Source organism: Puma concolor, chromosome A1, assembly GCF_028749965.1.
Source record: "Puma concolor isolate L17-30 chromosome A1, mPumCon1.1.hap2, whole genome shotgun sequence".
Classification (NCBI taxonomy): domain Eukaryota; kingdom Metazoa; phylum Chordata; class Mammalia; order Carnivora; family Felidae; genus Puma; species Puma concolor.
The window spans coordinates 123,822,634-123,940,454 of NC_141667.1; the positions used below are offsets into that span (position 1 = coordinate 123,822,634).

The 117,821-nt window shown below is 40.2% G+C and overlaps 1 protein-coding gene across 3 annotated transcripts; it reads right to left on the reverse strand.

Annotated features, from left to right (window-relative positions):
* Nucleotides 1–1,946: 1,946 nt before the first annotated feature.
* On the reverse strand, nt 1,947–95,726 carry LOC112861025 (protocadherin alpha-C2). 3 transcript variants are annotated; one of them, XM_086702326.1, is made up of 4 exons: nt 92,555–95,726; nt 37,941–37,999; nt 35,164–35,252; nt 1,947–3,897 (listed from the first exon to the last, which is right to left on the reverse strand). In XM_086702326.1, the coding sequence occupies exons 1-4, from the start codon at nt 94,985–94,987 to the stop codon at nt 3,587–3,589; spliced, it is 2,892 nt and encodes a 963-aa protein (XP_086558452.1). In that variant the 5' UTR covers nt 94,988–95,726; the 3' UTR covers nt 1,947–3,586. The 3 variants fall into 3 exon arrangements, with proteins under 3 accessions (XP_086558452.1, XP_025780057.1, XP_086558458.1); XM_025924272.2 differs by lacking the exon at nt 92,555–95,726 and adding an exon at nt 48,129–51,152; XM_086702332.1 differs by lacking the exons at nt 1,947–3,897; nt 35,164–35,252; nt 37,941–37,999; nt 92,555–95,726 and adding exons at nt 43,220–43,602; nt 48,129–51,163.
* Between the last annotated feature and the right edge of the window lie 22,095 nt (nt 95,727–117,821).

The following is a 117,821-nucleotide window of genomic DNA, read 5'->3' on the forward strand; positions in this document are numbered from 1 at the left end:
GGATTATTAATAATAACAACTATCTAGTAGTGCACCAGAAACTGTGCTAAAACCTTTTTGAGGTTATCTTGCTGTATCTTCCCCACAAATCTATAAGGTCTGTACTAGAATTATTCCCATTTGACAGATGATGAAACAGAGGCTGAAAAACTGAGAGACATAGTGGTTTGCCCAAGGTTCTCCAGCTAACAAGTTATAGAGCTGTACTGGCTTGCTTGCTCTTTCTTTTTCTTTCTTCTTTCTTTCTTTCTTTCCTCTACTTCTTTCTTTCTCTTTTCTTTCTGTTTTCCCAACTTTTTATTTATATTCCAGTTAGTTAAGATCTAGTGTAATGTCAGTTTCTCTTTCTTTCTGTAAGTAGAGTCACCATACAAGGCAAACTGGGATTTAAGCCCAGCTTAAATCTTGTATCCCAATTATTACTGGTGTTCCCTTTCCATCTCAAAAATAGATTCAACAACAAATTATATGCTCATTCTGTTTCAATATTTTTCAATCTTGGTACTATTGACATTTGGGGCTGGAAAACTCTTCGCTGTGGGGGGGCTGTCTTGTGCCTTATAGGGTGCTTAGCAGCATCTGTGGCCTCTGCCCATTAGATGCCAGAAGAACTTCCACCCAAGTAGCAAAACCAAAAATGTCTCCAGATGTTGCCAAACGTCCCCTGAGAAGCAAAATTGCTCCCAGTTGAGAATAACTGCTCATAAAATTTAACTACAAAAGGAAGATCTATTTGTTATGGAATATAGACTGTGAACTGAACCTACTTCATACAGTGGCTACCATGTGCCCTGCATGCATAAAATTTTATTTCCTGGGGGCATTATTTGCCCAACTGGAGAGAAGAGCAAAGGCTAAACACGGAATGAATAAGATGACTGGAAGGCTCCAGGGACAAAAAAAATTGGTTTGTTGCAATTCTTACTAGAGAAGACAGAAACAGTGTATCGGGAAGTGACCCCGAAGCCTCCTGACTGCCCTTTTTAGTAATACTGTAGAGTCTGAGTCTTGATTCCATCCAGCGTTTTGCCTTAGTGATAAACACAAAAGCCAGGGAGATAGCCAGAGAGCGATACTCTAAGAGTCATACTGCAAACTTCTTCAAAAATAACAGCTAATGATAATCAGCGTTCTATTTTCTCCTACTCTTATACTGAGAAATGACCACCATTTCTTTCATACCACCATTTTCCATTTATTAGCAATAACAGAAAAAATACCAATAGCACCAATTAAAAATGAATCCACATGGCGTGTTTTATCCTTACAGCTGTAATAACTAGTAACTAACATGGACTGGAAAGCACTTCGCAAATGTAAAAAGTGCTGTACAGATACATCATAATTATCATCATTAATAAATTAGCCCGATTCTCCTAGTATTCAAAAGGCACGTAAGGTCAGATACATGGGTTTCAGTGGGGCAAAATGATCACAACCTACAATGTAGCAATGGTTCACATGTGTTGGCAACAAGTTTTACCCCATGCAATCCTGCAGAGCTGAAGTTACACACCCTTCAAAACATGGGAGAATGAAGCTAAAAGCAGACAGAACAGGCTTTTTTTTTTTTTTTTGAGATTTAATGTTTTTGTTTTAATAACAGACTCCTACCTTTTATGATAACGTTTAAAAGATAATGTAATTAAACTTCTAAATCGTACATTTTAACAAAATTAAAATTTCTTATTTAAGGTGACAGTAAATTTTATTCTTCGCTATGAGCTGATATTCCAGATGTCATTATAATTTCAAAGCATTCTGTGACTTCAGAGAGGTCAGATTGGTAAATTTTGTGCTTGCATACCCTCAGGGAATAACCACGGTATTCATTCCAGAATTGTTACTAGAAAAAAACAGCTCTATCTATTCCCTTGCCAGAGGGAGTCTTGGCAAGAGACAGCTCTTGGCTGACCATAAATAAAATTCCTTGAATCACCAGTGTCTTGATTTAAGAAAGAAATTTTACTGTGTCTTTCATACACAAAAGCTGATTAACAATGGTTAAAAAAAACACTACTCCACTTTTTCACAGGTGTACAAAAGGAAATATAATGGAATTACATTCAACAATAAAGCTTAAAGTTCACTCTAGGTATAGTTGCATTAACATTCACATACACAAGCACGGAGTAAGTATATTTCAGGAGTCTTATAATAGCATACAGCATACATATGGGAGATTGATTTCAGGTAACATCATAGGTGTCAGCAAGATTAGCAATTCAGAGTGTTCTAAAAAAGGAAAACTAAACCAAAGAGAAGGTGTGGGCTGGCACACCAAGACAAATCACAGAATTCGAGGATTGAAAAGTCGGCTCACTGTGTGTATGAGAAACAATTATTTTTCTTCAATTTCGGGGTCTTGATATAGTTGGCTAGAGAAGGTACTGTGTATTCAAAGTGCACGTAATTGTTTCTTAGAAAAGAGACAGAGAAAGATCCTTTTATTTAGTAATTAATACATGCAAGAGGCAGCCCCAGAGTGACCTGAAAGAGTAAAGCTGTGATTGGCAGGTGGCCGGTATAATACAGATGTTTCAGGCAATTCTCTTAAAGCACTTCTGTAGCAGCAATGATCATTTAAATGGCTGTAGACTGGATTCTCTTTTGAGGAGTTGAGGGGGGACTCATCATATTTCTCTTTAAAGATTTATAGTCATAGATTTTCTCTTTTTTAAATAAATCTATCAAACAACAAACAGCATAAAGTGAGGTGTTGGGGTTTTCTTTCGCTTCTGCTTTTGCATATGTGTTGGAAAAGGATCTAGCCTTTTCATAAACATTGTGTGCAAAAGAATTTTTGATAAAGTGAGCACAAGGACGCACAGCAAACACATCAGATCTGCTTCTGGTGCCCTGGTTGGCCCCGTTCAACACTGAACTGTTGGCTTGTAGGTGTAATGCAGGTTTTAGGGATAATGACACCACAACCAACAGACTTGAGGATGCCCAAAGCCTTGTCGGCAGGGGTGGTTTTGTCTGCGAGAGGGTGGCCACTGCCTCTTGAGTTGTAAGATTTAGAAAGTCTGGTCCCTTTTAGTTCACGTTCCCCCTGGATTGGCAACTCCCACTGTTTCTTTGCCTTTGTTTCCCAGCCCTCCTTGCACCAACTAGTCTCATCTGGCCCATCCCAGCCAATGTCTGGCACTCACACGCCCACGGTAACCACACAAACCCAGTGGCCACAGACACCCAAGCTGCTCAATCTCAAAACCTTTGAGCCTGCCCTGCAAGTGTCATCAAGACAGGATCCCCGGAGCACAGGGCAGAGAGTCCAACCTCTCACTGGCGGGGCTGGGAAGCTTCTCCTTTGCGGCGGAGGAGAAAGGAAACTTGGGTCTGCTTTTTAGGTTCTGAAAACAAGCCAGAGTGGAGAGAAAGAGTTAACACCAGACTTAGTAAAGCTTTTAAGACAAAACCTCTTAAATGTGATCTACACAGACACAGGGAACTTTCTGCAGATTTCTGAGGTCTATAAGAGAGGGCTCATGGAGATAGGAGAAGGGAGTGGGGAGTTGCTACATGGGAGAGATTTGCCATTATTACAAAAACTGGCTAAGTGGCTTGTTTCCATGAGATGACCTCACTGGTCACTGTTGTCAGTCGTGCTGTTCCCTTTCTCTTTTTTTTCCTGGGTCTTGTTACCCTTCTTCTTTTTCTTCTTTTTCTTGGTCTCCTCCTTTTTGCCGAAGGTTATGAAGTCACTTTTGTCAATTTGGCTGTTAGTAGGCTCCTGCCGGATGGAGATGATTGCAGGAGATCCTGGGATAATGAATTTGTCTGGCAACTCACCGGGACCAGATTGTTTGGGGTTGCCTGGTCCGTATTTAAAGGTCCAGCTGTTGCTGTTGACACCAGCACCCACTGGAGGGGACACTTCTCCTGCCTCTGGTTCTGAAAGACAAAACATCCCAAGTCAGTGAGAGTCAACACACGCCTTCCAGGTCACGCTAGTGGGTAGAATACAGGGGAAGCTGCACAGACAACCCTGGCTCCCCCGCCCCCCAAGAAATCAGGGGTTATTTCCTTGAGCCTGAGGGCAAGGTCAGTGTTCGGAAACAATCAGGAAGGCAGATTTTCTCACCAGGGGTCTGGAAGTCTAATTTTCTAGGGACATATTTTTGGTTCTTTGTGCAGAATTTCCTAAAGAATGTGGTCGTGATTATTTTGCCTGGGAATGGGATGGAAAATGTACTGGGTTAAAGCAGAACAGGCAATAAAAGAACTAGGAATAAATTTAATCAAGGAGGTGAAAGACCTGTACTCTAAACTCTAACATGTTTATGGAAAAAACTGAAGAAATGACACAAATAAATGGGAAGATATTCTGTGCTCAGGGGTTGGAAGAATTAATATTACTATAGAGTCAATGCAATCCTTACCAAATTTCCAATGGTATTTTTCACAGAAAGAGAAAATCTTAAAATTTGTACAGAACCACAAAAGACCCTAAATAGCCAAAGCAATCTTTAAAAAAATTTCTTGTAATGTTTATTCATTTTTAAATTTTTTTATTTTTTCAACGTTTTTTATTTATTTTTGGGACAGAGAGAGACAGAGCATGAACGGGGAAGGGGCAGAGAGAGAGGGAGACACAGAATGGGAAGCAGGATCCAGGCTCTGAGCCATCAGCCCAGAGCCCGACGCGGGGCTCGAACTCACGGACCGCGAGATCGTGACCTGGCTGAAGTCGGACGCTTAACCGACTGCGCCACCCAGGCGCCCCGTAATGTTTATTCATTTTTGAGGGAGAGAGAGAGAGAGCGAGCGAGGGCATGAGTGGGGGAGGGGCAGAGAGAGAGAGAGAGAGGGAGACCCAGAATCTGAAGCAGGCTCCAGGCTCTGAGCTGTCAGCACAGAGCCTGACGTGGGGCATGAACCCACTAATGGTGAGATCATGACCTGAGCCGAAGTCGGACACTCAAATGACTGAGCCACCCAGGCGCCCCAACAGCCAAAGCAATCTTGAGAAGGAAGAACAAAGCTGGAGACATCATGCTTTCTGATTTCAAGCTATATTACAAAGCTATAGTCATCAAACAGTATAGTATTGGCATAAAAACAGACACTTAGATCATTGAAACAGAATAGAGGACCCTGACGTAAACCCATGCATATATGTCAATTAATTTACCACAGAGGAGGCAAGAATATACAGTGGGGAGGGGACGTTCTCTTTAGGAAATGGTTTTGGGAAAACTGGACGTCTATGTGCAAAAGAATGAAACCGGACCCCTGTCTTACACCACGCACAGAAAAAAACTCAAAATGGATTAAAGACTTGAACATAAGACCTGAAAGCATAAAACTCCTCAAAGAAATCATAGGCAGTAAGCTCCTTGATGTGAGTCTTTGTGAATCTGACACCAAAAGCAAAAGCGATAAAAGCAAAATAAACAAACTACACTACATCAAACTAAAAAGCTGCTGCCCAACAAACTAAACCATCAACAAGATGAAAAGGTAACCTACTGCATGGGAGAAAATACTTGTAAATCATATATCTGATAAGTGGTTAATATCCAAAATGTATAAAGAATTCATTCAACTCAACAGCAAAAGAATATACCCTCTGATTTTCAAAACAGGCAGAAGATTTGAATAGGCTTTTTTAAAAAGAAGACATACAAATGGCCAAAAGGTACATGAAAAGTTGCCCAGTTATCACTAATCATCAGGGAGAGGCAAATCAAGACCACAGTGAGATATCATTTCCCACTTGTCAGAATGGCTATCGTCAAAAAGACAAGAAATAACAAGTGCTGGCGAGGACGTGGAGAACAGGCAACCTGTGAGCACCGTCGGTGGGAATGTAAACTGGTGCAGCCACTATGGAAAACAGTATGGAGATTCCTCAAAAAATTAAAAATAGAAATACCATACAATCTAGTAATTCTGGGTATTGTACTTCTGGGTATTGATCCAAAGAAAATGAAAACACTAACTTGAAAAGATATGTGCACTCCTGTGTTCACTGTGGCGTTATTTACAATAGCCAAGATATGGAAACAACCTAGGTGTCCGTAGATGGAAGAATGGATAAAGAAAATGTGGCATGTATTGTAAAAATGAGTAAAGAAAACCTCATTTAATGGAGTCAGGATGGGCACCTGGCTGGCTTAATCCATGAGCATGTGCCTCTCTCGATCTCTAGGTGGTGAGTTCAAGCTCTATGTTGCAAGTAGAGCTTACTTTAAAAAAAAAAATAATGGAGTCAGGAAGCCTGGAAGGGGGATCTCTCGCACACATACCACTCCTGGAAGCCCGCACTACCAACAAGAAGAAGGAAGGTAGCTCTTATCTTGACAAAGATACTTTTCACACAGGACTTTTATCACCTGCTTGTAAGACAAAGAAAGGACAATCTCTCCCTGCCCCAGCAACAACACAATAACCACCACCTGAAGCCAAAGAGAAACCACCACGGATCTCAGACTCTTGTTCTTTTCCAAAGAATTTTGATCAAAACAACCCTCCCCAATTTCCTCCTAAAACCTAGTAAGAGGTGACCTTTCCTTAGTCTCTTAGGACTTGCCTGTGGTTTACCACAATTTGTCCAAATTGCATTCCTCTGCTATTCCCTAATAAACTCATTTTGTTGGTAAAATAACTGGCGATTTTATTCATGTTTGACAATATATATAATGGAGTATTATTCAGCCATAAGAAGAATGAAATCTTGCCGTTTGCAACAACATGGATGAAATTTCAGGGCATTATTCTAAGCAACATAAGTCAGAAAGAGAAAGACAAATAAGGTATGATCTCACTTATGTGTGGAATCTAAAAAACAACAGTAACAAAACCAAAAACAAAAAGCCAAGCTCATAGAGACAGAGAACCAATTAGTGGTAGCCAGTGGCAAGAAGGGGACAGGTATGTGTGAAATGGGTAAAGGTGGTCAGAAGGTACAAACTTCCAGTTATAAATAAGTAAGTCACTGGGATGTTAACATACAGCATGGTGATGATTGTTTCTGGGTTTGTTTGTTTGTTTGTTTTTAAAAAAGCATCTCTTTTCTTCCTTTCTCCCTTTCTTCCTTCCTTCCTTTCTTTTTTAAAAATTCTGTGCCGACAGTGTAGAGCCTGATGCGGGGCTCAAACTCATAAACCATGAGATGATGACCTAAGCCAAAGCTGGACGCTTAACTGACTGAGGCACCCAGGCACCCCAATTATTTTCTTTTTTTAAACTTATTTATTTATTTATTTTGAGAGAGAGCATGCGCAAACAGGGGAGGCACAGAGAGAGTGAGAGAGAAAATCCCAAGCAGGCTCCCCACTGAGAGTGCAGAGCCCAATGCAGGGCTTGAACTCACAACCCTGAAACTATGACCTGAGCTGAGATCAAAAGTCAGACTCTTAATCACCTGGGTGATGATACTGCTTACTTGAAAGCTGCCAAGAGAGATCTGTAAGTTCTCATCACACATACATACACACAAACAAAATTCTTTTGTAATTATAGTGACAGATGTCAATTAGACTTAATGTGGTGATCATTTTATAATGTATACAACTATCAAATCATTATATTGTATACCTGAAACTAATATAATGTTATATGTCTATACCTCAGTAAAAAGAAAAAAAAATATTATTAAAGAGAATCTTTTTCATAAAAAGAAACAAAGAACCAAAAGTCCTGAGGTTGTAAGAGCTATTGTAAACAGGGCATTCCCTGGAACAATTAGTGCTGTTAATTAACTTTTTGTAGTCTTTCTACAATGAAAGAAGCCCTGGGCATTTGTTATTGTAATCACAAACTGAAATACTTGAATCTCATTTTGGGTAGACACTACTGTTTTCTCAAACCGGTTCTAAGGACCTCTGGGGTCTCCTGAGTTCTCTGTTAGAATTTTTTAAATGGAGGTCTCCATAATGATGGTAACATAAAAGGCAGCTGTAGACATAAGTAGATTCTGTGGTACCTGGACAATACCCCCGTCCCCTGACTCCCCCAAACTAAGAACCGCCAAAGGATTTCAGAACCTTTGTCTGCAATTATACTCAAAATACTTTAATTGTCTTCAGGTAATGGGCGAAAAACCTAAACCAGAGGTACATGATGGAAGAAGGTGGCGGGGGGAGGCAGGGAGACAGGGGGAGGAAGAAGGAGGAGGTTGGGTGGGGGGGGAAGGAAGCAGCAGCAGCTGCAGCATAAGCAGCAGCAAATTAGTGTGTGATTACAGAAAACTTTGGCTACAAATGTATTTTGACACCTACTTTGTCCAAAACAAAAGATGAATTAGTGGAACCAACTATTGGATCCTAATTGTATCACAATAACCTTGAGGAGTGATGGGATGAAGCAGAGAAGAGATGGAAAAATGTGTGGGTATAGAGGGGTGCTACCTAGTATAGAAGAATGGAATCCTGTTGTAAATATAGTCCTGTTTGGGTAAAGCACTGGGAGCCAACCTTACTTTCCAAACCCAGCCCCCTCCCTCAGTGTGCTCAGAGTCTAGTTGAGACAGACACTCAAGCAATTGTAAGGCAACTGGATAAATGCAATGACCAAGGTACACAAGAAGTGTTATGGGATTCCAGAGGAAAAAATTACTAATTATACTTGAGAAAGTCAAAGGAGATTCCAGAGGAGAGATGAAATTTGCCCTGGGTAGGGGGAAATTATGATGTATCCACAGGGGTTTTCAATGCAAGACCTCCCCAAGAATCTAGCTGGAAGACACATGATAAAGGATATGGATGACTTCTAGAAGAGTAGAGGTCAGATCTAGAGAGGAAGAGTAATGGTCTTTCTGTGTAAAGTAATCCCAGCGGCCACGACACTGAAACCATCTGACATCACAGTAGCATGCACGTATCTGACACTGCTCCTGGGGTGGAATCCTGAAAAATTCTGCAAGATAAACCATTTACATTTGATTGCAGTTTCAGATTCTCTACATCTGCCATTTCCATCTCCCGACCTGCCACTTACCTATCTCCTCTCATTTGGCATTCTTAGACACTACTTCTCTAACACTGCTCATGTCAAGCTCACTAATCACGTTATTGCCAAAGCCAGTGGTCACATTTTAGTCTGCACCGTAGCGAACCTCTCAGGGGCATCTGTCCGCCGCTTTGGGAGACACTTGTTTTTATGAGTTCCTTATCAAACCATTCTCCTCTTTTGGCACTGTACCTTCTTCTTTCTCTTCACTCCTTTCGAGGTCTCAGCCATGTCCATCAGTATATGTACCGTCCAAATACGCTGATGAGATATAGATTTATATTTAGAGACTGTATCCCTCTGTGCTCCAATCTCATGTCTCCAAATGCCCATCCTATATCTATTCTTGAAAGTCTCATGGGACATCTCAAGCAGAAAGAACTCTTGATTCCTCTCATCTATTCCTTTCTAAATCTCTCCAGTCTCAATAAATGGCATTCCATTCACCTTAATGCTCAAGCCAGAAACTTCCATTTTTTTCCCCTATTCTCCATTCTCCACTTAAAGTATATCAAGATCTGTCATTCCTGCCTCCTAAATATACCTTGACTTTGTCCTTTTCTCTCCATATGGACTGTCACTACCTTTTTTTCAGGGCACCATTACCTTGAATGTGAATTATAGCAACAGGCTCTTCCTTGTCCAGCCTGCTTTGACTTTTGCTTCTCTCTAGCCCTCCACCCAGGAGCCAGAGTCATCTTTACTCCTTAAGTTTTTCTCCCTTTTTTAAAAACTGAAATATAGCATACATACAGTAAAATTCTTTAAAAATAGAAAGCAGATTACATCACTCCTCTGCTTAAAATTATTCAGAGGCTTTCTACTGCCTTAACAAAATAATAAAAATCAAACTCCCTAACATGGTATATAAGGCCCTTCAATAATCTGATATTTTTTATTCTCCAATCTCATCTCCAAGACTCCCTCTCACCACTATCCTCTGGCCACACAGGCCTTCTTTTGGGTCCTCAGACTCCTCTTGGGATTGTTTTTGCCTCAAGGCCTGTAAGCACACAGTTTCCTTTTGCCTAGAATGATCTCCCCTCCATTCTTAGCAGGACTCCTCATTCTTCAAGTCTGTGCTCAAATGTAACCCCCTCACTGAGGTGTTCTATGACCCTCCTGGCCAAGCAGCAATGTCCTTCACCTCCATCTGTCACTGTAACATCCAGAGAGGCAGAAAAGGTATCTGCTTCATTCACCACTACCTAAGCAGAGTCTAGCACAATTCCTGGCCCATAACAGGGGTTTAAATAAATACTTGCTGGGTGGGTGAATTCAAGGACTGGTAGGAGAAGCAGCAGGGCCTCCAACAGATCCAACAGCCCTCCACTGACTGCACTCACTGCTGCTTGTCCCTAAAGACAGTGAAGTGATGTGTGTAAAGTGCTAAGCCTGATCGCCAGCACAACGTAAGAGCCCAATAAATTGAACCACATATGGGCAACTATATATGGCACAGCTCTTGGGGCTAGGAAGGCAGGTTAAGAATATATTGCAAATTTAGCTCAAGTACCAGCAGGCAGTAGGGAAAAGAAGCAAGGAACTTTCATCTCTCCCCCAAATCTCTTTCCCTACAACATGCTTCCCCTGGCAGAGTGAACTTTACTGCTCTGTGGACACGGGGGCCATGGATGCTTTTTCTCTGAGACTAAGACTAATTTCTTTAGCCATCAGAGATAAATCTGCAACTGAGCTCAGCCAGAAGCTGCCTGTTTACCTTTAACATACAGACCCCGTCCTTGAGAGATGGAGACAAAAGCAAGGCAGGTGTTTAAAAGCCGGGATTTGTCATCTAGGAAAACTGGGTTTCAATACCACTCTGGGGTCTCTCACAAAGCCCAGGATGGAAATTTTTCCCAACCACAGCCAGGACTCTGCATGAGGCCTCAGGACTGTCATCTGGAGATGCAGAGCTCAGAGATGTCTTTATCTTGCAGAATTAAAGGACATTAAAGGCTAGATCTGTTGGACAAGGGAGCCACTCACAGCAGGACTGCTAAGAGTTAATGAGTTTCTTTTACATGTCACTGAGCTTCTCGGCCTTTGCGGGGAGTCTTGGTTGGTCTGACTCAGCCTTAACTCCAAGAAGCGATCAGAGATCCATTCCAGTGCATCTCTCTCATATCCAGCTTCTGCAGAGCAGAAGGAAATCTGGTTTCTAGAGTCCCTTACAGACGATTGTGACTAACCTGTTCTGGTTCATGTGTAAGCAAACATCTCTGAGGGCTCATTCAGGTGAAATAAGAGCTTCAGAATCTGAGGAACAACACTTACTGACCTCCTAATCTTGAGTCCCTCTTGACCAAGAGCACTAAAGCCCCTTGGCCATATTCACCTATAAAATGCTGTGACTTTGGGGGCAGGATCAAGGAAATACTCCCCTTTAAAGAAGGTGAGAAAGGAAGAGACACCAGGGCCAGTACCAGCAAATAGTCAATCCAGGGAATGTTTCCTCTTTTCCTTTTCCCCCTCCTGTGACTTCCCACAAGTCCCTCCCCTCTGGTCCTAGGGAACCTAGCTCACTGGCAAGGCCAAGACTGACATGAAGTCAAGACTCCATGGCGGGGAGGGGCACCTGGGTGGCTCAGTCAAGTTTCCAACTCCCGATTTTGGCTCAGGTCATGATCTCACAGTTGGTGAGTTCAAGCACAGCATCAGACTCTGCACTGACAGTGTGAAGCCTGCTTGGGATTCTCTCTGCCCATCCCCCAACCCCCAGCATCTCTCGCTCTCAAAATAAATAAAAAATAAATAAACTTTAAGACTCTATCAGAGCCTAGAAAGGGGATTTCAGGTATATACCAAGCAGGTGGGGGTCTGGATCCTTAGGCAGAGTCCTTCCCTGACATTCAGATTACAAGCCAATGGGATTTAAATGCTTTAACAGAGAGGCACCTGGGTGGTTCAGTCGGTTAAACGATTGACTTCAGCTCAGGTCATAATCTCAGTTTGTGAGTTCAAGCCCCACATTGGGCTCTGTGCTGACAGCTCGGGGCCTGGAGCCTGCTTTGGATTCTGTGTCTCCCTCTCTCTCTGCCCCTCCACCACTAACGCTCTGTCTGTCTCTCTCTCAAAAATAAATAAACATTCAAAAAATAAATAAATAAAAGCTTTAATAGAATATAATCATAATTACAGTAAATGGTTTTGCCTCCTCCCCTTTTTTTGGTATTGGCTGATTTCTCCACCACAGGTAGGAATACATTTAAAAGTCAGAACAGGGGCGCCTGGGTGGCTCAGTCGGTTAAGCGGCCGACTTCGGCTCAGGTCATGATCTCACGGTCCGTGAGTTCGAGCCCCATGTCGGGCTCTGTGCTGACAGCTCAGAGCCTGGAGCCTGTTTCAGATTCTGTGACCCTACCCCGTTCATGCTCTGTCTCTCTCTGTCTCAAAAAAAATAAATAAACGTTAAAAAAAAAAATTAAAAAAAAAAAGTCAGAACAACATACATATTTTTTAAAATGCATAAAGATCTCCAACTTAAAAAGCTGCCCTCTGGGGTAACTGGGTGGCTCAGTTGGTTAAGCATTTGACTTCAGATCAAGTCACGATGATCACCTTCCTGTCTACACCACAGGATCTAATGGTTTGTGAGTTCAAGCCCCGAATTGGGCTTTGGGTTCTGTACTGATAGCGCAGAACCTGCCTGGGATTCTCTCTCTTTGCCCCTCCCCCACTCACACTTTCTCTCTCTCTCTCAAAATAAATAAATAAACTTAAAAAAAAACCCAAAAACTGCTGGCAGCTTTTTCTGCCCACAGGTCCTGTCCCCATACTTTAATAAAATCACCTTTTTGCACCAAAAACAAAAACAAAAAACAACAACAGCAACAACAAAACCCCTGCCCTCTGAAGGTAGCTAGCCACTTCATTTAATCCTATAAAGTCACCTTAGACACTTCTCTTAGGCACTGCCCAGGGTCTTTTTTGGCAACATCCAACTTTACTGTTTTATAAAGGAACTGTGGCCAGAGTTTGGCTTCGGGGACTGGGGATGAGTGGGTTTGCCAAAGCACATAGTGGGGAAGGTCCTGAACAGAGTGCAGCAAATGCCAGCCTTGTGAACTCACCCCCAACCCTATTCTGAAACGCTCTGGGCAGTCAGGTGAGGCCAGAAGAGATTTTTCTGATTTACATTAATTTTCCCCAACAGAATAACACCAAGTCATTTTGACCAAGGACAGTACTTTGAGGAAAGCTCTTGGAGGGTCACAGGCTGGAGTATGCTGGGGGGAGGGGGGTTGGGGGGGTCGAATTCTCTTTTCCTCTGTTCACCTTGCTTTTTTCTCTTCTGAACTTGAGAGTTTGCCCTGACCTCTATCATTCATAATACAAAGTTCTGGGCAATTTGCATAAGTACTTCTGAAACAGTTTTCTCATCCATAAAATGGAGATGATCACCTTGCTGTCTACACCACAGGATTCTGGATGTATTTAACATTTTCTGTACTCTTCCTATGTGCGTGGCACAGGCTAAGCAGACCTGTGTGCAATATAATTTCTGCTCCTCACAAGAACCAGACGAAGTAAATATTGCCAATATCCATGTCTCTTTTATAGGTATGTCTGTTTTATAAAAGAAGAGACTAAGGATCAATGATCTCCCAGTTACTTAGTGGAAGAGCCTAGGACCGGATGGAACCTAGGCAGTCTTAAACTCCACCACATGCTGAGCTGTACCTGAAGGCCCTTTGAAAACCCTGAAGCATTATACAAATGTAGCGATTACTTTGGTAGATTTGTTTTGCCACCATTTGAGAGACAGAGGTGCAGGCAGGAACCCCTAAGCTAGAATCAGCTGAAAGAACAGAGGCTGGGGGCGGGGCATGGATGCAGCAGCGACAAGCTCAGGAAAATCACAGCCCATTCTGCAGGTTTCAGCCCTCCCCTTACCACCCCATTCATCCCTTTGTTGCCATCTTTGGGATTTAGTCCTAAGGTTAATAAAGAGCCTCCAGAAAACCCATCATTTTGATTAAAGTCTGGGCTATCTTTCCAGACAGCACTCTGGAGCCTGCCTACCGCCCACTCCGCTAGGTCAGTGCAGCCAGCAAAAGCTATTAAATGATTACAGCCATTTCCGGCCCAGCCAGACAGCTCCCCTGGATTGCTCATTCTCTGGCTGGGGCTGCCGCTGCCCAGGGAAAAGTCACAGCACAGAAGGTTCTGCAGATTCTGGGTTTGCAGGTGAACATGCAGGCTTTCTGCGCAGGGACACCCCACTTCTCCCCCTTCCTTGACTCCTCTCCCCACCGGAGCCTGCCACTACAGCCTCAAGCAGCTCCGATTTTGTTTGCACCGTCTTAAGCAACCATTTCATCTGTCTCTCCTGTGTGTGTGTGTGTGTGTGTGTGTGTGTGTGTGTGTGTTAGCAGAACCTAGCAGATTGTAGAATCATACACGCTCAGTCTGACCAAAAGGCAAAAACCATCCGCCATCAAACCTGCTGAAAGACCTGGCTGTAAAGCATCCCTAGCTCTACCCCACCCCCATCCTACCATCTGTGGGGCTGTGGGCTGCCCGAACAAGCTCCGCCTCCTTTCGCTCACTCAGCCTTTATGAATTGGGCAATGTTAATCGGAGTAATTACAGCCCACAAAACACAGGAGAACCGCAGTCTGCAACCCAAATCCTGTTCAGGATCAGAGAGAGGGGGAGAAAGCTCCAACCACCTGGGCTAGCATTTCCACCATTTCTCCACTACTTCCTAGGCCTTCAAAAGTCAGTGGAAAGAATTTTCCGAGGAAACAAGACAATGTAAAAATACACTGCGTGTTCTCTGTTAGGACCTTAGGCTCTATAATCAGAATAGTAGGTTTAAATATGGCTACAGCGTATATATTATGTGATGTCTAGCAAATCATTTAATATCTCAGTTTTCATGTGTAAAGGAGATAATAGCACTTCATAGGGTTTTTGCAGGATTAAATGTAATTATCCTTATGGAATATAAAACAGTGCATGATACAAAGTAAAAACTCATTACATTTTACTTGTTAGTAAGATCAGAGGAGCAGAAGATTCAGTCACTTAGGGAATACTGATAAATTGCTTATTAAAGGTCAAGCATTTTATGAAGCATTTTGCATTTGCATTTATATGTATATATATACAGACACACACATATATTCCCTATAATAAGTAATAATTATAAAAAATAATTGTTATAAAAAAGGATTTCCAGGGTGCCTAGGTGGCTCAGTGGAGCGTCTAACTCTTGATCTCAGCTCAGGTCTTGATCTCAGGGTTGTGGGTTCAAGCCCCACATTGGGCCCCGTGCTGGACAGGGAGCCTACTTTGAAAAAAAAAAAAAAAGTTTTCCATTCTATAGGTAAGGAACTGAAGGCTTAATTACAGCAAGGTCTTTTGCCCTGAATCACACAGGGATTTGGTAATAAAACTGAAAAATTCTTTTGGCTCAGACTCCCCAGCTCAATAATTGATTTGTTGTTATTATTTTATTTCTGTGAAGCCTTGGGGATGAGGGAGGAGACAGAGTTGAGCTCACTCACAGGCCTAGCAGTCTGACCCCTAGAGTGGCAGGGAGGGGATGATGGGAGTATGAAGCCAGGCAGGCTGGTCTGAATCCACTCCCCAGAGAGTGCCACTCCTGGGTGAACCGCCTGCTTGCGGGGTTGAGGGGGGCAGTGGCTGCGTGATCTGGAAGGAGATTTTGTGGCTATTTGTTGCCTCAGGCCACAGCTGGGCTAATTTTCAGTAATTTTGGAGCGGAAGAGATAAATACAGTGGCATATTTTTAAAGCCACAGCTCTTGCTTTGTGCCCAAAATAACTCTACCATTTCTAGGTTAAGAGTATAAAGACATCATGTGCTGTGAACACAGATTCAGAAACTGGAATGGCTGGTTTCAAATCTTCCAAGCTCTCCGCAGTAAGCCAAAAAAAAAAAAAAGAAATCAATAATATTTCTTTCCATGACCCCCTAACCTAGCAGGGCTCAAGCTGCATGGTTTTCTGTACCTTATTCCTGGTTGCTGGAGTCCAGGGAGGGCAATTTCCCCTTAGAGCCTTCTTACAATGCCCCCAGCCTCAGCCAAGCTGTTATAACCTAGGGCTAGCAGAATGCTGAAAATGAAGGTTTGGGGGACACAAACATTTGAGCTGCAATCTCAGCTTTATCACCTATTTGTTGTGTAACCTAGAGCAAGTCGCTTGGCCTCTCAGCCTGCATTCTTTCATATGTAAAACAGATAACAATATCCATCTAATGGAACTGTGAGCATTAAAAGGACATAGTGCTCATAAATCACATAGAACAATGCCTGGCACGCAGAAACCGAAATAGAGGATTGGTATTATTACAATGTAGTGTTCCTCTGAGGAACCTGACTCTCTGCCCACCCTACCCCCCAACAATTTATTCCTGGATGCAGTACTTCCAGGAACTCTCCTTTCCAGGGGCCCTCCTCCCATCTGGCTCTGCCACTCCCAGGGATCATTAAAGAAGTCTAGCTGTGAAGTTTTCCATCCTAGGACTGGTTGCTAGGTAGGGAGCCATTCTCTAGAGCCCTCTGAAGCAGGCAGGAAGGATGCACCTTAGTCACGGTGGGACCCCACTATGGATGAAGTTGGAAAAGACTTGAGGGAGTGCCTGGGCAGCTTAGTCGGTTAAGTGTCCGACTGCAGCTCAGGTCATGATCTCATGGCAGAGGAGTTTGGGCCCCATGTCGGGCTCGGTGCTGACAGCTCAGAATCTGGAGCCTGATTCGGATTCTGTCTCCTCTCTCTCTGCCACTCCCCCACTCATGCTCTGTCTCTCTCTCTCTCTCCCTCAAAAATAAATAAACATTAACATTTTTTTTATTATTATGTTTATTTTAAGAGAGAGAGAGAGACAGAGTGGGAGAGGGGCGGAGAGAGAGGGAGACAGAATCTGAAGCAGGCTCCAGGCTCTGAGCTATCAGCGCAGAGCCCAACATGGAGCTCGAACCCATGAGCATCAGATCATGACCTGAGCCAAAGTCAGATGCTCAACCGACTGAGCCACCCAGGTGCCCCTAAAAAACTTTTTTTTAAAAAGACAGGTTCAAATCACAGCTCTGGCATTCTGTGTTCTACTATTTTCTACTACACTACTTGGGTGAAGCAGACTTGTGGTTTTTTCACAGGTAACATGGATATAGTAGCCACCTCCAAGAGGCAACTAAATTTATTTATTATGTACAATAAACTAGACATTGTGCTAGGAATTAGGGACAGAGATATGAATAATATTAGGGCAGGTACCCTGCCCTCCAAGAGTTAAAGTGAAGAAAAAGACAAATAAATGAATAAATACAATATTGTTTTAAGTGAAAGGGGATTTCAACTACCTCCACTGTGACCTCAGTCTGTACTTTCTAACTGATTGAGTTCTTCTTTCCAGCATATCTTTCCCAGCAGGCAAAGCCTTCCAGGACAGGAAGAGAAACTGCCCCTCAAGCATTAACTACTACTTCCCTGACTCCAGCAAGATTCTGCATGATTGACCCCAAGACAGTGATCGACCCAACCTTTACTACCCAGCACTTGTACCCACCCACCTTTGCCCCACATTTTCCCTATATAAACCTGGAAGTCTTGTCAGCACTCTGGAGGCAGTCTTTGAGACACTGGCCCACTGTCTTCCTGGTGTCAGCCTCACTGAACTAAATTCCTGTCTTGTTTCACCACCACTCCTCTCCCTGCTTTTGGATTCTGTCAGTGGCGACCGGCTGAACCTGGTCTGTCTGGGATGCCCCAGAGCCACATGCTCTTGCACCTCTGTGACCCAGTTACATAAGGAATAAACAAGATAGAGAAACTATGGCATAAAGATGGCATTAAACTCTCTAGAGTCAGTGTGTGCAGAGGTTAAGAGCACTAGCTCAGAAGTCAATGAGCCCTGTTTCAGATCTTGTTCCCCCCAATTAACTAGATAGATATGTGACCTTTCCTAACCCTAGGTGCCTCAGTTTCCTAAGCATTAAAATGGGGATAATAACAGGGGCGTCTGGGTAGCTCAGTCAATTAAGCGTCCCACTTTGGCTCAGGTCATGATCTCACAGTTCGTGGGTTCAGTCCAGTTCTGTGCTGACAGCTCAGAGCCTGGAGCCTGCTTCAGATTCTGTGTCTCCCTCTCTATCTGCCCCTACCCCGCTCACACTCTGTCTCTTGCTCAAAAATAAAAATAAACATTTAAAAAAGACTCTTCTCTGGGGTGGTTATACACAGTAAGAGATAGATAATACATGTAAAATGCTTAGAACAGTACCTGGCTTAAGTAAACAAAACATGGTTTAAGTGCTCAATACAGGTAAGCTATTACTATTATCATTCACAAATAAATTCTCTCATTATCTCTGCTCCAGGAATTCTCAAGCCTGAGGGCTAAGTCCCTTGGTGGGATGGCTAACTTAAGTGATACATAGTACTGGCTAGGGGTGGGGTCAGAGGGAAGTGTGTAACAAATGCAGTCCAACCCTAGATAAGAGCATGCCGATTTGGTATGTTCATACCCTATAACCCAGTAATCCCACTTCTGGAAACATAAGATACATAAGATTTATGTATAAGAATATCCATTGCATGGTTTAAAAAACATAGATACCAACAGGAAGCTGGATAAATAAATAATAATATGGACATACGGCACAATATGTCCTTATTAAAGAAAAATGAGGTGAGTCTATATGTACTGATTTGGAAAGATGTTTATTTAAAAAAAAAAGCTGTATACTAATACATATAACATCTCATTTTGCTTTTTGAAAACCTACTTCTTTTTTATTAAGCCAAAAACATTCAGGGGTGCCTGGCTGGCTCAAATGGTAGAGCATGTGACTCTTGATCTCAGAGTTGTGAGTTTAAACCCCACGTTGGGTGTAGAGATTACTTAAAAATAAAATCTTAAAAAAATTCATGTATCAATTATGTGATTAAAAGTTATTTTGGGGGTACCTGGGTGGCTCAGTCAGTTGAGCATCCGACTTTTGATTTTGGCTCAGGTGGTGATCCTGGGGTGATGGGAATGAGCCCTGATTCAGGCTTGGCACTGAGCATGGAGCCTGCTTAAGATTCTCTCTCTCTGCCCCTTCCCCACTCATGTGTGTATGCTCTCTCCCTCTCTCTCTCAAATAAAAAAAAAATTATTTTGAAAAATATTTGGAAGCCTAGAGTAAACTATGGACTTTGGGCAATAGTGCATGTCAATGTAGATTTGTCGATTGTAACAAATGGACCACTCTGGTGCTGGATCTCAATAGTGGGTAAGGCTGTGCGGGTGTGGGGACAGGGCTACATAGGAACTCCTCTGTACCTTCTGCTCAGTTTTACCGTGAACATAAAGCTGCTATAAAAAATAAAGTCTATTAACCTCAAAAAATATTTGGAAGATATACACAAAACTGTTAACAGTGGTTGCCTCACTGAAGGGGAGTGGGATTCAGGGACACTTGAATATTTTCATGCAAATGATGTTGTATTGTTTCATATCCATATCAACAATATAATTACATGTTATTTTATAATACAGTACTTTGAACTTTATATTTATAAAAAATCTGGGGGATACACACTAAACTATTGGTAGTGGTTACTTCGTGGGAGCGTGACCGGAGATAGAGGTAAGGTACTAATCATTTTATTTTGCTTTTGTACAGATTTAATTTGTCATAATCTTTGTTCTTTTACAGTTAAATCAGAGAGAGAGAGAGAGAGAGAGATTAAAAAGATGACTAGCCCAGCCACTACTTAATCAGCTGTAAATTCAAAAACTAGCTGAGACAAAACATCATTGTCCCAGATAGTCTGGACCCAGGACCAGCTACATGATTTGCAGGGCCCATAAAAAATTATTAAGTACTTTGAGATGGCAACAGCACAATATTAAACCAAGAGGCCCTTCTAAGTGCAAGGCCCCATGAAGCAGCCTTGTCTGGACCCAAGAGCCCAGTGCTGGGTCCCCGCTTCAGCACCACAGCTTAACAGGGACTCTTTCTAGAGTTTCCACACTGCCTGTCCACCTGTGAGAGATAATCATTTCACCCAACAGTAAAACTGCTTCCGGGTTGGTTGGGTTTTCAAACTTTTTGTCGCTACCCTTCCCCCTCACTTTGTCGCAATCTGTGCTTCTTAAAATTTGGCAGCAATCCCAGGCTCTGTGTTGCTGTGTCACTTCTCAGCCTTGAGCAACCATTTCTAGACAAGCAGTGATCTCCCTGCACCGAGGGTATAAAATGGAGGTGCCGTCAGAACACTGCAGTAGAAGGAGGGCAAGACAATGAGTGTCATCGGGGGAAAACCCACTCCACCACCACTATCCCCCCACTTTGCACTTCTATTCTATACCATTTCATTTAATTTAGCAAAACCATTTCTTTTTAATGTTTACTTATTTATTTTGAAAGAGAGAGTGAGAAAGCATGCACAGGGGAGGGGCAGAGAGAGAGAGAGAGAGAGAGAGAGAGAGAGAGAATCCCAACAAGGCTCCACGTTCAGCATGGAGTCCAACACGGGGCTCAATCCCATGACCATGAGGTCATAACCTGAGCCCTGAGCTGAAATCAAGAGTCGGATGCTCAACCAACTGAGCCCCCCAGGTGTCCCTTAACAAAACCAATTTGAATCCTATTTACTGTGTGCCGGGCATTGTGCTAAGTGCCAGGAATATTAAATTGAGTAAATGATTATATTTTTGAATGCTTACCATGAGTTAAGCACTACACTAAGCATTCTGCATGTACTCTCATTTCATCCTTATAGCAGCCAACAGTCTTTCCTCTTTTGCACACTAATAAATCTGAGGCACAATGACTGAGTGGTACAATAGGGACCCAAGGCACTGTGCAATGCTATGCTGCCTCCCTTAAGAAGCAAACCAACGCAAAATTTAAACAAACATGGCCTTCACTCTCCACATTTTCTCAGATAAGATTAGATCAAGTCCACCAGAATTAGCTAAGAACATTTCCAAGGCCAGTAGTAAGATATTACATGCTCATGGACTAGAAGAACAAATATTGTTAAAATGTCCATAATACCCAAAGCAATCTACAGATTTAATGCAATCCCTATCAAAATACCAGCAATATTCTTCACAGAACTAGAACAAGTAATCCTAAATTTGTATGGAACCACAAAAGACCCCAAATAGTCAAAGCAATCTTGAAAAAAAAAAAAAAAAAGAACAAAACTGGAGGTACCACCATCCCAGATTTTAAGATATACTACACGAAGATGCAGTAATCAAAACAGTATGGTACTGACACAAAAAGAGACATACAGATCAATGGAACAAAACAGAGAGCCCAGAAATAAACCCACGATTATACGTTGCCTCTTGACAAAAGAGGCAAGAATATGCAATGGGGAAAAAGACCAGCTCCTTTCCAACGATGCTGGAAAAACCTGAAAGGAACATGCAAAAGAATGAAACTGGACCACTTTCTTACACCGCATATAAAAATAAACTCAAAATGGGGCGCCTGGGTGGCTCAGTCGGTTAAGCGTCCGACTTCAGCTCAGGTCACGATCTCGCGGTCCGTAGTTCGAGCCCCGTGTCGGGCTCTGGGCTGATGGCTCAGAGCCTGGAGCCTGCTTCTGATTCTGTGTCTCCCTCTCTCTCTGCCCGTCCCCATTCATGCTCTGTCTCTCTCTGTCTCAAAAATAAATAAACGCTAAAAAAAAAACAAAACTCAAAATGGATTAATAACCTAAATGGAGACCTGAAGCCATAAAAATTCTAGAAGAGAGCACAGGTAGTAATTTTTCAGACATCAGCCATAGCAACATTTTTCTAGATCTGTCTCCTGAGACAAGGGGAACAAAAGCAAAAATAAACTATTGGGACTACATCAAAATAAAAAACTTCTGCACAGCAAAGTAAACAACTAACAAAACTAAAAGGCAACCTACTGTATGGAAGAAGATATTTGCAAATGACATCTGATAGAGGGTTAGTATCCAAAATATATAAAGAATTTATACAACTCAACACCCCCCCAAAACAAATAATCCAATTAAAAAAAGGGCAGAAGACATGAACAGACATTTCAGATGGCCAAGAGACACATGAAAAGATGCTCACCATCACTCATCATCAGGGAAATGCAAATCAAACCATAATGAGATATCATTTCATATCTGTCAGAATGGCTAAAATCAAAAACAACAAGAAATAACAAGTGTGGACAAGGATATGAGAAAAAGGAACCCTTGTGCACTGTTGGTAGGAATGCAAACTGTTGCAGCCACCATGGAAAACAGTATGGAGGTTCCTCAAAAAATTAAAAATAGAATTACAATTTGATCCAATAATTCTACCACTGGGTATTTACCCAAATAATACAAAACACTAATTCAAAAAGACATATGTGTCCTATGTTTACTGCAGTGTGATTTATAGTAGCCAAATTATGGAAGCAGCCCAAGTATCCAGTGATAGATGAACGGATAAAGAAGATGTAAAAAAATAAGATAAAAGAATATGTGGTATATATCTACAATGGAATATTACCCAGTCATAAAAAAAGAATGACATCTTGCCACGTGCAACAACATGGATGGATCTAGAAGGCATAATGCTACATGAAATAAGACAGTCATGGGGTGCCTGGGTGGCTTAGTCGGTTAAGTGTGTGACTTCAGCTCAGGTCATGATCTCGCAGCCCGTGAGTTCGAGCCCTGCATCAGGCTCTGTGCTGACAGCTCAGAGCCTGGAGCCTGCTTCAGATTCTGGGTCTCCCTCTCTCTCTGATCCTTCCCCGTTCATGCTCTGTCTCTGTCTCAAAAATAAATACACATTAAAAAAAAGAAGACAGTCAGAGAAAGAGTAATAACATGCTTCCACTCATATGTGGAATTTAAGAAACAAAACAAACGAAGAAAGAAAAAGAAACAAAGCAAAAAACAGACTCTTAAAAATAGAGAACAAACTGATGGTTACCAGAGGGGAGGTAGGTAGGGGGATGGGATAAATACATGATGGGGATTAAGAGTACACTTATCATGATGCTGAATAATATATAGATTGCTGAATTATATATACACCTGAAACTAATATAACACTGTATGTTAACTATATGCAATTTTCAAAGTTTCCAATTCTTGGTTTAAGTAGAAAAAACCAGTAAAGTTAATAGATCATGAGCTTTTCTTGATATAGGATTATTTTTGAAGATTAAGCAGAGGTAAGGGGGTTCAACAGAGCCTCCTTTCTTTCTTTAAATTTTTTTTTTTTATTTTTTCGTTTTTGAAAGACAGAGAAAGAGACAGTCAGAGTGGGGGAGGGGCAGAGAGAGGGAATTCCAAGCAAGCTCTGCACCATCATTGCAGAGCCCAACACGGGGCTCAAACTCAGGAACAATGAGATCATGACCTGAGCCAAAATCAAGAGTCAGACACTTAGCCAACTGAGCCACCCAGGCACCCCTAGAGCCTCCTTTCTTTTTTTTTTTTTCAACGTTTATTTATTTTTGGGACAGAGAGAGACAGAGCATGAACGGGGGAGGGGCAGAGAGAGAGGGAGACACAGAATCGGAAACAGGTTCCAGGCTCCGAGCCATCAGCCCAGAGCCTGACGCGGGGCTCGAACTCCCGGACCGCGAGATCGTGACCTGGCTGAAGTCGGACGCTTAACCGACTGCGCCACCCAGGCGCCCCGAGCCTCCTTTCTTAAAAACCAACCAACCAACAAACCAACCTGGTGGCTCACCACTGCCAACAAAGGAAACTTCAAGTTCTTTAGCAGGATTTTGAAGGCTCTACAAAATCTAACTCCTGTCTTTCGGATCTCATTTCCCAACAGTTTTCTATCCCTTCCATCCATCAAGTGTACTTATTCTATTCACCAAGATTATGGACTTCTGATTTTTGGTGTTTTTTACGTTGTCCAGAATTCTCTCCCAACATCCTACATACCAGCCTTCAATACCCAGTATTAAATGTCACAATCTCTGAGATGGTCCCCAATTCGATGTTCTGGGCTCCCACAACATTCAGTATTCATGGTTACTGAGTGAGGGTCTGCGCCCTCTCAGGAAGGGGGGGGCCAGCTTACCACATTTACATGGAGTTTGTACTGATTACAATATAGATAGACGACTCTGGATACCACTCTGGACTGACATGCTCTGGTGGTTTGTTCCAGCTTCCTTCCCCCTCATTGGCCCTACCTGTGCATGGTGCTATTATGGTCCTTATCACAGGACACTGTAATATTTCCATCTTATTTCCTTACATTTCTATCTTCCCCCACTAAATTCCAAGGACAGGACTGTGTTAATATTATTCTGGCATCACCTGGACTAGAGACTGACTTTAAGTGGGTGCTTAATGTTTGTTTAATGACTATATAAAAGGTTCCAAACAAATTCTATATTAAAGCCTACCCTTGGATAAAATACTCCAATACTTCACTTGTGTGTGTGTGTGTGTGTGTGTGTGTGTGTGTGTGTGTGAGAGAGAGAGAGAGAGAGAGAGAGAGAGAGAGAGAGAGATTTAATGAATAAGGATTTTAGTCTTTTTCTTTTTTTTTACAAGATTTTTTTAACAGTTTACTTTTTTAATTTATTTATTTTTGATAGAGACAGAGAGAGAGAGTAAGCAGGGGAGGGGAAAAGAGAGAGGGAAAAAAAATCCCAAGCAAGCCCCATGCTGTCAGCACAGAGTCCAATGTGGGGCTCAAACTCATGAACTGTGAGATCATGACCTGAACGGAAACCAAGGGTCAGACGCTTAACCTACCGAGTCACCCAGATGCCCCGAATGAATAAGGATTTTAAATGAGAATGCTGGTGGTGGTGGTTGATGGTGGAATTCTAGGAACCTGCCTGTGAGGTGGGTTTTGTGAGCATCTTCCTAGTGCTCTTCAAATTACCCCCATTTAAAGGGTTACAACGCAGGGTTGCAACCCTGAGTGAAAAGACAAAAGAAGCTAATGTATATCTCTAAATCCCTAGATTTAGAGACATCTCATTCTTCCCAAAGAAATTTCCCCAAAGCAAATATTTAGAATCAATTTATACTTGGTTTAATAGGGGGAAACTTATGTGGCACTTCTGGTTGACTAAACACAACCCCGCTGACTGCAGACTGCAGGGACAACAGTTGGATTAACATCTTGGTGACACAAGGAGCCTATAGGGGATGTTGGCCTCCAAGAAGGTTCTGCCATGGGTCAAATGCCTATTCACTGTCAGAGTCATGGGAGGTGATCTGGTCTCTAGTGAGAGCTGCTGAGGGTGCTGAGAGGCTCTAGACTTTGGAGGTGCCTAGCCTGTTAGGATTTCAAGGAGGTAGCTAGTATGAGAATAGGTCTGTTACGCAAAATGCTCCTAAAAAAAAAACAAATCCTGCATTCTATGTATCCATAGACTTGGCCTGCAACCACTGTGACCCCTGCCCCTGCCGCAGGTAGGACGTCACATTCAGGAAAAGCAAGTGAATGCTGTCTGAAGTATCTCCTCCCCCACACTGCCCACAACCCCCAACACACACATACACACCAATCAGGCTCTACTTTCTTCTTCAAGGCAGTCCCGGATATATGTTTTAATCTGCTTTCACCTAGACACAGATTCTAGATGCATACACAGAGCAGGCAATATGCATTGTCCCTATCTCCTGACATCACCCTGGGGACAGTGACTTTTCCACTGGCTATCATGTCATTTAATTGACTCTTTCCAGATTGTGGTGATCCAAGGAGTTCTGTCTTCTCCTGACTGCTTTCTAATTCTTGGGAAAATACTCTTAAGCCTGGGACAGAACAATATATCTTAGTCTTTAATATAACAATGTACCATCTACCTTCTGTCTCCACATTTCCACCTCTGCCCACAGAAAAGAGACACCCAGCAACCAATACTTCCATCCTCGGGGAATGGGTTAGGAAGAGGGCTCTCACCTTTGGCTCCATTTCCATACTTACTCTTCCCAGGAAAGAAAAGTTGCTTGTCTAATTGGGGAGATTATCATAAGTCATTTTTCAAAGGGATCATTGTTTTTGATTAGGTTAAATTAGCACTAACAGACACTGTTTTTTCATGATATACCTCTCCTCTAACTCTTTTTCACTCTGCTCTAGCTCTGTTTGGTAATCAAACCAGGACAGTTCCCCCTCCTCACAAAGGCAGAGGTCTGCCATTTTTTATTTTCTTCCCTTGTATGTAGGAGGTGGAGGTCCTGTCATATTCTCCAGACCATCTTTACCAATTACAAGTCTGATTCTGAACTTTGGTCCCTCAGTTGGCTCCCTGCATCTATTCTTAATTATTTAAGACTTGGAGGGAAAGGAAGGTGATTAATTAGTCTCCACCAAAGTTCTGACAGTTAATAATAGCTTTCAAAGGCGTTTAAAGTCTAGTCAACACTGACTACAACCTCTTCACGGTCCTAAGATGCACCTTATTTTACCTTTGCCTTTCCTGAAGTTTACAACACACAGATGCACACAGCCAGCTCTGCAGATAATGGTCCCCCAAAGATGCTTATATCCTAATTCCTGAAACCAGTGAATATGTTATATGTTACATGACAAGAGGGACTTTGCAAATGTGATTAAACTGAGGATGCTAAGATAGCAAGATTATCCTGGATTATCCAGGTAGGCCCAATGTAATCACAAGAGTCCTTATAAGGCAAAGAGAGGGGGAGGAAAGTCAAGACTCAGACAGAGATTTGCAGATGCTATTTTGTTGGCTTTGAAGATGAAGGCGCCAGGAGCCCAGAAATGCAGGCAGCCTCTAAAAGCTGGTAAAGGCAAGGGAAGAGATCCTCTCATAGAGCCTCCAGAAGTAGTGAAGCCCTGCTGACATCTTGATTGTAGTGCAGTGAAACCCATTGTGGACTTCTGACTTCCAGAACCATGAGATAATAAAACTGTATTGGCTTAAACCACCTAGTATGTGGTAATTTGGTACAGCAGCCTTGGGAAATGAATACAGATTTTGGTACCTGAAAGTGGGGTTCTGCTGTTACAAATAACTAAGAATCTTGAAGTGGCTTTGGAATTGGGCAATGGTCAGAGATTGGAAGAATTCTGAGAAGCCTAGCTTCCCTTGAACAGACTGCTAGCAGAAAAGTAGATACTAAGACTCTGTTAGGACTCTGAAAGAAGTGAGTAGCATGTTACAGAAAACATATCATCATCTTAGAGAATACCTAAATTGTCATGAACAGAATGTTAGTACAAATAGGGACATTAAAAGTGTTGTTAGTGACAGCTCTAATGCGAATGAGGCACATACTATTGGAAACTGAAGGAAAGTGGATACTTGTTATATAGTAACAGGAATCCGCCTTGATTTTAGCCTAGTAAAACTTGTGACCTCCATAACTGTATGATAATAAATTTGCATTGCTTGAAGCCATGAAGTTTGTGGTAACTTGTTATAATAGTAATCAGAAACTAATACAGACCCTACAGTCAGCCTAGAACTCAGACAATGAATATTCCTCTCCAAGTTACCAAACTATTCCCTTCACCTGGCATATGGGACAAAGAATCAGTAGTGTGTTAATTAAGTGCACAGCATTCAGCAGCAGACAGACACAGGTTCAAATACTGCCTTTGCCATTGTATTCATTAATGAGTCAACAAATATTAAGCCCCACTATGTGCTAGACACCTTGCTTGACTGGGATAATAGGGAGCAAAAAAACACTAGATGTATGAATGTATGGAACTCACTTAATTCCTATGAGTCTCAAGTTCATTATCTAAAACATGGGAATAACAGTTTCTCTCTTGCTTAAGTATGCAATGCATATAAAGTACTTACCACAGTTTCACTAAATAATAACTACTATTAATTCTTCCTTTCTCTTGTTCTAAAAGGCTATTTGTACAACAACAGGGAGCAACAGAACAGGATTTAAAGACTTTGAAGCTTCAACAACAAAGACCCTCTCATCAACACACATACTTCCTTGCTAATAGGTTTCTGTATTCCATGGCTCATCATCAAACAGAACCAATCTCACAGGCTCAAAAGTGTCCACCTCAGGGCTGTTTATATACATGGTAATACTCTTTTCCGCCCAAAACTCTCTGACATGAAGCTTAGTGTGCGTCTAATGTAAATCATACATACAGACTGAGGCTTCTAGCCTTGCTACAGACCTTTGAGTCACCCTAGATGATTATGAGAACAGAGATGTGACACATGCATTTTTGGGTAAGATAGGTAAGATAGTATCTGTAGTTCAGAGTCAAAAAACATAAAAGAGAAGACTTGGGAAATGTCACCTTGCTACTCAGCTTGGCCCATGATACTGCCCAGAGCAACAACTCTGGACACTGGATTGGTGCAATGTTGGAAGGAAGCACAAACTGCCAGACTTTCTGGGACCATTAACAACAAACTTGTTTGTTCAGACTTTCTTCATTTTTAAAGTTTGTTTGTTGTTTATTACATTCACTGGCAGCTGTAATCTAGAGGCCCAGTACACTGTTTGGGACTCAGCAGTCAAGAGCCACACTCTAGTAACAATAAGCTTTTTAGCATCCTTGTTTTCTTATAGATAAAAATTTGGTTCCTAAAAGTTACTTTTTGTACCCCAACTTTCTAAAGTTACACCTGTGAGAATTACTTCTACAAAGCTCTCAATATCTTATTTCCATACTGGTACAAACATCCTTTTGTTTTTTAATTTTTTTTAATGTTTATTTATTTTTCAATGAGAGAGAGACAGAGAATGAGTGGGGGAAGAGCAGAGAGAGAGAGGGAGACACAGAAGCAGGTTCCAGGCTCTAAGCTGTCAGTACGGAGCCCAACGCAGGGCTCGAACTCACAAACTGTGAGATTGTGACCAGAGTCAAAGTCAGACGCTCAACCAACTGAGCCACCCAGGTGCCCCACAAACATCCTTTTTTAAAAAGATTTATTAAGTTTTTATTTTAATTCCAGTATAGCTCATATACAGTGTTATATGAGTTTCAAGGGTACTCCTTTTTTCCTTTGTTTCTTTTGTTACTGCCATGTTCAAGACTGCCTTTTCCCATTCTTCACCTACCCACCTCTCTGGCAGTAGACCATTCCAGGCAGGACTACTGCTGAGGAAACTCTTGGTCTCTTTGAGATGAGAGTAGAATGACATTGATCTCTGCTTCCTCTCTTTTTTTCGACTCTGGATAATAAACTCTAAGTGCAGAGGCAGAAGAGGCTCTTCTCCAGTCCACATGCTCAAGTCCAGGTCTCTTGGCAATGAACTCTCTAGTGACCCTTTCCTAGAGGCCCCAAGGCTGTAGCCAGTGCTTGACCTGAATATGTTTCTCCAGATTAGGCAATGACCTTCTCAATTCAAAGTTGACTGCCTCTGTGAAAATGAACTTTTCAAGTCCTTTCGGAATCTGGGCTGAGTTTCTCTGAAAACACTTGTCATTAAAGACCCTTGCTATTGCTGGGGACAGGCTCTCGTTTCTAGTTTACTAGAATCAGTGAGGCTTAAGGCAACGCTTGCTGGAACCGCAAAGCTTAAAGTAATTACAAGCCATTACCTCTCCTCTGCCCTCACTTCTGATTATAAGTAGGTCCTTCTTGTCCAAACACCTCTGAGGGAGGAGCTCCAAGCAATCCCAAACAATCCAAGACATCTTTCCCCCAGAATGAAGCGTAGACTCTCACCCTCCACTTCTACTTTGCCACAGAGCTCTCAGGCTACACGTAGCTTGTGACTTCCTCCTCCCCCTCCTTCCTTGGTCCTTTGAGACACTAGGGTCTTCCCAGTATAAACCTGAATTTCCCTTCTGATAAGGCACTTAAAAATTTAGCTACAAAGTATGGTGTGTAGACAAAAGTAGAAGAGAAGGTAATTTGGAAACTCTCTTGTCCCATGCAAAACTCTTAAACAAAGAAGGATAAAAGTGTATTATTTTCCTAAGACATTATTCAAAAGTTGTTGCTCATGATGAAGTTTTCAGGGGCCAGACTGTATGCTCTAGTGACAGGTTAAGTGGATCAATGATAACCTAAGGAACTGTAATGAGTATCCATTTCCTGACCCTGCATTAGCTGCTTCTCTGCATCTGTGGGATTTGAAGAAAACTATAGCCTAAGGGAACAGTTCTTGCTGCTCTTCTCTCCTCGCTCTACCCTATAAAATGTATGCCCTGGAGCATACAGTGGAGTGCACACAGGATTATATTTTCAGGAAGCAAATGAACTCTGTTTCAAGGAAGAAATGTATTTATTATGTATCATGGTCCCAATTCTGACTGTATTCTGCCCGGGGCTAACCAATCCTGGGGGAAAGGGTGTAGAAAAAGGGGGAGTGGTGGAGGAGACACAGAATGGAAGGAAAGAACTCTCAGAATCTATTTACTAAACAGAAATGTTTAATTTCAGAAAAACCAGGAAGTCTTCCATCTAGTTTTTCATTTATATGACCATTAAAAATAGAAGGGACAGAGTGTTCTTCTAAGAAAGAGATGAAGGGCGGGGCGCCTGGGTGGCGCAGTCGGTTAAGCGTCTGACTTCAGCCAGATCACGATCTCGCGGTCCGTGAGTTCGAGCCCCGCGTCAGGCTCTGGGCTGATGGCTCGGAGCCTGGAGCCTGTTTCCGATTCTGTGTCTCCCTCTCTCTCTGCCCCTCCCCCGTTCATGCTCTGTCTCTCTCTGTCCCAAAAATAAATAAATAAATAAATAAATAAATAAATAAATAAATAAAAAGAAAGAGATGAAGGGGAATGAATGAAGCCAGTACAGACAAGTTTCATGGCTTCTCCTAGGTAGAGGATTCTAATTCGTCTTCCCACACTATCTTGCTCCCTCCCTCCAGGCCGGGCAGAACACACCACACAAGCTACACAGAGAACTCCAGCAGATGTGGTGACTCCAAACCCCCAGAAAGTAACAGTGCATCTCACAAGGACTCACTCATGTTCCTCAGCTAGAGACCTCTAAGCCAGGCTGGCCCTCTGGCCCTGAGACACAGGTGAGAATGGACAATGCTGAGGAAGGAGCTGCCCCATACACAGAGACCGCTGACCTCATTTTTTTCCCTAATAAGGATCTGTACACACCTCCCAGGACTGTCATCACCATGACAACAGCAGAAGTTGAGGGTGAGCAGGTTAGTGGAACAGCATGCTTTCTAAATTCTCAAACGAGGCCTGAGGCTGTCCTCACTCATGAAGTGGAAAAATTCATGTTGGCAGTGCTCCTAAATGGATTCCAAAAAAACTTAAAGATCATGCCTTCTTTCTGGGGAAGAATCAGAGATGGAGTCTGCATAAAGCCCCTTCACGCAAAGTTGATTTTGTCAGAGAGGTAGGAATCCTAAAACAAAAGCATGAATTCCCCCTCACTCCCCCTAAAACTAGGGCACATAAACTATGTCCATCTACCACAGAGTGAAGAGATACGGCAAACCAGGGCAAAAACAATCCCCCAAAGACACAAAAAAAAACAGGCACTTTGAGAAAAATCTCTATAATAGAGCCTTCCCACAGAGACTTCCCACAGAGACTACTCAGAACAACTCAGACCTAAATTCTGAATGTGAAAGATAGACTCCTACCTTGAAAAATCACTAAAATAGCTCCCATTTACTATAAACATTGTTCTCTAGGTTGTGTAATATGCATGTATTATCTCATTTAATTCTTGTAACAACCTTATTAGGTGGACACTACTATCATCTCCATTTTACAGAGAAAGAAACTAGGAACCAGAAAAGTTAAATAGGGGACTCAGAACTGCTGAGTAACAGAGCTAGGATTTAAAGGAGGGTTACTCTGACAGAGAGCTTGAGCTCTTAGTGATGATCTCTCTGATATAGGGAAAGGCTTCCTGCTTCCTGCTTCCTGCAAGAATCATAAGTAGATGCCTTCCTCGCATGATTTCTGAGCCTCCAAAGATATAAGACAACCTCAGGAACATGTACTCTTGATTCTAGACCAGTTCTTAAACTTTGGGGTATATCGGGAGCACATGGAGGGCTTGTTAAACACAGATTTCTGGGCTCCACTCAGAATTTCTGATTCGGTAGCAATTGTTAGTGTGTCTGCTCCAAGTATCGTACTTGGAGAACCACTGTCTGGTCCCTCAACACTGAGGTCCTCTGGGCCTTACTGCCTTAGTCACCTCATCTGCCTAAGTAATCTTTCACTGCTTAGTCCCAGATCCCCTGGGGTCTTCCTTGACAAACTATAGTGTTATGTCTGGCAGTGCTGTGTATTTTGGAATTCCCTGAGCTCTTCTGAAAATAGTATGTCCCTCTCCAGGAACAATTTACTGCTGCCTTAGGTAATGAAATGTAGAAAGAGGGGCCCTGGAAGGACCAGTAGGAGAGAGCAAAGCAGTCTGGTGCCCTGAAGCCAGACCAGCTGTCTCAAAGGTGCAGTCTTTTTACAACCTCTTGGGATTCCCTCTAGGAACTGATCACATAAGGGCACTCATTAAAACCTCTTGAGAACATTCACACTGAGAAAGTGAGAGTTGTAATTGTGAATGACTGGCCCTTTAATGCCCCTCCCCCCAAATACATTCCTCCTTCTGAAGAAGCTGTAACTGGATGCCAGGCTCTCCCTCCTTAGCCCATTTCTTTCTCTGCTCAGTCTCATGGGAAGCTGCTAAAGAAGAAGCCCTTAGGCCAGGTCTGCTCACACAGAGGTGAGGCTGGAGAGAGGGGCCAGTCATCAGGATTAACCAATTTAATGCCTGACTTGTTTATCCTGCAGGAAACATCACCTGGTGATGTCCCCATTGATCCTTTCAGATCCTTATGCTAGGTTTTTGTGGACTGTGAAGATAAATGAACAGTTTAGTGACAAAGCAAAAGAATTCATCAATGGAGGAAAAACAACTTTCAGGAAGACGTGTGAATGAGGATTAGTGCACAGCAGGTCTCTCTCTCTCTCTCTCTCTCTCTGCCCAGCTGCAGCTATTCTCTACTAACAGTGCAGGCGTATTTTGAGTCCTAAAACTGTCAAGTGTCAAAAGGTCAGAATGGCAGGCAGACGGGCCTCCCTTTAACTTAGTATCACTGTGAGGAGGTATGTTGACATGCAAGGCTAGGTCACCCATGGAGCACTGGGAAGATGGAAGGTCTGTACAGCTCAGTCCATGAGGACCGGGACTCGAATCAGGAGCCAGGCACAGTCCTGGACAGAAGGGATGAGACAGGAGGGGTTGGGAAACTCGGGAAGGAGAGTAATGGGACTCCTTCCCTATCTTCTGTGTGAAGAAGATGGGTTCCTAACATTCTTTTAAATCTGAAGGAGAGACCTGAAATAATCAGCAGACAGCTCCTAATGCATATTTGCCTAGGAATACACACCCACCAGCATCATCAACAAAAGGAGAATGTATTCAACCTTAGTTCCTGGCTCACTAGACCGACCTGCAAACCCTCTGTGGGAACAAGAAAAGCCCTGAAGACAGGTGAGCAGGGCAAGGTTGTGGCTGCTTTCATAGCATCATTCTTACCATTCCAGATGCTTCCTATCCTGCTATACTTGGCAGCCCAAAGCCACTTCTTCACTTCACCACTGGCATTGGGGCTGCAGATTTGTCAATGAACTATTTTATGTTCTTCTCCTTGCCATCTGGCAATATTAACTCTAATGAATTGCTTTAGCTTGTGCATTTGTTTTTTTGTTTTTTTTTTTTTTTGACAAATGTGACTTTTAGTTGAATCATGCAACATTCACAAATAGCAAATGCTGGCTGATTAGAATCAATGAAAGCTCTTAGAATTGCCAGCAAAAATGGGCCCTTTGCTGCACATGTTATTCAGATAGCCTAATCATTTGAAAAGCACCTGATTATTTCTGGAAAGAATGTTTCACACACACACTTATGTCATCTGTAATGTATCTATGTATGTATTTGAATTTGAATGGATTCTTGCAAACCAGCCATGGTATGAATATAAGTGCTAGATACACTTGGATTTGGAGCTAGACACAGGGTTTGAATCCTACCTCTGCCACTTACAAAACTTCTTGAACCTGGGTATGTTTCTTACCCTCTTGGTGTCTCAAGTTTCTCACATGTAATATAGATCTAATAAATCCCTTGCAAGACTGTCATGGGGAATAAATGAGATCACATAAATAATGAGCTCGGCCCAGTGTCTGAGTTGATAATGGCTCAATAATTAGTAACTATTATCATCATTATGATGTTCTATTAATAGAGGATTATGATGGACACCATTTGCAGTCTCTGTAATCCTTCCTTTCTGAAAACTGCCACAGGGATGGACCTCCAAAGCCATATTTTTATTATATGACATTGCTTTAGTGATTGGGCAAGAATAAGGAAACTAAGGAAATACGAGTTTAAGCAATTTGTCTATGCTCATCAGCCACTTGGCTCTTGATCCAACCTGGAAGATTCTCTTTCCTGAAAGTTTAGGTTAGGAATTAGTCCCCATTGGTCCTCTGAACTAAGACACCGTGAGATGTTCATGTCTGGAAATGTCCATGTCAAGGCAGTAAAAGTCAGTCTGCAGAGTGATACAGATCATCATATAGATGTGCAGAAAGAAGCAGATCTGACTTTAACCTGAAGTCAAAGAGAGTAGTGTCTTGGTTTTCATAACTTTCCACTTCCATGAGAAACTCCTTTCCATCTATCTATGTATCTGTTTATGTGTCGATGTATCTCTCTTTTGCTTACCACTTTGAATGGGGTTCCATTGTCTCCAACTGAAAGATCTTTGCTAACAGTGTCATTTCTGTGCATAAGACCACCAGATCTTCTCTGTGTAGCTCAGACAGCCTAAGTATTTGAAAGATGCTGGTTTGGGGCGCCTGGGTGGCTCAGTCAGTTAAGCATCCGACTCTTGGTTTTGGCTCAGGTCTTATCTCATGGTTTCACGAGTTCAAGCCCCATGTCAGGCTCTATGCTGACAACACAGAGCCTGCTTGGGATTCTCACTCTCCCTCTCTGTCTGGCCCTCCCACACTTGCACTGTCTTGCTCTCTCTCTCAAAATAAATAAATGAACTTAAAAAAATAAAGAAAGATGCCTGGCTATTTTACAAAACAGCTACACACACACACACACACAGACACCCTTATCTGTTTTCAGTTCTTGAAGGACATTAAGTAGAAAACTAAAATAATCATGCATGTATGTAAGGATGTCATACATATAAGGAAAAGAAGAAAGACTAAAAAGAGAACCATTAATATTCCTGGTCTTAAAAACAAACAGATCATCTGATTGCTTGCTAGAACCCACACAAGAAGAGAGAGACTTTGGGTCTTTACCTGGTGTTGCACTGGATACCGTAGGCCACTGCTGATCAGGCCCTCCTGGCCCAGCCCGTAGAATGCCAGCCTCCTCTAGGTGCACAGAGCTGAGTAAACACACAGACCCAAATCATGGTTAGACCATAAATGCCTCTCCAGATCTCCTGCCACCCTCAGAAAGTGCATACATCTCTGGAGGCAGGGCTATGTGCTGCTTGCTATACTATTCAGGCAATAAACATGTTTTATCTTTAAGACAATTTTGGTCATCATCAATGCCACATGGCATTCACTAAATCTAACAGGAAGCCCATCAGAGGGCTAATGCCATTTTAACATCTAAATGCTGAAGCAGAGGAGGAGAGCTTACTACCAGAAGCCCCAGGCCTCTCTTGCTGATTGTCTTGTTTCTGGGTTCTCTAGCAAAGACGAAAACACAAAAAATTATTTGGTGGTAACTGTAGCATCATTCCCATTTAGCTACCCAATTCCTTCTTGACCTTATTTTCTGTTTTACTCTTTCTGTATCTTTTACTTGCAAACAACCCATCCTAGTACATTTCCTGGGACTTGAGGAAGCCTATCATCACCACTCACAGATCCCAATTCAGAAGAAATCAATTCAGCATGAACTACTGCAGGTAGTGAGACATAAAGTGGGATATGCTTAGAGGCAAGTAGAGATAGAATATAAGCTATTCAAGGATGCAGCACTCATAAATATTAATCGATGTATGTCTAATGCCAGCACATAGAAGACCCTCATGTACTTGTTAGATGGATGAAGGAAGGAACAAAGACTCTAAAAGCAAACATCATCCAAGAACATCCTCACCAGAATTAGAGGATTATTTTAAAACAGACATTGGTTCATCCTGCAAATTAAGTTACTGAGACAAAATTTATACTACTGTCCGAGGGGTTATGTGAGGCAGCAGAGCAGACAATCTTGAACTATCGTGGGAAAAGCCCATCTATAAACTGAGTATCTTCTCACTCTGTGACTTTGAATAACGTATCTAATCGAAATTCACTCATTACGCTCTGCCCTACTGTTATTCTTCCCTCCATCTATATCCTAGAATACTCTCTTTTTTCCAAATAGTAATATACTTCGTGTGTTCTTGGATTCTACCAGCAACTTATATGGGTTTAATCAGACTCATTCTGAAGATGTAACTACCTGGGAACCAGCTCAGCTCAAAGCAGAATTTCCAGATACCGTTACATGATGTCTGAGGCTGGAACTGCCAGGAAGCCAAGCATATGTGTAAAAAAGAAGTATTCTTTAAGTTTACAACTCTAATACCTGCTCAGTACACGGTGGGGAATAAATTACATTTAGCTTCCATTCTGATTACATTTCTTATCCTACTTATATCTCATAATATCTTAATCGAAACCTGAATAGGAGGATACTTGGCTTTCTTTTCCCCACTTGAAAATAGAATAAGGAAGTGATAATGTTTTAGTATTTTATTTTAAGTGAATTTTTAAAGGTACATCTCATGGCTTTGGTACTTTTCAAGTAAAGTACGGATTCAACTGGGAGCGAATAAGCTGGTATTATAAACCATGCTTTCTCCTCTTATATGGTTTTGCAATGATAGCTCAGGTGCAGGCCAAAGCATAAACTGGTCACTAACAAACAGAAAGAATCCCTCTGACACCTCGTATCCTGGCATCTGCATAAGTGTTTCTGGGCTAAAATTGTGACCCTGGTTCCAAAATGACATCTCACTATGCCAGCTATGATCTGCAGCCCTTCACTGATTGCTTCTTGTTCAGACACAGCACCCATTATAATGATTTCTGCTCAACTTGTAATGCTTGAGAATGTGTTAATTTATTTTACTTTAATGCATTTCTAAAGGGGCTTAAAACTAATTTTTCATTAACTTAACACATATTTTGTGAGCTCTCTCTTTAGAAAATCGATCCAGGTTTGGTAAAGATCTACTTAAGTGTTGCTCACATTTTGAGGAGCTTAAGTTTAGAGTTTATTCCTTCTTTAAAACTAAATCCTTTTGGTGGGTGTTGATTGTTATGGTTTCTTGGTTTCCAAAGACACTCAAACATAAAGAATCTTTTATTTGGCCCCATGGCATTAAATCAGCTCTGGGAATAATGGTAGTTAATCAATTACTGTCACAGAGACAAAGTAGAGAAAGCAAAATTATATTAATCTGAGTCTTAGAGTAATGCTATTACTCTAGATTAATTTAAAATAAGCTAGATTGGGTCTCCAGATATTCAATAAAGGCCTTTCACATGGCTCATCCTCTGAAGAGCCCATGCCATTGAGGGAAACAAAAGAGTAACAAGATGGAAAAGATAAGGAGATTCTAATATGCGTAAACATGAACAAGAATAAGAGCTGATTACTGTGGTTGATAGGATATAAGAGGTGATGTGTGATAGCAAACCAAGGCAGACAACATGTACATATATTCCAGTACAAAAGCATCAGTGTTCATTATAATTTCTAAGGGAGGGACAGAAAGCATAGGTGGAGAAGGGATGAAAGAAGTTGTCATTAATTCCTTATAGAAATTTTGATGAGAGAAAGTATACAGCAGTCTGTCTCTGTAATTTTGCAAGAGACTCTTATTGCCAGCATTTGAGAAGCATTTGGCAGTATGTTCAATGTTTCAAGGAATAGACATGGAGACAAAGTTCCCCTGTAAAAGTATCTAAAGCTTCTAAACAGCAGTTTCCAGCCCCTACACACACAATTTGTCTGAGACATAAAAGTTAAAGTACTTCTCATTGAAAAAAAGGAAGGAAACACATACCTGTGCATTCCTGCTCTTAGGGAAGCAGAGTAACGCCAGTCTGGGTTGGGCTGTCGTGGCTGCAAAATCACAAAGGGAGGTTGTGTTAATAAGGCAAAACAGACATCTCCCAGTGATTGATTAGTTGTTTCTTAAATATTTCCATGTATGTGAAAAAAAAACATTGAAGGAGCCATTTTATGTGCAACTCTATGAGGATATCTGGATATACAGCGCTTCGTGAGAAAATTAGCTCATCAGGGTCCTTGCAAAGACTAAATATCATGAAAAACTAGACTTAATGATGCTGTGAGGACCAGCTGTGGCTTCGCCTTGCTCAAAACAGGTCTACGTTCCTAAAGCAGCAACAGGGGGAGGGCAGTCTATTTTGAGACAGGGAAAGCTTTCATTGTTTTTGCCCTCAAATGCCTCATTAAGGGAACATCTCCAATTTGGTGTTCAAGCTAAAACAGGGTGCACAACTACACAAGTTCTGCTGGTCTGGCCGGACTGCAGAGGACTGCAATCTGCTGCTGGCTTTGCAGACTGCAGCATGTTTGACCCAGGATGGATATGCCCAGTCATAACGCCAGTGACTGATAACTGCCTCTTCTGCTGACTGAAGAGGAATACTACAGAGAGGAAAATAAACCACTACGGGAGCTGGATCTTGTTTTGCTACATAATCCTTTTCATAAAACTGCACTAGCTCTCTGCTTTTCTGAGTGCTTTGCCTCCTCACTCAATTACTGTTCACCAAGCTCTGATTGTTTAACAGGGAGTAGCTGAAACCCAGGAAGAACCTGACTCACGCTGCACCACCTATGTATTAGAAAGATCTGTTGCCTTCTGTCTACAAACTGTCAATTCAAAGGGGAGTGGACAAAGAAGGAACATATAGGCCCCAGAAGACTGTTTGAGGAGTTATGGGCTGAAGAGAAGCCACTCAGGAATCACAGGAGACAAAATGGGGATGACTGTCACTATCTTGTATTTATTAGCAAAAAGTTTATTATAAAAAAAACCTGTGTTAGGTCTTCCTTTAAATGTATTTTCATGGCCCTGTCACTGAATACTGAGGTCTATGTGAGCAGAAAGATGAAGAGGTGGAGGCTGTATTCTGTATTTTCCTCTGGATTATAATTATCGTATTTCATAGACACAAAGCCACAGTAATACCAGTAAACTACTTCAAAATGTCAATAATTCTTGTCCATATCATTTTTATAGTTTATTCAAAGGATGCAGAGTATTTCATAAAGACACGTTTTCACAACACCTAGGAAAGAAGTGATCAGCATCTCAACTTTCAGACAGACTATGGGGTGGTTAGATGGTATTCAGAGAGTTAGCCAAAGTCAAGGCCCAGGAAAAGCTACAAGTCTAGAATACTTTTCCTCAAATGTCCCCACACACTAACTGCCCTCGCTCCTTTCAACTTTGCTGGCAAGATGTGAATATGCAAGCTGCTTTATCCTTGAAGCAGTTCTCAGAATACTACAGATACTCCATGTAAAGTAGCATGAAACTCTCTACAGAAGAAATGAAAAGGTTTCCCATTTTCTACTAGTTGTGTTGGAGGGAACCAAAAGAAACCATTTGCAAATCATTTTGTAAACCTGGAAATATGACTGAACTATTTGTATTAATCAAATCACCATCATCTCTTCCCTTACCATCAGCAGAACTAGTATCAACTGTGAGAACCTTTCTTCAGTAAAGACTTGGACACCTGTTAAGTAAATGTTGCCAATTTTTTTTTTCTACGATTGGATAACATTCATGATGAAAACTGCTGCCACTTGATCTTTGGATTGAGAGCACCAACCTCATTTTGCTGAGAGGCACAATTCTAGTGGGACTGACCATGGAACTCAGTTCACTGAGTCACTTCCTCAACGACAATTTGTCATGCTGCTATTTTCTATGATAGTCCATCAACAACAAGGTGCCTCTCAGATTCATTTGCCAGAATCATAGCTGTGAGATCACTTAGGGTAGTAAGATCAGGCAGGGAAAAGGTAAGGAAGAATACAGAATGTTTTAAGGATCCACACAATATTAGGCAATGAGATAAGCACTTTAAACATATTATTGCATTTATCTTAACACTTTTTTTGACCATAAATTCTATAAAAGGGATATATCTGTTTTGTCCATAAAACATATGAATATGCTCAGATATTCACAATACATAGCTATGTCCTCCGAGGTGAGCAGTGTTCAGGTATTTGGTAGGTTTTTAAAATGTTTCTGAACAAGTTTATGATCATGCAAGGATAATATTAATGTATTTAAATGTATAGAAATAAGAAATCTGAGCTTTAGAGAGATTAAATTACTTGCCTGATTCAGTGGATTTGTTGATCGTTACATTTAGGTCTCCCTAAACCAAAGTTCCGGTTTTAAATTAATTTACACAGAATGACATGTATATAGTTGACCCTTGAACCACATAGGTTTGAACTGCACAGGTCCACTTATATGTGGATTTTTTTCAATAAATACCATACAGTACTGTAAATGTATGTTCTCTTCCTTATGATTTTCTTTTTTTAAATGTTTATTTATTTATTTTGAGAGAGAAACAGAGAGTCTGAGTGGGGAGGGGGGCAGAGAGAAAGGGAGACACAGAATCTGAAGCAGGCTCCAGGCTGTGAGCTGTCAGCACAGAGCCTGACATGGGGCTTGAACTCATGAATCAGGAGATTATGACCTGAACTGAAGTCAGACACTTAACTGACTGAGACATCCAGGCGTTCTATTTATGATTTTCTTAATAACATTTTCTTTCCTCTAAGGCTATTCTTGTTTTATTTTAAGAATAAAGTATATAGGGTGGTTCAGTCAGTTAAGTATGGGAGTCTTGGTTTTGGCTCAGGTCATGATCTCCCAGTTTGTGAGTTTGAGCCCCACGTCAGGGCCCTGCTTGGGATTTCTCTCTCCCTCTCTCTTGCTCCTCCCCAGCTTGCTCTTTCTCTCTCTCTCTTGCAAAAAATAAAATAAAATATAATAAAAGATTTTTTTTAAAGAATACAGTATATAATACATATAACATACAAAATATGTGATAACCAACTGTTTACATTCTCAGTAAGTCTTCTGGGCAACAGCTGGCTATTAGTAGTTAAGTTTTAAGGGAGCCAAAATTATAATCAGATTTTCTTTTTTTTTTTTTAATTTTTTTTTCAACGTTTATTTATTTTTGGGACAGAGAGAGACAGAGCATGAACGGGGGAGGGGCAGAGAGAGAGGGAGACACAGAATCGGAAACAGGCTCCAGGCTCTGAGCTGTCAGCCCAGAACCGGACGCGGGGCTCGAACTCACGGACCGCGAGATCGTGACCTGGCTGAAGTCGGACGCTCAACCGACTGCGCCACCCAGGCGCCCCTATAATCAGATTTTCAAGTCTGCATGGGTCTGGCACCCCTAATCCTCGTGTTGTTCAAGGGCCAACTGTACTTTAATTTTTTCTTTTACTTCTGAGTTTCACAGATATTGATTTACTTTTAAATGATACATAATTTAAAGTGATAAATGCACATGGGTTTCAACCAAACTTGATTAAGGTTGGAAAAACTCAAGTTTAAAGGCTGACTTCTGATATCTCTGACATACTGGAGACATATAGTGAGGATCTGAACTAACTGTGATTGTTTAGTTCCCTAACACTTGGATGATACATTCCAGAACTATGCTTATTTTCTATTGGTGAAAAGCCCCAGTATGTCTGTCGTTTCAAAGCTTAGTCCTTCAGGACACTAAGGGCCACAAAATTCCAGATGTGGGAAAAATGAATTAGGCCGTCCATATGGGTGATATAGCATCAATGAAGAACAGGAACCCACTTAAGATTCTATCAAAATTGTAGCAAAGATTTAATTTATCCCGTAATGGTATTATTACCATGTTATTGTAATATTTATACCATAGAATATTTGAGCTACAGAAGGATGAATCACTTCTTCAAGAAAAATTTAAAACAAACTAGGTTTAAAATACCCTGTCTCCTTAAAAAAAAAAAAAAAATCATTAGACCACTCAGGAAATGACACTCTGTCATGGAAATCCATGTTGAAGCTATCAGTAAATGGCCCTCTGAGACATGAAACTATAAGTACCATCTCCTTTTCCTTTCTATTAGGACTCTATTAAGGATGTATCCATTGCATATTTTTTTCAGTGATACTGTGTCAACACTGATATAAACTATGATAGGCAGAATTCTAAAATGCCCTCCTAAGATCCTCACACTGTGGTGTATATGCCCTGCATAATTTCCAAGAATAAATATGATGGCTCTCACTCTGATTAGGTTATGCCGTATGACACACTTGGCTTTAAGACAAGGAAACCATGGGGCACTTGGGTGGCTCAGTCAGTTAGCGTCTGACTTTGGCTCAGGTTATGATCTTGAGGTTTGTGAGTTCGAGCCCCATGTAGGGATCTGTGCTGACAGCTCAGAGCCTGGAGCCTGCTTTGGATTCTGTGTCTCCCTCTCTCTCTGTCCCTTCCCCACTCACACTGTCTCTCTCTAACAAAAATAAATAAACATTAAAAAAAAAACAAAAAAAGACAAGAAAACGATCTGGGCGGGACTGACCTAATCATGTGAGCTCCTTAAATTTGGGTCTAGAGATCAGAAACATAAATTGGAGAGATTTGAAGACATAAATTGGAGACAGATTCCATGTGAGAGAAGATTCTCCCCTGTTAGCTCTAAAGATGGAGGGGATGATGGGGCAAGGGCCTGAGCACAACCCCTAGCAGCTGAAAGTGACCTCCAGCTAACAGTATGTAAGTAGTCCAGAAAGAGCTAACTTCTGGGGGCGCCTGGGTGGTTCAGTCGGTTAAGCATCCAACTTTTGGTTTTGGTTTCAGCTCAGGTCACGATCTCTCGGTTGGAGAGTCTGAGCCCCATGTGGGGCTCTGCACCGATGGTGCAGAGCCTGTTAGGAATTTCTCTCTCCTTTCTCTGCCCCCTCCCCAGCTTGCTCTCTCTCTCTCTTTCAAAAAATAAATAAACATTAAATTTTTTTTTTTAAAAGAACTAATTCTGCCAACAGCCTGTATGAACTTAAAAGCATATTCTTTTCCAAAGCCCACAGAAGAGAACTCAGCCCAGCTGCCATATGGATTTCAGCCTTGTGAAAACCAGAGCAGAGAACCCACTCACATCCTGCAGGACTCTGAGACAATAACTGAGAGTTATTTTTAACCAGTAATTTGTGGTAATTTCTTACAAAGCAATAGCGAATGAATATATAAACTATTGGTCATTAAGGCAAAAAGAAGTGTAACATTTAAAATAATCACTGTTATATATTTAGTCTTCTAGTAAATCAAGTTGAAAAGATGGTAAGTATGTGAATTCTAAGGGAAATACTTTCTTCTGAAGTCATTTGCAACCCCTAATCCATGAAGCAGGAAAGTAAAATAAACACAATATTAAAATATACCGAATGGGTTTCAGTACAACAGAAAATGCTAGGTTTGCTTAATTCTGGACACACAGCCTGCCAGCACAGCAGTTACCCTCTCTCTCACAGTTTCACTTCCCTGGAGCCCAGAGTTCTGACCCTGCAAGGCCAGAAAGGAACTGATGTTGTTTATGTGCCAAGGAACTAAAGTTTCTTCACTTTTGCAATGTCAGATATTTCTTTGCAGGTCAAGTTCAAATTCCTGAAAGAAAAAAATTTTAATTTTTAGGTGAGCAGATTTAAAATGCTGCTAAGGAATCCTCTTGCCCTTTGATTTTTTGAAATCATGATTATAGATTATAATGCTAAAAAATTATCATATGGATAAACTAAATTTACATTCATACTTAATATGCACAGAAAAATTGAGCTAGGTAAATTCCTAACAAAAGTCACATTCAAAGACACCTGTAAATCTCCATTAAATCCATCTAAACCACTGGGCTTGGTGATGGCAAGTTTTCCTCAAATATTTGAAAACTGACATCATCCTAACCTCTCATTGAGAGCAAAAATTGGTGGAAAACCAAGGCAAGTATCCAGAACCGACTCTGCTATTCTGTCAAGCAGACAGCATGCCAATAGACGATTTATAATATGCCAGGCTGTGTCCCTGCAGAGTGTTTGGAGGTAGACCAGATGCCCATGTGACAGCTCACTCCTGGGTCAGAGGAAAGGGTAGGCCAATGACATTCAAGCTACAATAAATAGATTTCTTCATCAGTCAGAGTATGTGCAAGATAAAGAGACCGGGAAGAGCTCAGCCATAATTCCATCTGGCTCAGCAGATCTGCAGAAAAAGGGAGGAAGGAGGTAATTTGAAGCAATTATTATATTATCAGATGAAAGAAAATAAACTTTTTCTCAGAAGAACATTCCTATAACCGGTATGGAAATGGCAAGACAAAACAGCCCACCCACTCAAAAGTGACCACAAGAGGATGCAACACTGGAATGGAAGTTCACAAATAGAATTTCTCTACCTATTCTGACCACCATACTCTTTTTATAAATATAACACCATGTCACTTTGCACTAAGTGTAAATTCTGAAACAGGACACAGTCACCAGATAGAAAAGTCAGTCCTAGGGGAGATAAATTAGGAGCCACTAAAAGAAGAGTTAACTTTTTCAGATCACTGCGTCTGGAATGAGGGTGAATGTGCATACACAGTGGCAGAAATACTCAAGATTTGATGACTCCAAATTGTTTGAAAATAAATGAAAGCAAAATTATCTTATTTCTGCTAGTCTTTTGTGATTTCCACACCTTGAGCAACCTGGTCCCATGGAAGCACAGCTGGACAAGTCTGTCCAGAGCACTCAGAGTGATTCATTAGCAGTCACAGGACCACAGACGCACAAAATCTACCTTAAGATTTGGTTTCCTTTTCTTGGAGATTCTGAAAGGGGTGCCAACCACATTCAATATCGGGTTTTCAGAAATCTCCAAAGAGAAATTCTGCCCCATTGCCAAACAGTTACTTCAAAAACTTCACTGCACAAGTGACTCATCCTATAAACTCACTGGGGGGTGAAATCTGTCAAAAGATTAGAGTCTGGTATTAAATGTTGTTTAATAAGCAACAAAAGAGAAATCAGAAAAAGAACAGAGATAAAAGATCTTAACAGGCTATGCCAAAGTAAAACAGATAAACATATAAAAATAAATCAGCTTGGTAGTAACATTTTTATTCATTGATCCTCCCATTTGTGACCTACTTTTACTCAAGGAATTACTCTTTCTCTAAAAGCAGTTAATCTCTAAAAGTAAGTTAACTTACACCACTAGGTGAACCAATGCTGGCTGAAATGCCCAAGTTATCACATATGAAAAGAAGTATACACATTGGGATTTCTGTCTACTTGTACTATTTCTTTTTTTTTTTTTTTAATTTTTTTTCAACGTTTTTATTTATTTTTGGGACAGAGAGAGAGCATGAACGGGGGAGGGACAGAGAGAGAGGGAGACACAGAATCGGAAACAGGCTCCAGGTTCTGAGCCATCAGCCCAGAGCCTGACGCGGGGCTCGAACTCACGGACCGCGAGATCATGACCTGGCTGAAGTCGGACGCTTAACCGACTGCGCCACCCAGGCGCCCCTACTTGTACTATTTCAAACAACACAGTCTTTGGAATCAGACTGACCGGACTTAAAATAGACAAGCAGAATGATTGTGTCTTACTTAACCTCTCTGAGCTTATTGCCTCATATGTTAGATGCTGGTAAATGTTTCTTTCATATATGACTTACAGGGAATGAAACCACCCATATGCTGCAAAGCAGAACATTTTCATATAGCATAGTGGTTAATGAGTGCAAATTCCCTTACTCATCCTTTATAATCTTCATCTAATTTAACATAGGCACACGGCATGAAGTGCACCTCAGGACTCTTATGCCATCTGCAGTAACTGGGTAGGGAAAAGAGAAAGCCTAACATGGGAATTTAACAGGTTGATCTAGTGGTCATGACTTTCAGAGTTGACTGATTTTGTTCCCATTTTGCCATGCTGACCTGACTCTCTCTCTCCTCTTAACTGTAATAATGTCAGGAGCTATAGATCTTAGGGCTCTCTACTGGATTCCTGAAAGTGGCTGGCAGAAATTTGCTTTTATTCAAATCATGCATTCTCCTGGAAAAATCCCACAAGAGCAAGCACTTTTCTGACATAATTTTTTCCTCAATTAAAGATTTGTGTACCAAAACATGCATTAACACACAGGTCAGTGTAAGACAGAAATAGTTCATGTGTCAAACTGCCCCAAGCTCTGAGCCAGGAGAACGATGGTAGAGTGTCCTTTGGGAGCTTCCAGCTCCCAGTTGGTGGCAAGCTTGTCTGGCCTGCTCTCCCAGCCTCTTCACCATCTGCAGCCCACCCAGGCCCAAAAGGTCTTCACAAGAATTTGTTAAGCAAAGGTCTACAGCATCCTTACTTAAAGCTAGGCCTTTTTACATGCTTCCAAAAGCTATGATCTAAAGAATTCTAGAAACGCCTTGATTGTGTCCCCTTGTATTTCTTAATCTGCCTTCTGCCTCCTGTGGCTGCTATGTATCAACTAAAATTTATCAGGCTTTTCTGATACATCTCAAGGTACATGGGAAATTCTCTCAATCCATCTTTTTTTTTTTCTGTATTTAAGCATTACTTTCCTCAAGATTAGCATGAATTAGGATGTGAAACTAGGGACATTAATAAAAAGACAGCAAAATGTCAATGAAAATACATCACAAAAATATAGGAGGGACAATTATTAATGCCTTTTATAGTACCTCTAAAAGTCCTCGCTACAAAGTAGTTGTTTGGGAAGATAACAGGTCATCACTATTGATGAAACAAAAATTTGGCTTCTGAAATACAATTTTTTTTTTTTAAGTAGGTTCCACGGCCTGCGTGGAGTCCAATGCAGGGCTAAGAGTTGGACATTTAACTGACCGTGCTACCCAGGGGCCCCTGAAATACAACTTTAAAGTATCACAAAGCAAACCACTGTTTTCAAGTTTGCATACAGCGACACACTACACAAACACATCCGCACATTCATGCACTGTCCAATAATTTATACGCAGTCTTCATAATAATGAGCAAGCTGGCCTTATGCTTACTTAAAACCAGTGTATTTACTAACACCTGTCCTTCATGCACAGCAAGCCATCCACTTTACAAGGCTTTTCTAGCTATCACAAACTAAAATTTAGATTTAGAAAATGAACATGTGCTTTGGAACACGTTGGAGTATTGTTGGAAGTATTGTCATTTAACTTAAAGACATAAAGGGCTTGAGAGGCTACTTCACATATCATTAAAACTTTACAAATTGCCAACAGGAAATCAGAAGATTACAGACTACATTTAATTTAATGCAGGGAAATCACCTTATGATGAACACCCGCTATGCCAGAAAGGTAACTAACGAAAAGTCCTTTTCTCCTTCTCTTTCTCTCCAGTTCCAGCTTGTCCTGGTATTCACCACATCCCCACATCCCTAATCCACTTGTTCTAATATCTCCTTGGCCCAACCAGACAAATTGGTCCTTGGTCTCTTTGCCCTACCATCCTTCATCTCCTCTGACAGCACCTACAGAAGAATTACAGCATCAAACAGCCAAAGAAGCAAACTTTGGCTTCAGGGTGAGATCCACAGTCTAGGGCTTTGTCACCTCTGACATGAATTTCCAGAAGGTCCTACCACATTAGTTCAGTGTAATTACTGGAAATATTAACTGCATAATTTTCAAGATACAAACAAGGACAGCATGCAGAGGTGACCACCACAACCCCTAGGGTCTCAGAGCTTTTTAAAAACCAACACTCCTGTAGCATTTCAAAAGAGAACTTTCCCTATAGATGATACAGCAGAGGCCATTTGTCCCTGAATCTCAAAATATTACCCACTATGGCATCATCTTATTCTCAAGCCTGTTCCATACCTCTGCAGAGCTGTGTTTTAGCATCAAACATTTAAGACTAATTCTTATTTCTCTAACAATGTTATGGGTAAGGCCTCCTATATCCAAAAAGAAAATAAAGTAAAGCAATTCTGATACTATTTTTCTAGAGGAGAAACAGAGCAGATTAATATCAAGTCACAGGTACTATGAATCCTCAGTTTACCAGATAACTCCTGTCAATGTTAATAACTCAGTAGAGCGCACGATATTGGTGGAGGGAGGGTGTGTGTGAAAATGCACGACTGTGGAAGAACCCCTTGACTGCTATCTCACCTCGTTTTGAGGAATGGCATCATTTTTGAGAATGATCAGGTTCCCGGCACTCTGCCCACTTTGGCCTGTGAGGTGCCTGCTGTCACTCGCTGCCGCCTGGGCTCCCCCAGGCCCCAGTCCTGTCTGTGCCCCTGTGTTATAAAACATGAAAGTGTCACTCCCTGAGCCTGCTGTCAGACAGGCCTTGTAGCAGTAGGTCTTGGTGAGGGAGCCGTTCCCTCGCACTTCAATGAAGTGAGGCTGCACTTTGAGGCCGTGCGGTAACCTGGCATCAATATTGTTATTGGCCTGTTTGTTTAGTTCAGCAGGGCACCGCTCCCTCACTCCACAGAAGCCCCCACAGCACGCGGTTCCATATGCAGTATAGTGGTAGCACTTGATGATGCTCAAAACAATGATTGTCAAAAGAAATATAAAAGACACTGTGCTTAATGCTATTATTAGATAAAGTGTAATTTCAGAGTATGTCCGAGGACCCTTCACGTGTCTCTGAGTATCAGGGAGGATTTTGGAAACCCTATCCACCACAGCTACTGTAATGGCCACAGAGGCTGACAGTGATGGCTCTCCATTGTCTCGGACCACCACGGTCAGGTTGAAAGTGGTTCCACTCTCATCTCCCATCTTCCTGGTAGTCCTAATTTCTCCTGTGTGTAGCTCTACTTTAAAGAGGTCCAGGTCAGAAGTCTGAGCCAGGTGGTAAAAGAGCCAAGCATTCTGCCCAGAGTCTGAGTCCATGGCTATGACTTTGGTGACCAGATAGCCAGCAGGGGCAGTTCGAGGCACCATCTCAATGGCTGCTGACGAATTAGTTGAGGTAGGGTATAGGATGTGAGGGGCATGGTCATTCATGTCCACCACATACACATTGGCGGTCACAGTGCTGCTCAGCGGTGGACTCCCCTTGTCCTGGGCCTCCACAGTCACAAAGAACTCCCGAAACTTCTCATAGTCAAAGGAGTTGACAGCATAAAGGCTGCCACTGGCACTGTTAACGGAGACATAGGAGGTGACTGGCAGCCCTTGAACCTCCTTCTCCAGGAGGGAGTAGGTCACCTCTGCATTCTCCTTTTCATCTGGGTCTGTGGCTTGCACAGTGCAGAGCAACACCCCCGGCAAATTGTTCTCCTGGATGTAGATGTTGTAGGAGTCTTTTAGGAAGCTTGGTGGGTTGTCATTGATGTCAGAGATCTCAACCTGCAGTGTCCGCTGGGATGTGAGCTGTGGCACTCCCCCATCAGTGGCTGTCACTGTGATGTTGTAGGCAGCTACCCGCTCCCTGTCCAGCGGACCATTCACCACCAGTGTGTAGGAGTTTCCAAAGCCATTCAGCCGGAAAGGGAGTGAGGCCTCCAGGCCCAGGCTCACTTTCCGGTTGGGGCCTGAGTCTTGGTCATTGACACTGAGAAGGGCCACAACAGTATTCGATGCAGCATCCTCAGGCACTGGGCTGTACAGGTCCGTGAGTACCACCTCTGGTGCATTATCATTCACATCCACGATGTCCACCAGTACCTTGCAGTGACCCACCATGGGCACTGGACCCTGATCAGTAGCCTGCACATAGATCTGGTAGGAAGAGGCCTCCTCATAATCCAGTGCTCCACTTACCCGCACTTCCCCAGTGCTGGCATCGATGCTGAAGAGCTGCCTCTCCCGGTCCGACGTGTAGCTGCTCAATGAGTATCTGAGCTCGCCATTGGAGCCCTCATCCGGGTCCGAGGCATTCAGCTTCACCACCAATGTGCCCGGAGGAGCGTCCTCCCGAAGCTGGACACGGTAAGTGTTCTGGTCGAAGGTGGGAGAATTGTCGTTAGTGTCCAGGACACGCACCGAGATCTGTGCCGTGCCCGAGCGGGCTGGGCTGCCTCCGTCCACAGCTGTGAGAACCAGGTGGTGCAAGACTGCCTGCTCGCGGTCCAGGCCCTTCCGCAGCACCAGCTCCAGCACCTTACTGTTCTCCTGCAGGGGTTTAAGGTCCAGCTCGAAGTGCTCGCTGGGGCTGAGCTCGTAAGTCTGCACCGAGTTGGCGCCCACGTCGGGGTCCTGCGCGCTCTCAATGTGAAAGCGCGCTCCAGGAGCCACCGATTCGCTTACCTGAAGCTGATAATCCGGCCGCGGGAAGCGCGGCGAATTGTCGTTGATGTCCAGTACCTCCACCTCTACGGCACTCACCGCCACGGGGCTGTGCGCCAGCACTTCCAAGCTGAGCAGGCAGCGAGGCCGCTGCTCACACAGCGCCTCCCGGTCAATGCGCTCGTTGACGAAGAGCGCTCCACTTGTCAGGTCCAGCTCCAGGTAGCGCGGACTGGGCGCACCCAGATGGTTGATGCGCAGGCAGCCCGGCCCCAAACGCCGCAGCTCCAGCCCCAGCGCGTTAGCCACGTTGCCCACAAGCGCGCCGGGTGCCTGTTCCTCCGGCACCGAGTATCGTAGCTGGGAGGCCGCTGGGCCCGGCAGCAGCAGTAGCAGCAGGAGAGGCAGCAGCAGCAGCCAGGACATGGGCGGCCGGAGTCGTAGATGCTCTGTCGCCCCAGGTCTGGTGCCCGCCAGCTCCATAGCCACCGGCCGCGGCGGAGGTAGCCGGGCAGGGCCGGAGGCAGCAGCTTTCCCAGCCGCGCTCCACGCCCGGGCCCCGCCTCCGCCTCTGCTCGTGCTGCCCTGCGCCCGCTCCCCCACCGCTCACGCGCTAGCAAACGCCGGGGGCCGCTCCTCTCGTAGGCCCTCCGGAGGGCTCCTGGCCCCGCCGCCCCCGCTGACTCCCCATATCCCAGCTCCTCCGCTCGCCTGGGAGTCGCTCCGCCTGGCTTCGCTGCAAGCCTGCCTGCTTGCCTGCCGCTGCCGCCGCCGCCGCCGCCGCTCCAGGGGGGAGGGAAAAGGAAGCAGAACGGGAGGGGGAGGAGTGCTCAGCAAGTCCGGCTCCGATTCCGCACCGAGGTGGCAGACGGCAACCGAGAGTGATCGGTCGCCCCAGCCACTCTAGCCCCGGCTCCTTCACCCTGGACACGCGGGATCCCGGCAGACCGCGGGAACACGGCCACTCCCTTTCTCCCTGCCCCCATCCCCCGGTTCAGCCAGTCTCCACGGTACCTCGGCTGTTTAACGGGTCTTGTAAGGATATTATTCTAGGACAGACAGTTGTGTCTCTAGGACCTGGGCTATCCGACCTTCCCAGGAAAAGATTTCCAACCGCAATTCAGGAAAATAAACTCAGGACCTTAGCTAAGTATGGGCACCTGGGCGGCGGCCCCACAGTCAAAAGAAACGAACGCAAGGGAGGCGCTCTGGGGTTGCTGATGATGGAGATTATTTACCTGCCCCCCAAATTTTCCCTAGAATACTCCTAAATAGAACAGAAAGTGTTCAACTCCTGGGGCAAAGGGAGGGGGAGGACAAATGCTGTCCTCTTCTGCGGAGCAAGCCAAAAACATCCTGGGATCTCAATACTCAGTTCTGCTAGGAGCCAAGTAGCGCTTGCTTTTCAAGTGTGTATCTTGGCAAATAACCAATATTTGAAGTTTTAAAATTCTCTTTTAAAAATTGGCTCCACGAAGCTACAGGCTAAGCTCTTATTTGACCTCTTTTGATCATAGTGGGGAAATATGGTAAAATTTTAAAGAAATTCTTCTCTCAAGCTTTTCCTCATTTTACTCCAAATCTTTTTTCATTTATCATCCAAGAAATTTTCTTTGTTCCTTCATGAGTGGTTTAAAATATTTCTCTAATAGATGACAATGTCTTCAAGAGCCTGCAAAACCATTACGTCAAGAGCGTTACTCTTCATCTCCCAAGCCCGGCTGGAATTCGGATGCCATTAATGCTTTGCAGTGAAAAATCTGCTGTTATTAGGCAAAATGTGGGAGGCTGGCATTTGTCTTAACAACAGCCAGCAGTTTCGATGGCTGCAGCTCACCTTCCATAAATATGAGGCTCCTTTACACCTCTGGGGCTCCTTTCCCCTAAGACTCAATCTTGTATTGCTACAGAGATAACAAAAAGACGACCGATTTTCTCTCCAGTGAACTAAAAGGCAAATGGATCAGAGGAAGCATCTCCATGCTGTGTCACTGCCTCTGCTTCTCTGTTCCAGATATCCACTCTTCCCAGGCCCTCTCATCTCTTCCACAGAAATTTAAAATCCATTGTTGGGGTGCCTCGTTGGCTCAGTCGGGTAAGCATCCGAGCATTGGGCTCAGTGCTGAGCAAGGAGCCTACTTAGGATTCTCTCTCCCAGCCCTCTCTGCCCCTCCTCCATGGGTGCGCATGTGCGCGCACTCTCTCTCTCAAAATAAACATTTTAAAAAAGAATCTCAAAAAAAAAAAAATCCATTGTCCCACATGCAAAAAACACTCACTAAAAAGTCCTTTCCCTTTCTCATCTCCTAGCACCTTCTCACTCCTAGATTTTCCTCTGTGGGTCATTTTCTAGCCCTGAGCTGGAACAACGCCAAAATGAGACCTGACAGTTGGTATTCTTCCTGCCTTGAGGGCTTAGGTGAAGGGCCCAAGGCAATGATCCTGCCAGATTTCAAAGGCCTGGACTAGCACATCCCTCCCTTCCACCCACTAAGTGAACTTGCTGACAACACTCCATAACCTAACCAATTTTATTCCAGAGATGCTCCCAGACTCCTCCTATCACTGCTGCTTCTTATTTGTCCTCTTTGTTCCCTCAAGGGTGCAGAGTGGGAAGTAATTTCCATCACATTCTATTCCTGTCTCCTTTCTTAGGTCTCTCACTTCTCCCTCTCTGTCTGCTTCCTCCCCAAATGTCCCTACAATAATTCTATCTCTGTTTGCTGTGGTAATTTGATCTCAGAAAGCCTTAAACTCTCAAGTGCATGAGTTGTAGGCCTGGCCTATGTCTTCACCCATTACTTATTTCTGAAAATAAATGGCTTCTAAGTGGAGTCAAGTTATAAGTTGTCAGGAGGAGTGACCTTTTCTTCTCTCATCTCCTCCCAGGCCCTGACAGTCACTGCCACCTTTGCCCACAGCTCAGAAACCTGGCCACTGGGTATTGACCATGCATGGATCTGTGCCCCTAAAAAGATCAAAGGCACTTAAGGAAGAGATTAAAATGACAACGCTTGGTGAAGTTTTTAATGGAAGCCCCCAAGTGTCACATCTCTAGAGAAAAAAAAACACAAAAAAACGGGGCTTGCCCTTTAGCAATTTTGTCATCTTTCAGCAAGGACACCTGCCAGGTTGTCCATTTTGATCTGTCAGGATCATAAGCTTCAACTAGTATTTACTCCCTCAGTGATTGGGAAGGCAAACAGATAACCAACACAAATCAGACACCTTTTCAAAGACATTGTACTAAAGAGATTGTACTATATATTTTTTAAAGTTTATTTATTTATTTTGAGAGACAGTGTGCATGTGAATGGGGGAGGGGCAGAGAGAAGAGAAGAGAGAGAGAATCCCAAGCAGGTTCCACGCTGTCAGCATGGAGCCAGACACGGGGCTCTATCTCATGAACTGTGAGATCATAACCTGAGCCTAAATCAAGAGCCTGCTGTTCAACCAACTAAGCCACCCAGGCACCCCATTGACTGTACTGTGATATTACAATAATTTTGTTCCACACACTATTGTACTTAGCCTCTTGCCAACCTTTTAAAACTTGGCTTGCCAGCCTTTTAAAAATTGCCAACCTTCCTACTTGGTGGAATGAGATTGCTTACATTGCTGGCAAGTGTCCTGTCTAGAAATATGAATATTAATGCCTTGACCACTCCTTCTCTCACTATACACTCCTTTCCTTGGAACTTTAAGAACCCCTATTAAAAAGCAGAATAACACAATGTTTAGGAGCACAGAGTTTGGAGTCATTCACACCCTTGCCAATGACTGTGTGGCCATGGACATGCACTGAAACCCAAGCTTCAGTTCACTCATTTTAATCAGGGAAGACACAATATTAAGTAAAACTCATAGATAGTTATGATTATATGGGATGATATATATAAAGCAATTTGCATAGTGACTGACAAGTATAACTATTATTATTATTACTAAAATGCAACAATTTATTATCAAATAATACCTTAGTTGACAGTCTATATATGGCCCTTTAGGTATCAAACACAGGTGAGCATCTGAAACTATGCCAGATAGGAAGTCAGTGATGAAGCTGAGTTAAGCTTTCCATTTTAAGTTAAGCTTTCCAATTACTTCTAGAGATTATCCTGTATTTTGAAAATAAAAACCACTCCCATTTTATATCACCAAGGAAAAGGGACTTCTGTCATGAGAATTCCTCCACGGGATTTACTTCCTCACAAGAGAGAGATTCACCTTTTTAGGATACGTGAAAATACTTTAGCAACAGGGTACGAAAGAGTTCCTAAGCATGCTGTAATCTTCAGCACCCAGTATAGTGCTTGGCACAGAGGCACTTAATTAATGTTTTTTGAACAGAACTAAATTTACAACTTGTGCAATTCTCTCAGATAGAAATAGCTTCTTCTTTTTTCTCCCCCTAAGTCTTATATACGTTCCAAAAATCCATCTTAAAACTCACCTAATCCATAAAACATTGTCTATTCTAATCACAATGGCCTTTCCCCCCTTTCACAGTCTACCACATATTTCTGAATGCTGACATGTGTCATTCTTTAATTCATCCAAAAGCTTTAGTAGCATTTCTTTACCTGAATTATAAGCAACCTGCAAGTAGAAGCCATGCCTTCTATTTCTGTGTATTCTTCACAGTGTGGGAGACCTTATAAACTCACAATAAATGATGATTGTGTAATTTTCTTCAGATCCTTTTTTAGCAAATTCAAGAGTTGCTACAATTCAGGCTTGTCCTCTTTGTTGTATATGAACAGACCATTTCTAATGGAGAGAGGGCTCAAGAGTCTGAAATGACCTTACTATAGATTTCTTCCTTTAATATTTGAAATACAAGTATTTCAAACCTGGAGAACTGAATCCCACTAATAAAGTTGCTGGACTTTAGGGGCGCCTGGGTGGCTCAGTCGGTTAAGCGTCCGACTTCAGCCAGGTCACGATCTCGCGGTCCGTGAGTTCGAGCCCCGCATCGGGCTCTGGGCTGATGGCTCAGAGCCTGGAGCCTGCTTCCAATTCTGTGTCTCCCTCTCTCTCTGCCCCTCCCCCGTTCATGCTCTGTCTCTCTCTGTCCCAAAAATAAATAAACGTTGAAAAAATAAAAATAAAGTTGCTGGACTTTAAAAAAGGCTCTGCCCAAAAGTATTATGTTATTGCTTTTTCTACTTTGTATTGTAATTATAACTTATAAAGTACAGGCATTTGCTGCTTATATAACCAACAAGAAAAGTGACATGATGAGAGAAGTGCCATAGTAGACATGGTTTTGTGTATCCCCTTGGTAGATAATAACTTTTAAATAGTATTCCTCAATTGTGTCCCTTAATTGCATTTGTAAAATACATCCATCGTGAGGTCATTGGGCACAAGAGCAAAACCAATCACAACACAACTGAATTAGGCCTATTAAGAAAAATATTGGCACTCAGTGAACTCTCCTAATTCACATAAATTTTCCCTTTATTATTGCATCATTACAAATAGTTTTACTTTGAAATGATTAGAACCAAACCATCTGGAGTCTTCTGGCCATAGGTCAAGGGGACATAATCCATTAGTTTGATCAGGCTTTGGGCTGGCCATGATAAAAGTATCTGCCAGGTTGTCTGGGTGGCTCAGTGTCTTCAGCGTCTGACTTCGGCTCAGGTCATGATCTCACAGTTCATGGGTTCGAGCCCTGCGTCGGGCTCTGCTGACAGCTCAGAGCCTGGAGCCTGCTTTGGATCCTGTGTCTCCCTCTCTCTCTGCTCTTCCACCACTCACGCTCTGTCTCTCTCTCAAAAACAAATAAACATTAAAAAAAATTAAAAAAAGAATATCTGCCAAATCAGGAAGGATCTAATTTTTTAAAATAATTTCTTAAGTTTATTTATTTATTTATTTTGAGAGAGAGAGAGGGAGGAGTTGGTTAGGAGCAAAGAGAGAGGAGAGAGAATCCCAAGTAGGCTCCACACTATCAGTGTAGAGCCAAATGCAGGGCTCAATCTCACAAACCATGAGATCATGATCTGAGCCAAAATCGAGAGTTGGACGCTTAGCCCACTGAGCCACACAGGTGCCCCAGGAAGGATCTAATTTTCATTTTTAAAATGTATATTTGTGTTGTTTCACAAACTGAGCATATATATATATAATTTAAAAAAAGAGACCATGAACATCCCAATGTTTAGTGCAGTCCAAAGAAGTTAAACAGTTTCACATTGTTATAAAGGAACAGGACTTCTGATATTTATGCATCTCCAGAAGTAAAATACTTTTCAATGTGTTTACAGCCTTCTTTACAGGTATAGCATCCAGTAGATGGGGAGATAAAAAGATTTTCATATAACATTACAGGTTTTTTTTTTTTTCCACATTCCCTTCCCTCCAGAGAGAATGCATTAACTTTTAGGGAAAGATCTCTATATTTTTAGTTTTGAGAAACAAATATAATACACTGTTGATTTTTAACTGAGGCATCTGAAAATTGCTTACAATAAGCAAAGATACTCAAACTATCTTTGGATGAGTAACATTAAGGAGAGAGTAGGCCAAAGGATTTGGGCAGACAGTGTAATACTGACAGATAAAATCAAACTGTTCCAATTATTTTGTGGTTCCACTTCTCGATCAGTATTCTCAATGGAGAAAGCCTAACAAAAATCATAGAATGTTAAAGGTTGAAAGATATTTACAAACTATCTCACCCAAATTCTTTATTTTTCATTGAAGGAAATGTTTAAGCAGAACTTAAACTTCAAGATCAGTGCCAGCAGTAAGTCAAATGTCTTTAACTAGATAAATGATCTTCCAGGGTAATGGAAGCACTTGCAGATGTAACCAGGGAACCAAATTTCCTATTTTTAAAAAAGTGCCATTGAGCTTAATATAAATTCCTTCAAACTCTAATATCAATAAAGCGATTGTTTATGAGCATTTAGAAATGAAGGCATTCATACCAGAGACTACACTGGCTTAACTAAAAACTGGTAACATCAAACCAACCACATGGACTTAAAAAAAATATTTCTCATTGGCATTTTAGATATTCAGTTGCTAGAATCTTTGATAATGGAAATGCTATAGGCACATTCTATCTGAAGTTCAAGGAGACAACTAAACAAAATCTCCCACTATATCCTTGCAGACGAAATTAAGAAAGGCTGCATAATAGAATTAAGTGATTTCATAACTGTTTGAATAACAGTACCAAAGAGTGTTAATTAATGTTAGTGTTATTAATGCTTCCGAAGGTTAATTCTGAGTCATACAGCAATCCCCCACTGGTCTTATCCCATTCCATATTTTATCAATGACTCAAGACAAGGAAGCATCAAGTGTCCAGGCCAATCCAGCAAGAAATTGAGCTCTCTGGAATGAGAACAACTGCTTAGGTTAAGCCATGTTTCTAATTCACTAAAATTAATACCAATATCCTATTTGAGATTCAATACACGCCAGAAATTCCTAAGTTTGTATTTAAGGTAATTTCTGCTAGCATTAAAATCTGTTCCAAGTTTCCATTCATCACTCGGGGCCTCTTATTTTAATAGAAAACCTAATCTGGCCCTGTTTCTTCTCTGTAATTCTTGGGATTTTAGCCATAGAATAAAATAAGATGGGAATCTGGCACTAAAGAACATCTTTGTTCCCAAGTGGGTTTTAGCCAAAGCATTCATTGATTTGGATTTTTTTTTTCTTTCTCAAAAATAAAAAAAATTTACATATTGTTGAGGTTCCTTGAATTTAACTGTTTTCTAAGATATGACTTAAGCTCAGTCTAAATAAAGGCCATAGTTTGCTTGCTCTTTGGACAAAACAAAACTATACCTCTCAGATACTTCTCAAAAGTATCTGTTCATATATTCAGAGTATGAAGTGATTGTTGACTTTTTGGGTCCCTCTTTCCTCCTGATGCCTTAGCACTTGAGAGTTACTATTTCTATGCATATTATAGAATTTCTATACATATTATAGAATTTCTATACATATTATTCCTATACATATTATCTCATTTAATCCTCACAAGAGCACAATGAGTATTGATGAAGATAATGGCTCAGAATCTCCAGGAAATTTTTTTCCATGCCTCTGTTTCTTGAGATTCTACTATGACCTCTGACCACTACACATGCATTCCTGATTAAGAATTGTATTATCTGGTCTCAAGAGCTATTAATTTCAAAGTATTTCATATGGGATCCTATTCAATTATTTCCATAACTACAAATTTCTTTCTCTTTTAAAGACTTCTATTGGATCGTCTGAATTTTTTTTAATGGCTGGCCTTATTAGCAAAATTGTGATAAAAATAAATTTGTATTTCATATCCCAATCTCTTCTTTCAGTATCATCATCCCACCTACAATTTTCTTACAAATGGGGTTTTACAAATGACTTGGACTTTTCTGAATTAAATGCCACTCATGTATTCCTTGTGGTAGATTTTGTTACATAATTCCTTCAGCAGTTATGTGTACAAAACACGTTATAAGGCGGGTAAAATATAAATCCTCTAAATTAGCTAAGTTAGGATGTACTGTATTTCTGTGAATATTAAAAGATCCTTTAAAGCATTTTGATGAGAATTAAGGTTATCTAAAAAAAACTTTATCAAAGCTCCTTTTATTAAAGTTATTTACAAAAGACTTATAGATTCTTGAATTTTGTGGTAACCTCAGAATTTTTTTACTTTTAGGTAGTAGGATCTAGGATTAAATTCCACTAGCAATTACAGACCCACCACCCACTTCAAGGTTTTTAATCACATTATATGCTGAGATCATGCATCTAGTCAGGGCTGCCTTCTAGCACTCCTGCTTGAAGTAAAACCAGACTCTGTGATTCAAGATCTAGCTCTACTGTTTACTAATTATGTGTCCTTGGAAAAGTTGTTTAATTTCCCTAAAACTCAGCTTAGTAATATATGGAAAACATAGTACTTACTACAAATGTTGATTGAGATGAAGCATGTAAAAAATCAGTATATAAATTCCTAGTGATTATTAGCCAAAAAAAAAAAAAAAAGGGGGGGGGCAGCATAGGAATAGAAGTCTCATGAAATTATCCAAATAACCTGAGGAGAAAGGAAGGACGAGTCAAAAAAAAAAAAAAAATTGGAAAATCCAAGCTTCTGCATTCTCTCTTTTTTAATATCACAAGCAAAAAGTATATACTCTACCTAACTGACAGAATTAGGTAGAGAGAAGGAAAATGTAGTACTGCTTCTATTCATACAGCACCTCCGAACTAATAGTCTCAAAAATCTTAAAATCATTTAACTTGATGCATCTACAACCTGAAGTTGGTTGATGCCAACTTCAGCTTTTCAGCACTGAATAGGAAAAAATATACACAAAAGTTCCCAATCAATCAACATTTTACCTGTGACTTTTCTTTATTTAACTCTATTGGACAATTCTCTAATAAATCTATTGAACCAAAGGCAGTGGAGTGGTAACTTCAACAAAGATATAGAACTGAGGCACAGAATGGTTCAATAATTTAGTAGAAATACAGAGTTGATTTCAAGCAGATCTCGGTAAAAATCTCACTTTCTCTCTGTCCAATTCAGTGTTATATCTATTATAACAGAGTTGTCACCCTAGGATTTTCAATATCCTTTACAATTAAAATTTCATCATAGCTTCCCATGATTAGTTATCTATGGTATTCTTAAGCTGGACTAGTATTCTTTTGATCCAATTATCATAAGCTCATTTAAAAACTCAGCTGTATATGACACATTCATTGGTTCATAAATCAATATATACATAAGATACATTGCACATTAATTCCTCCTAGGATATGTGGATTTAGTGCTCCTTAAGCTAGCAGAAGTTGAGAAATAAAGGAGATTTTCAAATTACAAAAAGTCATTCTTTCCAAGGGTCAATAATGATATGTTAAGAAAGTAGCAACCATCCTAATAAAGTCAGGCTGTGATTTCCTGGGTACAAGGATGAATACTGCATCTCTGGGTGAAAAAGCCAGTTATAATTCTGAGAACTTGGCAATTGTAGGTTTCAGACAAGCCCAGAAAATTATCATTAATCATTTCCTAATCTTACTTCCCCATGGGCCAATATATTTTGAAAAAAAAATTATGAAGGGATTCAATGGTAGTAAACAGGAAATGCCAACTTGGAAATGCAGGAAATAGTAAATCACATTTTTCTCCATATAAGTTTTCCAAAACTCTTGTATGTTGCTCTAATTAAGCAAGATTTAAATTCAAATTCATCAAGCATTCATAATCTAGTATGTGCCAATCTCATTAAAGAAATATTTCAATATACATCAAGATTATTGAGTCAACGTTAAAAGTGTTTGGAGTAAACCCTGTAGGCAAGCAGAAACTTTGTAATTCTCCAACAAACCCTCATTCATCATTTATCTTAAAGGCAGAAAAATTTGAATGTCTAGATATAGACATTTCTTTTCTTCCCTGATTTACATAAGTTTAGCGGCTCTCAAATTTCAGCATCAATGAGAATTTCTTTGTAAGGTGGTACCAATACAACCAGGAAAATTGTACTTGTTAAAATGTATGTGATTTTCAAGTTTACTATTACTTAAAGATAATATTCACCATACATATTTATTTTGGAACCTAACCCTTGAGAAATATGTGCATTGTATTTCCATTTATTTTTAGCTTATGTCTATTCTTTTTAAAATTTTTAAATCTCAGAATTTGTAAAGAAAAAAATGCTTTCAGTTAGGGTGTAAGAATTGTTTGTTTTGTTTTGTTTTTTAGACAGAGTTGGGAGAGAGCATGTGCAAGCAAGCTGGGGAGAGGAGCAGAGGCGGGCAGAGAGAGACAGAGAGACAGAGAGAGAGAGAGAGAGAGAGAGAACCCCAAGCAGGCTCCATGCTCAGTGCAGAGCTTGACATGAAGCTTTATCTCATGACCCTGGGATCATGACCTGACCCAAAATCAAGCGTCAGATGCCCAACCCACTGGGCCACTCAGGTGCCCCAAATTAGGGTGTAAGAATTTTAATTGCAGAAGTCAGAACAAAACAAACTCACTGTATTCTTTTTTAAGTTTATTTATTTATTTTGAGAGAGACAGACTGAGACTGAGAGACGGGCAGAGAGAGAGAGAAGGAGAATCCATGCTGTTAGTGTAGAGCTAAACACAGGGCTCAAACTTATGAACTGTGAGATCATGACCTAAGCCTAAATCAAGAGTCGGATGCTTAACCAACTGAGCCACTCAGGTGTCCCTTCATTTTTTTATAACTTTAAAAAATTATTATTTTAGAGAGAGTGTGTGCACAAGAGGGGGAGAGGGGCACAGGGAGAGAGAGAGAATCTTAAGCAGGCTCCACGCTCAGTGTGGAGCCCAACACAGGGCTCGATCCCAGAACCCTGGGATTATGACCTAAGCTAAAATCAAAAATCAGATGCTCAATGGACTGAGTCACCCAGGCACCCCATTTATTCTTATTAAAAGAAAACATGTCCACTTTCAGATGCTGGGGAACTTTTTGTTCATTCAACATTTATTGAACATTAACTTTGTGACAAGGACTGAAGTAGATATTTAACCTGTGTAGCACTCTCCTGGTACCTGTCATGTATAGTTTTAATTTATATATTAAATTAGAGCTAGGTGTGTACATATCTTCCCAGTTCAACATGCTTAAGGGACAGAGTTTACTCATTCACGCTGCAAATATTGATTGAATGACTATTATGTGTCAGACATTCTTCTGGATGCTGGAGGAACCATTGCAAAAGAAATAGACATGATACTGATCATGGAGTAGTGCAATAAGGGAAGAGGATGATAAACAAATAGGCAAAAAGTGAAAAAGACATAAAAGAAACAATCAAGAAATTATGATAAAGGATACCTGAAGGAAATATACTAAGATATGGATATCAGGAAAGGCCTTTCTGAGGAGGTAACATTTAAAAATTGTGACCACAGGGTCGCCTGGGTGGCTCAGTCGGTTAAGCGTCCAACTTTGGCTCAGGTCACGATCTCACAGTTTGTGAGTTCGAGCCCCGCGTCTGGCTCTGTGCTGACAGCTCGGAGCCTGGAGCCTGCTTCAGATTCTGTGTCTCCCTCTCTCTCTGCCCCTCCCCCATGCACACTCTGTCTCTGTCTCTCGCTCTCAAAAATAAATAAACATTAAAAAAATTTTTTTAAAAAATTGTGACCAGAAGGATGAGAAGAGGCCAGCCATGCAAAGACTAGAAGGGACAGCATTTCCTGCTGGGGGAACAGCAAGTGTGAAAACACTAGAGTAGAAAAAGTGAGTCACACCTGAAGATTATGGTTGAAGCATAGGAAGCAATGGAAGAGTGGTATAAGATGGATGGGAAACCACCAGGGTGGGATCTTATAGTGTTGTATGTTACCATAAAGAGTTTGGACTTTATTTCATTCATTCCAAGGTAGTACACTATTTTAGGTTTCAATCAGGTGCATAAGATGACCCACTGCATATATTTAAAAATATTACCATAATTGCTATATGGAGAACGATCTATAGTGAGCAGGGGTCGGGGTAAGGGTGCAGGAAAACCAGTTAGAAGGCTATTACATGCATCCAGGGGAGGTAAGATGGTGATGTAGACCAAGATAATGGCTGTCAGTTGAAGACGGACACCTGTAAACTGAGTTTCAGAGGTAGAATTTATAGGACTGATTGATTAAAGAGAAACGACAAGCTACCCTCTAGAGAGGGAGCTGTCAAGAACTGACTCCCCAGCTTCTGGCATGAAGAACTGAGTGGACAGTGGAATCAGATTCTAAAAAGGCTGTGGGAAGAGATGGTCTGAGCAGGTCTACAGATCAAGGGTTCAATTTTAGACATGGGTGAATTGCCTGTGAGAAAGCCAAGCAGAGATGTTAGGCAATCAGATACAAGAGTTCAGAACTCAGCAGAAGGGTCTGGGCTGAAAAATTTTAAATTACTAATGAATAAATATTTTCTGAATGAATGTAGACGCTGGGTAAAGTGGCAGAGTTATCCTTTACCCTTTAATTGTTGCTTTCTGGGGTGCCTGGGTGGCTCAGTCAGTTAACCCTCCAACTTTTGCTCAGGTCATGATCTCCCAGCTCATGAGTTTGAGCCCCGCATGGGACTCTGAGCTGACAGCTCAGTGCCTGGAGCCTGCTTCAGATTCTGTCTCTCCCTCTCTCTCTGTCCTTCCTCTGTTTGCGCTCTCTCTCTCTCTCTCTCTCTCTCTCTCAAAAATAAACATTTAAAAAATTTAATAGTTGCTTCCTGTACTGGCCTTACTCTTCTACTACAGCGATACTCCTCATTTCTATATATATGACCCTTCCTGAAGTACTTACAAAATTGCACAGAACACCTACCCAAGGCAAAGGGTACTTGGTGTTCTACATATTCTTAGAAGTAACTAATGAAGGAAAAATCATATAGGTACCATTAACCAATAAAATTACAGCTTATGCTGCTGTAAAAAAAAAAAAGTTGCTATTACACACATATGTGTGTTTTGAATAAGTGAATACAATATATCCATATATTTTAGGTTTTTTACAAGACATAAATTTTGGTGATACTTCCTAGATGACTTATTTTTATTATTTTATTGGTCTTCTATTTGTTTAACTTAGGTTCAATAATATGTGTCCTTGTACAAAATTTAATTCATCCAGAATTTTAAAGAGCAAAAAAAAAAAAAAAAAAGAAAGAAAGAAAAAAAGGGAAAGTCCTTTCAAATCCCTTTCTCCAATAGATTACACTTCTAACAGATAATTGTATGTCATTCCAGGATTTTACTTATACGCATATAAATATGCACATATATATTTTACCAAAATGTAACTGTATTCTATGCACTATCATGAAACTTCACTTTTTTATTTTTACTTAACACATATGATGGATATCCTTCCATGTCAATGCCTATAATTCTGTTTCATTCTTAGTAACAGCTACATAATATGAATGGTATAGATATTTCATAATTTATTTTTACTCCATGATTGAATATTTAGGTGCACTTCTGAAAGTATGTGCATGTAAATGCCTCTGTGTTTATTCTGAGATGTGCTTAGTTAAAAGGATGCACATTTAATTTTTAGTTAGACAGGCCACACTGCCTCCCCAAATTTTTGTGCCAATTTATACTCTCAGTCAATGTAAACAAGCCAATTCATTTACTTCTGATTTGTCTCCAAAAATCTTAGTTCATAATGTAGTAAAGAAACACAGAATCATGTTCACAGCAATATTTCATTTTCCTTAATAGAAAGGTCTCATATTATAATGTATTTCATATGACTCGAGTACCTAAATGCTCACTGAAAAAATCAACTTACTTCTTTAAATTTATTTTACTTAAATGGACTGGTTTCATCACAGTATTTTATATCATCTTTACCCTATATCCAACAGGGTTAAATCTTGTTCCTTTAAGAACAGATATTTCTTGATATCTCACTCTTTGGCCACAGATTAAGAAATTAATATATTTAATTCTTAGATAAATGTGAGATTTAGCTGAATCTAGTATAGCTATGTAAGCTCACAACAGGTCTTTCAGAGACAAATTCATAAAGCAATTCTTTGAGAGCTCTTGAGAATAAGCAAAAGTAGGCAGATTTGAGGGGAAGTAGAATGGAGTCAAAATTTGGAGAAAGGGATTAGCATGGATGGAGTGAGTTTCCTGTTTTTGTTGCTTTGGCATGAAGACAGGTCATGGTTATGGCATAGCGCAAGGAAGCTAAAGCTCTAATAGATAGCCCTCAGCTTCTCACGCAGGAGGAACAAGAGGAAGAAGCCAGTAGCGACTAGCAAGCAGGGTGGTGGAGGGGAAGGATATTTGAGTAAAGAAGTCCAAAAAAAGGAATCTTTAAATTCTGTACTTGGATTCTTCCCACATCTCTACAGATCCCTGAACCACATATATAGAAAGCTAAGGCTAAAGCTAAACAAATTAAACTAAAATTTGAATGATTGCCTATCACAAGCAAGAGAGAAATTATATTTTTAGTCCAACAAAGTTTATCCTCTACTAAAACTAAAACATTAACACCCTTCAGAGGAATATAACAGAATGCAGTCTCTACAAGAAAACATTTATAGTATCCAGGACACAATTCAAAATTTCTTAGCATATAAGGAAGAAGGAGGGGCGCCTGGGTGGCTCAGTCAGTTAGTTGAGCATCTGACTTTGGCTCAAGTCATGATCTCAGGGTTCGTGAGTTTAAACTCCATGTTGGGCTTCTGCTCTCAACACAGAGCCTGTTTTAGATGGATCCTCTGTACTCCTCTCTCTGCCCCTCCCCTACTTGCTCTTTCTCTCTCTCTAAATAAATAAACATGAAAAAAAAATAAGGAATTCTCAAAATTATGCATTCTCAAGGGTAAAGATCATTTAGAGGCCAAACCTGAGATGATGCACATAATGGAGCTAGTAGACCAGGACTTTAAAGTACCTACTGTATGTAATAAGGTAAAGGAAAACATGCTGGCAATGAATGGGAAGAAAGTACATCTTAGCAGAGAAATAGAAAATATAAAAAAGAGCCAAGCGGAAAATTTACTACTAAGAATTCACTGGGTGAGCCTAATAGAAGAATGGAAATAACAAAGGTAAAACTCAGTGAACCTGAAAATAGAGCAATAGAAATGATCAAATATGAATTAAGAGAGAGAAAAAGAATTGAAATGAAATAAACAAAGTCTCAGACACCTTTGGGACAATATAGGAATAGAAAGAATGAATATTATTAAAAGAACAAACTTTAACCCAGATGATGAAACCAGACAATATAAAAAAGTCTCATATGTAGGTAGTTGGAGTCCAGAGAGGAGAGAGAGAGAAGAGAACCAAAAAATATTTGAGGAGATAAGAACCAAATTTTTTCCAAATTTGATGAAAAACATAAATTTACAGATTCAGTAAGCTCAGCCAATCTCAAACAGGATAAATATGAAAAGTACGTAAAAAGTTCAGAGTCAAACTTCTAAACCAAAGATAAGTAAAAAACCTTGAAAAATCAGTGCCCCTCACTCCCCAAAAGGAGAAACAACAACCGTATTACAAAAAGGGAACAATGACTTGAATAGCTATAGACTTCTCATCAGAAATCATGGAGGCTAGGCGCTCCAGGCTGGTTCCATCAGTTAAGCCTCCAATTCTAGTTCTCTACCTGGGTCATGATCTCAAGGTTTGTGGGACAGAGCCCTACCTTGGGCTCTGCGCTATAAGCACAGAGCCTCTCTCCCCTTTCTCTCTGCCCCTCCTCTGCTCATGTGCACTTCCTCTCTTTCTCTCAAAATAAAGAAATTAAGTGTAAAAAAAAAAAAAAAAGAGGGGCTCCTGGGTGGCTCAGTCAGTCAGGTGTTTGACTTCAGCTCAGGGCATGATCTCACAGCTGGTGGGTTTGAGCCCTGCATCAGGGCTCTGTGCTGACAGCTCAGAGCCTGGAGCCTGCTTCGCATTCTGTGTCTCCCTCTCCCTTTGCCCCTCCCCACTCACCCTCTGTCTCTCTGTCTTTCTCTCTCAAAAATAAACATTAAAAAAAAATCATGGAGGCTGGAATAAAATGGAATAAAATCTTTGAAATGCTATAAGAACAAAACCAGCTCAGAATTCTATATCATTCAAAAATACATGATAAATAAGTACATTTTCAGATACAGGGAAAGGAAGAGAAATCGCTGCAAGAGATATGCATTACAAGAAGTGCTAACTGAAGTTTTTTGGGTCGAAGTAAAAAGATCCTACGGGGCCACTCAGTTCTTTAGGAAAAAATTAATAGCACTGAATATGGTAAATGTCCATGTAAACAGAAATTACTTTTTCCCCCTTAGTTTCTTTAAAATATATAATGAATGTTCAATGAAAAATTATAACTTTGTCTTATGGAGTTAATATTGTATGATATTTAATACAAACAAAACCTATAACATAAGCAATGGCATAGGAAGATCTGAATGGTCTAACACGGTTGCAAAGTTTCTATATCTTATGAAATGATATACTAGTAACTGTGACTACACTGGGGAAAGTTAAGAGGTATGCTATAATTCTCACAGCAACCACTAAAAAATGAAAGTAGATACAGATCTAAAAATGAAAGGATATTCTAAAGAATATTCAAGGATTCAAAAGGCAACAGATAAGGGGGAACAGAGCAATAAATAAGAGGGGACAAATAAAAGACAAATGATATGATAGAGAACACAAATTCAAACATATCAATAATTACACTAATGTTATTGGACTAACCCCTTCAATTAAAAGACAGAGATGAGCAAAATGGATAAAGGAACAAGATCCAAAAATAGTCTTTCTACAAGGGCATACTTTAGCTATTTAATTTTTTTTTAAATGTCTTAAGTTTTTATTTAAATTCTAGTTAGTTAACATCCAGTATAATATTAGTTTCAGGAGTAGAATTTAGTGATTCATCACCTATATAGAACACCCAGTGCTCATCACAAGTGCTTCCTTAATACCCATCACCCATTTAGCCCATCTCCCCACCCTCAAGCAACCCTCAGTTTGTTCTTTATAGTTAAGAGTCTGGGGCGCCTGGGTGGCGCAGTCGGTTAAGCGTCCGACTTCAGCCAGGTCACGATCTCGCGGTCCGGGAGTTCGAGCCCCGCGTCAGGCTCTGGGCTGATGGCTCAGAGCCTGGAGCCTGTTTCCGATTCTGTGTCTCCCTCTCTCTCTGCCCCTCCGCCGTTCATGCTCTGTCTCTCTCTATCCCAAAAATAAATAAACGTTGAAAAAAAAAATCAAAACTATAGTTAAGAGTCTGTTTGCCTCTCTCTCCCTTTTTTCCCCTGTGTTCATCTATGTTTTGTTTCTTAAATTCCACATATGAGTGAAATCATATGGTATTTGTCTTTCTCTGACTTATTTTGCTTAGCATAATACACGCTAACTTCATCCACATTGTTGCAAATGGCAAGATTTCATTCTTTTCTATGGTTGAGTAATATTCCATTGTGTATATATACCACATCTTTTTCATCCATTCATCAGTTAATGGACATTTGGGCTCTTTCCATAATTTGGCTCTTGTTTATGATGCTGTTATAAACATTGGGGTGCATGTGCCCCTTTGATTCAGTAGTTTTGTATTCTTTGGGTGAATACCTAGTAGTGCAATTGCTGGGTCATAGGGTAGTTCTATTATTAGTTATTTATTTGTTTTTAATGTTTATTTATTTTTGAGAGAGCAAGTGTGCACGCAAGCGGAAGAGGGGCAGAGAGAGAGAGGGAGACCGAGGATCCAAAGCAGGCTCTGCACTGACAGCAGAGAGCCCAAAGTGGAGCTCGAACCCACGAACTGTGAGATCATGACCTGAGCTGAAGTCAGATGCTTAACCAACTGAGCAACTCAGGCACACCCTCCCTTTTTTATGTTTATTGGTTATTTTTAACTTTTTGAGGAACCTTCATACTGTTTTCCAGAGTGGCTGTACAGTTTCCATGCCCACCAACAGTGTAAGAGGGTTCCCCTTTCTCTGCATTGTCACCAACATCTGTTGTTTCCTGTGTCGTTTAGTTTAGCCATTCTAACAGGTGTGAGGTGGTATCTCATTATAGTTTTGATTTGTATTTCCCTGTTGATGAGTGATGTTGAGCATATTTTCATGTATCTGTTAGCTAGTTAAGATTTTATTATTTTTAAGTAATCTCTACACCCAACATGAGGCTAGAATTTACAACATGGAGATCAGGAGTCACACACCCCACCGACTGAGCCAGCCAGGCACTCTGACAAGGCCACACTTTAAATTTAAAGAAACAGAAAGTAAATGGGCAAAAAGGGATATTCCATGCAAACACTAAATATGAGACTGGAATGGCCACTTTAGTATCAGATAAAATATACTTCAAAGAAGAAAAAAAGAATATTACCAGCAAGAGAGAGATATTTCAAAATGGTAAAGGGATCAATAAATCAAGAAGTTTTTAATGATTATCAATGTGTATATATATATATGCCTTATAAAGAGCCTCAAAAATGCATGAAGCAAAAATGGGTCACAATTAAAGGGAGAAAAATAATAATAAATATTTTAACACTGTTCCCTGAGCCACTGATAGAACTGGGGGGAAAAAACATTAAAGACAATCTGAATAATGATTTTTTATGTTTATAAATCATTACACTTGAAAACGGTAGAATATACATATTTTTTTTCTTTTTTTAATGTTTATTCATTTTTGAGAGAGAGAGTGTGAGTGGAGGAGGGGCAGAGAGAGAGGAAGACAGAGGCTCCATGCTGTCAGTGCACAGCCCAATTTGGGGCTTGAACCCAAGAACTGTGAGATCATGACCTGGGCTGAAGTCGGACACTCAACTGACTGAGCCAGCCAAATGCCCATACGTACATTTTTTTCAAGTGCACTTGGTACATCCACCAACACAGACTGAATGCTGGGCCATAAAATAAGCCTCAATCAATTTTAAAAGACTGAAATCATGCAGAGTATCTTCTCTGACCACAACAGAATTAAATAGAAATCAAAACCACTAGGACATCTAGAAAAATGAAAATATTTATAAGTTTGAACACATTCCTGAGTAATCAAGGGTGAAAAAATAAATCATAAAATAAATTAGGACACATTTTCATATGAATAAAATAAAAATACAACATATCAAAATTATTTGTTTAATGCAGATAAACAGTTCTTACAGGGAAATTTATACCTTTAATTTTTTATATTAGGGAAAAAAATCTAAAATCAGTTATAAACACAGAGAAAAGTAAATACAAAGTCCTAGAAGAAAGCAAATAACAAAGATAAAAGCATAAATCAAGAAAAAAAGAAAAACAATAGAGAATATATCAACAAAGCCAGAAACTAGCTCTTTGAAAAGATGAACAAAATTAATAAGTTCTTAGCTAGACTAATCAAGAAAAAAAGAAACAAAACACAAATCACCAATATCAAGAATGAAAGAATTGCTATCACTACAGATTAAACACACATTGAAAGATGAGAGAATATTAACTTTGTACCAACAAATGTGACAAATTAAATGAAATGGGTATTTCATTTCAAATGATTTCTATTCTCTGAAAAATACAACTTAACAAGATTAACAAAAGATGAAACACAAAAAGGTAGTGTTTCCTTTTTAAAAACATTTTTAAGTTTATTTATTTATTTTGAGAGAGAGAATTTCATGCACATGAATGACAGAGGGGCAGAGAGAGACAGGGAGAGAGGGAATCACAAGCAGGCTCTTCACTGTCAGCACAGAGTCCGACACAGGCCTGGAACTCACGAACTGAGCAGTGAGATTGTGATCTGAGCAGAAATAGAGTCCCACGCTTAACCAACTGAGCCACACAGGAGTCCCAAGTGTTTCCATTTTTAACTGAAAAATCTATTAAAGAAACTGAATTCATTCTCAAACTTCCCAAAAAGAAAACTCCAACTATAAGAGGCTTAATTCAAAGAATAAATTATTCCAGTGTTACACACCTTTCAGAAAACAGAAGGAATGAACACCTCCTAAGTCATCTTACTGGGTCAGATAATACCAAAACTTGACAAACACAAGAAAGAGAGAAAGAGAGAAAGAGAGAAAGAGAGAAAGAAAGAAAGAAAGAAAGAAAGAAAGAAAGAAAGAAAGAGAGAAAGAGAAAAAGGAAGGAAGGAAGGAAGGAAGGAAGGAAGGAAGGAAGGAAGGAAGAGAAAGAAAGAAAGGGAGGGAAGGAAGGAAAAGAAAAAAAGATGAGAAAATTACATACAAATATCTTGCATGAACACAGATGTAAAAATATTACATTAGATGTAAAACATTAACAAGTTGAATCCAGCAACATATAAAAAGATAATAATCATATCTAAGTGGTATTTACTCAAGAAATGGAATGTTGTTCCAACATTCAAAAATCAATCAATGTAGGGGTGTCTGTGTGGCTCAGTTGGTTAATCGTCCAACTTTGGCTCATGGTCTCACAGCTGGTGGGTTCAAACCCGCATCAGGCTCTGTGCTGACAGCTCAGAGCCTGGAGCCTGCTTTGGATTCTGTGTCTCCCTCTCTCTTGGCCCCTTCCCCGTTTGTGATCTCTCTTTCTCTCTGTCTCAAAAATAAATAAACATTAAAAAAAAAAACCAGGGGCACCTGGGTGGCTCAATCTGTTAAGTGTCCAACTTTGGCTCAGGTCATGATCTCACAGCTTGTGGGTTCGAGCCCTGCATAGGGTTCTGTGCTGACAGCTCAGAGCCTGGAGCCTCCAGTTTCTGTGTCTCCCTCTCTCTCTGCCCCTCTCCTGCTTGTGCTCTGTCTCTCCAAAATAAATAAACTTTAAAAAAAATTTTAAATAAATAAATAATCAATCAAGGTAATTCACCAACTAGTAGGATAAAGAGAAAATCTTATATTCAACAGATTAAAAAAAAGAATTTGACAAAATTCAACAACTACTCATGATAAAATTCTGAGCAAACTAGGAATAGAAAGGAACTTCCTCAATTAGATAAAGCATTTATGAAAAATCTTTGGCTACCATAATACTTAATGGTGAAATATTGAACACTTGCCCCCTACAATTGGAAATAAAGCAAGGATGCCTGCTCTCAACATTTCTATTCCATATTGTGCTGTAAGTCTTTGCCATTGTGATAAAGCAAGAAAAAATATTAAATGTAAGTTTGGAAGAAAGAGATTGACTCTTTTTTCAGATCATATGACTGTTTACATGGAAAATCCCAAGAAATCTTCCAAACTTTAAAACTACAATATATGGCACAAAAACAGACACATAGACCAATGGAATAGAATAGAAACCCCAGAACTAGACCCACAAACGTATGGCCAACTCATCTTTGACAAAGCAGGAAAGAACATCCAATGGAAAAAAGACAGTCTCTTTAACAAATGGTGCTGGGAGAACTGGACAGCAACATGCAGAAGGTTGAAACTAGACCACTTTCTCACACCATTCACAAAAATAAACTCAAAATGGATAAAGGACCTGAATGTGAGACAGGAAACCATCAAAACCTTAGAGGAGAAAGCAGGAAAAGACCTCTCTGACCTCAGCCGTAGCAATCTCTTACTCGACACGTCCCCAAAGGCAAGGGAATTAAAAGCAAAAGTGAATTACTGGGACCTTATGGAGATAAAAAGCTTCTGCACAGCAAAGGAAACAACCAACAAAACTAAAAGGCAACCAACGGAATGGGAAAAGATATTTGCAAATGACATATTGGACAAAGGGCTAGTATCCAAAATCTATAAAGAGCTCACCAAACTCCACACCCGAAAAGCAAATAACCCAGTGAAGAAATGGGCAGAAAACATGAATAGACACTTCTCTAAAGAAGACATCCGGATGGCCAACAGGCACATGAAAAGATGTTCAGCGTCGCTCCTTATCAGGGAAATACAAATCAAAACCACACTCAGGTATCACCTCACGCCAGTCAGAGTGGCCAAAATGAACAAATCAGGAGACTATAGATGCTGGAGAGGATGTGGAGAAACGGGAACCCTCTTGCACTGTTGGTGGGAATGCAAATTGGTGCAGCCGCTCTGGAAAGCAGTGTGGAGGTTCCTCAGAAAATTAAAAATAGACCTACCCTATGACCCAGCAATAGCACTGCTAGGAATTTATCCAAGGGACACAGGAGTACTGATGCATAGGGGCACTTGTACCCCAATGTTCATAGCAGCACTCTCAACAATAGCCAAATTATGGAAAGAGCCTAAATGTCCATCAACTGATGAATGGATAAAGAAATTGTGGTTTATAGACACAATGGAATACTACGTGGCAATGAGAAAAAATGAAATATGGCCTTTTGTAGCAACGTGGATGGAACTGGAGAGTATGATGCTAAGTGAAATAAGCCATACAGAGAAAGACAGATACCATATGGTTTCACTCTTATGTGGATCCTGAGAAACTTAACAGGAACCCATGGGGGAGGGGAAGGAAAAAAAAAAAAAAAGAGGTTAGAGTGGGAGAGAGCCAAAGCATAAGAGACTGTTGAGAACTGAGAACAAACTAAGGGTTGATGGGGGGTGGGAGGGAGGAGAGGGTGGGTGATGGGTACTGAGGAGGGCACCTTTTGGGATGAGCACTGGGTGTTGTATGGAAACCAATTTGACAATAAATTTCATATATAAATAAAAAAAAAAGATAGTCTACACATTCCAATTAAAAAAAAATAAATAAAACTACAATATAAAGATAATCTATTATTGGTGAAAAGATAGATATACAGATCAAAGGAATGAAATGGAGTTCCAGATGAGGTGCATTGATTTTATCTTACTTTTTTACAAAGATGCCAAGATAATTCAATGAAAAAAGTAGGTCTTTTCAACAAATGGTATATTGGATATTCGAATAGAGAAAAATAAACCTAGATACTTACCTTATACCATTCACAAAAAACTAACTTGAGTGGATCACAGAACTAAATTTAAAAGCTAAAACTATAAAACTTCAAGAAGAAAACGTGAGAGAAAATTCTATAACCTGGGGTAAGCAAAGCTTCTCAAACATAATACAAAAGACATAAAACAAAAAAATAATTTACCCTCATCAAAATTTAAAACTTTGTTCTTCAAAAGACACTGTTAAAAGGAATGGGCGAGCCACAGAACAGAAGAAAATGTCTGCTATAGATACATCTGATATAGGACTTGTACATAGATTTTTACAACATGATGATAATGAGACATCCAAACCAATTAAAAAGTGCAAACAATTTGAACACACTCCACAAGTGATAACATACAAATAGAAGCACATTAAAAAAACACTCAACATGATTAGTCTTCAGGGAAATGCAAGTTGAAGCCACAATGAGATAATGGTTCACCCCCATTAGAATGGATAATATTAAAGACTGACAATATTAAATGTTTGTGAGCCTATGGAACAACTGAAACTCCCATACATTGCTAGTGAACATGTAAAATGGTGCAAATACTTTGCTAAACAGTTTGTCAGTTCCTTAAAACATACATCCACTACAGAACCCAATCAATGTACTCACAAGTAGTACAGAAATAAAAGAGAAACAACGTATATTCATACAAGGACTTGCACACAAACATACACAGAACTCTTATTCACAGTAGCCAAAAATTGGAAACAGCTCAAAGATCCATCAACAGGTAAGTGGATAATAATGTGATATACCCATACAATGGAAAATACTACTCAACAATGGAAAGGAATGAACTACTGAATATACACAACAACATAAATCAATCTCAAACTCATTATGCTGAGTGAAAGAAGGCTGATACAAAAAGCCCACATTGAACAATTCCATACAATTCCAAATAGAATTAATCTATAGTGAGAGAAAGGAGATCAGTTGTTCTTTGGGGCCTGGGACACAGGGAGGGGAATGAATGCAAAGGAACAAAAGGAATCTTTTGAGGGTGATGGAAATATTCTGGATCTTCCTGGTGATTTCAAGACTGTATACAATCATCAAAATTCACTGAATCATATACTCTAAATGGATGCAGTCTATATTAGTTAACTATACTTTAATAAAATTGATAAAAATAAAGCCAGATACATTATGTTTATCACTATAAAATTTTAAGGTGTTTAGATCAATGTGGATACTGGTCTTTTGTTTTTTATCCTGATTAAATTATCTTGAGGTACTTGATAAAAACCTTAAACGACAATGGGGGAAATGGAAATTATTCCATTTCCTTAACTGCATATAGTTGCTTATCTAAATTTAGATTACTTAATACCTTGGGGGATTCTGGGGATTTACAGTTTCTGTGTAAAATTTTTGTATTATTTTAGATGTAAAACAAACTCTACTGACATCATAAACAGAAAACAAAATCTTCCAACACAAAAATTGATTTAAGTTTCTTGTCTTGGTTTTCTAAAACCCCCCAAGTTTCATGATCTCACAATTCAGTTCATGAGATTGAGCCCCGTGTCCGGTTCTGTGCTGCCAGCACAGAGCCTGCTTGGGATTCTCTCTCTCTCTCTCTCTCTCTCTCTCTCTCTCTCTCCCTCTGCCCCTCCCTCTCTCTCTCTTTCTCTCTCAAAATATAAACAAATATTAAATAAATAAATAAATAATGAAAAAATACCCCCCCCAGTAAACTTTTGAATAGGAGACTATTCAGTCATTATATAGACAAAAAGGAGAAAAAAGTTCAAAGTAAATTTGATCAAACACTCTAGGGAACACTTACAGTAGGACATTTCAAGAGAACAATAGATAAAATATTGATTAATTTATAAATGCATTATAGAATGAAAATGGATAGCATACTTCAGAGAAGAGGCAAAACTGAATCAGGCAGATGGCAGTTGAAATATATCTAAACTACAGATTAAATTTTCATTATTTATCCCTTTGCTCACCTAAATAGAATACAGAATATCATAACTACAAATATGAACATAAACTACTTCCAACTCATCATTTATTACACACACAGTAAATCTTCTTGATTGGTGGTAAAAATTAGTACGAATAAGCTATTTGTGAACCCAAGAGTCATAGATTTTGAAGCACACAATGTAAGAGGCAAAGGATAATGCTTATGCTCTCAAAATTAAAAGGTCCTTTGGGGGTACATGTGTGGCCCAGCAGGTTAAGCATCTGACTCTTGATCTCAGCTCAGGTCTTGAACTCGGAGTCATGAGTTCAAGCCCTGCATTGTAGAAATAAATAAATAAATAAAAATAAAAGTTCCTTTCCACAGAGCCACAAGGAGCATCATGACAATTCAAACCTATTTAATTTTTAGTTGAATAAAAGTTGAGAGGCATCAGAGATCACTAACTGTGATTCACAATGCACCAAAATGCAGATAGCATGGCTAAGATCTTCCCAATACTTTAATCTTTGGTGGTTGAGAATAGGTGTTTGGGAGATGCATTTCACCTTAAACACCTTAATTACTAACTATCTTACTCAGGCTGCCGTTAACCTTAGGAAGGTATCCTTTAGGGCTTCGATGGAGATGTAGAATATGTCCTTCTTTTTAAGAGAAGAAGCCAAATGTAAAATCTTTTTCTCTATTATATGACATTTTCCAAATCAAAAGAGTAGGAATGAAAATACTAGGTCTGTTATTATTAACCTACTGGGTGTCTATGTTATTTGTAGGTACTAAGTTGGGGACTTGAGACAATAAGGCTCAGTTGACAACTTGCAATTCGTTATTAGATCTGATGGACTATTTTAAATATTTTCCAAAATAGACCCAACTATGGCTAGAAATAGGAACCCAAGAGAATTATGTCTCAGAGAATAATTCATGACCTACAACAATTACAGGAGATCCAGCAGAGAAGTTAAGACAATATTCTTGGGTGCCTGGGTTGCTCAGTCAGTTAAGCGCCAGACTCTAGATTTCTACTCAGGACATGATCTCACAGCTGGTGGGATCAAGCCTGGAGTAAGGCTCGGTGCTGACATCTTGGAACCTGCTTGGGATTCTCTCTCTCCCCCTCTCTCTCTGCCCCACCTCTTCTCTTTGTGCACACACACACACACACACACACACACACACACACTCTCTCTCTCTCTCTCCTCTCTCTCTCCTCTCTCTCTCTCAAAATAAATAAATAAACATTTTTTAAAGTTTATTTCTTTTCAGGGGAAGAGAGCTCGAGCACAGGAGCTGGGGAGGAGCAGAGAGGAGAGGGGAGAGAATCTCAAGCAGGCTCTGCAATATCAGTGCAGAGCCCAACTCAGGGCTCAAACTCAGGAGATCATGGCCTGAGCCAAAATCAAGAGTGGAGTGCTTAACCAACTAAGCCACCCAGGAGCCCCTAAAAAGACAACATTTTTAATCACAATCATCAATGGAAAGAATAAGACAATAGTAGAAGCTGAGAGCACAAACGGATGTTTCTGGAGTGGAAACTATACAGAGTTTAGGAACTATACAGTGGAGTAGATGATTAAAAGAAATAGATATAGTTCTAACATCTCACTTCACAACTATGAGGAAATAGGAAAATTGAGAGGAAATAAGCTACAGAGCTTCAACATACTTGTAAAAACCAAAAGGATTTTTAGGAGAAAACCCCAACATTTTCCCCGGTTAAAAACTCAAGTTGCTCAGGTGTTCTAAGGCAAGATAACCTAATAATTATTATTAAAACGTGTAGGATGCAATTTATTATTATTTTAACTTCCTGACCCTCTTCTCATTATATAATGTCCCTATTTATATCTATTAGGTTTCTTGTCTTAAGGTCTACTATAAGTGATATTTGTATAGCAAATACTGTATACAGTTTCTTTTTGATAAGTATTTGCATAGTATAATCTCTTTCCATCCTTTTACTTTCAGCCTTTTTAAAAAATTTTTAAATGTTTATTATTTATTTTTGAGAGAGAGACAGAGTGCAAGCAGGGGAGGTGCAGAGAGAGAGGGTGACACAGAATCTGAAGCAGACTCCAGGCTCTGAGCTGTCAGCACAGGGCCCAACGTGGGGCTTGAACCCACAAACTGTGAGATCATGACCTGAGCCAAAGTCAGACACTTACCCAACTGAGCCACCCAGGCGCCCCTCAACCTTTCTTTATCCTTTTAATAAAGGTATGTCTCTGATAAATGACATATGGTTGTTTAATTTCTAACCAGTCTGACCATCTTCATTAACTGGAATGTTTAGCCTGTTTACATTTAATGTAACTACTGATATGCTTCAATTTAAATCTGTCATTTTACCACTTTTTTTTTTTAATCCCATCTGTTCTTGTCTTTTTCCCCCTTTCTGGCCTTTTCATAGATTAATTAAGTATATTTTTATCCTATTATGACCCCATTAATAACTTTCTGGTCTCATATTCTTTTAATATTTTATTTTATTTTTTTTTAATTTTTTTAACGTTTATTTACTTTTGAGACAGAGAGAGACAGAGCATGAACGGCGGAAGGTCAGAGAGAGAGAGGGAGACACAGAATCTGAAATAGGCTCCAGGCTCTGAGCTGTCAGCACAGAGCCCAACGCGGGGCTCGAACTCACGAACCGCGAGATCATGACCTGCGCCGAAGTCGGACGCTTAGCCGACTGAGCCACCCAGGCGCCCCAATTCTTTTAATATTTTAAATGGATTAACCTAGAAGATATAAATGCATCCTTGACTTCTGGAATGATATAATGGCCTTAGATTCTTTTAATTCTATTAAATTTCAATTCTATTAAATCCATTAATTCTATTTACCTTTCTCTAGATATAAGAACACATTATTGTTCTCATATACTTGAATTCGTTTTATATTTTAAATCCTACTATATTTTTAGTTTTGTTATATTCAGTAAATATTTACCTCCATTGCTTCCTTCTTTGTTCCCTCCCTCCCTTCATTCCCTTCCTTCCCTTCCTTCCTATATTTCTCATGCTTCTACTTAGAAGTATTTTATGTATACCTAAAGAAATTACTATTTACCTCAGTGAAGATCTGCTTGGGATATATTTCCTCAGTTTGGGTTCATTTGAAAATATTTTCATTTACTTTCCTTTTTGAAGAATATTTTTTGCTGAGCATAAAATTCTAAGTTTGCAGATGTTTTCTTTAAGCCCTTTAAAGATGTCATTTCAGGGGCGCCTGGGTGGCGCAGTCGGTTAAGCGTCCGACTTCAGCCAGGTCACGATCTCGCGGTCCGTGAGTTCGAGCCCCGCATCGGGCTCTGGGCTGATGGCTCAGAGCCTGGAGCCTGTTTCCGATTCTGTGTCTCCCTCTCTCTCTGCCCCTCCCCCATTCATGCTCTGTCTCTCTCTGTCCCCAAAATAAATAAACATTGAAAAAAAAATTAAAAAAAAAAAATAAAGATGTCATTTCATTGTCTTCTGGCTTCCAATTTTTTTTTTTTTTTTTGAGAGTTCAGTTGTCAGTCTTGCTATTGCTCATTTAAAGGTAATAAGTCTTAAAAATATAAAATAAAATAAAGGTAATAAGTCTTAGGGTACCTGGGTGGCTCATTCAGTTAAGTGTCCAACTTCAGCTCAGGTCATGATCTCTCAGATCATAGGTTTGAGCCCAGCATTGGGCTCTGTGCTGACATCTCAGAGCCAGGAGTTGGCTTTGGATTCTGTGTCTCCCTCTCTCTCTGCCCCTCCCCTGCTCACATTCTCTCTCTCTCTCTCTCTCTCTCAAAAATAAATAAACATTAAAAAAATAAAAAATAAAGGTAATAAGTCTTTTATTTTCTGGCTGTCAAAAAAAATTATTAAAAAAACTAATAAAATCAATACAGCTATGGCATACTTTATTTCAAAAAAAAGAAAGCAAAAATACAAAATGAGAAATGTAAAAAAAAAAAAACATTATGGTTCCTACTACATTAAAATAATGAGAAATATAATGAATAACTTTAAGCCTATATATTACATTATAAATGCACAAATTTATTGAAAAAAAACAATTTGCAAAACTATACAACTAGAAGTTTAAAATTTGTAAGTTTTAAACCTACTGCAGATACTGAATTTGTAATTAAAAACATTTTCATGAAAATAACTCTAATCTAATAAGGCTTAATTCTGAATTCTCCCAAATATTTATGGGAGAAAAAAATGATTTAAACAAACTTTCCAAAGAATTGAAAAAGAGGTAAAACTTCTCCACTTACTATAAGAAGCCAGCATAGCCTTGATACCAAACCCTGACAAAAAGATTAGAAGAATGGAAAATTACAAACCAATTTCTATCATAAACACAGATTTTTAAAATTCTAAGCAAAATATTGGGAAACGAAATCCAATGATATAAAGAAGGATAATATATCACAACCAACCAGGGTTTATTCCAAGAATGTAATATTGGTTTATCATTAATAAATCAACCAATATAATTCATGATTTGAATAAAATAAAAGGATATCATATGATCACTTAAACAAAAAAATATATGATAAATTTAATACCCATTCATAATTTTTTAAAAATCCCTTAGTTAAATTAGAAAGGGAAGGAAGCTTCCTTAACCTGACAAAAGACTTCTGGAACAAAATGTATCTCATATTAAATATAAAAAACTTTCTGTCTGAGACAGGATTAAGACAAGACTATTATCACTTCAATTCAGCAATGCCACCAAACCATAAAACAAGGAAACAATATGATTAGAAAGTTAAAACATAAATAAATAAAACTAAGAGTATTGGAAATGGCAAACAGTGTCTATAGAAAATATAAAATAATATAAAAATGTGACATTTCAAAATAAAATTTAGCAAGGACCCTGGATATAAACGTAATACAAAAATTAGTTTTATATCTATATACCTGCAACAAAAACAATTATAAAATGAAATTTTTTAAATGCCATTTAAAATTATATCAAAATATCAAATATTTAATGAAGTTGTACAAAAATATCTCTATATACACACATAAACACGTATAAACAGTGAGAAAAAAATAAATAGAAAGATATATCATGTTAGTAGACCAGATGTTTATGTACATATTATCATTGTGTTAATAAATCCCTTATTTTTTACACAGTAAATAAAAATCCAAGTAAAAGTTTGTCAAAATGGGAATATACCTCATAGTTTCTACAGATTCAATGTAACACCAATTAAAATATGAGCAGAGTTTTCTGGGGTAGAAATTAACACGATGATTCACAATTTACATAGAAATGCAAAGGGCCGAAAATAACTAAATTAATCAGGAGGCAAAAGAACAAGCTAGAAAAACTTACACAATTGTATATCAGTGCGTATCAACACAGAATGGTATCGGCACAAGAATATAGGACTACACCACTAAAACAGAATGAAAGTCTAGAAATAGGTACAACTATACAGTCATTTGGTTTATGACAAAGGCGGCACTACAGAATAGCAAGAAAAGTATGGTCTTTTTATTAAGTGGTGCTGTGTATGTAGAAAATTCAGCTGGATTTTTACATGGAAAAAAATTAATCTCAGCTCCAACATTACACCATACACAAAAATACAACTTCAGATGGATTAAGATTCTTAATGTGCATGTTAAAACAAGAAAGCTGCTGGAACTATGGCAACCACTAATCGAATATGGCTATTTAAACTGAAGCTCAAATTAAATTTAGGAACATTAAAAATTCAGTCCCACAGTTTCACTAGCCACATTTCAAGTGCTCAGTAGTCATATGTCCTATATATGCAGATATAGAAAATTTCCAACATACAGAAAGTCCCATTGGACAGCAATGTTCTAGAAGATAATATAGGAACATATCTTCATGACCTTGAAGTAGGCTACATTTTCGTTAAAAGGATAGAAAGAGTACCAAGTAAAAAAGAAAATGCATTAGATTTCGTTAGATCTCATTAAAATTAGGAGTTCCTGTTAATCAAAAGACATCATTAAGAAACATAGAGTAGCTCTATATACTCCTATGGAGTGATCGCAAGTTTATATATCTATCTATATCTATATATAGATGTATATCTATCTATATCTATAGATAGATATACATCTATATACATGTTTATTTTTGAGAGAGAAAGAAGGAGTGGGGAAGGGGCAGAGACAGAGGGAGAGACAGAATCCCAAGCAGTTTCTGCTCTGCACTATCATCTCAGAGCATCATGCAGGCTCAAAACCACAAGATCATGACATGAACAGAAGTCAAACACTTAACCGACTGAGCCACCCAGGCGCCCCACAAGTATATGTTTTTCAGTGAATAAACCAAAGTGGAGAAGAGTATGTTTTCGTATGTTATAATTTATCCTAAAAAGATATACACACATACACATTTGCTTATATATATATATATATATATATTTAAAATATATATATTTATATGTATAAATACATATAAATGTGTCTATATATAATATATATACACTTATATATGCATTTTAAAAGGAATAATAAAAGGATAAATCATAAAATTTGATTACATATAAGAAGAAAATAAGACTTGGGGCACCTGGGTGGCTCAGTCGGTTGAGCGTCCGACTTCAGCTCAGGTCATGATCTCATGGCTTGTGGGTTCGAGCCCCACGTTGGGCTCTGTGCTGACAGCTCTGGGCCTGGAACCTGCTTTGGATTCTGTCTCCTTCTCTCTCTGCCCCTCCCCCACTTGTGCTCTGTCTCTCTCTGTCTCTCAAAAATAAATAAACGTAAAAATGATTTTTTTTTAAAAAAGAAGAAAGACTAGAGTGGAGGAACAGGCATAGTAAATACTAGACTTCTCTAAATATACTTTCTTTTATGAATTTTAGAACAATTGTAACATTTCACATAGCTATAAAAGAAAATGAAATTTTAAAAAACAAGCCTGAGTTTTTAAAGTTTTTTTTTAATTCTAGTTAGCTAACATACAGTGTAATATTACTTTTAGGCCTAAATTTGAAAGTAACTCAAAACAAATGAACCTAACTCTGTATGTGTTTGGCAGCTTACCTACACAGAGATGAACTACTCCAAGATATTTTAAATGTTTATTTATTTTGAGAGAGAAAATGCATGCGAGGAAGGGGCAGAAAGAGAGAGAGAGAGAGAGAAAATCTCAGAGAGAGAGCAAATCTCATGCTGTCAGCACAGAGCCAGATTCGGAACTTGATCTCACAAACGGTGAGATCATGACCTGGGCTGAAATCAAGAGCTGGATGTTTAACCAAATGAGCCACTCAGGCACCCGCTAAAATACTTTTTTTTTTAATATTATTTATTATTTAATTTTGAGAGAGAGAGAGAGTAAGAGGGAGAGGGAAAGCATGGGAGAGGGAGACAGAATCCCGAGCATGTTCTGCACTGTCAACACAGAGCACAATGTGGGGCTCAATCCTATGACCCTGGGATCATGACCTGAGCCAAAACCAAGAGTCCCACACCCGACAAACTGAGCCACCCAGGTGCACCCCCATCCCAAACCTTTAAAACACAATAATTTATATGTGCCTAATGGGATATACCCTCCAAGTGAAAATAATGACAAAAATATTAAACTGATACTGTAATCATATTGTTGGTTTAGTGCTGGTATTGTTTTCTGTTTTTTGAGTAGTGTGGGGTAACAAATGAGTAATTATGTTGATATAAATGAAAACTGGGATTTTTATTGTGGAAGAAAGGAGACACAAATGTAAAATTGATGGAATTAAGTAAAAGCCTTAGAGTGATGAATTGGAATTAGACAGATTAGTATAAACTTGTGATGCCTTGGGGCACCTGGGTGGCTCAGTAGGTTAAGTGTCCGGCTTCGGCTCTGGTCATGATCTCCCGGTTTGTGGGTTTGTGAGTTCGAGCCCCGCGTCAGGCTCTGTGCTGACAGCTCGGAGCCTGGAGCCTGCTTCAGATTCTGTGTCTCCCTCTCTCTCTGCTCCTCCCCCACTCACGCTCCATCTCTGTCTCTCAATAATAAATAAACATTAAAAAAATTAAAAAAAAACTTGTTATGCCTTTTATATTTTTTTAAAAAATGGACATCCCTTAGCTCAGTAACTAAAAGTACCTAAAACACTGACTCAACACTGTAGCAATAAGCACACCTGTTGTCAAGATTCTATCTCTAAATATCACCACGCACAAAAAATACTGAAGGATCCTTGACAAATGCTTAATTCCAGGTCTGAGACAAGAAGTTTACAAGATGAACCTGGATATCTGTAATACCAAACAGCAGACATTCTCTTCAAAATGAATGAAAAAGCCATCCAGTTTTCCCAACAGCATTTGTTGAAGAGACTTGTCTTTTTCCCATTGTATATTCTTGCCTCCTTTGTCATAGATTAATTTATCATATAAGCATGGGCTTATTTCTGAGCTCTCTATTCTGTTCCATTAATCTGTGTGTCTATTTTTGTGCCAGTACTACATACTGTTTTAATTGCTACAGCTTTGTAGTATGTCTTGCAATCCGAGATTGGAACACTAGCAGCTTTGTTCTTCTTTCTTGATGAGTCTGGCTAAAGGTTTATCAATTCTGTCTATCTTTTCAAAGGTCCAGCTTCTGGTTTCATTGATTTTTTTTTCTACAATAAAGATAGAAACTGAACCACTTTCTTAACCATACACAAAAATAAACTCAAAATGAATTAAAGACCTAAATGTAAGACCTGAAAGCATAAAATTCCTATAAGAAAACATAGGCAGTAATCACTTTGACATCAGCTCTACAAACATTTTTTTAGATGTATCGCCTCAGGCAAGGAAAAAGAAAGCAAAAAGAAACTACTGGGACTATACCAAAACAAAAAGCTTTTGCACAGCAAAGGAAACCATCAACAAAATGACAAGGCAACCTACTAAATGGGAGAAGACAGCTGCAAATGACATAGTCAATAAGGGGTTAATATCCAAAATACATAAACAACTCATACAACTCAACACCCCACAATAATAATTTGATTTAAAGTGGGCAGAGGGGGAGTGCCTGGCTGGCTCAGTCAAGGGAGCATACAATTCTTGATCTTGGGGTTGTGAGTTCAAGTCCCACGTTGGGTGTAAAAATAAATAAACTTAAAATAAAAATAAAGTAAATAAATAAACCAATAAAGAAAAATGGGCAGAGGACCTTAATAGACATTTTCCCAAAGACACAAATGACCAACAGACACATGAAAAAGATGTTAAACATCACTGATCATCAGGGAAATTACAAATCAAAATTACAATGAGATATCACCTTATACCTGTCAGAATAGATAGAATTAAAAGACAAGAAATAACAAGTGTTAGTAAGGATGTGGAGAGAAAAGAATCCATGTGCACTGCTACTGGGAATGAAAATAGGTGCAGCCACTATGGAAAACAGTATGGAAGGTTCTCAAAAAATTAAAAATATAAATATCATATGGGGCACCTAGGTGGCACAGTCAGTTAAGCTTCGATTTCTGCTCAGGTCATAATCTTGCATCCGGCTCTGTGCTAACAGCTCAGAGCCTGGAGCTTGCTTTAGATTACGTGTCTCCATCTCTCTCTGCCCCTCCCACTCATGTGCTCTCTCTCTCTCTCTCTCTCTCTCTCTCTGTCAAAAATAAATAAACATTGGGGCGCCTGGGTGGCGCAGTCGGTTAAGCGTCCGACTTCAGCCAAGTCACAATCTCGCGGTCCGTGAGTTCGAGCCCCGCGTCAGGCTCTGGGCTGATGGCTCAGAGACTGGAGCCTGTTTCTGCTTCTGTATCTCCCTCTCTCTCTGCCCCTTCCCCGTTCATGCTCTGTCTCTCTCTGTCCCAAAAAAATAAATAAACGTTGAAAAAAAATTTTTTTAAATAAAAATAAAAAAAAATAAACATTAAAAAAATTTTAAATAAATAAATAAATAAATAAATAAATAAATAAATAAATATTGTATGATCCAGTAATTCTACTACTGGGAATTTACCCCAAGAAAATGAAAGCACTGCGGCACTTGGGCTCATCAGTTAAGCATCTGGCTCTTGATTTCGGCTAAGGTGATAGTCATGATATTGAGGCCCGCGTTGGGCTCCATGCTGATAGTGTGGAGCCTTCTTGGTATTGTCTCTCCCCCTCTCTCTTTGCCCTTCCCCTGCTTGCATGCACGTGCTCTCTCTCAAAATAAATAAACTTAAAAAAAAAAAAGAAAATGAAAACACTAATTCAAAAAGATATATGCAACCCTATGTTTATTGCAGCATTATTTACAATTCTTTACAATAGCCAGGATATGGAAGCAACCCAAATAACCATCCATAGATAAACAGATAAAGATGTCATATATACTCAGCCATAAAAAAGAATGACATCTTGCCATTTGCAACAGCATGGATGGACCTGGAGGTATAATGTTAAGTGAAATAAGTAAAAGAAAGACAAATAACATATGATTTCACTCATATGTGGAATTTAAGAAACAAAAGAAATGAACAAAGGGAAAAAGAGACAAACAAAAAACCAGACTCTTAAATAAAGAAAACAAACTGGTGGTTTCCAAAGGGGAAGTGGATGGAGAGATGGGTGAAATAGATAATGAGGATTAAGAGGTGTATATTTCCAGTAAGAAAATAAATAAGTCATGGAAATGAAAAGTATAGCATAGGGAATATAGTCATTAAGATGGTAGCAACATTGGTGACAGATGGGGACTACACTTATCATGATGAGCACTGAGTAAGATATAGAATTGTGGAGTCATTATGTTATACACCTGAAATTAACATAATACTGTATGTTAATTGTACTTCTATAAAAAAATGTTTTTTAAGATCATAAGAGGACACTATAAACAACTTCATACCAAAATTTGAAAGCTAAGGGCGCCTGGGTGGCGCAGTCGGTTAAGCGTCCGACTTCAGCCAGGTCACGATCTCGCGGTCCGTGAGTTCGAGCCCCGCGTCGGGCTCTGGGCTGATGGCTCAGAGCCTGGAGCCTGTTTCCGATTCTGTGTCTCCCTCTCTCTCTGCCCCTCCCCCGTTCATGCTCTGTCTCTCTCTGTCCCAAAAATAAATAAACGTTGAAAGCTTAGATGACATTAACATATTTTTGGAAAAGACAGTTCATAAAAAAAAAGCAAGAAGAGTAAAAATATAAATAATTCTATTACTAATGGAAAAATTTAATTTCATGACTTAAAACTTCCCCACAAAGAAAACTAAGGCACGGAGAATATCGCTAGTGAATTCCACTAAATATTTAAGAAAGAAATATCACCAATCTTAATAAACATGTTCAGAGAATATAAAAGAGGAGAGAGAAAAAATACTTTGAACCTGTTTAATAGGGCCAGCATAACCTTGACATCAAATCCTTATAAGAAAGGAAAATGACAAGCCTATCTTGAGTGGTAAGTATAGATGCAAAACCCCATTATGAAGATGTCTTAACTGGTTGTTTTTATTTTGTATGAACATCATTTTGAGACTAAACAAAACAGCTGTAATCTTTGCTTAAAGATTCTAAAGAATAAGCATAATGTGCATGAATTCAGAGAATACATTTCTGAGGGTGTGCCATTACACTTCTGCTATGAAAACAGTATATATGTAGATGGCAACCAGATGGTTCTAGAACAGCCAAGATTTGGGGATGTGACAGAAAAGTTTTTTTTCTCTTTCTCTGAAGCACAGGAGAGAGAATATGTGATTGCATATTCATTCCCAGATTGAAAGACAAGTTCCAGATGAATATATAATGACCTTCTGTGTTTATAGCTTGAGAAGGAAATTGTTATCCTAATTCTCTTCTTTTTCATAAACGCAGAATAAAAGAGACATGTACCTTATTTATATCCTAAACCATTCTCATCTTGTCAGTTAAAGTTGGGAAAAAAGTAAGTAACTACTTTTATGATTTAGTTGTTGTTTTTAAGAATAATCTTTACCAATAAACTCCTTACTTCCCTTAATACTTCAGTCAGAACCCTAGGCTGTGATCCACATTCACTTGACATTCTTCCAAATGTTAATTATTTCTGATATTCCTATTATCCCCATTTGAGAAATGTAAAAGTCTCTTTAAGACTTAATCCATCTTCACTCCAACCCAGCAAAACATATTTAGTCTCTGGAATATAATTGTTTCCCTCTAACTGTAAATATTTAAGGCAACACATATTAATAGATCTTAACATTATCAGACATGTTGTTAAAATTTCCCCATTGATACATTTCCCAGGCATTGCTTTTTCCTACTGTTTCCTCAAGTTATTAAGCTCTTTTCCTTCCCTTTTACTAGTTTGAGGTTTCTCTATTATACAATAAATTCTATTGTACTGTCTACATAGTTTTTTTAATCCAAATGTATTTCATATGCTCTGCAAGCTTCCTTAGTTACAGCACTCTAAAGATTTTCTAAGTCAATTATCAGTTTAAAAGTCAAAATAGATATGAGGAAATATCTAATCAACCAATGGGAAAGTCTGCTAATGGCATATATTTTAATAAATAAAAACACCTAGAATATCAAAAACATCCTACCACTCTGTAAACAAATGACACTGCACAGGAGAAATATTGTATACCCTACATACACATCCTGGCAATGGACAAACTGCTTCAGTTACAGAAGAACAATACACTAACATAACACTGATATGTTCACTATAATTTTCATGTGGAATATTTAATAAAGTCAGTTGTTCACTGTTGTAAATTTTTTGCTACATTAATATTTATTATCTAAAAAATTTGCCAATGCAATGAATTTTAAATGATAGGCAGAAATGTACATCTCCGAGGTAACATGTTGGATACCAACCTAAAAAAAATTAAAGGGCCCATCACAAATCTTACAAAAAACTAACATGAGACACATGTTGTCTACTTGTTGCATAGTACATCAATTTTGTTTATATCTATAAAGTATTATTAATACAAGAAATAAAGATAAAAATGTTTTCCTGAATTTCCTAAACTGACAGATTTTAGTACTGTAAAATATGTTAATACACACTGTAAACTAAAACAAGACAGAAGGACTCGGTATTTAGAGAGTATAATGCTAAGCTAAATAAGTCAGTAAAGACAGATACGAAATAATTTCACGCACATGTGGAATTTAAGAAACAAAACAAATGAGCAAAGGAAAAACACAGAGACAGAGAGGGAGACAGAAACCAAGAAACAGACTTTCAACTATAGAGCACAAACTGATGATTACCAGAGGGAGGTGGGTGGGGGGATGGTCAAATAGGTGATGGGGATTAAGGAATGCACTTGTCATCATGAGTAATGGATGATGTATGGAATTGTTAAATCGTTATATTGTACACTTGAAACTAATATAACACTGTGTTAACTACACTGGAATTAAAATAAAAACTTAAGTAAAAAAGAAGGGCTTAGTATTTGAAAAAAATAGAAATATATATACATCGAGATTTCTTTTTTTAATAAAAAATTTTTTTAACATTTATTCATTTTTGAGAGACAGAGTGTGAACACGAGAGGGGCAGAGAGAGAGGGAGACACAGAATTCAAAGCAGGCTCCAGGCTCTGAGCTGTCAGCACAGAACCCGACGCGGGGCTCCAACCCACAAACCGTGAGATCATGACCTGAGCTGAAGTTAGACACAACTGATTGAAACACCCAGGCGCCCCTAAACGAGATTCTTTATGACTCAGGCACACAGTTAAAATTATTATGAAATTAAGGGGCGCCTGGGTGGCGCAGTCGGTTAAGCGTCCGACTTCAGCCAGGTCACGATCTCGCGGTCCGTGAGTTCGAGCCCCGCATCAGGCTCTGGGCTGATGGCTCAGAGCCTGGAGCCTGTTTCCGATTCTGTGTCTCCCTCTCTCTCTGCCCCTCCCCCGTTCATGCTCTGTCTCTCTCTGTCCCAAAAATAAATAAACGTTGAAAAAAAAATTATTATGAAATTGTACTCTTTTCAAAGGATTTTTGTTTTATAAAATCAAGCAGTAAATATTTTATTTCTAGAATTCTGTAGTTGGTATTACGGCATTCAGCGAACACTATGACAAGCATTCTGTTCTAAAGAATCAAGATTGGATCGATATGCAATTGGATAGGAAGAAGTCAATAATAAAATGCCTGGGTGAATTACAAATACTCCAGCTTTCTAGAAGTTATTTTATTCATGTTCTTATACATCATACTTTCTTTATATATAAGGAAATATCTAGTACACAAAAATTATTAGCAGGCAATGGACTACCTATAACTTGAAATATCAACATTGATGGAAAAAGATTGTGCAGGTAGACAAATGGGATGGCACAGTATTCCTGCATGTATGAACAGTCTATCTTTGTTACTGTCACTCATATAAGTTTAAAAATTCAGTGGCAAGGGATATTTTCCTCTGTTACTAGCTATATTCCTCCTTTTAAATAATTTTCCAACTTCCAGATCCATTTCTTTCAAGTCTCCTCAAAATGTGTTTCTCAAACAGTACCTGACTGCCAAACATTCAGATTCCCAAACTTCAGTATTCTCATCTCTATTTGTTATAGAAAGCAGTGAAATAAAATAAATGATGCATTTTCTTGATAGGAAGAGAGTTTATACATTGTTTTGATACCTGAAATATTAACATTACAATGCACCAATTTTCTGTCTTAAAATTAACTACATTTTCATTTGTATTTGCTGCAACTTTCACAGTATAAACATGTGTGTCCCTACTAATCACTTTGTCATCTATAGGAACTGTGATGATATTTAGTGTCAGACACAGTATTGAGGTTTTTCTAGGACCAGAAAATCCCACTGTTAATGTTGTTTCACTACTATATATGAGGAAGAAAATAATCATTGAAATAATATATTTGAAAGAGATCTTTAAACTGCTAAATATATATACACATAAAGTGGAAAAGTAAGTTAAATCTTTGTTGAACTCTTCCATCTACATTAACACCCAATTCATCCATTCACAAATGTATTTATTCTTTCATTCAGCAAGCACTTATGCCATGTGAAACATAAAATATGCAAAATTATAATGCATATAAATCTATTTTATTTTCAGTTAACATCATCATTTGAAGGAGAATAACTAACTTATAACTTACTTTTCCCCTATTACCTGGAATCATAAAACAAGGAATCCTCCATTCCCTTCCCTAATTTCTGCATACCTCCTTCCCTTTTATCAATGATCTCTATGAAAAATCAGAAAGTAATACTGTAAAATTGATGAAGACTGTCCTCAGTCTATTTGATAAGTTTTTGAAATGCAAAGGGCCACTATGGATAAATTTAAGTATTTGAATAATTTAGCTTTTATTAAATGCATTACTTTCAAATATAGCATTTACTTATTTTATTTATTTTTTATTTTTTTTTAATTTTTTTTTCAACGTTTATTTATTTTTGGGATAGAGAGAGACAGAGCATGAACGGGGGAGGGGCAGAGAGAGAGGGAGACACAGAATTGGAAACAGGCTCCAGGCTCTGAGCCATCAGCCCAGAGCCCGACGCGGGGCTCGAACTCACGGACCGCGAGATCGTGACCTAGCTGAAGTCAGACGCTTAACCGACTGCGCCACCCAGGCTCCCCAGCATTTACTTATTTTAAAGTATATTGGCTTCTTGCTTCCGATTCTGTCTCCCTCTCTCTCTGCCCCTCCCCCATTCATGCTCTGTCTCTCTCTGTCTCAAAAATAAATAAACATTAAAAAAATTTAAAAAAAAATAAAGTATATTGGCTTCTAAAATAATAAGAAAATTAAATCCAAGTTGAATGGACTTTGAATGGCAAGTGCACCTTGAATACACAAATGTTTCTGACACAATTATTCCTCTTTCAAACAATAAGTAATGAATGGCATTGTTGAATCACTATATTGTACATCTAAAATGAATATGACACTGTATATTAATTACACTGGAATTAAAATTTTAAAAACAATTACTACTCTTTCTTCTTTGTGAAATATATCAATAAAATGTAAAATAAAAGGTTGTCAAGTCCTATACCCAATGGTTTTATTTTCTATCAGTACAAACAGGTATTCTGAGACATGCTTATAATTTCCATATACTTAGAAACACTGTGTGGAGCTATCATTAGCTATGTTTCAGAGTGCCATTCTCAAAAAAGACTACTATGCAAAAATGGCATTTATTTAAAAAGTATGACCTAGAAAAATATGTTGCCATTTTATTAAATGGTGTATCATTCAGGATCTAATTCAAATGCCATCTCTACCACAATTCCTCTTCTGATTTCCTCCTCCTCCCTTCCCAGATGTTCTCTCACAGTCTCTCTCTCCCTTTGAACATCCATTGCAATTTATTTTTACATTTTTTAGGTTATCATTGTCAAATCATGTATTGTAATGGTTTGGGCAAATGCCTCATCTTCCATGATACTATGCTTATGTAATGTAAAGACTCTTGCATATTTTTCATTCCCATTTTTGGTATCAGAATGCCTTACCCATATCTGGGATACCTGGGTGGCTCAGTCCATTAAGGGTCTGACTCTTGATCTTGGCTCAAGTCATGATCTCATGGTTTGTGAGATTGAGCCTCACGTCAGGCTTTCTGCGGACAGCACCAAGCTTGCTTGGGATTCTCTCTCTCCCTCTGCCTCTCTCTCTCAAAATAAATAAATAAACTTTTTAAAAAAATGCCTTACACATCTGTTGCTCAAAATGTTTTTTTTTTAATGAAGGGGTTTATGCTTTAAATAATTCCTTGAATAAATTCATAAAAGGAATTAAAGACATCCCCAGTCATTTATTTCCTGTACCAGAAACTTTAGTGCTTTATTTCTAATTTTAGTCCTGTATACTAGATTACTTTTATTGTTCTTTAATAGGCTTAAATTTCTTACCCTTGTTTCTCAGAAATAAACTATAAACTCCTTGAGGCCAAGGACAGTCTTTTAATACTTTTATACTCCCAGAATTCTTAGCATGGGGGTGCTAAGCAGGAGTGTTCAATTCAATGGATTAAATGTTGCTAAAGGCTCATCTAAGAAGCATTTCAGAACATAGCTAGCAGCCATCTCCTGGGCAAGGGAATCAAATCCCTCAAGATTTGCTTACCATGGCATTGACATTTACGTGATCCCCTTTCCTATTCCGAATGTGAATGCAGGATATTGGCAAATTCAGTCCTACCCCAGTAGCCAGATTTCTCAGGTCAGCAGCACTGTATTCCCCACACAACAGCAAACTGTTATTATCAGAACCAAGTCCTAGAGAGGCCCGATAGAGATAGGTCTGAGAAAGTCTCTCAACTGTAGTGACATCTATCGTGGCTGATGTCATACAAGGATTTGAAGCCATCTTCCTCCCTTGCCTCAGCTCTTCTGAAGAGCGACAGCAGCTTTGAGAACAACAAGCTGGGCTCTGGTTCACCTTGATGCACACAAAGAAAAGTAAGCACCCCAGAAATAAAAAGGAAATAGAGGCCAGGGCAATTACTAAATACAGGTTCTGGGTGGAAAGGTGGCCTCCTCTTTCCCAGGTATCTTCAAAGTCTGGAAGGACCTGAGGGGCAAAGTTGCTCAACAGTATACCTAATGTGACAGAAGAGGAAAGTGAGGGGTCTCCATGGTCTCGAACCACTACCACCACCCTCTGTTTAACTGCATCAGTGGGAAGAATGAAGCGGGCAGTACGAAGTTCTCCCATATTGGCTGAAATTCTGAAGAGGCTAGAGTCAGAAGCCTGAAAAATATGGTAGGAAAGCCAAGCATTAGAGCCACTGTCTGCATCCTCTGCTACCACTTTTGTGACCAAGTGTCCAGTTCTGGCAGAGCGAGGCACAATTTCCACTGGAACAGAGCCATTTCTGGGCAAAGGAAACAGGATGACTGGAGCATTGTCGTTCCTATCTACCACAAATAAGTTCACAGTCACTGCTGCACTTCTGGGAGGAATGCCACCATCCCGGGCTTCCACTTGGAAGTGAAACCCCCTGAGTTGCTCAAAGTCAAAGGAAATTTTGGCAGTGATAGCCCCACTGGTTGATTCTACTGCCACCAAGCTAGAGGCTGTCTGCCTTTCAGAGATAATATCCAACAGCTCATAGAAGACAAGGCCATTTTCCCCTAGGTCTGGATCCTGGGCAAAAACACGGCCTAAAGAGGCCCCAGGATCATTGTTTTCAGCCACAAAAAGTTCCTGTTGTGGCTGAGAAAAATTTGGTGAATTGTCGTTCACATCAGCAACAGACACAGTCACTGTCCTGCGGGTGCTCAGTGGGGGTGAGCCACCATCTGAGGCAGTAATCAGGACATGGTATTCGCTGACCTGCTCCCGGTCCAGCGGCCCATCAGTCAGCAAGCTGTAGTAGTTGTCAAAAGAAGCCTTCAGCTTAAAAGGGCCTCCACTGGACATGCTACAAAAGACCTTACCATTGGGACCGAGGTCCTCGTCCCTTAGACTGAAGAGAGCAATCACTGTGCCAGGGGCTGCGTCCTCAGAAACTGAACTGGATAGAGTCAGGAGGTTCACCTCAGGGGCATGATCATTCACATCAGTCACTTCCACCAGCAGTTTGACAGTACTAGCTAGACCGAAGGTACCCTCATCCCTCGCCTCAATGTATGCTTCCAACAACGTTTCAGGTAGACCGAGTGAAGCAGCTACCCGCACTTCCCCATTTCTAGGGTGCACGTGAAAGTAGTGTCGCAGCTCCACCAGCGTGCTATTGCTTAAGGAGTACCGGATTTCCCCATTGGAGCCTTCATCCGGGTCCGAGGCCTGAACTCGTAATAACAAAGTCCCGTTCGGGGCAGTCTCTGGTACCTTGGCACGGTATACTGTGCGCTCAAATACAGGCGCATTGTCGTTTGTGTCCACCACTATGATGGTAACTTGTGCTTCTCCGGAGCGCGCGGGCTGCCCTCCATCCTTAGCGGTGAGCAGTAGCTGGTGGGTGGCACGCTGCTCCCGATCCAGCGCTTTCTCTAATACCAACTCCGGGTATTCACTGCCGTCGACTCGCGACCCCATGATCAAGCGAAAGTGCTGGCTGGGGCTCAGGGTGTAGGTCAGGACACCGTTACTTCCCTCGTCCGCATCTAGGGCATTAGGAAGAGTAAAGCGGGCTCCAGGCAACAGGAACTCGGGGATGTGCAGCTGCACGTCGCCGGCAGGGAAGACAGGAGAGTTGTCGTTGATGTCCACGACGTGAACTCTCATCTTGTGTAGCTCCAGCGGGTCCTCCAGCACCAGCTCATAGGTCAAGACGCAGGCAGCTTTAGTCCCGCACAGCCGTTCGCGGTCTGCCGGCTCTCGGACCACCAAGCTACCGCTGGCCAGATCCACCCCGAAGTAGGGCTCGCGGAGGCTGGAAAGTAAGCGAAAGTTCCGCAAGCGTAGAGCGGCCGCTGACAGCCCCAAGTCCGCGGAAACATTACCTACAGCTACGCTCCGCACGGTCTCCTCCAACACTGAGTATTCCAGCTGTCTGGCGGCAGAGCAGCAGGAGACCCACAGACATAGAACCGCCACCCTCCAGCCCACCATCCTCCTCCCTCTTGGCGTCCCCGCTCCACCAGCAGTGACCCAGAACCATGCTCCGGACTCCCGGAGAGCACGAACTGTGGTAAAGAGCAAGAGCCGGCCGCCCGCCGAATCGGACTCGAGGTGCACAGACCGCCGACGTTCTGCCTCTTGAATATACTGGAATTGCCCCGGGCTGACGGGCTGGAAGCTAAACTCTCGGGACTGGAGGCTTGGCAGCCGTCTGGGAAAGCGGAGCTGGTCGGTGCAGAGGAGCGCAGCGCCGCCTAGGGGTGCAGAGACGAGGTAAACTACTCAGGCTAGGGAGGGGCCATCTCCATGCCCTTCGAGCTGGGCTCTCTCCACAAAGTCCCGGCAGCCGGCGGGAGGCGGGGAACAGCGAGGAAGATGCCGTGAGAAATTAACACATCTTCCTTTGAACCCTGTTTCTAAGGAAAACGCCCTAAGAAGGCCTCCGTCTTAACTTCCACAACCTCTGACTGAAGACTGCTCGTAATTGAGGCTGAGCTCGTTTGGGCTTCTCTCTCCACTGTTTCACAGCGGAGCGTCCAGTTCCGGGCGCTCGGACCCACGGAACCCCTCCAGTGCCGGCGAAGAGATCGGAACTCCCAGAGAAATCGCGGGGGGGAGGCGGCGAGAGGTGGAATCGCGACCCTGAATGACCACGCCTTCGAAGCTTAAGGAAACCGGAAGCCCCAAGCTAAGGGCTGAAGCATTACATTCTGGATTCCTAGCCTCTCCACTGAGGGTTAAAGTCTCTGTGCACCTTCTTATATATGGGAAGCCAAGATTTCAACAGAGGCGACCAGTGAGGAACAAATTGGGTAATAGGGTCTTCCCCAAGCTTCCCTCCCACCGCCCATCCCCTGCTCTAGCTTTTCGAGACACCCAGGTGGGCGAGCGCCAGGCTTATGGTTCGTTCCGCTTTTTTGTGGGTCAGCAATTTCCCTTTCCTCAGGAGCCCCTACTTGCTTTACAAGCGGCCCTTGACGCTCTGGATGAGACAGGTTAGAAACCAGTCAGTACAAGCCCCTGAAACTCAGAAAAACTGACACTCCTCCCCAATGGGACGTGTGAAGTGGAAGTGGAAGAAAGTTACTGAGATACTCTCCAGAGTGTAACCAGAAAACTACTGTGTAAATTTATTCTCTGTAAATATTTAGAAAACAGCATTGAGGCAGGGTAGGAACTAACTGCCCATATGTTCTCCAACTTCGTTTTTAAGCCGGTATTCTGAAGGGAAATTGGGACATTGGTCTGTCCTTGTAAAAACACCTCCGAGCTACAAGAAGTTATCTCCAAATTTGGCCTTGCGCCCAACAACCCGCGGCTTTCCCTGAGGGGGAGGCGAACTGAAAAAGAGTGACTTCAATGACTATTAAACACTAAATTCCTTAAACTTCTTTTAATGTAATTGCAACGTCGAAAGCCCCAGGAACCAAAATTTGAAAGACAAAAGCTAGATACTGATCAAGAATTGAAGCTTTCAGGGCACTGTATTTTCTGTTCAGAAAACTGCCTACAAGTGTTGATAATCACTGAAGCTGAAGGCTGGATACATGGGAGCTAATTACACAATTCTCTTTACTGTATGTTTGAATACACTGTTATAATAGTTTTTAAAACTGATGATTAAAATGGGGGTGGGGGAGGTAAGCTGTTCCAGCATTCTGGTTTTAAGGCTGAAAGTGGGATTGGTAAATTCATTATGCCACTAAGAACCAATCACCTCCCCAGAACAATACAAACCCAGCCCTTATCTCTTCCAGGAAAGCAGAGTAAGCGCAACATAAGGCAATTTAAATAGTAAATGCCCTTGACTAATTTGTCTTTCTGAGATAAGGAACCAAGAAAATCATTGACACCAAGTCTTGGATAAAATTAAAGCAGGAAATATGTCAGCCCAGTGAAATGTTTAGGTAGAGACATAAATATAGCCATCACTGGGGATCTTCATTAAGATGTGAAATAACCCATAAAAATTAAATTTATTCACCAAATTTCAGAACCAAAACTAATTATCTACTTCAAATGCCAGAGATTAAAATTTGCATTTCCTCGCTTTCATTTAATGCTGCTAACTGCTTTAGGGTGAAAGATTATACTTTTCACTTTTCCAATAGCAGCTGATGAAATACATCTGGAGAGATATACTCAACTTTTGGAATGCCCCTGATTTTGAGACCTACAATCAAGTTCCCAGTTAGACTGAATTTAGGATTTCTGAGCTCTGTCTAGGAGGACAGTGTGTGGGGGTGTAGATTAGCAAGTGGGGAAAAGGAAAAACTCATACTGAAAATCAACATGGAAAATGCTGACAAAAACTCTTCCCCCTTCACACCCCTCTCACACTTTTGGCTTCCCCTTTCCCCCATTTCTCTGTCCAAACTGCCACTAATGATTATTTTCAAAAGATTTAATTTCTGTAAAGAATAAATGAATAGCGCTCACCTAGTAGGATTTGTCCCAACATCAGCCTCCCTATCTTTAGGCATAACTGGGATTTGTGCGAAAGCATTATTTAGGAGATACTTGGGATATTCGAAAACCCCAAAGATGAGGAAGACACAAGTTCTTCCTTTTGTATAAGATGACTTGTTGAACATTAAATCATAAATTAACAAAATTTCTCCTTAGCAGAAACTTTCAAATATTTCATTTTGCCATTTTATGCCATTTTCCATAGTTTCCCCTAATTCAGGTATTTTCAAGTTTTAATTACGTGCAAGTATAACTTTAAGTGGACTCAATACAAACACAGTCTTGATTTCTGCTTGGATTCTATTGCCAAAACAATTATTATAAAGCTCTCCCAACCAAACTTGGCCTTAAACTAAATAACTTCAAATTTTTATTTAATAAATAAATTTTGAAATAAATTCAAAAGATTTCTAGCCATAATGCATAAGCTCCTATTAGAGATCTTGCAGCCAAATAGGAAAAAAGTAAATTTGACATACACCAAAGAGTATGTCAGCAAAAGTGATGAAGGATAGAAGCAGAAATGCTCACCTTTAGTCCCGAAAGCTGACCTACAGCCTGCATAGTTTTTAAAAATATCTTTATTTGTTTATGAGAGTGAGAACCAGAGTGTGAGCAGGGGAGGAGCAGGGTGAAAGGGAAACACAGAATCCCAAGCAGGCTCCAGGCTTCACGAGCTGTCAGCACAGAGCCTGACACAGGGCTCGAACTCATGAACTGCAAGATCATGACCTGAGCCAAAGTCGGAAGCTTAACCAACTGAGCCACCCAGGTGCCATGCTTGCATAGGTTTAATAAGGATTAAATATGTGCTGGTTGCTACATCCTTAAAGGGTCTCATGACTGCCTGTATATCTCACCCATAGTTAATATCAAACTGAATGATAAACACCAGAGAAATCTTGTGAAAGCAGTTTTATGAGTAGAAATTCAAAGAAATATTTATGATACTTCCTACATGTTCCCTCCACCTTGAGCACTAAGCATATAACTACAAGCTTCATACAGCAGAAAGTGCAGCTTTTTCTGCACATGGGTCCTGTCCTATGCTACTTAAATAAACTCACTATGTTGCACCATATAACATCTCAAGAAATTCTTGGCCATTGTTCTCGACAACCCCACAACAAAAGGATATGTATGATTTTAAACCAGATTTTCTTTTTTAAAGAATTGTTTTAATGTTTACCTTTGAGAGAAAAAGACAAAGCACAAATGGGGGAGGGGGAGAGGGAGAGGGAGAGGGAGAGGGGGAGAGAGAGAGAGAGAGAGAGAGAGAGAGAGAGAGAATGGAAGCAGGCTCCAGGCTCTGAGCTGTCAGCACAGAGCCCGACGCAGGGCTTGAACACTAACTGTGAGATCATGACCTGAGCCAAAGTTGGACACTTAACCAGTAAGCTACCCAGGGTGCCCCTAAACCAGATTTTTTCTTAGTGCTTAAGATTATTCCTTGGGAACATGTTATGTGCTTAAGAAACTAAAAGACAGGACATCAGCAGGATCACATCAAGCACATTTTCATCCTGTAAAGCTTAATGAAGTGTCCAAATCAAGTCTAACAGAGTAGGACTTCTTTGAGAGTAGAGATCTGTATCACTCAAATTTTGTGTCTTAAGTATCTAGCTGGGTTCTGGGCACACAAATTAAGTGGCTAAAGCACTCTCAATATACAACAACCTATGTCATCCTTTTTTCTTTTTTTACTTACATCCTTACCAATAACACATTACTACAGAATTTCTTTCTCAATTTTCTATTGCCAAGGAACCAGTTTTTCACATAATACATCACATAATACCATATAAAGTATCTTGGACCTTTCTTTTGTGAATCCTCACTCTAACTCTATGTTGTGTTTACTTACTACTTTATGATTATGTAATAATTTTCCAAAAATTACCTTTTTCTAAAAATTGTTTTCTATTTCATCTTCAAAGTATAGCCCTCAGAACCTAAAGTCATATTCCAGGTTGGTCATATCTTATCCAAAAAGAGGATATCTGGCCCTTTCAATGCAGGCTGGCTGAGTCCAAGGACCCAGAGGGAGTCCCACAGGACCAGTGAAGAGGGTCGTTGGCTTCTCCCAGAATGGAAATCAATCTTCCTGGATGGAAACGCAAACCGAGAGGAAGGGAGAGCAGAGTTTACTGAAGATAGAGCAGAGTCAGAAAGAGAATCTGGGAGACTCAGAAAGGAAAGGAGAGACAGAGTCTTGTCTTTGCTTGGGGCTTGGGGTTTTCGTTGAGGATGGTGGTCTGGTATATGTGTCCCCTCAGGCATCCAAGAATTGGTCAAAACGATGAGTTTTTAGACGTCCTCCATAAGTCACTGAGGCCCTTGAGTCAGTGGTCTTGGAAAACATTCATGACAACCTCACCTAGTCATTCCTTAGATGTTAATCTGTTGTGCTGGAAGACTCCCAAGAAATCATGAACTCCTTGACCTTTACGAGGAGGACGTACATTAAGGCATGTGTAAGAATAGATCTAGAAAGGGAAACTGAAGGGACCCCATGAAAAAACTGCCTTTTTTGCTCCTTTTCCTGCTTCAGTTCTTGCTAGGACCTAGGCCCCTACCTTCCTTCTGAGTTTCTCAGACTCTCTGTCTGAATCTGCTCTCTCTCTGTATCTTCAATAAACTCTGCTCTCACTTCCTTTTGGTTCATGTTTGATTTCCATCCTGGGAAAAGCCAAGGACCCCCTTTGCTGGTCCTGTGGGACCCCCCTCTGGCTCCTTGAACCCAGCCAGCCTGCATCACTTTTTTTTTTTTTTGAGAGAGAGAGGGAAAGAGAGAGAGAATGCAAGTGGTAAAGGGAGAGAGAGAGAGAATTGGAGCATCGGGCTCTTTCTCACAACCCCAAGATCATGACCCAAGTGCAGCCAAAACCAAGAGTCAGAAACTTAACCGACTGAGTCACCCAGGTACCCCTGCATCACTTTCAAACAAAATACTATAAATCAAGGAAAAGAGTCTAAAATTGCATCTAGCTCTTTAACACCCATATCACTTTTTTAATCATGGATTGAAAACTAAAATTCACACCTATTTTTTTTGAGATACTCTTAAGCCACAGATCAGAAAGTCCTAGACTTTTATACTTTTTCTTTTCACTCAAATATGATGAATGTCATTGTGTTAAGAGCTAACCTATCGGGGCGCCTGGGTGGCGCAGTCGGTTAAGCGTCCGACTTCAGCCAGGTCACGATCTCGCGGTCCGTGAGTTCGAGCCCCGCGTCGGGCTCTGGGCTGGTGGCTCGGAGCCTGGAGCCTGTTTCCGATTCTGTGTCTCCCTCTCTCTGCCCCTCCCCCGTTCATGCTCTCTCTCTGTCCCAAAAATAAATAGAAACGTTGAAAAAAAAAAATTAAAAAAAAAAAAAAAAAAAAAGAGCTAACCTATCTAGTTCAATCACATAATATATTTTACCTACATTCAAATTTCATATTGCTATGTATTTGGTAAGTAGTAACACCACATCTTCCTCTGAGCTGCAGATGAAAGTTTTCATCAAGTGTAGCTGAAAAGGAAGGCCTGAAACCTTTACCAACAACCCCACCAGACATCAGTTTATTAGACAGTACCTAACCTGAAATAAAAATTAAACCAAGAAGGGCACCTCAGTGGCCCAGTTGGTTAAGTGTCTGACTCTTTATTTCTGTTCAGGTCATGATCTCATGGTGGTGAGATCAAGCCCCACACTGGGCTCTGCACTGACAGCTCAGAGCCTACTTGGGATTTTCCCTCTGCCATTCCCCTGTGTTCTCTCTCCTTCTCAAAATAAATAAACTTTAAAAAAAATCTAACAAGACACTATCAACATTATCCAAAAAAAGACAACATACAAATCTCACATTATGGTTTCAAAACATGCTAAACAAATATCACTAGATCATCATTATGATGGATTCTTAAAATAAATTTGATAAAATTTGACAGCTGTTACAAATGACCATCTTCATTTTAAACAGTAAAACACCAGAATTATCTCCATGAAAAATCATGAGCATAACAAGACATTTCATGTCATAGTATTATTCAATACTGACTTGGATACTCTAAACAACACAAGATAAGAAAGTGTGACTCTGTGTGTGTGTGTGTGTGTGTGTGTGTGTGTGTGTGTGTGTGTGTGTTAGAAAGGAGGATAACATGTATGGTTACAAGATAAGTTTATAGCTGATATAATTTTCTACTCATAAAATCCAAGAAAATTAAAGAAAAAAATAATTAGAACTAAAAAGAGTTCAGTGACATTATTAGCTTTCATCTTTGATGAGATTCTATAAAACATTTGGACTTCAAGCATAATATATATGAAAAGAAGTTACTAAGTGCCATGAAAACTGGACCAAGATGTGAGAGAGTGCTAAGAGTGAATTCTGGCCACTGGAGCTTTGGAAAGTGTGGTAATCAATTTCAGTATTGAGCATTAGTACCCCAAGGCCAGTGGGTTTCTCCTAGAGGCTACAGCAGGGCAATATGACTATGTGCACTCTTGTACCACAGTGGAAAAACCTTTACCCCTTTCCACAGAAGACTAACAGTGGGACTGGTCAGATGCCATATGATTCACACACTCTAAGCAGAAACAAAAGTGCTTCACTGAGCCTAAAATAGGGAATGACATTTCCACACAAGATGATAAGCCTAGGACAGGCTGTGTGAACTCCTTATCTCTTGGTAAGGAAGTGTTCCAAGTCCAAGGCCCATTCTTATGTGAATAAGTGAAGGTTGAAAGACTACAAATTAGACTGCCCTTCCCAACACTAAGCATAAAATAAGCTTCAATAAAGTTAAAAGTATTGATACCATACAAAGTGTGTTCTCTGACCACAATGGAAAGAAATTAGAAATCAATAACAAAATGAAATTTGAAAATTCACAAATATGTGGAAATTAAATCACATATGCTAAAGTAACCAATGGGTCAAAGAAGAGCAAGGAAAATTAGAAAACACTCTGAGACAAATGAAAATGAAGATACAATATATGAGAAACTTATGGGATGCAACTAAAGCAGTGCTCAGAGGAAAATGTATAGCTGTAATGTTGACACAGAAAAATGAAGAAATGCCTCATATCAATAACCTAACCTCCTACTTTAAGTTTCTGGAAAAATAAGAGCAAACCAAACCCAAAGCAAACAAAAGAAAGAGAGTAAATAGGATTATGGCAGAAATAAATGAAATAAATAATGGAAAAATAGTAGAGAAAGACAATGAAGCTGAAGCCACAAGCTGGTTCTTTGAAAAGATCAACATAATTGACAAACCTTTACCTAGACTGACCAAGAGAAAAGACAAGAAAATGAAAATTACTAAAACCAGAAATGAAAGAGGAGACATTACTATTGACCTTAAAGAAATAAAAAAAAAAAAGAGTTCAGGGGGAATTAAGATGGAAGACCAGTAGGAGGACCAGGATTGTCCTCATCCCTCAAACACAGCTGTTTTGAGGTTGAGATCACTTGGAACACCCAGGAAATTGATCTGCAGAGCAGCAGAAGGATCTCCACAGTTGGAAGGAGATAGTTTGGCAGGATCAAGTTTTTTGATTCTCTGGTTTACTTTTCTCTCCTTTCATTTTTCTCTTTTTACGGCATAAGGCTTTCACCCTCCCTTATTTTTCTGGGGTTACTTCAACAAATCAAAGCACACCTACCTAAAGGTCCAAACACTCCACCACTACAATCAAGGAAGAGCTCTGCAGAGGACTGACCAGTAGAACAGAGCAGCTAAAATGCAACAACAGAGTGCACGCAACATACAGCAGAAACACTCCCTGGAGTGCCAGGCCCTGGAGAGGGTATGACCCCCTTTTTAATACAGTAGTACTCTCAGGTGCAAGACACATAACAAGCTTTTAAAACACACAAAAGACATGGGACGCCTGGGTGGCGCAGTCGGTTAAGCGTCCGACTTCAGCCAGGTCACGATCTCGCGGTCCGTGGGTTCCAGCCCCGCGTCAGGCTCTGGGCTGATGGCTCAGAGCCTGGAGCCTGTTTCCGATTCTGTGTCTCCCTCTCTCTCTGCCCCTCCCCCGTTCATGCTCTGTCTCTCTCTGTCCCAAAAATAAATAAACGTTGAAAAAAAAATAAAACACACAAAAGACAAAAACCTAGTCAAAATGACAAGATGGAGGATTTCCCTCAAAAGAAAGGTCAAAAAGAAATCACAGCCAGTGGGGTGCCTGGGTGGCTCAGTCGGTTAAGCATCTAACTTTGGCTCAGTTCACGAGCTCACCGTCTGTGAGTTCGAGCCCCATGTTGGGCTCTGTGCTGACAGCTCAGAGCCTGGAGCCTGCTTCAGATTCTGTGTCTCCCTCTCTCTCTGACCCTCCCCCATTCATGCTCTGCCTCTCTCTGTCTCAAAAATAAATAAACATTGAAAAAAAATTTTTTAATATAAACAAAATTAAAAAAAGAAATCACAGCCCGAGAATTGCTCAAAACAGATATAAATAATATATCTGAACAAGAATTTAGAAAAGCAGTCATAAGACTAATACCTGGGCTGAAAAAAGTATAGAAGACACCAGAGAAACTCTTGCTGCAGAGATCAAAGACCTAAGAACTAGTCAGGATGAATTTCAAAATGCTACAACCGAGATGTAAAATAAACTAGATACAGTGACAGCAAGGATGGAAGAAGCAGACAGCAGAATAGCTGAAATAGAAGATAAAATTATGGAAAATAATGAAGCTGAAACAAAGATGGAAAAGAAATTACTAGATCATGAGGGGACAATTAGAGAACTAAGTGATTCCATGAAATGAAACCATATCCATATCATAGGAGTGTCAGAAGAAGAGCAAGAGAAAAGGGCAGAAGGTTTATTTTAACAAATTATAGATGAGAACTTCCTTAATCTGAGGAAGGAAACAGAGATCCAAGTCCAAGAGGCAGAGAAAACTCCATTCAAAATCAACAAAAACCAGTTAATCACTGTAACATATCATGGTGAAACTGGCAAAATACAAAGATAAAGAGAGAATTCTGAAAGAAGCTAGGGTAAAATGTCCTTAAGCTACAAGGGTAGACACATAAGGTTAGTAGCAGACCTATCCACTGAAACTTGGCAGGCCAGAAGGAAGTGGCAGGAAATATTCAATGTTCTGAATATGAAAAATATGCAGCCAAGAATCCTTTATCAAGCAAGACTATCATTTGGAATAGAAGGAGAGATAAAGACTTTCCAGGACAAACAAAAACTAAAGGAGTTCATAATCACGAAACCAGCCCTGCAAGAGGTCCTAAGGGGGACTCTGTGAGTGGAAAGCATCAAAGACTACAAAGGGCCAGAGGACATCACCACAAACATGGAATCTACAGATAACACAATGGCACTAAATCCATATCTTTCAATAATCAATCTGAATGTAAATGGGCTAAATGCCCCAATCAAAAGATATAGGGTATCAGAACGGATTTAAAAAAAAAAAAAGACCATCTATATGCTGCCTACAAGAGACTCATTTTAGATCTGAGGACACCAGCAGATTGAAAGTTAGGGGATGGAGAACCATCTATTATGCTAATGGACATCAAAAGAAAGCTGGAGTAGCCATACTTATATCAGACAAACTGGATTTTATTTTATTTATTTATTTATTTTTTATTTTTGGGACAGAGAGAGACAGAGCATGAACGGGGGAGGGGCAGAGAGAGAGGGAGACACAGAATCGGAAACAGGCTCCAGGCTCTGAGCCATCAGCCCAGAGCCTGACGCGGGGCTCGAACTCACGTACCGCGAGATCGTGACCTGGCTGAAGTCGGACGCTTAACCGACTGCGCCACCCAGGCGCCCCACAAACTGGATTTTAAAACAACGACTGTAATAAGAGATGAAGAAGGGCATTATATCATAATTAAGGGGTCTATTTATTAAGAAAAGCTAGGAGGAAGATGTCAGAGTAGGAGGATGCTGGGCTTACCTCATCCTGCTGATCGCTTAGATTCCACCCACATCTGCCTAAACAATCCAGAAAACCACCAGAAGACTAGCAGAACGGACTAGAGGCAAGCACAGACAAGAGGCCCACGGAAGAGCATAGGAAGGGCAGAGAGGTGATGCGTGCTACAAGGACCAGGGAGAGGGAGCCGCGGCGGTAGGGGAGCAGCCCGCCTGCCCAGCAAGGCAGAGCCCCCGAAGTCTGGTTCACAAAAGCTGAGGGCCGGACTCTGTGAGTTCTGACAGCCAGCAGGACTTAACATCTGGAAGGTTAAAAGTCAACAGCTCTGCTCTTGGAGAGCAGGGAGGGTGAGAGGACACCGGGAGGAGAGTTGTTGAACCCCGGAAGACAGAGCTCAGCTCAGTGGGGGGAACAAAGGTGCTGGCAGGTGCCATTTCCCTCTCCCATCCCACAGCCGAAATTCCAAAGGGAACCAGTTCCCATCACTGAACTTGCTTGCACCACACAAACGCCTAACGCTGTGTTTCTTTGGATTCATCCCTCCGAGGGGTCAGCCTCCCTCCCGGGGCTGCAGGGCCCCTCCCCCAGGGGACCACCGCCGGCAAAACTAGCTAAGCCTGCTCCTCCCATCTCTGTGCACCTTGCAGATCCATCCCGGCTAATATGCCAGATCCCATCAAAGCAGCATTACAAACCTGGCAGTGTGCAAGTAGCCCAGACAGGGGTCACACCACTCCACAGTGAGTCCTGCCCCTGGGAGAGAAGATAAGGTACACACCAGTCTGACTGTGGCCCCAGTGGTGGGCTGGGGGCAGACATCAGGTCTGACTGCAGCCCAGCCCACCAACACAAGTTACTCTGGACAGCACAGAGGAAGTGCCCTGCAGTTCTGCACCACCCCAGAAACTATCCAAAATGACCAAACGGAAGAATTCTCAAAAGAAACTCCAGGAAGTAGCGACCGCTAACGAATTGATCAAAAATGATTTAAGCAATATAACAGAGCAAGAATTTAGAATAATAGTCATAAAATTAATTGCTGGGCTTGAGAAAAGTATAGAGGACACCAGAGAATCTATTGCTACAGAGATCAAGGGACTAAGAAATAGTCACGAGGAGCTAAACAATGCTATAAATGTGGTGCAAAATAAAATGGAGGCGGCCATAGCACAGATTGAAGAGGCAGAGGAGAGAATAGGTGAATTAGAAGATAAAATTATGGAAAAAGAGGAAGCTGAGAAAAAGAGAGATAAAAAAATCCAGGAGTATAAGGGGAGAATTAGAGAACTAAGTGATGCAATCAAATGGAACAATATCCGTATAATAGGAATTCCAGAAGAAGAAGAGAGAGAAAGGGGCTGAAGGTGTACTTGAACAAATCATAGCTGAGAAGTTCCCTGATCTGGGGAAGGAATAAGGCATTGAAATCCAAGAGGCACAGAGAATTCCCTTCAGATGTAACTTAAATCAATCTTCTGCATGACATACCATAGTGAAACTGGCAAAATACAAGAATAAAGAGAAAATTCTGAAAGCAGTGAGGGATAAACAGGCTCTAACTTACAAAGGTAGACCTATAAGAGTAGTGGCAGACCTATGTACTGAAACTTGGCAGGCCAGAAAGGAATGACAGGAAATCTTCAATGTGATGAACAGAAAAAATATGCAGCCGACAATCCTTTATCCAGCAAGTCTGTCAACCAGAATAGAAGGAGAGAGAAAGGTTTTCCCAAACAAACAAAAACTGAAGGAATTCATCACCACTAAACCAGCCCTACAAGAGATCCTAAGGGGGATTCTGTGAGTGAAATGTTGCAAGGACCACAAAGTACCAGAGACATCACTACAAGCATGAAACCTACAGACATCACAATGACTCTAAACCCATATCTTTCTATAATAACACTGAATGTAAATGGACTAAATGCTCCAACCAAAAGACAGAGGGTATCAAAATGGATAAAAAAACAAGACCCATCTATTTTCTGTCTATAAGAGACTCATTTTAGACCTGAGGACACCTTCAGATTGAAAGTGAGGGGATGGAGGGGCGCCTGGGTGGCGCAGTCGGTTGGCGTCCGACTTCAGCCAGGTCACGATCTCGCGGTCCGTGAGTTCGAGCCCCGCGTCGGGCTCTGGGCTGATGGCTCAGAGCCTGGAGCCTGTTTCCGATTCTGTGTCTCCCTCTCTCTCTGCCCCTCCCCCGTTCATGCTCTGTCTCTCTCTGTCCCAAAAATAAATAAACGTTGAAAAAAAAATTAAAAAAAAAAAAAAAAAAAAAAAGAAAGTGAGGGGATGGAGAACTATCTATCATGCTACTGGAAGTCAAAAGAAAGCTGGAGTAGCCATGCTTATATCAGACAAACTAGACTTTAAAGGCTGTAACAAGAGATGAAGAGGGGCATTATATAATAATTACAGGGTCTATCCATCAGGAAGAGCTAACAATTATAAATGTCCATGAGCCGAATACAGGAGCCCCCAAATATATAAACAATTAATCACAAACATAAGCAAGCTTATCGATAAGAATGTGGTGATTGCAGGGGACTTTAATACCCCACTTGCAGCAATGGACAGATCATCTAGACACAGGATCAATAAAGAAACAAGGGCCCTGAATGATACATTGGATCAGATGGACAGGACAGATATATTTAGAACTCTGCATCCAAAAGCAACAGAATGTACTTTCTTCTCGAGTGCACATGGAACATTCTTCAAGATAGATCACATACTGGGTCACAAAACAGCCTTTCATAAGTATAAAAGAATTGAGATCATACCATGCACACTTTCAGATCACAATGCTATGAAACTTGAAATCAACCACAGGAAAAAGTCTGGAAAACCTCCAAAAGCATGGAGGTTAAAGAACACCCCACTAAAGAATGAATGGGTCAACCAGGCAATCAGAGAAGAAATTTAAAAATATATGGAAACAAATGAAAATGAAAATACAACAATCCAAATGCTTTGGGAAGCAGCGAAGGCAGTCCTGAGAGGAAAATACATTGCAATCCAGGCCTATCTCAAGAAACAAGAAAAATCCCAAATACAAAATCTAACAGCACACCTAAAAGAAATAGAAGCAGAACAGCAAAGACACCCCAAACCCAGCAGAAGAGGAGAAATAATAAAGATCAGAGCAGAAGTAAACAACATAGAATCTAAAAAAAAACTGTAAAGCAGATCAATGAAACCAAGAGTTGTTTTTTTTTCTTTAAATAAACAAAATTTATAAACCTCTAGCCAGGTTTCTCAAAAAGAAAAGGGAGATGACCCAAATAGATAAAATCATAAATGAAAATGGAATTATTACAACCAATCCTTCAGAAATACAAGCAATTATCAGGGAATACTATGAAAACTATATGCCAACAAACTGGACAACCTGGAAGAAATGGACAAATTCCTAAGCACCCACACACTTCCAAAACTCAAACAGGAAGAAATAGAAAACTTGAGCAGACCCATAGCCAGCAAAGAAATTGAATCAGTTATCAAAAATCTCCCAAAGAATAAGAGTCCAGGACCAGATGGCTTCCCAGGGGAATTCTACTAGACATTTAAAGCAGAGATAATACCTATCCTTCTCAACTGTTCCAAAAAATAGAAGGGGAAGGAAAACTTCCAGACTCATTCTATGAAGCCAGCATTACTTTGATTCCTAAGCCAGACGGAGACCCAGCAAAAAAAGAGAACTACAGGCCAACATCCCTGATGAATATGGATGCAAAAATTCTCAATAAGATACTAGCAAATCAAATTCAACAGCATATAAAAAGAATTATTCACCATGATCAAGTGGGATTCATTCCTGGGCTGCAGGGCTGGTTCAACATTCGCAAATCAATCAATGGGATACATCACATTAATAAAAGAAAAGATAAGAACCATATCATCCTGTCAATCGATGCAGAAAAAGCATTTAACAAAATTCAGCATCCTTTCTTAATAAAAACCCTCGAGAAAGTAGGGATAGAAGGAACAAACTTAAACATCATAAAAGCCATTTATGAAAAACCCACAGTTAATATCATCCTCAATGGGGAAAAACGGAGAGCTTTCCCCCTGAGATCAGGAACACGACAGGGATGTCCACTCCCATTTCTGTTGTTTAACATAGTGTTGGAAGTGCTAGCATCAGCAATCAGACAACAAAAGGAAATCAAAGGCATCAAAATTGGCAAAGATGAAGTCAAGCTTTCACTTTTTGCAGATGACATATTATACATAGAAAACTGGGTAGACTCCACCAAAAGTCTGCTAGAACTGATACATGACTTCAGCAAAGTTGCAGGACACCAAATCAATGTAGAGAAATCAGTTGCATCCTTATGCACTAATAATGAAGCAACAGAAAGAAATAAAGAAACTGATCCCATTCACAACTGCACCAAGAAGCATAATACCTAGGAATAAACCTAACCAAAGATGTAAAAGATCTGTATTCTGAAAAGTATAGAAAGCTTATGAAGGAAATTGAAGAAGATATAAAAGAATGGAAAAACATTCCATGCTCATGGATTGGAAGAATAAATATTGTTAAAATGTCAATACTACCCAAAGCTATCTACACATTCAATGCAATCCCAATCAAAATTGTGTCAGCATTCTTCTTGAAGCTAGAACAAGCAATCCTAAAATTTGTATGGAACCACAAAAGGCCCCGAATAACCAAAGTAATTTTGAAGAAGACCAAAGCGGGAGGCATCACAATCCCAGACTTTAGCCTCTACTACAAGGCTGTAATCATCAAGACAACATGGTATTGGCACAAAAACAGACTCATAGACCAATGGAATAGAATAGACACCCCAGAATTAGACCCACAAAAATATGGCCAACTAATCTTTGACAAAGCAGGAAAGAATATCCAGTGGAAAAAAAAACAGTCTCTTTAACAATGGTGCTGGGAGAACTGGACAGCAACATGCAGAAGAATGAAACTAGACCACTTTCTTACACCATTCACAAAAATAAACTCAAAATGGATAAAGGACCTGAATGTGAGATAGGAAACAATCAAAACCCTAGAAGAGAATGCAGGAAAAAAAACCTCTCTGACTTCAGGTGCAGCAATTTCTTACTTGACACATCCCCAAAGGCAAGGGAATTAAAAGCAAAAATGAACTATTGGGACCTCATGAAGATAAAAAGCTTCTGCACAGCAAAGGAAACAATCAGCAAAACTAAAAGGCAACCAATGGAATGGGAAAAGATATTTGCAAATGACATATCAGACAAAGGGCTAGTATCCAAAATCTATAAAGAACTCACCAAACTCCACACCCCAAAAACAAATAATCCAGTGAAGAAATGGGCACAAAACACGAATAGACACTTCTCTAAAGAAGACATCCAGATGGCCAACAAGCACATGAAAAGATGCTCAACGTCACTTCTCATCAGGGCAATACAAATCAAAACCACACTGAGATATCACCTCACACCAGTCAGAATGGCGAAAATGAACAAATCAGGAGACTATAGATGCTGGCAAGGATCTGGAGAAACGGGAACCCTCTTGCACTGTTGGTGGGAATGCAAATTGGTGCAGCTACTCTGGAAAACAGTGTGGAGGTTCCTCAAAAAATTAAAAATAGATCTACCCTATGACCCAGCAATAGCAGCACTGCTAGGAATTTACCCAAGGGATACAGGAGTGCTGATGCATAGGGGCACTTGTACCCGCAATGTTTATAGCAGCGCTTTCAACAATAGCCAAATTATGGAAAGAGCCTAAATGTCCATCAACTGATGAATGGATAAAGAAATTGTGGTTTATATACACAGTGGAATACTACATGGCAATGAGAAAGAATGAAATATGGCCTTTTGTAGCAATGTGGATGGAACTGGAGAGTGTTATGCTAAGTGAAATAAGTCATACAGAGAAAGACGGATACCATATGTTTTCACTCTTATGTGGTTCCTGGGAAACTTAACAGAAGACCATGGGGGAAGACAAGGAAAAAAAAAGAGGTTAGAGAGGGAAGGAGCCAAAACATAAGAGCCTCTTAAAAACTGAGAACAAACTGAGGGTTGATGAGGGGTGGGAGGGAGGGGAGGGTGGGTGATGGGCATTGAGGAGGGAACCTGTTGGGATGAGCACTGGATGTTGTATGGAAACCAACTTGACATTAAATTTCATATTAAAAAAAATAAATTAGAAAAAATAAATGTTGATGTTACCCAAAGCAATCTATGCATTCAATGCAATCCTTATCAAAATAACATCAGCATTCTTTGCAGAGCTAGAACAAACAATCCTAAAATTTGTATGGAATCACAAAAGAATAGCCAAATAGCCAAAGGAATGTTGAAAAAGAAAACCAAAGAAGGAAGCATCACAATTCTGGACCTTATCCTGTATTACAAAGCTGTCATCATCAAGACAGTATGGTATTGGGACAAAAACAAACACAGATCTGTGGAACAGAATAGAACCCAGAAATGGACCCACAAATATATGGCCGACTAATCTTCAATAAAGCAGGGAAGAATGTCCAATGGAAAAAAGACAGTCTCTTTAGCAAGTGGTGCTAGGAGAACTGTACAGTGATATGCAGAAGAATGAAACTGGACCGCTTTCTTACACCATACACAAAAATAAATTTAAAGGGATGAAAGACCTAAATGTGAGACAGGAAACCATCAATATCTTGCAGGAGAAGACAGGCAGCAACCACTTTGACGCTGACCACAGCAACTTCTTACTTGACATGTCTCTGGAGGCAAGGGAAATAAAAGCAAAAATGAACTATTGAGACCTCATCAAAATAGAAAGCTTCTGCACAGAGAAGGAAACAATCAACAAAACTAAAAGGCAACGGACAGAATGGGAGACGATATTTGCAAATGACATACCAGACAAAGGGTTAGTATCCAAAATCTACAAAGAACTTATCAAACTTAACACCCAAAAAACAAATAATTTAGTGAAGCAATGGGCAAAATACATGAATAGGCATTTCTCCAAAGAAGACATCCAGATGGCTAACAGACATGAAAAAAATGTTCAGCATCACTCATCATCATTCATCATCACGGAAATACAAATCAAAACCATGATGATGAGATACTACCTCACCTGTCAGAATGGCTAAAATTAACAACTCAGGCAACAAGAGATGTTGGCAAGGATGTGGAGAAAGGGGAATGCTTATGCACTGCTGGTGGGAGTACAAACTGGTACAGCCACTCTAGAAAAATGAATGGAGGTTCCTCAAAATATTAAAAATTGAACTACCCTATGGCCCAGCAATTACACTACTATGTATTTATCCAAAGGATACAAAAATGCTGATCCACAGGGAACATGCACCCCAATGTTTACAGCAGCACCATAGACAATAGCCAAAGTATGGAAAGAGTTCAAATGTCCATGGACTGATGAATGGATAAAGAAGATGTGGTATATATATTCAATGGAATATTACTTGGCTACCAAAAGAATGAAATCAAGCCATTTGCAACAACTTGGATGGAACTAGAGTGTGTTATGCTAAGCGAAATAAGTCAGTCAGAGAAAGACAATTATCATATGATTTCACTCATATGTGGAATTTAAGATAGAAAACAAGGGCACCTGGGTGGCTCAGTCATTTGAGTGTCTGACTTCGGTTCAGGTCATGATCTCACGGTACATGAGTTCAAGCCCCACGTCAGGCTTGCTGCTGTCAGCCTGTCAGTGCAGAGCCCACTTCAGATCCTCTGCCCCCCTCTCCACCTCTCCCCCACTTGTATTCTCCCCAAAATAAATAAATATAAAAAATAAATAAGACACAAAAACGATAAACATAAGGGAAGGGAAGCAAAAATAATATAAAAACAGAGAGGGAGGCAAACCATAAAAGACTCTTAAATATGGAGAACAAACTGAGGATTGCTGGCAGTGTGTTGGGTGGGGGTAAGAGCTAAGGGGGTGAGGGGCATTAAGGAGGACACTGGTTGGGATGAGCCTGGGTGTTATATGTAAATGAAGAATCACTAAGTTCTATTCCTGAAAAAATATTTTTTTAATTTAAAACAAAGAAATCAATGTGAAAATGGATGTGGCGGTTAGAATGATACCTAAAAGCCAAGAAATACCAAAAATAGCTACCAGCCTCCAGAAACTGGAAGAGCAAGGAATAACACTTCTCTAGAAGGTTAGGAGGGACTATGACCCTGCAGATGTCTTGAGTTTGAATTTCTTAACTCTGGAACTTTGAGAGAATAAATTTCTGTTATCTTAAGCTAAAACATAAAAAATAAAAAAAATAAAGGTTTTAAAATTAAAAAAAAAAAGAACTTGCCAAACTCAACACAAAACAAACAATCCAGTGAAGAAATGGGCAGAAGATATGAACAGACACTTTTCCAAAGAAGACATCCAGATGAATAACAGACACATGAAAAGATTCTCAACATCACTTATCATCAGGGAAATTACAAATCAAAACCACAATGAGATATCACCTCACAGCTATCAGAGTGGCTAAAATTAACAACACAAGAAACAAGAGGTGTTGTCGAGGATGCAGAGAAAGAGGAATCCTCTTGCACTGTTGGTGGGAATGCAAACTGGTGCAGCCACTTTGGAAAACAGTATAGAGGTTCCTCAAAAAAATTAAAAATAGAACTACCCTACAACATAGCAATTGCATTGCAAGGAATTTATCCAAAGGATACAAAAATGCTGATTCAAAGGGGCACATACACCCCCAATGTTTATAGCAGTGCTATCAACAATAGCCAAACTATGGAAAGAACCCAAATGTCCATCAACTAATGAATGGATAAAGCAGATGTGGTACACATACACAATGAAATACTACTCAGCAATGAAAAAGAATGAAATATTGTCATTTTCAACAACGTGAATGAAACTGGAGGGCATTATGCTGAGCAAAATAAGTCAGTCAGAGAAAGATACCATATGATTTCACTCATATGTGGAATTTGAGAAACTCAACAGATGAACATAGGGGAAGGGAAGAAAAAATAAGAAAAAAACAGAGAGAGACACAAACCATAAAAGACTCTTAAATACAGAGAACAAACTGAGGGTTTCTAGAAGGGTGTGGGTGGGTGGGAGGGTGCATTTAATGGGTGATGGGCTTTAAGAAGGGCACTTTTCAGGATGAGCACTGGGTGTCATACATAACAGATGAGTAATTGGGTTCTACTCCTGAAGCAAAGACTACACTGTATGTTAACTAACTTGAACATAAACTTTAAAAATCCATCAATTAGAGTTTACACACTAACCATTCTAAAAATGAACCAACAAAAAATGAAATAAGAAAACAATTCCATTTATAATAGCATCAAAAACTCAAAATACTAAGGAATAAATGTAACAAAATCAGTATAAAATGCATACTCTGAAAACTACAAAACATTGTTGAAAGGGACTAAAGAACTAAGTAAATGGGGGGAAAATCCCACGTTCATGGATCAGAAGACTTTATATAGTTAAGATGGTGATGGCAATACTGCCCAAATTGATCTACAAATTGATCCCTATCAAAAGTAAGCTGGCTTCCTTGCAGAAATTGATAAACTGATCCTAAAAGTCACATGGGAATGCCAGTCACACAGAACAGCCAACACAATCTTGAAAAAAAGAACAAAGTTGGAGCACTAATAGTTTCTGATTTTAAAACTTGCCACAAAATTACAATAATGAAAACAATGTGGTACTGGGATAAGGATAGACATATAGATCAATGGAATAGAATCAAAATCCAGGAATGAACTCCCACATTTATTGATCAATTGATTTTCAACAATGGTTCCCAAACATTTCAACAGGGAAAGGATAGTTCTTTTCAATAAATGATGCCAGGATAACTGGATATCCACTTGCAGAAGAATAAAGTTGGATCACTACCTCACACCTGCTACAAAAATTAACTCAAAATGTATCAAAATGATGCCAGCAAAATGTCAGAATAGGAATTCCCAGCCCTTATTCCCACACAAAAATAACCGTTAACAATGATATATAAGCCAAAATTCATTTTTGAGGATTCCAGAATCCAGTTAAGAAGCTGGAGTACCCCAGGTGAACACAAGGCTGAAAGAGCTGCACTGAAATCAGTAGGAAGGATCATTTTAACTTTGCTCACATCAGCCCCTCACCCATACTGGTACACCTCAGCACCCGGAAAGAATACTCTCACTACTTCACCTTCAAGGGGAAAGAGAAGAGTATAACATGGGTCTCAGGGCTTTCTAAAGGACTAGTTTCTGTATTGCCTCAATCAGAGAACTGATGGAACTGGCATTGTTTGGATGCCTGGGGGCTACAGAGAACAAAAATAGCAAGGGGTCAGCTTGCTCCTTCAGGAAGGAGGGAGAGAAGTGAGGGTGTGTCTAGCCTTTTGGGTTTTCGGAAAGCTATCTAAGGAATTGCTATCTGTCTACCTGACTAGGGGTGCTGACAGGAAACCAGCACACTTGGATGCCTACTGGCCACAGAGAACAGAAGAGCTTACTGCTGTAGAACCAGAAAACTGAAATGCTGCCGACAGACACTAGAGGGAGCAACAAAGATAATTTAAATAACCCAGTCAAAAGGAGCAACGACAACAAAAAATAGAGAAAGGTATGAAGAAAACCTTTGGGACATATGGAATTTATGGGACACCTTTAAAAAGAAACAATCATTGGAGTCACAGAAGGAGAAGAGGGAAAAGGGTAGAAAGCTTATTTAAAGAAATAATGACAGAGAACTTCTCAAATATGAGGAAAGATTTGGACATCCAAGTTCCTGAAGCTAGTAGGTCACCCCAAAATTTCAATCCGAAACACTCTTCCCTAAGATGAATTATAATAAAACTGTATAAAACAAAGAGAGAATTTTAAAAACACAAGAGAAAAAAAATTTCTCTCATACAAGCAAACCCCCATTAGGCTATTAACAGATTTCTCAGCAGAAACACCACAGGCCAGGAGAGAATGGGTGATATATTCAATGTGCTGAAATAAAAATAAGTCACCAACCAAGGATATGTTATGCAGTAAAGTTATCCTTCGAAATGAGACAAGATAAAGACTTTCCCCAATTAAAAAAAAAAAAAGGCTCAGGGAGTTCATCACCATTAGACCTGCCTTATGAGAAACGCTGAAAGGAGTTCTTCCAGCTGAAATGAAAGGGTGATGACTAGTAACATGAAAACATATGAAAATATACCACAGTCTGGTAAAGTAAGTATAGAGTCAGATTCAGAATACTCTAATATTGTAATACGGTGGTGCCATAACTACTTTAAGGGTCAAAGAACAGATATATTAAAACTAGTGATAGTTATAATTATTTGTTAATGGATACACCCTTTGAAAAGATGTAAATTGTGGGGCGCCTGAAAGACTCAGTCAGTTAAGCATCTGACTCTTAATTTAGGCTCAGGTCACGATCTCATGGTCTTGAGATCAAGGCCCACATTGAGCTCCACTCTAAGCATGGAGCCTGCTTGAGATTCTCCCCCCGCCTCTGTCCCCCACCCCGTGCTCACTCTCTCTAAAATAAATAAATAAACAAATAAATAAGTGAAGAGAAGGAAAAATATATTCTGTGCAAATGGAAACCAAAAGAGAGAAGAGGAGTAGCTATACTTATATCAGATAAAACCGACTTTAAGTAAAAAACCGTAACAGGAGACAAAGGTCATTATATCGTGATAAAAGTCAACAAAAGAATGTAACAATTGTTATATATCTACCCAACATCACAGCACATAAATATGTAAAGCAAATACTAACTTATCTGAAGGAAGTAATAGATGACATTACAGTAATAGCAGAGAACTTCAGTACACCAACTTTCATCAATGGAGAGATAATCCAGACAGAAAATCGGTATGAAAACACTGAACTAGACCAAATGGACTTAATAGACATGTACAGAACATACCCACCAACTTCAACAGAATACACAGTCCTCTCAAGAGCACATGGAACATTCTCCAGGATAGATCATGTATTAGGTCACAAAGTAAGTCTCAGCAAATTTTAAAAGACGAAAATCATACAGAGTATCTTTTCTGACCATAATCATATGAAACTAGAAGTCGATAACCAGAGGAAAATGGGAAAATTCACAAATACTTGGAAATTTAACAACACACTCCTTAAAAACAGTGGGTCAAAGATGAAACAAAAGGGAAATAGATATTTTGAAAGAAGTGAAAATGGAAACACAACATAGTAAAACTTAGGGGATACAGCAAAAGCAGTGCTAAGAGGTAAGTTTACAGCAATAAATAACTACATTAAGAAAAATGATCTCAAGGGGTGCCTGAGTGGCTCAGTTGGTTGGGCATCCGACTTCAGCTCAGGTCATGATCTCACAGTTTGTGAGTTTGAACCCCGCATTGGGCTCTGTGCTGACAGCTTGGACCCTGAAGCCTGCTTCGGATTCTATGTCTCCCTCTCTCTCTCTCTGCCCCTC

What these genes read in the sequence shown, in the direction of transcription:
- LOC112861025 (XM_025924272.2), bottom strand. Translation starts at nt 50,687, where the DNA reads ATGGAGCTGGCGGGCACCAGACCTGGGGCGACAGAGCATCTACGACTC. An exon ending in ATGCCATTCCTCAAAACGAG is followed by an intron (nt 38,000 to 48,128) that starts GTGAGATAGCAG and finishes GTGATTTTGCAG; the next exon opens with CCACGACAGCCCAACCCAGA. An exon ending in GGTATCCAGTGCAACACCAG is followed by an intron (nt 3,898 to 35,163) that starts GTAAAGACCCAA and finishes TTTGTCTTTCAG; the next exon opens with AACCAGAGGCAGGAGAAGTG.